The sequence below is a fragment of the Mesoplodon bidens genome, assembly GCF_964165515.1.
Source record: "Mesoplodon bidens genome assembly, chromosome: 5".
NCBI classification, from domain to species: Eukaryota; Metazoa; Chordata; class Mammalia; order Artiodactyla; family Ziphiidae; genus Mesoplodon; species Mesoplodon bidens.
Genome location: NC_138161.1, coordinates 72,707,415 through 72,816,695, shown reverse-complemented (window position 1 = coordinate 72,816,695; position 109,281 = coordinate 72,707,415). Strand labels below are relative to the sequence as shown.

Below are 109,281 nucleotides of genomic sequence, written 5' to 3'. Positions count from 1 at the left end.
TTGTAGCCGTGATTGTAAAACCTACTTAGTAGGTGTGATTATCTTGTTTGTAATTTGTAAAGCAGATGTTTTTCTCTTGAGTGTCAAACTTAGGTGCTATGGTTTTGTTTTTCATATGCTGATAGAGACACTCTAGAGTATTTAATACACCTTTACTACAGAAAGGGAAATGAGGTTCTCCCCCAATGTAAAGAGAGCTGTACTGTGTTTGGGTTGCAAAGATAAGTTTATATATAGAGAAAATTAGGATATAAAGAAAGGATATAAAATATGAAAGGATATAAAGAAAGCAGAAACCCCAGAAATGGCACCATTTGGAAGCCCAGTTAAAGCTGTGGATGTGTTTGTGAACTTGGTTGGGGTGGGGTGGGGGTAGGGGTCAAGATGTGCTGGGAACTGTTACCTGCTGGCTTCGCTCAAGGGTGTGGGGCTCTTTCCATGGCAGGGGCTGTGGAGTTCATCATCCTTTAATTATAGTCTTGAAGAATTGCATCATATGGCTGTTTCTGGGTTTTTCTCAAACTGGTCTCCTGGTGATGGACATTGGTTTGTGTCCCTTAACTTAAAAAAAAAACAAAAGGCATGCTGGGAGCACCCTGATAAATGACACAGGTTATGTATCATGCTCTGACTGACACTTGACACGATGGAGTTTCACAGTTGTCCCCATTTCCCTGGGCAGCACACCTAGCTGTTAGGTTTGTAGTTGGGGTTGAAGGCAGGGACACCCTGGTGTGAAGCCTGCCTTCTTCCGTGGTGCTGCCCCTTGAGCCTCCCAGCCCCCTCTCTGCTTATCAGAGGACTTACCCTACTTGTTAGTGTGTGGGTGTGGTCATGCTGTGGTCAGCGGAGGAGGACACTGGGGGCTGCCTTGGTCAGGACTTGGCATGCTGAGCCGGCACAAGGAGTGGTCCCCCTGAAATGCCCCCAGTGCCCCATGGAGACAGGGCTAGGTCAGTGCTAGCCATTGACTCTTTAGGTTTGTTAGATTGTAATTTAAACAGTATTTGTGTTTTTAGTAGTAAGGTGGCTTTCTTCTGCACTTTCGCGACCCGGGCAGTGGTGGCAGGAGTCGGAGAAGTTGCCTCAAGTTGAGCTCTGCGTGGATCTGTAAAATCCTGTTTTTATTTAATGACTGCTTTATTTAAGCTTGGACCTTCCCCACTGCCCCCCAAAGGTAGACATTGGCCTCTTCTAACATCAGAGAAAGAAAGGAAGATTCTGGCTCAAGTATACAGTTGAATTCTTGACGTTTGCATTTCCAAGGTCTCCAAGCATTACTTTTGCCCCTTGGCCTGAGGCATGAGGTGCAGCTCCACTCATGAAGCACGTGCTTGTGAGAAGCAGCAGGCCTTTGGTTTCTTCCTCCAGCCATTTCCTCTTTGGACTTGGGTGGCCGTCCCTCTGAATGCTGCCGTTTCATAACTGGTGCCTTCTCAGTCATCCGAGGAGAGGTGGGGAGGGTCTGGGAGAGCGGCCTCCTGGAGCGTCACTGTCACGGCCCTTCCATCTCACTGGCCCATCAAGAGCAGCCCTTTGAAGTAGCCAGTAGTGTCAAGTCTGTGCCGTTGGCCATACTCAGACTGACCCCTTTACACCTAAAATTAACAAGGACCCCAGAGGGCTTTTGTTTATGTTGTGTCTTATTGATATTTTCCATATTTGGCATTAAAAATGAGACATTTAAATATACTTAAAAATAAAAACGTAAATAACACTTTATGGAAACTATGTTCCAAAAGAAAAACAATTTAATGAGAAAGGTAGTGTTGTCCTAGGGTTTTGCAGGTCTCCTGAACGTCTGGCTTAAGCGACAGTAGCCGGATTCTCTTGTCTCCTTTGTCCTATCTCTGTCAGTTGCCTTCTGAGAAACCACCACGTCTGTGCCCTTAGTGTTGTGCAAATAGTTTGACCTTGGGGGGGGGCCCTCCTGAAAGGCCCGGGGGCCACACTTTGAGAACCTCTGCTGTAGGTCATGGTTAGAAATGCTCTTGTTGTTGAGAAATGGGAATTTCAAAAGGCAGTTGACTCTGAACTTTAACGCCTGGGGAAATGGGTTACTTTTAAGAAGATAGGCAATGTTTTCAGGGGGCCCTGCACCACGTTCTCGCTTTTTGGGAAAAGCGTGGACTATCTGGCTAGTTTGTGGTCCCCAGTGAAGAGGGTTCAGTGCACACGTCCCCCTCAAAGTGGACCGGCGGGAACCAGAGCCCCAGAGTACAGCCGGGGTGCGCTGTGGGTGAGGAGGCCCCAGGGGTCTTAGGGCCTGAGGGAACGGTGGCATTTTGCCTTTATCGTAGGCTGGCCTCACCCACAGCCTCTCACCGGATCCTTACCAACAGCTCTTGGCGCAGCGAGACACGGTGCGCCGGGCCTGCACTGGGGGCTACGGGTGACACGGGGATCTGGCAGCACTGCCCCCGTGGGTGCTGGAAGGGAGCAGCCAGCCCGGGTGCACTCGGGGCCCAGACAGACCACTGCGGACATGAAAGCGATAGGGTGGGTGGTTAGGGGGGTGGAGCTGGAGGATCAGGGTCCCTAGGAAGCAACCCCTGAGGTGCCCAGCAGGGCTGACTGTCCTGGGGAGCGACTTACTGTGCCCAGGTCCCGTCTGTGACCCTCCCCCCCCCACCTCACTGTCACACCCACTGTCTTGGTTGGGGAAGGAGAGGCGAGGCTCCCGTATGGGGGCCCATCCAAGTGTTGTCCTGGGCATTTAGCCAGACCTGCCCCATCTTGCAGACTCGGTGAGGACAGGAGCCTGTACAGTTCAGAGGGTCCCTAAGACCCTGGCGGGGGCCTTGTCTTACAAGCACCAACCCCCAGGGTGTACGATTCAGAGAGTCCCTTGCCAGTGTTTGAAGCCATGTCTTCTTGTTCCTTGAGAGACAAGAGGGAGCTGCCTCAGTGCACTCGGGCTGCCGCGGCAAGGACCACAGGCTAGGAGCTTTGACACAGTGGACTTGATTTCTTGCAGCTCTGAAGGCGGGAGGCCCGAGGTCAAGATGCCGGGGCAGTTGGGTCCCGGTGGCAGGGCCAGGCGGGCTCTGGGGCCTCTTTTCCAGGGCAGATATCCCATTCAGGAGGGCTCCGGGGGCACAAACGTGCAGACCCCAGCAGGAGTCCATCCAAGGTAGCAAGCGGTTCCGTAGAGACCAGGGAAAGCCTCGTTTCCTCCACCTTAACCTTGACGGATTCAGGTGGCTCTGCTGGTTGTTCCTGAAGCGCTTTTGGAGAGCTGCCCACCGAGGTCACAAGCCTGTGTTTTCACTAGGAAGTGGATAGGGAGAAACCAGAGTGCCCACTGCCCACCCGCAATGGGGAACCTGGGGTCCCGGCCTCACCAGAGCTTTGCCGAGGCACCAGTCGTGGCGAGCTTTTCAGCAACAAGTTTGACTTTTTGTCTGCACAGACCTGTGAAGCAAAAACACCTAAGAAATTTTGAACAGCAGGTGGTTCCTAGATTTCTCTCTGTAGTTACCGCTTGAGAAGCTTATCGTGCTGTGGGTCCTTTTGCTTCAGTGGAATTTAAATGACAGTGTTATTTGGCAAGCAGCAGACTTTGGATTGGCCACCTAAAGGACTGCAGTGCCACTAGGGCAGTCGAGTCAGGATGAGCGTGGGGTCGCTGAGAGGGACTGCTGCCGGGGCGGCAGGATGTCGCATGTCCTCTCAAATTCCTGGGCGTGGCCTCATTAGTGACTGTCCCATTAGTAAAAACGGAATTGTGCAAGAGGCTTGTGAAATTGTGAAAGCTTGCTGTTTTCAGTACTTCATAGAACTTTCAGCACCTTCTCAATGCCTCCTCATCCCCAGCAAAGGATTCGTCATGAAACGGAAGACTCTTAACGTGAAATATCAGTAATTGTGAACTTTGGCCCAGCCTGTTAGAACCATAAATTGAGTTAGCAGAGTCCGAAATAATGAGGTTACGTTGTAGCACTGGATATAATTTGTGACCGAAATAATGAGGTTCTGTTGTAGCACTGGATATAATTTGTGACCCGCAGGTTAGAATTGCTTCAAAATTAAAATTGTTAGCTTTGAATGTTGTTTCGGGGTGTGAGATTCGGAGGACCACCTTGTTTTGCCGCTAGGTGGGCAGGGCAGGTGCACGCTTGTGTGTTACGTTTTTGAGAAGCCGCAACTGTTTTCTCGTGTTTGTTGTGCTGTGAAAATAGGAGCTTCACTGTGGTTCGATATTACATTTTAAAGTATCTCAGAGAAATTAGTCTCAGGTCCATAGAACTAAGCATCTTCAGATGGGTAAGATGCGGTTACTTACCTGTGGCGAGCTTTGTAGTAGTGGAGCCTTCAGATTTACGTGCTTGTAGAGTCAGGCAGCACCCACGTTGTTTGTTTGGGGAGCGTATTTTGGGTTTTGCTTGAAAGAAAATCACTTCTGGCAGCTTAACGTTTTCCAAGGGTTGTATGGTCTGAAGGGAAAACGAAGTGGGGCTTTAGAACAGTTTTGTGGAAGCAAATGTTTCCTCTCCTCTGACACTGGAGTGCGGATTCGTGTGAGTGCTTGGCGTGTATCCAGAATGTTCTTGAGCTACCGGAAATGGTGTGTTTTGAAACCCTTTGGAGGCTAAGAGCTCAGAAGCCCTGTCCAGGGTCACAGTCGGCCTCGTGAGCCAGCCCTGCCGGGTCGGCGTTTGCACTGCTGGCACAGAGGTTCCTGGTAGTGCCCCTGAGGGGCCAGAGGCACCCGCAGCCAGGGGCCGCAGAGCAGTGCCGATGGACTGCATTTTTCAGGTGGTGTGTGTCAGGAGTTATCTCGAAGATGCACAGTGTGAGAGTCGAGGAAATCAACTGACTATATTTGTTACTGATGACAAAATTCCGGTGTTAAAGGAAAATTAGCATTTGGAAAAGCTTTTATCTGCCACCCTGAGCTTGATGGCTTCCCAGTAATGAAAGACATTTCAGGAGATGGGCGCTCACATTAAGAGATGCGTCTCATGTCGTCTAATGAAATGTGCCAGCGTGTGGACTCTGCATGTGTCCAACTGGCCATCGTGCACATAGGCAAAAGATGTTTTCAGAGGGCGTTACGATGCAGGAAGGTGTGGAGCATTCATGGCTGTGGTTGCAGATTCGTGTCACAAGTGGTTTTCATGGAACTGCGGCCCGTCGAGGTTTGATGTGGTATCAGGGAACATCCACAATTCTGAAAGCCTTTCTCGGGTTTAATTTTGGAAATACATATCCCACATGAGCAACCGCTCTTTGGGGTCCTCAGTTTTTAAGGGTATAAAGGGACCTTGACAGCAAAACGTTGGAGAGCTGCCTGGGAGGTGGTGGGCTGCTTCCTGCCCTTGGGTGGCCTGGGGGAACCTAAGGTTTTGTGTTGGTATTCCTAGGTCTGCTTAGGAAGTGGAGCCGTTTTCAGCTGAGAGGACATTTGCACTTAGAAATGTAAAGATACGAAACTATCTCAGTGCGTCATGTTCGCCTCCAGGTTTTCTTTTTCCCAGTTTCAGGGATGACCGCCCACTGTTCTTTTCCTCTGGGGAAAAGTTGTTACTAGTACGGTGTGACCACCGTTTGGTGACCTGCTGTTGTGTGTGGACCCACATTTTAAGTTGTGTTAGGAACATAACACAATTCTTCTCTTTTAACTTTTGCCTTGATCATAGGGGTTTGTTTTTGTTTCGTGACCTGAAATTTTACCTTAGAATTTCTGGGACGAAATTATGAAAGCGATCTTGCAAATGTAAAATCAAAAAAAAAGAACCAAAACGAACCAGATGATCTAAAATGATATGATCTATTCTGAATAAAGTACTTCATTCCACTTAACAGAAATAGCTGGATTTTCCTTTTCTGATGATTCAGAAGTCAAATCCAGAGGCATGGGTTTTTTCTTGGGTGGGTGGTTCAGATTAACACAAACCTTAAAACCTTTTTAATTCCTGAGACCATCGTAATTTCTCTGCTTTTATAAATGTTCACTGTTTTGAACAGTTTCTCCTGAGAAGTTTCTCATTTTGAGATGGGTTGACCATATGTGAGAGAGGTGGTGGCCATGGGGGGCCGGGGGTGACCAGAGTGAGATGGTCGCTATCTCTTTAAAAGGAGGTGGGACGGAATGTTTGCTCTAAGGTCACCCAAGGAGACCACAGTTCCAGGGGAGGCAGTTGGTGTGAGGTGAGGAAGAGGTGAGTTGCGGGCAGGGAGTCCTGGGTCTAGAAAGCAAAATGTGTTAAAATGCTAACACTGCGGACTTACCTAGAAACAGAGACACATTTGTGGAGCAAACTAGGTATCGTGATTGAATGAGGGCACAGGAGGAGAAACGTTCTTTAAATATGTAAATACACATAGATGAGCTGTACCCTGGTGATGTTCAATCATCATCACATTAGTCCTCTGAAATCTTCCTTAGATTTTTAACTAAAAGGATGACATAGGTATAGTGTTCTAGGGCTTCCCTGGTGGCACAGTGGTTAAGAATCCGCCTGCCAAGGCAGGGGACACGAGTTTGATAGGTTTGTAGTTGGAACTGAAGGCAGGGACACCCTGGTGTGAAGCCTGCCTTCTTCCGTGGTGCTGCCCCTTGAGCCTCCCAGCCCCCTCTCTGCTTATCAGAGGACTTACCCTACTTGTTAGTGTGTGGGTGTGGTCATGCTGTGGTCAGCGGAGGAGGACACTGGGGGCTGCCTTGGTCAGGACTTGGCATGCTGAGCCGGCACAAGGAGTGGTCCCCCTGAAATGCCCCCAGTGCCCCATGGAGACAGGGCTAGGTCAGTGCTAGCCATTGACTCTTTAGGTTTGTTAGATTGTAATTTAAACAGTATTTGTGTTTTTAGTAGTAAGGTGGCTTTCTTCTGCACTTTCGCGACCCGGGCAGTGGTGGCAGGAGTCGGAGAAGTTGCCTCAAGTTGAGCTCTGCGTGGATCTGTAAAATCCTGTTTTTATTTAATGACTGCTTTATTTAAGCTTGGACCTTCCCTGCTGCCCCCCAAAGGTAGACATTGGCCTCTTGTAATCTCAGAGAAAGAAAGGAAGATTCCGGCTCAAGTATACAGTTGAATTCTTGACGTTTGCATTTCCAAGGTCTCCAAGCATCATTTTTGCCCCTTGGCCTGAGGCATGAGATGCAGCTCCACTCGTGAAGCACGTGCTTGTGAGAAGCAGCAGGCCTTTGGTTTCTTCCTCCAGCCATTTTCTCTTTGGACTTGGGTGGCCGTCCCTCTGAATGCTGCCGTTTCATAACTGGTGCCTTCTCAGTCATCCGAGGAGAGGTGGGAAGGGTCTGGGAGAGCGGCCTCCTGGAGCGTCACTGTCACGGCCCTTCCGTCTCACTGGCCCATCAAGAGCAGCCCTTTGAAGTAGCCAGTAGTGTCAAGTCTGTGCCGTTGGCCATACTCAGACTGACCCCTTTACACCTAAAATTAACAAGGACCCCAGAGGGCTTTTGTTTATGTTGTGTCTATTGATATTTTCCATATTTGGCATTAAAAATGAGACATTTAAATATACTTAAAAATAATAACGTAAATAACACTTTATGGAAACTATGTTCCAAAAGAAAAACAATTTAATGAGAAAGGTAGTGTTGTCCTAGGGTTTTGCAGGTCTCCTGAACGTCTGGCTTAAGCGACAGTAGCCGGATTCTCTTGTCTCCTTTGTCCTATCTCTGTCAGTTGCCTTCTGAGAAACCACCACGTCTGTGCCCTTAGTGTTGTGCAAATAGTTTGACCTTGGGGGGGGGCCCTCCTGAAAGGCCCGGGGGCCACACTTTGAGAACCTCTGCTGTAGGTCATGGTTAGAAATGCTCTTGTTGTTGAGAAATGGGAGTTTCAAAAGGCAGTTGACTCTGAACTTTAACACCTGGGGAAATGGGTTACTTTTAAGAAGATAGGCAATGTTTTCAGGGGGCCCTGCACCACGTTCTCGCTTTTTGGGAAAAGCGTGGACTATCTGGCTAGTTTGTGGTCCCCAGTGAAGAGGGTTCAGTGCACACGTCCCCCTCAAAGTGGACCGGCGGGAACCAGAGCCCCAGAGTACAGCCGGGGTGCGCTGTGGGTGAGGAGGCCCCAGGGGTCTTAGGGCCTGAGGGAACGGTGGCATTTTGCCTTTATCGTAGGCTGGCCTCACCCACAGCCTCTCACCGGATCCTTACCAACAGCTCTTGGCGCAGCGAGACACGGTGCGCCGGGCCTGCACTGGGGGCTACGGGTGACACGGGGATCTGGCAGCACTGCCCCCGTGGGTGCTGGAAGGGAGCAGCCAGCCCGGGTGCACTCGGGGCCCAGACAGACCACTGCGGACATGAAAGCGATAGGGTGGGTGGTTAGGGGGGCGGAGCTGGAGGATCAGGGTCCCTAGGAAGCAACCCCTGAGGTGCCCAGCAGGGCTGACTGTCCTGGGGAGCGACTTACTGTGCCCAGGTCCCGTCTGTGACCCTCACCCCCCCCACCTCACAGTCACACCCTCTGTCTTGGTTGGGGAAGGATGGGGGAGGCTCCCGTTTGGGGGCCCATCCAAGTGTTCTCCTGGGCACTTAGCCAGACCTGCCCCATCTTGCAGACTCGGTGAGGACAGGAGCCTGTGCAGTTCAGAGGGTCCCTAAGACCCTGGCAGGGGCCTTGTCTTACAAGCACCAACCCCCAGGGTGTAGGATTCAGAGAGTCCCTTGCCAGTGTTTGAAGCCATGTTTTCTTGTTCCTTGAGAGACAAGAGGGAGCTGCCTCAGTGCACTCGGGCTGCCGTGGCAAGGACCACAGACTGGGAGCTTTGACACAGTGGACTTGATTTCTTGCAGCTCTGAAGGCGGGAGGCCCGAGGTCAAGATGCCGGGGCAGTTGGATCCCGGTGGCAGGGCCAGGTGGGCTCTGGGGCCTCTTTTCCAGGGCAGATATCCCATTCAGGAGGGCTCCGGGGGCACAAACGTGCAGACCCCAGCAGGAGTCCATCCAAGGTAGCAAGCGGTTCCGTAGAGACCAGGGAAAGCCTCGTTTCCTCCACCTTAACCTTGACGGATTCAGGTGGCTCTGCTGGTTGTTCCTGAAGCGCTTTTGGAGAGCTGCCCACCGAGGTCACAAGCCTGTGTTTTCACTAGGAAGTGGATAGAGAGAAACCAGAGTGCCCACTGCCCACCCGCAATGGGGAACCTGGGGTCCGGCCTCACCAGAGCTTTGCCGAGGCACCAGTCGTGGCGAGCTTTTAAGCAACAAGTTTGACTTTTTGTCTGCACAGACCTGTGAAGCAAAAACACCTAAGAAATTTTGAACAGCAGGTGGTTCCTAGATTTCTCTCTGTAGTTACCGCTTGAGAAGCTTATCGTGCTGTGGGTCCTTTTGCTTCAGTGGAATTTGAATGACAGTGTTATTTGGCAAGCAGCAGACTTTGGATTGGCCACATAAAGGACTGCAGTGCCACTAGGGCAGTCGAGTCAGGATGAGCGTGGGGTCGCTGAGAGGGACCGCTGCCAGGGTGGCAGGATGTCGCATGTCCTCTCAAATTTCTGGGTGTGGCCTCGTTAGTGACTGTCCCGTTAATAAAAACGGAATTGTGAAACAGTCTTGAATTGGGAAAGCTTGCTGTTTTCAGTACTTCATAGAACTTTCAGCACCTTCTCAATGCCTCCTCATCCCCAGCAAAGGATTCGTCATGAAACGGAAGACTCTTAACGTGAAATATCAGTAATTGTGAACTTTGGCCCAGCCTGTTAGAACCATAAATTGAGTTAGCAGAGTCCGAAATAATGAGGTTACGTTGTAGCACTGGATATAATTTGTGACCGAAATAATGAGGTTCTGTTGTAGCACTGGATATAATTTGTGACCCGCAGGTTAGAATTGCTTCAAAATTAAAATTGTTAGCTTTGAATGTTGTTTCGGGGTGTGAGATTCGGAGGACCACCTTGTTTTGCCGCTAGGTGGGCAGGGCAGGTGCACGCTTGTGTGTTACGTTTTTGAGAAGCCGCAACTGTTTTCTCGTGTTTGTTGTGCTGTGAAAATAGGAGCTTCACTGTGGTTCGATATTACATTTTAAAGTATCTCAGAGAAATTAGTCTCAGGTCCATAGAACTAAGCATCTTCAGATGGGTAAGATGCGGTTACTTACCTGTGGCGAGCTTTGTAGTAGTGGAGCCTTCAGATTTACGTGCTTGTAGAGTCAGGCAGCACCCACGTTGTTTGTTTGGGGAGCGTATTTTGGGTTTTGCTTGAAAGAAAATCACTTCTGGCAGCTTAACGTTTTCCAAGGGTTGTATGGTCTGAAGGGAAAACGAAGTGGGGCTTTAGAACAGTTTTGTGGAAGCAAATGTTTCCTCTCCTCTGACACTGGAGTGCGGATTCGTGTGAGTGCTTGGCGTGTATCCAGAATGTTCTTGAGCTACCGGAAATGGTGTGTTTTGAAACCCTTTGGAGGCTAAGAGCTCAGAAGCCCTGTCCAGGGTCACAGTCGGCCTCGTGAGCCAGCCCTGCCGGGTCGGCGTTTGCACTGCTGGCACAGAGGTTCCTGGTAGTGCCCCTGAGGGGCCAGAGGCACCCGCAGCCAGGGGCCGCAGAGCAGTGCCGATGGACTGCATTTTTCAGGTGGTGTGTGTCAGGAGTTATCTCGAAGATGCACAGTGTGAGAGTCGAGGAAATCAACTGACTATATTTGTTACTGATGACAAAATTCCGGTGTTAAAGGAAAATTAGCATTTGGAAAAGCTTTTATCTGCCACCCTGAGCTTGATGGCTTCCCAGTAATGAAAGACATTTCAGGAGATGGGCGCTCACATTAAGAGATGCGTCTCATGTCGTCTAATGAAATGTGCCAGCGTGTGGACTCTGCATGTGTCCAACTGGCCATCGTGCACATAGGCAAAAGATGTTTTCAGAGGGCGTTACGATGCAGGAAGGTGTGGAGCATTCATGGCTGTGGTTGCAGATTCGTGTCACAAGTGGTTTTCATGGAACTGCGGCCCGTCGAGGTTTGATGTGGTATCAGGGAACATCCACAATTCTGAAAGCCTTTCTCGGGTTTAATTTTGGAAATACATATCCCACATGAGCAACCGCTCTTTGGGGTCCTCAGTTTTTAAGGGTATAAAGGGACCTTGACAGCAAAACGTTGGAGAGCTGCCTGGGAGGTGGTGGGCTGCTTCCTGCCCTTGGGTGGCCTGGGGGAACCTAAGGTTTTGTGTTGGTATTCCTAGGTCTGCTTAGGAAGTGGAGCCGTTTTCAGCTGAGAGGACATTTGCACTTAGAAATGTAAAGATACGAAACTATCTCAGTGCGTCATGTTCGCCTCCAGGTTTTCTTTTTCCCAGTTTCAGGGATGACCGCCCACTGTTCTTTTCCTCTGGGGAAAAGTTGTTACTAGTACGGTGTGACCACCGTTTGGTGACCTGCTGTTGTGTGTGGACCCACATTTTAAGTTGTGTTAGGAACATAACACAATTCTTCTCTTTTAACTTTTGCCTTGATCATAGGGGTTTGTTTTTGTTTCGTGACCTGAAATTTTACCTTAGAATTTCTGGGACGAAATTATGAAAGCGATCTTGCAAATGTAAAATCAAAAAAAAAGAACCAAAACGAACCAGATGATCTAAAATGATATGATCTATTCTGAATAAAGTACTTCATTCCACTTAACAGAAATAGCTGGATTTTCCTTTTCTGATGATTCAGAAGTCAAATCCAGAGGCATGGGTTTTTTCTTGGGTGGGTGGTTCAGATTAACACAAACCTTAAAACCTTTTTAATTCCTGAGACCATCGTAATTTCTCTGCTTTTATAAATGTTCACTGTTTTGAACAGTTTCTCCTGAGAAGTTTCTCATTTTGAGATGGGTTGACCATATGTGAGAGAGGTGGTGGCCATGGGGGGCCGGGGGTGACCAGAGTGAGATGGTCGCTATCTCTTTAAAAGGAGGTGGGACGGAATGTTTGCTCTAAGGTCACCCAAGGAGACCACAGTTCCAGGGGAGGCAGTTGGTGTGAGGTGAGGAAGAGGTGAGTTGCGGGCAGGGAGTCCTGGGTCTAGAAAGCAAAATGTGTTAAAATGCTAACACTGCGGACTTACCTAGAAACAGAGACACATTTGTGGAGCAAACTAGGTATCGTGATTGAATGAGGGCACAGGAGGAGAAACGTTCTTTAAATATGTAAATACACATAGATGAGCTGTACCCTGGTGATGTTCAATCATCATCACATTAGTCCTCTGAAATCTTCCTTAGATTTTTAACTAAAAGGATGACATAGGTATAGTGTTCTAGGGCTTCCCTGGTGGCACAGTGGTTAAGAATCCGCCTGCCAAGGCAGGGGACACGAGTTTGATAGGTTTGTAGTTGGAACTGAAGGCAGGGACACCCTGGTGTGAAGCCTGCCTTCTTCCGTGGTGCTGCCCCTTGAGCCTCCCAGCCCCCTCTCTGCTTATCAGAGGACTTACCCTACTTGTTAGTGTGTGGGTGTGGTCATGCTGTGGTCAGCGGAGGAGGACACTGGGGGCTGCCTTGGTCAGGACTTGGCATGCTGAGCCGGCACAAGGAGTGGTCCCCCTGAAATGCCCCCAGTGCCCCATGGAGACAGGGCTAGGTCAGTGCTAGCCATTGACTCTTTAGGTTTGTTAGATTGTAATTTAAACAGTATTTGTGTTTTTAGTAGTAAGGTGGCTTTCTTCTGCACTTTCGCGACCCGGGCAGTGGTGGCAGGAGTCGGAGAAGTTGCCTCAAGTTGAGCTCTGCGTGGATCTGTAAAATCCTGTTTTTATTTAATGACTGCTTTATTTAAGCTTGGACCTTCCCTGCTGCCCCCCAAAGGTAGACATTGGCCTCTTGTAATCTCAGAGAAAGAAAGGAAGATTCCGGCTCAAGTATACAGTTGAATTCTTGACGTTTGCATTTCCAAGGTCTCCAAGCATCATTTTTGCCCCTTGGCCTGAGGCATGAGATGCAGCTCCACTCGTGAAGCACGTGCTTGTGAGAAGCAGCAGGCCTTTGGTTTCTTCCTCCAGCCATTTTCTCTTTGGACTTGGGTGGCCGTCCCTCTGAATGCTGCCGTTTCATAACTGGTGCCTTCTCAGTCATCCGAGGAGAGGTGGGAAGGGTCTGGGAGAGCGGCCTCCTGGAGCGTCACTGTCACGGCCCTTCCGTCTCACTGGCCCATCAAGAGCAGCCCTTTGAAGTAGCCAGTAGTGTCAAGTCTGTGCCGTTGGCCATACTCAGACTGACCCCTTTACACCTAAAATTAACAAGGACCCCAGAGGGCTTTTGTTTATGTTGTGTCTATTGATATTTTCCATATTTGGCATTAAAAATGAGACATTTAAATATACTTAAAAATAATAACGTAAATAACACTTTATGGAAACTATGTTCCAAAAGAAAAACAATTTAATGAGAAAGGTAGTGTTGTCCTAGGGTTTTGCAGGTCTCCTGAACGTCTGGCTTAAGCGACAGTAGCCGGATTCTCTTGTCTCCTTTGTCCTATCTCTGTCAGTTGCCTTCTGAGAAACCACCACGTCTGTGCCCTTAGTGTTGTGCAAATAGTTTGACCTTGGGGGGGGGCCCTCCTGAAAGGCCCGGGGGCCACACTTTGAGAACCTCTGCTGTAGGTCATGGTTAGAAATGCTCTTGTTGTTGAGAAATGGGAGTTTCAAAAGGCAGTTGACTCTGAACTTTAACACCTGGGGAAATGGGTTACTTTTAAGAAGATAGGCAATGTTTTCAGGGGGCCCTGCACCACGTTCTCGCTTTTTGGGAAAAGCGTGGACTATCTGGCTAGTTTGTGGTCCCCAGTGAAGAGGGTTCAGTGCACACGTCCCCCTCAAAGTGGACCGGCGGGAACCAGAGCCCCAGAGTACAGCCGGGGTGCGCTGTGGGTGAGGAGGCCCCAGGGGTCTTAGGGCCTGAGGGAACGGTGGCATTTTGCCTTTATCGTAGGCTGGCCTCACCCACAGCCTCTCACCGGATCCTTACCAACAGCTCTTGGCGCAGCGAGACACGGTGCGCCGGGCCTGCACTGGGGGCTACGGGTGACACGGGGATCTGGCAGCACTGCCCCCGTGGGTGCTGGAAGGGAGCAGCCAGCCCGGGTGCACTCGGGGCCCAGACAGACCACTGCGGACATGAAAGCGATAGGGTGGGTGGTTAGGGGGGCGGAGCTGGAGGATCAGGGTCCCTAGGAAGCAACCCCTGAGGTGCCCAGCAGGGCTGACTGTCCTGGGGAGCGACTTACTGTGCCCAGGTCCCGTCTGTGACCCTCACCCCCCCCACCTCACAGTCACACCCTCTGTCTTGGTTGGGGAAGGATGGGGGAGGCTCCCGTTTGGGGGCCCATCCAAGTGTTCTCCTGGGCACTTAGCCAGACCTGCCCCATCTTGCAGACTCGGTGAGGACAGGAGCCTGTGCAGTTCAGAGGGTCCCTAAGACCCTGGCAGGGGCCTTGTCTTACAAGCACCAACCCCCAGGGTGTAGGATTCAGAGAGTCCCTTGCCAGTGTTTGAAGCCATGTTTTCTTGTTCCTTGAGAGACAAGAGGGAGCTGCCTCAGTGCACTCGGGCTGCCGTGGCAAGGACCACAGACTGGGAGCTTTGACACAGTGGACTTGATTTCTTGCAGCTCTGAAGGCGGGAGGCCCGAGGTCAAGATGCCGGGGCAGTTGGGTCCCGGTGGCAGGGCCAGGCGGGCTCTGGGGCCTCTTTTCCAGGGCAGATATCCCATTCAGGAGGGCTCCGGGGGCACAAACGTGCAGACCCCAGCAGGAGTCCATCCAAGGTAGCAAGCGGTTCCGTAGAGACCAGGGAAAGCCTCGTTTCCTCCACCTTAACCTTGACGGATTCAGGTGGCTCTGCTGGTTGTTCCTGAAGCGCTTTTGGAGAGCTGCCCACCGAGGTCACAAGCCTGTGTTTTCACTAGGAAGTGGATAGGGAGAAACCAGAGTGCCCACTGCCCACCCGCAATGGGGAACCTGGGGTCCCGGCCTCACCAGAGCTTTGCCGAGGCACCAGTCGTGGCGAGCTTTTCAGCAACAAGTTTGACTTTTTGTCTGCACAGACCTGTGAAGCAAAAACACCTAAGAAATTTTGAACAGCAGGTGGTTCCTAGATTTCTCTCTGTAGTTACCGCTTGAGAAGCTTATCGTGCTGTGGGTCCTTTTGCTTCAGTGGAATTTAAATGACAGTGTTATTTGGCAAGCAGCAGACTTTGGATTGGCCACCTAAAGGACTGCAGTGCCACTAGGGCAGTCGAGTCAGGATGAGCGTGGGGTCGCTGAGAGGGACTGCTGCCGGGGCGGCAGGATGTCGCATGTCCTCTCAAATTCCTGGGCGTGGCCTCATTAGTGACTGTCCCATTAGTAAAAACGGAATTGTGCAAGAGGCTTGTGAAATTGTGAAAGCTTGCTGTTTTCAGTACTTCATAGAACTTTCAGCACCTTCTCAATGCCTCCTCATCCCCAGCAAAGGATTCGTCATGAAACGGAAGACTCTTAACGTGAAATATCAGTAATTGTGAACTTTGGCCCAGCCTGTTAGAACCATAAATTGAGTTAGCAGAGTCCGAAATAATGAGGTTACGTTGTAGCACTGGATATAATTTGTGACCGAAATAATGAGGTTCTGTTGTAGCACTGGATATAATTTGTGACCCGCAGGTTAGAATTGCTTCAAAATTAAAATTGTTAGCTTTGAATGTTGTTTCGGGGTGTGAGATTCGGAGGACCACCTTGTTTTGCCGCTAGGTGGGCAGGGCAGGTGCACGCTTGTGTGTTACGTTTTTGAGAAGCCGCAACTGTTTTCTCGTGTTTGTTGTGCTGTGAAAATAGGAGCTTCACTGTGGTTCGATATTACATTTTAAAGTATCTCAGAGAAATTAGTCTCAGGTCCATAGAACTAAGCATCTTCAGATGGGTAAGATGCGGTTACTTACCTGTGGCGAGCTTTGTAGTAGTGGAGCCTTCAGATTTACGTGCTTGTAGAGTCAGGCAGCACCCACGTTGTTTGTTTGGGGAGCGTATTTTGGGTTTTGCTTGAAAGAAAATCACTTCTGGCAGCTTAACGTTTTCCAAGGGTTGTATGGTCTGAAGGGAAAACGAAGTGGGGCTTTAGAACAGTTTTGTGGAAGCAAATGTTTCCTCTCCTCTGACACTGGAGTGCGGATTCGTGTGAGTGCTTGGCGTGTATCCAGAATGTTCTTGAGCTACCGGAAATGGTGTGTTTTGAAACCCTTTGGAGGCTAAGAGCTCAGAAGCCCTGTCCAGGGTCACAGTCGGCCTCGTGAGCCAGCCCTGCCGGGTCGGCGTTTGCACTGCTGGCACAGAGGTTCCTGGTAGTGCCCCTGAGGGGCCAGAGGCACCCGCAGCCAGGGGCCGCAGAGCAGTGCCGATGGACTGCATTTTTCAGGTGGTGTGTGTCAGGAGTTATCTCGAAGATGCACAGTGTGAGAGTCGAGGAAATCAACTGACTATATTTGTTACTGATGACAAAATTCCGGTGTTAAAGGAAAATTAGCATTTGGAAAAGCTTTTATCTGCCACCCTGAGCTTGATGGCTTCCCAGTAATGAAAGACATTTCAGGAGATGGGCGCTCACATTAAGAGATGCGTCTCATGTCGTCTAATGAAATGTGCCAGCGTGTGGACTCTGCATGTGTCCAACTGGCCATCGTGCACATAGGCAAAAGATGTTTTCAGAGGGCGTTACGATGCAGGAAGGTGTGGAGCATTCATGGCTGTGGTTGCAGATTCGTGTCACAAGTGGTTTTCATGGAACTGCGGCCCGTCGAGGTTTGATGTGGTATCAGGGAACATCCACAATTCTGAAAGCCTTTCTCGGGTTTAATTTTGGAAATACATATCCCACATGAGCAACCGCTCTTTGGGGTCCTCAGTTTTTAAGGGTATAAAGGGACCTTGACAGCAAAACGTTGGAGAGCTGCCTGGGAGGTGGTGGGCTGCTTCCTGCCCTTGGGTGGCCTGGGGGAACCTAAGGTTTTGTGTTGGTATTCCTAGGTCTGCTTAGGAAGTGGAGCCGTTTTCAGCTGAGAGGACATTTGCACTTAGAAATGTAAAGATACGAAACTATCTCAGTGCGTCATGTTCGCCTCCAGGTTTTCTTTTTCCCAGTTTCAGGGATGACCGCCCACTGTTCTTTTCCTCTGGGGAAAAGTTGTTACTAGTACGGTGTGACCACCGTTTGGTGACCTGCTGTTGTGTGTGGACCCACATTTTAAGTTGTGTTAGGAACATAACACAATTCTTCTCTTTTAACTTTTGCCTTGATCATAGGGGTTTGTTTTTGTTTCGTGACCTGAAATTTTACCTTAGAATTTCTGGGACGAAATTATGAAAGCGATCTTGCAAATGTAAAATCAAAAAAAAAGAACCAAAACGAACCAGATGATCTAAAATGATATGATCTATTCTGAATAAAGTACTTCATTCCACTTAACAGAAATAGCTGGATTTTCCTTTTCTGATGATTCAGAAGTCAAATCCAGAGGCATGGGTTTTTTCTTGGGTGGGTGGTTCAGATTAACACAAACCTTAAAACCTTTTTAATTCCTGAGACCATCGTAATTTCTCTGCTTTTATAAATGTTCACTGTTTTGAACAGTTTCTCCTGAGAAGTTTCTCATTTTGAGATGGGTTGACCATATGTGAGAGAGGTGGTGGCCATGGGGGGCCGGGGGTGACCAGAGTGAGATGGTCGCTATCTCTTTAAAAGGAGGTGGGACGGAATGTTTGCTCTAAGGTCACCCAAGGAGACCACAGTTCCAGGGGAGGCAGTTGGTGTGAGGTGAGGAAGAGGTGAGTTGCGGGCAGGGAGTCCTGGGTCTAGAAAGCAAAATGTGTTAAAATGCTAACACTGCGGACTTACCTAGAAACAGAGACACATTTGTGGAGCAAACTAGGTATCGTGATTGAATGAGGGCACAGGAGGAGAAACGTTCTTTAAATATGTAAATACACATAGATGAGCTGTACCCTGGTGATGTTCAATCATCATCACATTAGTCCTCTGAAATCTTCCTTAGATTTTTAACTAAAAGGATGACATAGGTATAGTGTTCTAGGGCTTCCCTGGTGGCACAGTGGTTAAGAATCCGCCTGCCAAGGCAGGGGACACGAGTTTGATAGGTTTGTAGTTGGAACTGAAGGCAGGGACACCCTGGTGTGAAGCCTGCCTTCTTCCGTGGTGCTGCCCCTTGAGCCTCCCAGCCCCCTCTCTGCTTATCAGAGGACTTACCCTACTTGTTAGTGTGTGGGTGTGGTCATGCTGTGGTCAGCGGAGGAGGACACTGGGGGCTGCCTTGGTCAGGACTTGGCATGCTGAGCCGGCACAAGGAGTGGTCCCCCTGAAATGCCCCCAGTGCCCCATGGAGACAGGGCTAGGTCAGTGCTAGCCATTGACTCTTTAGGTTTGTTAGATTGTAATTTAAACAGTATTTGTGTTTTTAGTAGTAAGGTGGCTTTCTTCTGCACTTTCGCGACCCGGGCAGTGGTGGCAGGAGTCGGAGAAGTTGCCTCAAGTTGAGCTCTGCGTGGATCTGTAAAATCCTGTTTTTATTTAATGACTGCTTTATTTAAGCTTGGACCTTCCCTGCTGCCCCCCAAAGGTAGACATTGGCCTCTTGTAATCTCAGAGAAAGAAAGGAAGATTCCGGCTCAAGTATACAGTTGAATTCTTGACGTTTGCATTTCCAAGGTCTCCAAGCATCATTTTTGCCCCTTGGCCTGAGGCATGAGATGCAGCTCCACTCGTGAAGCACGTGCTTGTGAGAAGCAGCAGGCCTTTGGTTTCTTCCTCCAGCCATTTTCTCTTTGGACTTGGGTGGCCGTCCCTCTGAATGCTGCCGTTTCATAACTGGTGCCTTCTCAGTCATCCGAGGAGAGGTGGGAAGGGTCTGGGAGAGCGGCCTCCTGGAGCGTCACTGTCACGGCCCTTCCGTCTCACTGGCCCATCAAGAGCAGCCCTTTGAAGTAGCCAGTAGTGTCAAGTCTGTGCCGTTGGCCATACTCAGACTGACCCCTTTACACCTAAAATTAACAAGGACCCCAGAGGGCTTTTGTTTATGTTGTGTCTATTGATATTTTCCATATTTGGCATTAAAAATGAGACATTTAAATATACTTAAAAATAATAACGTAAATAACACTTTATGGAAACTATGTTCCAAAAGAAAAACAATTTAATGAGAAAGGTAGTGTTGTCCTAGGGTTTTGCAGGTCTCCTGAACGTCTGGCTTAAGCGACAGTAGCCGGATTCTCTTGTCTCCTTTGTCCTATCTCTGTCAGTTGCCTTCTGAGAAACCACCACGTCTGTGCCCTTAGTGTTGTGCAAATAGTTTGACCTTGGGGGGGGGCCCTCCTGAAAGGCCCGGGGGCCACACTTTGAGAACCTCTGCTGTAGGTCATGGTTAGAAATGCTCTTGTTGTTGAGAAATGGGAGTTTCAAAAGGCAGTTGACTCTGAACTTTAACACCTGGGGAAATGGGTTACTTTTAAGAAGATAGGCAATGTTTTCAGGGGGCCCTGCACCACGTTCTCGCTTTTTGGGAAAAGCGTGGACTATCTGGCTAGTTTGTGGTCCCCAGTGAAGAGGGTTCAGTGCACACGTCCCCCTCAAAGTGGACCGGCGGGAACCAGAGCCCCAGAGTACAGCCGGGGTGCGCTGTGGGTGAGGAGGCCCCAGGGGTCTTAGGGCCTGAGGGAACGGTGGCATTTTGCCTTTATCGTAGGCTGGCCTCACCCACAGCCTCTCACCGGATCCTTACCAACAGCTCTTGGCGCAGCGAGACACGGTGCGCCGGGCCTGCACTGGGGGCTACGGGTGACACGGGGATCTGGCAGCACTGCCCCCGTGGGTGCTGGAAGGGAGCAGCCAGCCCGGGTGCACTCGGGGCCCAGACAGACCACTGCGGACATGAAAGCGATAGGGTGGGTGGTTAGGGGGGCGGAGCTGGAGGATCAGGGTCCCTAGGAAGCAACCCCTGAGGTGCCCAGCAGGGCTGACTGTCCTGGGGAGCGACTTACTGTGCCCAGGTCCCGTCTGTGACCCTCACCCCCCCCACCTCACAGTCACACCCTCTGTCTTGGTTGGGGAAGGATGGGGGAGGCTCCCGTTTGGGGGCCCATCCAAGTGTTCTCCTGGGCACTTAGCCAGACCTGCCCCATCTTGCAGACTCGGTGAGGACAGGAGCCTGTGCAGTTCAGAGGGTCCCTAAGACCCTGGCAGGGGCCTTGTCTTACAAGCACCAACCCCCAGGGTGTAGGATTCAGAGAGTCCCTTGCCAGTGTTTGAAGCCATGTTTTCTTGTTCCTTGAGAGACAAGAGGGAGCTGCCTCAGTGCACTCGGGCTGCCGTGGCAAGGACCACAGACTGGGAGCTTTGACACAGTGGACTTGATTTCTTGCAGCTCTGAAGGCGGGAGGCCCGAGGTCAAGATGCCGGGGCAGTTGGGTCCCGGTGGCAGGGCCAGGCGGGCTCTGGGGCCTCTTTTCCAGGGCAGATATCCCATTCAGGAGGGCTCCGGGGGCACAAACGTGCAGACCCCAGCAGGAGTCCATCCAAGGTAGCAAGCGGTTCCGTAGAGACCAGGGAAAGCCTCGTTTCCTCCACCTTAACCTTGACGGATTCAGGTGGCTCTGCTGGTTGTTCCTGAAGCGCTTTTGGAGAGCTGCCCACCGAGGTCACAAGCCTGTGTTTTCACTAGGAAGTGGATAGGGAGAAACCAGAGTGCCCACTGCCCACCCGCAATGGGGAACCTGGGGTCCCGGCCTCACCAGAGCTTTGCCGAGGCACCAGTCGTGGCGAGCTTTTCAGCAACAAGTTTGACTTTTTGTCTGCACAGACCTGTGAAGCAAAAACACCTAAGAAATTTTGAACAGCAGGTGGTTCCTAGATTTCTCTCTGTAGTTACCGCTTGAGAAGCTTATCGTGCTGTGGGTCCTTTTGCTTCAGTGGAATTTAAATGACAGTGTTATTTGGCAAGCAGCAGACTTTGGATTGGCCACCTAAAGGACTGCAGTGCCACTAGGGCAGTCGAGTCAGGATGAGCGTGGGGTCGCTGAGAGGGACTGCTGCCGGGGCGGCAGGATGTCGCATGTCCTCTCAAATTCCTGGGCGTGGCCTCATTAGTGACTGTCCCATTAGTAAAAACGGAATTGTGCAAGAGGCTTGTGAAATTGTGAAAGCTTGCTGTTTTCAGTACTTCATAGAACTTTCAGCACCTTCTCAATGCCTCCTCATCCCCAGCAAAGGATTCGTCATGAAACGGAAGACTCTTAACGTGAAATATCAGTAATTGTGAACTTTGGCCCAGCCTGTTAGAACCATAAATTGAGTTAGCAGAGTCCGAAATAATGAGGTTACGTTGTAGCACTGGATATAATTTGTGACCGAAATAATGAGGTTCTGTTGTAGCACTGGATATAATTTGTGACCCGCAGGTTAGAATTGCTTCAAAATTAAAATTGTTAGCTTTGAATGTTGTTTCGGGGTGTGAGATTCGGAGGACCACCTTGTTTTGCCGCTAGGTGGGCAGGGCAGGTGCACGCTTGTGTGTTACGTTTTTGAGAAGCCGCAACTGTTTTCTCGTGTTTGTTGTGCTGTGAAAATAGGAGCTTCATTGTGGTTCGATATTACATTTTAAAGTATCTCAGAGAAATTAGTCTCCAGTCCATAGAACTAAGCATCTTCAGATGGGTAAGATGCGGTTACTTACCTGTAACGAACTTTGTAGAAGTGGAGCCTTCAGATTTACGTGCTTGTAGAGTCAGGCAGCACCCACGTTGTTTGTTTGGGGAGCGTATTTTGGGTTTTGCTTGAAAGAAAATCACTTCTGGCAGCTTCACGTTTTCCAAGGGTTGTATAGCCTGGAGGGAAAACGAAGTGGTGGCTTTAGAACAGTTTCGTGGAAGCAAATGTTTCCTCTCCTCTGACACCGGTGTGCGGATACGTGTGAGTGCTTCGCATGTATCCAGAGCGTTCTTGAGCTGCCGGAAATGCTGTGTTTTGTAACCCTTTGGAGGCTAAGAGCTCAGAAGCCCAGTCCAGGATCACAGTCGGCCTCGTGAGCCAGCCCTGCTGGGTCGGCGTTTGCACTGCTGGCACAGAGGTTCCTGGTAGTGCCCCTGAGGGGCCAGAGGCGCCCGCAGCCGCGGGCCGCAGAGCAGCGCCGATGGACTGCATTTTTCAGGTGGTGTGTGTCAGGCGTTATCTCGAAGATGCACAGTGTGAGACTCGAGGAAATCAACTGACTATATTTATTACTGATGACAAAATTCCGGTGTCAAATGAAAATTAGCATTTGGAAAAGCTTTTATTTGCCACCCTGAGCTTGATGGCTTCCCAGTAATGAAAGACATTTCAGGAGATGGGCGCTCACATTAAGAGATGCGTCTCATGTCGTCTAATGAAATGTGCCAGCGTGTGGACTCTGCATGTGTCCAACTGGCCACCGTGCACATAGGCAAAAGATGTTTTCAGAGTTCGTTACGACACAGGAAGGTGTGGAGCATTCATGGCTGTGGTTGCAGATTCGTGTCACAAGTAGTTTTCATGGAACTGCGGCCCGTTGAGGTTTGATGTGGTATCAGGGAACATCCACAATTCTGAAAGCCTTTCTCGGGTTTAATTTTGGAAATACATATCCCACATGAGCAACCGCTCTTTGGGGTCCTCAGTTTTTAAGGGTATAAAGGGACCTTGACAGCAAAACGCTGGAGAGCTGCCTGGGAGGTGGTGGGCTGCTTCCTGCCCTTGGGTGGCCTGGGGGAACCTAAGGTTTCATGTTGGTATTCGTAGGTCTATTTAGGAAGTGGAGCCGTTTTCAGCTGAGAGGACATTTGCACTTAGAAATGTAAAGATATAAAACTATCTCAGTGCATCATGTTCGCCTCCAGGTTTTCTTTTTCCCAGTTTCAGGGATGACCGCCCACCGTTCTTTTTCCTCTGGGGAAAAGTTGTTAGTAGTACAGTGTGACCACCCTTTTGGTAACCTGCTGTTGTGTGTGGACCCACATTTTAAGTTGTGTTAGGAACATAACACAATTTTTCTCTTTTAACTTTTGCCTTGATCATAGGGGTTTGTTTTTGTTTCGTGACCTGAAATTTTACATTAGAATTTCTGGGAAGAAATTATGAAAGCCATCTGGCAAATGTAAAATCAAAATAAATGAATGAAAATGAACCAGATGATCTAAAATGATATGATCTATTCTGAATAAAGTACTTCATTCCACTTAACAGAAATAACTGGATTTTCCTTTTCTGATAATTCAGAACTCAAATCCAGAGGCATGGGTTTTTTCCTGGGGGGGTCGTTCAGATTAACATAAATCTTAAAAACTTTTAAATCCTGAGACCATCGTAATTTCTTTGCTTTTATAAATGTTCACTGTTTTGAACAGTTTCTCCTGAGAAGTTTCTCATTTTGAGATGGGTTGACCATATGTGAGAGAGGTGGTGGCCATAGGGAGCCGGGGGTGACCAGAGTGAGATGGTCGCTATCTCTTTAAAAAGAGGTGGGACGGAATGTTTGCTCTGAGGTCACCAAGGAGTCCACAGTTCCAGGGGAGGCAGTTGGTGTGAGGTGAGGAAGAGGTGAGTTGCGGGCAGGGAGTCCTGGGTCTAGAAAGCAAAATGTGTTAAAATGTTAACACTGCGGACTTACCTAGAAACAGAGGCACGTTTGTGGAGCAAACTAGGTATCGTGATTGAATGAGGGCACAGGAGGAGAAACGTTTTTAAATATGTAAATACACATAGATGAGCTGTACCCCGGTGATGTTCAATAATCATAACGTTAGTCCTCTGAAATCTTCCTTAGCTTTTTAACTAAAAGGATGACATAGGTATAGTGTTCTAGGGCTTCCCTGGTGGCACAGTGGTTAAGAATCCGCCTGCCGAGGCAGGGGACACAAGTTTGATCCCTGGTCAGGGAACTTAATATCCCACACGCAGCGGAGCAACTAAGCCCATGTGCGACAACTACTGAGCCTGCCCTCTAGATCCCACAAGGCCTCTACACTGTGCACCAGCTTCCTCCCCACCAGTGCGCCGGCCAATGCCTGTCCAGCCCCCTGCTTTCAGAGTGTAGTCAAACTATCTTCCCTTCTTTAAAAGTCCTTAAGGAAGCAAGGGACTTTGTTTTTTGGATATTGTTTGTCGACTTGCCGAATGTCTTTGTGGATCATGTAATGTACATTCAAATAAGAGATTGTTTGGAAAGCTTCATGCCTTTATTTTCTTAAACATGATTTTAGTTATAGTTGCTTTAAATCTTTAAACGGTTTTGTTGTCTTCCTTTAAGAGCTTACTCCGTGGTGACTGTCTCGAGATAATCTGCATTGTAATCTGTGAATGGTGACTGGCAGCAGCGGGGTTTCGGGGCTTGGCGCTTCCCTTGGATCCTGCAGTTGCATCGGCCAGGTTTTCATTGTTTCTGGGAAGTCGGAAGAAGCGCCCAAGCTTCCGTGTGGGGCAGGTATCGTGGCAATAATGTTAAACGCCAGCAACACAATTTTAAGTTTTGATGTCATGTTTTCTATTTCAAAAGCGGCATTATATGTAAAGAAACTGATGTGACATTAGTATTTGTTTGCAGTGGTTTAAGCTTTAGCCCAAGATTTCTTGAAGAGTGTCTAATTGTGTGTTAAGAATCTGATCCAGAGCACTACTTTATTTTTACATGGGTGGTTTCTTTAGTGCATTTACGATGACGTTGTATGTTGTCTCTGGTGAGAACTGTGTTTGGTAGAGGAGAGTCCTTCCTGCAGAAAGACTTGAATGACCGGGACAGTGGCGTGGTCCTTGGTGGCACAGGTGCTGATGTCACAGCTACTCCTGCAAGCTTCCAAGTGGCCTGGGAGAGTGTGGGCCCAGGCCCAGGGTGGGGGAGTTGCAGACCTGGACATGGAAATGGGAGGTGACCATACTTAGTGGGAACCAAAAAGAGAGTTCAGTTACGTGTGATTTTTAATTTTGTATGTTTTCTGTTTGAAGGTTTCCATTCTGTACTAGTCCTTCCCCTGGGATGGATCATGGCATAAAACCTGAATCATCGTTAGCATTTAAATGTAATTGAAGCCTGCGCATCTTGAGAAAAAATTCTCAGAGTATATAATGCCTTTTTCAGGCTTTTTCATTTTAAACAGGAATGAAGTTTTCACAAACACAACCCTTTAAACAGTCTGTTAGAAAGAGGAGAGAAGAAATAGACACCACAGGTGCCGAGTGGCTCAGTATTTTCTCAGTATCCCGATCGTCTGCTGCTGCCGACCCTGCATGCAGAGCTGGATGGGCCCATCTTGTGTCAACACAGTCGTGACTGACCGGGAATCTGGGCAGGGCTCAGCGGGGGCTGGGTGTGGGTGTTCAGGGTCTGAATCCCCCATCTCCACGTGATCCCTCCAGCAGCGTGGTCAGACGTCTCACACGCAGCTCGGGGCTTCCAAGCACTAGGCCCAGAGCCAGCATGGTGTTTTGTCCACCGAGCTCTGCGGGCAGAGCCTGGTGGGCCCCGCGTCTCTGTGCGGGAGAGGCCGAGGCACCCGCCACCCTGTCCTGTCCTGGCAGCACTGCTGCTCGCTTCCTCTTTCCCTGCTACCTCTTGTACAAATCCTCGTCCTCAGCAGTTGACAGATGCACGGATATGGTTTGCTAGCTGTGTGTTTCTACTGAACATTAGCTCCGAAACTGTTACACTTTTCTTCAGGAGTCCCCTTGAATCCTCTCAGCGCACTTTAGGAAACACCTTCGGTTTTTGTAGGTGGAGAATTCTTGCGATTCACTGTGTCTGGGTTTCCTCCGTGCGGGCGGTGCCACTTCTCGTGCGCTCTCGTGGCTGGTGGGTGCCGGTCCTGGGCCTGGACCGCGGCCCTGGCTGACGCCTGACGTGGTTTGGTTGCATTTCCCTGTTAGGTATGGACGAGGAGGATGACCCGAGTGGTGAGGACGCACCCAAGGCCATCAAGCCCACCAGCAAAGAGTTCAGGAAGACGTGGGGGTTCCAGAGGACCACCATCGGCAAGCGCGAGGGCGCCGGGGATGCGGAGGTGGATGCCCTGGAGCCGCTGCCCGGGCAGCAGCGGAGCCCGTGGCTGAGTCGCAGCAGAAGGCAGCCGAAGCGTACGGAGCGGGTGGAGGAGTTCCCGACCACGGTCTGGCGCCGGGGCCGGAGGGGCACCCACATGTCCCTAGAGGACTCAGCGGAGCCGGCGTCCTGTCCAGTGACAGAAGCGGAGAGCGCCTCCAAGGGGAGCGTGGAGAGCACCTCAGACGGGAATAGCGGTCCCAGGTCTGGCTCCACAGGTGCTAAGTAACGAACGGCCTCCTCGTCAAAGGCCAGAGGGCGTGGCGACGTGATTGACACCTCTGATAGCCGCAGTGACAGTTTGACTTTGAAAGAACTCCAGAATGGCCTGCGGAGAAAGCGCGAGCAGGAGCCCACCGACAGGCCCCCAAAGGGCATCCAGAACCGCCTGAGGAAGAAGCATCGGGAGGAGGACCCGGTGGAGACTGTGGACGTTGAGGCAGGCGATGCAATGGAGGGTTCGCGGCCCGTCCCGCAGGAGCCGGAGGCCGACCTGGGGGCTGCATCCGAGGCGGCGAAAATGGACAGAGAGAGCCAGCTGGAAGGGAGGGCGGCCCCAGGGGGGAATGCAGAGGAACCCGGAGACGCAGTCCGACACAAGCCCGCATGTGAGGTGTACGACCCCAATGCCCTGTACTGCCTGTGCCGCCAGCCTCACAACAACAGGTGGGTCGTGGGGGGATGAAGTGGCTGCCCAGGCTTCCGGGGGGGAGTCCGAGGTGTGGAAAGTGCCAGAGAGGGTTTTCCATTCGTCTTAGTTTAGAGAGTCCCAGGGTGGCCTGAATGAGAGACTTGTTCTCTTGGGAAAGACGAGCAAGTCATTGTCAAAAAACAAAAACAAATACGGCATGGGTGGGCACTGCCAAGAGCCACACCCTCCACCGAGGTGGGGGCTGGCGTGGGACATTGGCTGCCTCGGTCCCAGCAGCCACGGACAGGGCGGCCTGGACCAGAGAGGATCTGCTGTCCCAGAGAGCTCGCTGGGTGACGCTGCTCCAGACCGGCTGCGACTGGGCTGTGGTGTGGACGTTGGGGCAGCTCAGGGAGGGGGCGGGTAAAGGCATGGCTGCCCTCCTGTGGACAAGAACTGTGGTGTCCAGGGCAGAGTGCTCCCCTGAAAGAAAAGATGAAGCAAATTTGATTGAATGTTAGTAAAATTGAGAGGGGCACGTGGATGCTCTTTATTCTGTTCTGTCCACGTGCCTGTAATATTTTTGTTTTTTTCATAATAGAATGTTGAAATTTGACTTGTGTTTAAAATTGAGTTGGTCTCTCACTTTCCATTCGTAATACTAATAATAATCTCCATTCCTTATTTTATCACTCCAGGTTTATGATTTGCTGTGACCGATGTGAAGAATGGTTTCATGGCGACTGTGTGGGCATTTCTGAGGCTCGAGGGAGGCTCTTGGAAAGGAACGGGCAGGATTACATCTGCCCAAACTGCACCATCCTGCAAGTGCAGGACGAGCCCAGCTCCGAGACCACACGCACGCAGGACTCGAAGTCTAGACCTGCAGATGCCGACGGCACGGTCTGTGCAAGTATAGGAATCGTGGAGCAGAAATCGAATGAAGACCAAGGAATTAAGGTTAGAATTGAGAAAGCTGCAAACCCAAGTTGCAAGAAAAAACTCAAGATATTCCAGCTCGTAAGTACCTGTCTCCCAAGGTCAGCGGTAGAGGTGACTGTGGAGCCCTCAGCTGCCGTTGGCAGAAACATCAAGACAGAAGCGTTTGTTTCCTGAGATGAGTTAGCTTTTCCCAGGAGTGGCATTGGGCGCGGGGCTGGGCTCTGCGAGCTCCCAGGTCCATGCACCTGCTTAAGGCTGGCACGCCTGTCTATTCTTTCTCTATGTTTGTTAATCATATCTATGTCCTATGCTGTTATTACTGACTTAACATTTTCCATAAGTGGACTCACTTTTGTAAGTCTTCCCTTAAGTTTTCTCATGAATGGATCCGGAGTTTGAAGTACATATGTGAACAAGCAAAATTATTTTTGAGTCACAGGGGCACGTGTGCACCTATAGTACCTGTCAGCGCCTTGAGAGAACCAGTGGTCTAGTCCCTGCCTCGCAGCAAGATGCCAAGGCCAGCGGTGGTGACCGCACGGGTCCCCAGGCTGACAAGACAGCTGCGGCTGGCACGCCCTCTGTTATGGTGTTCTCCCACTCACCAGTGCTTGTGCAGCTGTGTTTTCTCCTTTCCCAACTCTGTTCACTCGTGTCTCCTGCCCAAGGGCCGTGATTCTTTGTCATGGATTCCGTGCATCTTGAGAGCTGTCTGAGGCTCTCATGATCGTCCTACTCAGAGCATGTTTTCACCCCAGGCCTTCCTTGAATTGGGGGCCCATGCCGCCCCCACAGCCCGTGCTCTAGCCAGTGTTGGGCATGCAGACGACCTTGCGGTGGCCGTGTCCTAGCTTCCCGCCGTCTCCCCCTTGCACTGAGGTAGCCTCGAGGGCTGGACCGTTTAAATTTTACCTGTCATGGGCGTATGAGGAGGCATCGAGTGGAAGGATGATGAGAACTGGTAAGGAAGAGAATGAATGGAAATGGAAGTCAGTAGGAAACGTCCTGTGATTGCTGATGTGTTTGAGACTACCCAGAAACTTAAGTATTTCTCTGAGTAAAACTTGGATTCTGTGGAGGAAAAACAACTAAGTGCATAATTTGAGATTTAAGATTTTGCTCCAGTACATTGGAGGGATATGTTCATGTATGTTATTAGTCTCGACCATCAGAACATGCTCTAGTGATCATGGACAGCTGTGTTCAGCCCTTGTAGTGAACCAGGTTCCTACTGCACGGCAGGCAACCACAGACTTGTTGGGCAGCTTAAACAACACACATTTATTAGCTCCGAAATCCAGGCCTGGCTTAGCTGGGCCCCCTCTGCTCTGGGTCTTACAAGACTGCCCTCCAGGTGTCTGTGGGGCCTGAGGTATCAGAGGCTCGGCTGGGGAAAGATCCACTTCCAAAAGCTCTGACTTGGTTTAGCATGAAAAATATATCCCGGGCAATTTTTGTGGCCTGATAATAGCAAAAAGTGATCTGTTGTTTCTGAGAGCCACGTTTAACTGGGTGTCCTGGGTGTCGTCTCCCAACCTTGCCCGCCGAGCCTAGGCATGGGCGCCCTCTCAGCAGAGGCAGCAGTGGAATCCTCTATCTTCTGGAGGCTCAGTTCCTCTTTGAAGGGTTTTCAGTTGATGAAGTTGGACCCTTTGGACTAACTCAGAATCCTCTCACTTGGGATCTTAATTCGTTGGTAAAATCCCTGCCCATTTGCCCGATAAGGGAACCTACTTGTGGTGTGAAACCCCATTGTGTTCAGAAGTGCGCAGCATGAGCGCCGGGTGCGCTTAGGGTTCCGCCCTTCTTGCGTGGCTGAAGGGCAGGTAAGAACCCGAGGGCCTTCCTCAGGGGAGGTAGATTTGTGTGTTTTGAATAAACAAAGGTACATGTTTATTCATAGTTTTTTCATACATGATTAAAAGCAGTCATCTCGGTACCATAAATAGTTATGTTACAAAGTGCCATACCCACCGAGTGGGTGAGTACACTGAAGCCACGTCTGATCCTGCAGGTCCTAGAGGCGCCTGGTGCCGCCAGATGCATTGGCCCCGGGTGCTCGAGCGTGGCGCAGCCCAACTCTGTCTACTGCAGCAGCGAGTGTATCCGGAAACACGCCGCGGCCACCATGCGCTTCCTGAGCGCAGGGAAAGAGGAGAAACCAAAACCTAAAGAGAAACCCAAGACAAAGCCGGAAAAAATCATTCTTCAGAAATGGAGCGTTCAGGTAAGTTGACTGAAACCAACCATTTGTGTAGTTCAAACCATGAGCGTCTGGAGGTTACAGGCTCGGTGGGTTGATTTGGAGAGTGTAGGGCACACAGGCCTGGACGGGATGCAGGCACCTTCACACTGCCCTCTGCCTTGCCCACCAGTGTTCTTGTCGAAATGACAAATAGGCACGTGTTCTCATGTTTTCCTTCTCCGCCTCCTGCCGAGGGATTAACTGATAGAAACGTGGGAACCGGCTGCTGCATGGAATAGTTCTCCACCCACACGCCAGCCCCGCTGGGAGGAGAGTGGTCCCTGCTGGAGTCTGTGCGGGGAGTTGACACACAGTCAGCGGGGTGGCCAGTGGGTTCTGGGGGCACCGCACCGAGTGCCTGGTAGGGTACAGAGATGTTCTTTGTACGCCTGTCCTTTCTCCATGTGCTGTTGTGTCTGCAGCTCCTGCCTCTCAGTGCTGCTGGGGCGCGTTCTCACACGGGGCCCCGGTCTGCCGTGCTCTCCGCCTTGCTTCACTGCCTCACTCCACGGCCCCTCGGTTATCGTGGCGACCTAGCGCCTCATCAGGATGCTAGGTTGACGGGTTGTTGTGTCAGGGACCTTCTCATCGTTCGGATGTTGATGCGGGCCTGCTGGATGTGGGGGAGTAGCCAAGCCCTCTGCTGAGCAGATGCAGTGTATTGGGCTTAGGATGGTCCAGGAGCTGATTGAGTCGTGACTCTCACTGCAGAGTAAAATGCGCAAAGGTTAATTTCTGACCTCGTTCATGATTGTTGCTTTACTGATTATCCAGGCAGGCATTAAAATCTCTTCTGTGCACAAGAGACCGGCTCCAGACAAGAAGGAGAACACAGCGAGGAAGGTGGCGGTGGTGCCTCCAAGGAGTGAGGTCCTCGCTAAGGAGCCGCCCTGTGAGAGCAGCACGCCGTCGTGGGCCAGCGACCACAATTACAATGCAGTAAAGCCAGAAAAGACTGCCGCCCCCTGGCCGCCACTGTTGTATAAATGTATGTATCACCCGGGGGGGGGAGCTCTGGACCCTTCCCGGTCTTTCTGGACGGCCGTGCACTCGGGCCTGTCCAGAGCTAGGAGCTCTAGCCGTGTTTTCTGCTGCACCTGCAGAGATCAAAGCCCTTGCCCAAGTCCAGGAGGCCTCCTGAGCCCCGCGTGCCCATCCTTAGTCTTTCAGGACTTCCTGTCCGTGTTTCCAAAAAGCTGTACCAGCCCCGTTGCTGAATGTCTCACCTCTGACGACTGATGTCTTTAATCGCTTTTCTTTATTATCAGGCTCTGGTAAGTATGTGTAGTATCTTCAGCAGAATCTGACAAGGGGGTGCGCTGCCCGGCACTCAGGGTCCACCGTCATCCAGGTGTTCATCACTGCGCCGTCACCGCCGTGGGCTCTCCACGCGGGGGCCTTTCCACACAGTCTGCTCCCAGCACACGTGACCCTCACTTCTTTGTATATTGTGGGAACCTATTACTATTAGCACAGTAGTGTTGTAGCTGATTTTCAACTGAAGCATGATTTGCAGGAGTTATATTATTCTTGACCGAACCGGAATTTTTTTTATGTCCAATTCACATACTACACACAACATAAACACACATGCCAGTCTTGAAGGCTGTTTACCCTGCTTCCCGTGCCTGAAAGTAAGTGAGCACAATGTCTCTCCACTCTGAGCAGCACCCAGACCAGGAGTCTTGGCGTGCACTGCTGGGTCATGCCACCCAGGCTTCAAGTTCAGACAGACCTTTGCAATCCCAGATGAGATCATGCAGCTTGAATCTTTTCTCTTTCTTCTTTTTCTCAGCTCATTCTCCAAAATTAAATTTTAGAAATTTAAATTGCTCTGGGGCACATCTTATTCTTATTTTTCTATGATTAAGGTCATTTTGTGTTTTTATTTATGCTATCTTTTATACTCTTGCAACTTTTTTTAAAAGCACAAGAGGTTAAATGGCCCTAAATTCCAGGATTATAGCCACGTGCTGCTTCCTCCTCTCAGCCGGCTGTTTAGGCCAGTGGCCTGAGGGAAGGCCTCGTGGATGTAGTGTGGTTAGAAGACTGCATAACTAGATGCATTTTGAGAATGTAAATGACCCAAGACCTAAGAAATGGAGTTGCAAGTAAACTGCCAAGCAATACTGTGTGTGTATATGTCTATATACATATTTATTTGTGTATTTATTTTTGGATTTTTGGAGTGAGTGGTTAAATATAGAATTAACCAGTTGCTGTATGAAAATGAGTCTCAATACACCTCAGGTTGTTTGAACCAAGAACTTCATGCTAACAACGTGTCGCAAACATCCATCAAGTTATAGCACCTCTACACCGTAGCGCCTCTACAGGGGTTACGAGTGGACCTAAATATAAGCATCGCCCAGCTGTGAATGGGTGGGGAGCCGTCATGTTGGAATCCTGGGCTGAATGTTCTCAGTTGGTTATAGGCACGTGACAAAATGAAAGGGAAACCGAGGTGTAGCCACAAAACCCTGGGTGATTGATTTCAATTCAGTTGATTTCCATCTCTGTCGACCAGAATCGGGAGACTGCCCCCAGGCTCAGAGTGTGGAGTCAGATGTAGGGCGCACAGTGAGAAAGGAAAGCTGGCGGGGTTTGGGGGAGGGGTGGGTGCTTACTTATCCCCAGTTCTGACTTCCCGGTTTTTGAGGGAAGATTGGGGTGGAGGGGCGGGGAGCCCGGCCTCAAGGAGATGGTGGCTCTGCTCACAGGCCGGGTTTCTCTTCCCTCTGCCCCACCCCCCTCCTCTGCACATCACCTCCTCACTGACCACCTTCCCAGCGCATTTTTTTAAATTAGTTTCTGCTTTATAACAAAGCGAATCAGTTAGACATATACGTCTGTTCCCGTATCCCTTCCCTCTTGCGTCTCCCTGCCTCCCACCCTCCCTATCCCTCCCCTCTAGGTGGTCACAGAGCACCGAGCTGATCTCCCTTTGCTATGTGGCTGCTTCCCAGTAGCTATCTACCTTACGTTCGGTAGTGTATATGTGTCCATGCCTCTCTCTCGCCTTGTCACAGCTTACCCTTCCCCCTCCCCATATCCTCAAGTCCATTCTCAAGTAGGTCTGTGTCTTTATTCCTGTTTTACCCCTAGGTTCTTCATGACGTTTTCTTTTCTTAAATTCCATATATATGTGTTAGCATACGGTATTTGTCTTTCTCTTTCTGACGTACGTCACTCTGTATGACAGGTCCATCCACCTCATGACAAATAGCTCAATTTCGTTTCTTTTTATGGCCGAGTAGTATTCCATTGTATATATGTGCCGCATCTTCTTTATCCATTCATTGGATGATGGACACTTAGGTTGTTTCCATCTCCGGGCTATTGTAAATAGAGCTGCAATGAACATTTTGGTACGTGACTCCTTTTGAATTATGGTTTTCTCAGGGTATATGCCCAGTAGTGGGATTGCTGGGTCATCTGGTAGTTCTATTTGTAGTTTTTTAAGGAACCTCCATACTGTTCTCCATAGTGGCTCTACCAATTCACATTCCCACCAGCAGTGCAAGAGTGTTCCCTTTTCTCCACACCCTCTCCAGCATGTATTGTTTCTAGGTTTTTGGATGATGGCCATTCTGACTGGTGTGAGATGATATCTCATTGTAGTTTTGATGTGCATGTCTCTAAGGATTAATGATGTTGAGCATTCTTTCACGTGTTTGTTGGCAGTCTGTATATCTTCTTTGGAGAAATGTCTATTTAGGTCTTCTGCCCATTTTTGGATTGGGTTGTTTGGTTTTTTTTTGCTATTGAGCTGCATATAAGCTGCTTATAAATTTTGGAGATGAATCCTTTGTCAGTTGCTTCATTTGCAAATATTTTCTCCCATTCTGAGGGTTGTCTTTTGGTCTTGTTTATGGTTTCCTTTGCTGTGCAAAAGCTTTGAAGTTTCATTAGGTCCCATGTGTTTATTTTTGTTTTTATTTCCATTTCTGTAGGAGGTGGGTCCAAAAGGATCTTGCTGTGATTTATGTCATAGAGTGTTCTGCCTATGTTTTCCTCTAAAAGTTTGATAGTTTCTGGCCTTACATTTCTGTCTTTAGGCCATTTTGAGCTTATTTTTGTGTATGGTGTTAGGGAGTGATCTAATGTCATACTTTTACATGGACCTGTCCAGTTTTCCCAGCACCACTTACTGAAGAGGCTGTCCTTTCTCCACTGTACATTCCTGCCTCCTTTATCAAAGATAAGGTGACCATATGTGCGTGGGTTTATCTCTGGGCTTTCTATCCTGTTCCATTGATCTATCTTTCTGTTTTTGTGCCAGTACCACACTGTCTTGATTACTGTAGCACATTTACGTCTCAGAAGTACGTGGATGGATAGCCACAGCTTGTAGCCTGCATAAGGGACATGCTGTTGAGCTAGTTGCTTCTGATCATTTTCTGTTATCCCAGAAATGTCATCTTCCCAAACGATGATTGGGAGGAGTGTAAAAGGTCGAAGGTAAACACCCGACTTGAGCCTCGGTGAGCAGCAGCTGTGCCTCTGCCTCTTCCCCAAACCATTACTTGACAGTGGCAGTGGCTGTGGACCTTCCGCGGGTCCCCACACACAGGCACAATGGGAGGGGGGCCCCCGCACACACTCAGCAGAGCCCTGCATCCCCACCACGCCCCCACCCGCCTCCCTGGCTGCAGAGCGTGATATGTTTCTGGGTGCAGGTGATGCCGGGACCGCTCTTCGGAGGGGGCGTTTCCCATGTTGCCCTGGACTCGGGTCAGGGCTTGGGTGGATCCTTAGGCAGCCAGTGTGCGGCCCCTGGAGGTGCTCTGCCCCCACCCCACTTCTCCCAGGCCATTGGCACTGGCCTTGGGTTGTGGGTTCAGGGCAGCCTTGCATGAGCTTCGTGGGCAAGACCTTGCTACACAGAGGCTCTGACCTGCTTTTCTTGTGGGGCAGTCAGTAGATCTTAAGGTCCTCACAGTGATGGGATTAACACCCACTTGTTCTCTGATGAGTTTTTTAAATTGTTTTTCAGAGTTTCTGAAGACAAAAACAGTGTAACTTAGGGAAACAGTTGCCATTGTATTTCCCCCCAGGTCCCTGTGTCTCGTAGTCCTCCTCATGGTTTCTCTTGATTTCCTCTTCATCGCCTCTCGTTACTGTCCAGGCACAGGCACGAAGAGGGCTGAAGATGTTCTTCTAAAGTGGCCCTGGTTGCTTAGGGTTTGGAAGTGGAATTGTGTTAGGCATAGGCACATGTTCCCATGTTTGGGGCTCCCTAAATGGCTCCGAGATGACTTGAAACTCTGGGGACCTGAATAAATTTCGACTAGAAAATCAGATTTCTGCAGTTCCATGTAGGTTTGAGAATTGAAGTGGGGACCCCTGGCAGAACCTGTGCACCCAGGTCCAGTGATGAGTTAGCATCCCGCCCTGACGCAAGCGTTGCCCCGTGGTCTCCGTGTGCCACATGTCCGGTTCCTGTGCTGTGGCGAAGTGGATCTGGGGGCGCGGGTTTCACAGGGATCGGTGGTGTGAGTTCCGGGAGCACGCTTCACAGGTAGTAAGAGAAGACAGGTCCCCATGGTGACATAGATGGGGGGCGCTGCCTGGACCAAGGGGTGTTTGGTAGGAATGGAACAGTGGGAGAGGCATGTTTTATCAGCTACACGAGCTGTTTGTCTCTGTCTCTTCCAGATCTGCAGTGGCAAAAAAAATGTGGGTGGGGACAAAGCAGCCTTGTACATCTCACCAATTTCCTCCCCCCATTTGGAGAGAGAACCAAAACTTGTCCTGATAAGGATTTACCTTGACAGCTGTTTTTAATGTTATCCAAATACCTGGAATTTTCTTGGTCATTGGCATTCTCTCGTATTTTTAAGTGTTTTACTTTTTACAGGTTTTTTTTAAATAGACAACTGTTCAGAAAGTTAGTGCAGGGAAGGTTTTGCATGTACATGTACTTTTTCTGACAGAGACCCTCAGATGTATCCTGGCTGCCCCCCTTAGTTCTTGTGCTTTAGCGGGGGGTCGGGGTAGAAGTTTCTAGCAGGATTGGTCCTGCTCACCTCACCTGCCCTTTGGCCTTCATGTGGCCTCTGGGGCTCTGCATCTCCTGTGGCACTATTCACAGACGGTCCCGCGGCAGAGTCCCTTAGGTGGCATCGAGTCCCATGGGATCTTTCTGAAGATGCAACTGTAAACCCTCCCACACGGTGTAGGAGTCTCAGGTATACTTGAAGCTGTAAAGTAATGTTTTTGATTTTTTGCGTGTTGCACCTCACCGTGCACATAGTCATAGTCTTACCTTCTGAAAGTTAAAGAAGTAAACCTGGAAGATCGATAAGAAGGGTTTCCACTTTGATTTCTGTCAACGAAGGTCGAGGCTTTGTCATGCACCTGGGGGCGACAGCAAGACGAGCACACAGGTAACGGCCGCTAAACCCGCCGGGGTCAGCAGGTGCCGCAGGCTCTGTGCCCCAGAGTCTTATCACGCCCTTGACCCCATCATGTTGCTTGAAGAAGCAGATGGTGCAGGCACAGATAACAGTTAAAGTTGAACCTTGTCAAAGTGGTGAAAGTGCCTGTTGGCGGGCTTTGGAGATGAGGGAAAGCAGCAGCTCTACTTGCAGCTGAGTGTCAGGTCTGGCGGCCAGTCCCCGCCAGTCCAGTTGGCGTAGACAGGAGAGTGGAACGCCTGCCTCACACACAGCCTCGGCCCCGTTTCCTTCTCGTGGTTCGTGCTGAAGGACGATGTGACCATTTTTTTCATATATTACCAGTCCAACGTGAATTGGGTTTTGGTTTTCAAAATCTGTGAAACTCTGAAAAGAAGGAAGGGTCCATTTGCCTCCGGAGGCGTACTTGGTTTTTTGCAAGCTTGTTACGGCCAGTTCTGTGCACCTCTCTTGAGGTGTAAGTCGCTCAAATACTGCACATCAGTAAGAAAAAGTCAATCTGGACAAGCTTTGTGTAGCCCCAGATCATGGCAGTTTGGCTGTGGACCCACATACAGACCCCTAGCGATGGAGGGCAGCTGGCGTGAGGGCCCCAGAGATGGAGATCAGGCCTCCCAAGTCTTCGGTGGGGATTGTCTCTGTTTCTGTGTAAGCATAACTTCTACAGGAATAATTCACTGCAAACTATTTAAGCAAAGGCACAAAAGTAAAATGGTTCTCTCTTGCTACTTGAATTTTCACACTACAGTCTTGACAGCCAAGAAACAAAGTTGTAATGAGAAACGTCTTCGTACATGTGTCAGGCTGAGCTGAAATTAGAACTGATGTCACAGTGAGCAGAGTCCACTCCCCCCAACCCCTGCCGCTGGTCCACTGTGTCCTCTGAGCCCTGGCTGGTCCCGTTACGTTACCCGGGCCTTGTGGCGGTAGCTGCCTCGGCCTCACCACTGAGCCTGGGTGGATCTGGGGCCCTGTGGGAATGGCGGGGGGAGGGGATGCTCCGACCTGCACCCCGTGGGCTTGCTTGGCGCGTGGTCACATCCGAAGCTCTTCGATTCCTTTGGCATTTACAGCCAATCATTCTGAGTAGTGTCTCCCCCCCTGCCCCCCACCGTGTCAGTGTGACTGAAAGCCTCATATCTGGGGATTTTTAGGGTAACTTGGCACCTCTTTGGGGCAGGACGAAAGGTATAAAGCAGTGACCGTCCCTCAGGGTTTCTCAGTGGTCCCTGTGAGGGCCCACCCCGGCAACGGCTGTCACTGAGCTGTGACTGGGCGGGAGCCACTCGGCTCTTGCCAGGCGCCGGTTCCTCGTCCTGCTGCACAGCACTGGCTGCTCCCAGTAACACAGCTTCCACTCCCTTTTCCTCCTGTCCCCTCGAAGGCCCACCAGTGCCACCCAGTGGCCAGCAATGCCATAGCAGCATGGCCCACCTTGCCGTGTGGCAAGGCCCCCAGTTTCATGCTTACTGGGAAGTTAGCCAATTAGATTGTTGCTGGTCCCTGAGCGCACCGGCCTGCCTGGTTCCTGCCGGGCTTCACCACAAACAACTCGTTTCCAGTAGAAACCAATGGCCAGACCCAGCAGAAACGACGTCATCTGGGGCGGTGGCCTGGCCACCGGCCAGCCTTTCCTCCTGTATCTGCTCCCCGAGACAGCACCTGGCCTGGAACTCGGGCCACTCTTTTCCCCATCGGCCGCCCCCGGGATGGCCCAGACTGGGTGTACATTCCGAGGAGGCCGTCTCTGTCCGGCACGTGGGCAGGTGGTCACCCTGCCTCGAGCTGGCAGCACTGGGGGCCCTGCCACTGCTGGAGCCACTCTGCCGGGGGTGGGTGGGCTGCTGTCCTGTTCTAGAACTGGCGCTTCGAGGTCGGTTGGTTACGCCTTGCTCTTCTGTGAATGTATACACATAATACAGTTAAAAGGGAATTTGGATGAAGAATTTGCAAATGTGATTTTAGCTCTACTCAGAAGTAATGCTTCTGTCGCTGTCAGACGCTTTGGCACTACATGGTGTCACTGCCATTCCAGCAGCAGCTAACCCGCATCCAGCTGACGGTGGGACCACATGCAACTGTTTTCTGTTTTGAGCATTTTTCCTCAAAGTAGAAGAGGGATAGAGCTGACTTGTTGGGGTCCACCAGTTTCCACATTTTACCAACTTTTTATTTATGTAATCATACTTACATACGCTCTGAGACGCAGGTGAGGGATAATGAAAGTTGACTTCTAAAAGCCAGAAGCAGGGGCTTCCCTGGTGGCGCAGTGGTTGAGAGTCCGCCTGCCGATGCAGGGGACACAGGTTCGCGCCCCGGTCCGGGAAGATCTCACGTGCCGCGGAGCGTCTGGGCCCGTGAGCCATGGCCGCTGAGCCTGCGCGTCCGGAGCCTGTGCTCCGCAACGGGAGAGGCCACAGCAGTGAGAGGCCCGCGTACCGCAAAAAAAAATAAAACAAAAAAATAAAAATAAAAGCCAGAAGCAGCTAATCTTCTAGAAGAGCAGCACAATGGTTAAGGAAAGCCATCCCCTGCTTTTTAAATAGAGTACGTTCATTTGCCGTTACCACTCTTGGATAGCAGGTCACTTTAATCACCTGTACTGTGAATGTCCTAAAATTAAGCTCCTGGCTTCTGTTTTCCCTGAATGAGACAAAACACCGGTTAGACCAGTAGGAGCGTTGATCTTAGGGAGTGAATGTGTTCGAAGTCAACAGGAATTCTCACTTGAAACAATGTAAATGTCACATGGTAAGATTTGTTTGAGGCCCCATCATGGGTGCCTCATTGAGAATTCTGGAAGCACCTTAGGCCAGCTTTTTAGAGTTGCTTAAAAGTGTGCTACTAAAATAATCGCAGCAAAGTTTGTATAAAGTCAGTGAGTGAGCTGGTTTTAGGACTCGATTTTAATCCTGACGGGTTTGTTCCTTCATCCCCTGCTGGCAGTCACAGCTGGCACCGCGTCCCGCTCCACTCCACTCTCATTCCTTCCCCCAAGAAGAGGGGCCTCTGTCCATTTCATTTAACTTCAGCTCTAGCAGTCTCTCCCCCCACCCCCCGCCTAGATGAGGTGCTGTGGACCCCGTTAGCCGAGGCTGAGCTGGTAAAGATAAGTTTCCATGTACTGAGGTATGGTAGCGCCTTAGGAATATGGATTTGAGCTGATGAATAATATACGTAGAAACATAGTTCTTAGTTCCTATGACGTGGCCAGTTCCTCCTTTGTCAGACAGCTGTGACTTGCTGACGGGACGTGGGTGACAGCCAGCAGGGTGGATGTAGAGCACAAGCGTGCTGCTCAGCGGGGAGCGGGTGGTCTTGGGAAAGCCTGGACAGCATAGCCCGGGGGTGCCGGCACACGTGGGGCCAGTGATTGGGACACCGTGGACAAGGGACATAAGGTTGGGGGAGTGCTCTGTGAGATGAAAATAGGAGATTTGCAGTCAGGATTGTTGCTTGATGACAATGAAGTACTTCTGACAGGGTTCTAAGTTTTGGATGTGTGTAGCGCTGTTGCAAAGTTTCTAAAAATAGGTAATTTCACCTGTACTATGAAATGGAAAAATCTTGCGGTCCCTGGGCTTTTAACACCTGTGGCTGAACTGGCCTGACCAGTGCTGGAGGAAGGCAGTCCTGAGGGCAGCGCTCGGCCCTTCGCCAGGATGGTCACGCAGGGTGTAGGCTGTGAACGCCTTGGGGGCTCTTGTGGGGTCAGGCCTTATTTGTAGACAGGGTCTCACCTCTGTCCCCGGACTTCAGATTTTCTCCCTGCTTCACTAGGACAGTTGCAAGAAGCACCGGCAGCCGACTGGCATTGGTGGGTGTTCAACCCCTGCGTAAAATCGGAAGGCTGCTAGAGCATCTCGAAGTTTCCTGTTTAGCATGTGGGGGCTCATTGCGCTGTGGGTAGTTTGAGAAAAGCCTGCGCCTGGGGAGGCGGCTTCTCCGTCGGTCCTGTGTGACATGGCCCTAGGTGGTGTCCCTGTGCTCTCCTGGCTTGCTCCCTGGACCTGCCTGCCCCCCCCCGACCCCGTTCTGCCCTGGGTCCCAGACGTTCTGGGCGGTGGGCCTGAGCTGGGCCATCTGGGAACACGCTCCAGCTCTCCGTCACGGCTCCCCATGGACGTCTGCTGGGCCGCTCGCCCCTAAGACCGAGGGACTGGTCTTAGCATGAACCTCCTTGCTTGCCTCTGACTGTACTTCTGATGGTCTGATACAGGATTAAGTGGAATCAGTCCATGCGAAGTACTGGCATAAAGATTCTCATTTTAGCTTTGGGCTGTAATCCTTGTTTGCATTAAAAGTGCTAACCTACTGTCTTACCCGATAGCGAGCTACTACTAGAGGGGTGTGAATGGGAACGTGAATGACCGCAGGTGGCGTTCCTGCCACCGAGCTCCTAGTGTAAAAGTAACTGGTCTCCCCCCCATGTTGCAGTTTTCTGCCAACATTCTATATATTTATTAACCGTGTCCAGTTGACTCTTGTCCAAGAGGACGATGAGCACCTGTGAGCCCCTAACCCCAGGGTGGACTCTCGCTAGTCCTTCCAGTGCCCCAAGGGCCCCCGAGGTGGGGCTTGGATATGCATTCGAAGAGAATGTGTCTGATCCACCCTGGAAAGAGTTTCTAAGCTCCTGTTCACCAAAAACTGCACTGGGACTCTCCATGGAAGTGGTCTTTGAAATCTATGCCTTCTCTTGATACAGCGAAATTTGGCCTTGGAGTTCCAAGCTAAGCTAACGGTTCAAATCAAGCCTTTTAGAGCTTACTGGTTTATCGGTTGAAGTAAAAGTTTTAATACTAAAGCATTTCTCTCTGAAACAAAGTATACTCAGTATCGTAAATGTTGCTGGTAGCCCTGTTTACACTCCTTTTCTGAATTTAACAGTTACTTTAAAAATCCTCTTTAAATCTGTCTCACAGTGATGCCTGGTTATTAGCTTTGCTGGTTTCGGGTGCACATGCTGTGTGGGGTCCCCTGCACCCCTGCCTCACTAAGCGGCCCCTCTCCTTTCAGCCGTGAAGGAGGACAGAGGCGCAGAGGCCAAGGCGGCAGTGGCGGCGGTGCCGAAGAAGGTGGCTCCTCCAGGCTCCTCGGGGGGCCTCAAGCAACCCTCGCCCAGAAGTCTCCTTCCAAAGAAGTTCCCTCCTTTTGCAAATGCGGCGGCAGCCAAACCGGCCATCAAAAAGTTGCCACCGGGGTTCAAGGGCACCATCCCCAAGAGGCCGTGGCTCTCGGCTGCCCCCTCCCCCTCGGGCAGCACTCCCTCGGCCAAGCAGGCAAGGCTGGCACCTGTTGCTGCCACGTCTGCTTCCAGAAAGTTCTCCAGCTCCGCTGCTTCGGTGGGCGCCATCAGGAAGCCTGGGACCACCTCGGTTCCCCTGGCCTCTCCAGCCCTGGGACGCCTGGGCCCCGCGCGCCCCGCCTCGTCACAGCCGAATTCTCAAATTCGGCAAAACATACGACGCTCCTTGAAGGAGATCTTGCGGAAAAGGTGGGCTGTTCCACTTTGTTTCTTATCTGTTAAAGTGGAGAGTTTTCCACGTAAAGGGTGGTGGTTTCACGATGGCCCTGCTGTTTAAGAAAAATGTCACATGTGGGACTTCCCTGGCGTCCAGTGCTTAAGACTCCACGCTTCCACTGCAGGGGGCATCGGGGTTCCATCCCTGGTTGGGGAGCTGAGATCCCATGTGGCATGGTAAGTGCAGCAGTTACCGTGGGGCTTTTTTCATTCCATCTAGAGTCACTGACAGCGATGACTTAATCATGACAGAAAATGAAGTAGGAAAAATTGCACTGCACCTCGAGAAGGAGATGTTTAACTTGTTCCGAGTCACAGACAGTCGGTACAAGAGCAAGTACCGCAGCCTCATGTTCAACCTCAAGGACCCCAACAACCAGGTGCGTGTCCGACCGTCAGGAATGGGGGAAGTCCTGTCCAGGGGCTGCCCAGGCCTGGGTTAGGGCACTGGGTCCCCCTGCGGCTGCGGGTGAGTGGCATGCTGTTCCCGTGGGGCCAGGCTCTCGCCAGCTGAGGTTCTTGCCACCTGCACGCCTGTGTGCCTGCCGGGGCCCACGCTGTCTGGATCGGCCTCTTGACCTCTTGCCTGTGTTTAGAAGCAGGGCACATACTCTGACTTTCCATTTCGCCTTGTTAACCCGCTGGCAGAAGGGATTTCTTCTACCTTTGTCCCTAACACTGTACCTTCTTCAGTCAATTGTGTTTTCTGTGAAGTGGTCTTTGTAGCAGGGTTAGTGCGGTGGGATACTGGAGATCAGCTGCCCGAATTCAGGGCCCTTGTTCTCCAGGCATCGATGGGAGGCTCTGGGCCCTCGTCCTGCCGCGGGGCAGGGGCTTGCCTTGCTGCCCACCTCCACATCCTCTCTAGTATCTTAGAGGGTTTTGAACGAGTGAACAAGAGATGTTTGTTTACAGGGGCTCTTCCATCGTGTTCTGCGTGAAGAAATCTCTTTGGCAAAACTTGTGAGAATGAAGCCAGAAGAACTTGTCTCCAAAGGGCTTTCCATGTGGAAAGAGAGATCGTCAAAGCCTGTGTGTGCCGACGGGAGAGGCGGCTGCGGATGCCAGAAGCCTGACACCAACGCCGCCCCCAACCCCACCCCAGAGTGAATTAATAGCCTATTGGCATGAGAGAGTCCCCTTGGGAAAGAAGGGCTAAGGGTTCACGTTTGTCTGTCTTTTTCATCTTAGGTGATGGAGTCCGGAACTAACTTGCATAATGAGACTAAGAAGCCGACCGTTAAACCGGAAACTATTCCCGATATGGAAGTTTCTCCGCCAGTATCAGATTGTGATGTAAGCGTTTAGGATTTCCAGTGCTCACGAGAATTGACAAAGATGATCCCGTTCCAGACGTTGTTAGGTGCCTGAATTACTGGGCAAGACACTGAGCTGACACAAGTGTGTGTAGTTGTATTGCTTCTCAAGTACTTGTATTCAGTAGTCCTTTTCCTCTTTTTTCAGTGGTTCTTCATCACGTGAGATGTTTTTTCCATGGGTGCTGCTAATTTGGAGAGGGGGTGGGAAAGAGATGACCTCCTCTGCTTCTTGTGCTTTAGGAACAGCAAGAATCGGTGCGGGCGGCCCCCGAGAGGAGCGCGGTACCGCTGCTGGGCCTTGTCGGCGGCATGCTGCAGGACACGACCGGGCAGCACCGCACGCACCTCTTTGACCGGAACTGTAAGATCTGCACAGGTGAGCAGATCTGGGGGGAGACTGTGGAGACCCTTCTCAGGACGGCTGCATTCATACCAAGTTACACAGTGGAAAGGCTAGAATTGTTTCTTCAAGCTTAGAAGTGAGCCCCTACCTTTAGAGTGTTGTTGTTTTAAAGCAGTGATCGTCTGTCTACCCAGGGAAGGCTTTGCTCTCGAATGTGTGGGACTTCTCACGAAGGCCTGCCTTCTGTTCTCCAGGTCAGGTTCCATCGTCGGAAGATGAGCCAGCTCCGCAAAGACGAAAGTGGTCAACTTCTGCCAAGAAGGAGGACTCAAGGTCCAAGCGTGACAGCTCTGCCTCTGAGCCCGCTCTCAGCTCAGCCGATGATGCGGCCCCAGAAACTCTGCCTGAAAACACCTTGGAGCCAGACCTGGAAAGCGCTGCTCGCGCCCATTTGGAGGGAAAGTCCCTCCCGGTGCCTCCAGCGGACGGCCACCCCGAGCCCTCCGCCCTGAAAGGCGCCCCCTGCCCGGCCCCTGGTGGCGGCGCAGTGCTCACCGCAGTCACGGTGTCCGGCCGAGACCCCAGGACTGCACCAGGCAGGCCGAGCACGGGCACGGCTCCCTCGGCAGCCCGCCCAGGCAGCGCGCACCCAGCAGAACCCCGACAGGATGTCCCGAAGCCTCTGCCGACCTCCGTGACGGTGCCCAAGTCCATCTTGGTCAAGCCGCCCACGTTGCCCGAGCCCAGATACCTCCTGTCGGTCCCGCTGTCGCCAAGCATCAGGTGCTGTCCCCGTGTGTGTGGTCTGAGCAGCTGAGCTGTGGCCTTTCTTTCAGATGAACAAAGGAGCAGTAATGAGTGATTCAGTCGTTTGGCTCTGAAATCCACCCAGATATACAACTCTCCTCAATTTTCTATTTTAGAGAGGCGTTTTTTTAAAGCTTCAGTTTTAGGATGACTAATTATCACCTTAGACATATAGTTGTTGAAAACTGGAATTTGAATTTACAGCCATCCAGTTTATTGCCTATATAGTTTATATTTCTTTGACCAGAATGTTCATATCATTATGATGAAGGTAATTAATTTGAAAAAGTAAGCTATCAAAACTTGCAGGAATTCACTTTGCTTTTATAAACACGTTAACGAACTAACTAACTAACTAAATAAATCTTGGGGATTCTTTGGGCAGAGAAAGATTCACGTATTTTCTGTGGTTTTGTTTTACAGCATCTCGGAGTCCCAGTCCCCTCCAGAAGGAGATACCACCCTCTTTTTGTCTCAACTCAGCACCATTTGGAAAGGATTCATTAACATGCAGAGTGTAGCGAAGTTTGTCACTAAGGCGTTTCCTGTCTCTGGATATTTTGATTATCTCAGTGAGGTTCGAACCAGGAGGGAGAGAAGTGTGTGTGTGTGCATGTGCGTGCACGCGCGCGTTTTCCAAAGGCACTCTGATCCCGCGCTGGAGTCAGGCGTGTGACCACCTTCCTGCTGAGTGTCTGGACGCACAAGCACCTCTGAAGGCAAAATAGGGGTTGCCGGGCCGAGTCAGCAGGTTACGCAGTTGGGACAGTGGCGAAAATTCAAATGAGAAATCAGACCCTCCCTCTTTTCTGAAAAAGCTGAAGCTTGTCTTCCTTCTCCCTCTGTTCCGCTAGAGCTTGTGCAAAAGCTGGGTGTGCATGTGCCCACTGCAGGTGTGGCCAGGCACGGGTGACCTGCCCTGGTGTGGAGGGGTGCACATGACAGGTCTTTTATTTTTCAAAATTAACGAAACAGCACTAGCATTTCAGACTTAACAAAGAGTGCTCAGTCTCTTCTGAGACATACCTGGATCTTTCCTGTATGTGTATGTTCATAAAAGACAACAGTAACACACTTTGCTAAATGTCATCCTATTTAGCAGAAGGTCATCCTCCTACCACCCTTGGGTTTGGTCACTCATAATCCCGGATGTTAGTCAACTAAGCAACATTTGACACAGTTATTGCCGCTGTGTTTGGGATACTTGCAGTTGTCTTAGTTGTGAATCTCGGGTAGTTTGGGGTCTGTCTCTCTGTGACGGCCACGGTTCCACCGGCCATTGAATCAGAGCTCATTTCACTTAGGACCTGCCCGACACAATCCACATCGGCGGACGGATTGCCCCGAAGACAGTCTGGGATTACGTCGGCAAACTCAGGTCTTCGGGGTCTAAGGTACCTGCCCACAGTCTGACCTCTGCACCCAAGGAAGAAGGGGTTTGTTTACACACGGCTCTTTCTTTGACGTCTCGTCTTGCGCGTTACTACTTGAACTGTCTCTAGTTGGTGAGATGTTTGCAGGTGGACGTTGAAGTTGACAGCTGGCTAACCTGTGAAGGGGGGTCTGAGTAGCACGACGGTGGAAGCTTTGTGAAAGCGCATGTGCGGTTCAGAGTTAGAAATACAGATGCTGTGTCCCTTGTTGTCTGAGCTGATGGAGGAGAGATCGGGGGAGGCGGCTGGGCTGGAGTCTGAACCGCTGAGATGCGGACGCAGCTGTGTGTCTGCGTGTGCAGTGCTCTTTGGGGGAGGGGCTCTGGTTTTCACTGGGGTCACAGAAGGGTTACGACCCTGGTCTAGTTCAGCCCTCCCGTTTCGGAGGTGCGGGCAGCTCATCGCACGCTTAGTGGTCACTTAGCTCTGTGTCAGACGCTGCCCCAGACTGGCCCTGCACACAGAGTACCCCATCAGTACGAGAGCCCCAGGAGGTGGGCTCTGTGTTGAGGACAGTGGGGCTAAGTAGTTTTAAAGCAGGTCCTCCGAAACCAAGATCAAACCCAGCAGTCTTGAGACTCGGGCCTGGGTCCTCTTCAGCAGCTCATTGTTCTGATGTGTTGGGCAGCAGGGCTGTGACAGTCGGAATCAGGGCTGGTCGCTTCTCTCCTCGCTTCCCTCCTGCTTTTGGGGCTTAGGTGCAAGGAGAAGGGGCTGCCTTTCCGAGTGGCCGCAGGTCAATGCTCCCCGCCCTCTGTTTGTTGCAGGAGCTGTGTCTGATCCGCTTCCACCCCGCGACGGAGGAGGAGGAGGTGGCCTACATCTCTCTGTACTCCTATTTCAGTAGCCGCGGCCGCTTCGGCGTCGTGGTAAACAACAGCAGGCACGTCAAGGACTTCTACCTGATCCCGCTGAGCGCCGCGGACCCCGTCCCCTCCAAACTCCTGCCCTTTGAGGGACCAGGTAGGCCCCAGGCTTCCGCCCACACGTCCCCCCCACGCCCTGCGGAGTCCGTCCCAGCGAGCTGCGTGCCTCACCTAGACCCGGCCTTTGGCAGCGGAACTTGGGAACAGGGGTGAAGCAGCGGATAGTGGAGGGTGGCACGGGAGGTCCCCTGAGGAAGGTGTGCATTGTCTTAGAAAAGTCCTGTGAAGAGGGACAACCCTGTCCGGAGCCCGCCCGCCTGGCATGAGCAGGGTGTTGCTGGCAGGGGCTGGGCAGTGCCGGGAGGGCGGGACCTGGGCCTGGCCTGCGGGCTTGGCTCCTCGCAGGCATCAGGCAGAGCCTCTTCGCTGCAGGCATTCGTTTTGAGGAGAAACGAAAAATAGCGTTGAGAGACAGGAGCTAGTTCTAGAAATAGTCACTTTGAAATCTGCTGCTCGAATTCTTGTCTTTGGCAGACCACGTTTTGTTCACTCATTCCTTAGAAAGTGCTGCTTCTAAAGAATTATTTCCAGGCTGACCAGAAAGAAAGTTCAGGCTTCTCAAGGGAGCTAAGGGTGATACCAAGGGGGGCGTGGTCTCTGGGGACCCAACTCCCCTTAACTCTGAGAAGTTGACGGGACTTAAGTCTCGCCTAAATGGGAGTGTCTCCTTGTCCATGGCGCCCCCAAAACGGCTAAGCCTAAAAGATGCTGAGTGTAACCTGCGGTGAGGGCTCTTGAAGCACCTGCTTCTACAGGCAGTAGCTACGCCCACGCGCGGCGCCTCCGTGTCCATGGCCAGCGCCCCTGCCGCGGCCAGGCACTTACGCGTCCCGGCGGCTCTGCGGCTGGACCCAGCGTCCTGGTCGGTCCCCGTGACCGCAGGGCTCGTGTCCCCTGACACAACACACGGAACTGTCTCAGTGCCAAACACGTTAGAAGCCAAGCTCTCCAGGGGGCTGTCCCATTCCTCGCGCTAAAGCGGTGCCGCCTGACGGGCAGCAGGGAGGGCTGTGGCCGAGGTTCTTGGCAGGCAGCTCCTGGGGCGCCGGCCGGCTCCCTGGACGCCGTGTTCCCGACGCAGCGGTGACGGTGGTGAAGCCGACTTTCCGATACCGTGAAGAGCCTCCAGTCAGTCACAAAGGCGGAAGCCTGTGCGGGGCCTAGTGTGAGCGTAGATCCTGTGACACGCACACTCTGCGTGTCTGTAGCAGCGGGACCTGGGAGGTGACGAAGCCCTGTTTCACCCGTGTTGGAGCCCCTCTCACGGCTCCACCTGCAGAGCCTGCGATGGGGTCTTGCCTGACACCGTCCCGGTGCACCTTGTCACACGAGCAGGGGGCTGCCAGGTTCGGGGCCACAGACAGACCCTGAGGGGGGCAGAGGTGGATGAGGTCAGGCGTGGTGAGGAGGCAGGGGCGCGGGGGCCACCGAGGAAACCCCCAGTCGGAGCCGCGGCGGGAGCTGGTGCAGTGCTGGGTTGGGGCCCGGCTGGCAGAGGGAGGGGGCCGCGCTGGGTGTTCCGGGGTGACACGGGGACGAGGAAGGCTGGGCAGGGCGCCCACCTCATCTGCTAAGTGACCACACTTGATGACCAGCGGAGTGGACATCACTCCTCCACCTGCATTGCCAAGGCTGTCACTTCCTGAAGGGGATGCTCAAAAGCCGGCAGGTGTTCATCCACAATAGAGAACGAATGTTTCATTAAAATAAAGTAGTAGGAGGGGTTTTGGAAACGTGATTGTACGGGAAATTTTACCATAAACGTTTAAAGACTTTTTTTTTCAATCGAAGGGCTTCTAAATCTCAGCTTGTTTAATTTAGTATATATGTTTTTAATTCTAGGGGCTTTATTCACGGAAGGAAGAGCAGTCAGATGGGACGCTGGGCCTGGGCCAGGGTGCCCGGCCCTCCCGAGGGGGTGGGGGGCGCCTGTCGAGGGCCCTCGGGCATCTAAGGTGTGGACCACCCTGAGCAGAGGACAGGGACCTGCCTTCTGAGGCACTGCCGGGAGAGGGCCATTCTCTTAGGCTGGCTCCATCCGTGGTGTCTGCCTTCTGTCCTCACTCTTAACTGCTTCCTGAGTAGCAGACCGTTTCCGTGACTTGCAGTATTGTCAGATAAAAGCACGTCTTCAGTTTCTGCGTTTCTTCCTGCGTAGCTGTGTACAGATGTTGTAATCAAAGGCAAAACGGTGCTGAATGGAAAATGCTTCTCTCTCCTTTGAAATCAATGAATATTTCATGGAAACTGGCCATCGTTTGTCTGAATTTGAACCATTTGGTAGCTCTTGGTGCCCATCCAGGTGCACTGTGACGGAGGACTGTCTCCACCTTGCTTTGCCTCAGCCGACGCCAGTGTGCTTCTGGCTGTGCAGGCGGCGGTGCTGCGCTGGGGGCGCCTGGACACGGGCGGGCGGACGGACGGATGGACGACGCTCTCCTCACTGGGACGCGGAGCCCTGGCTTTGCTCAGGTCTTAGGGACCCAAGAGTGGGAGCGGGCGAAGTCTGCATGGGAGCCGAGTGTGGCGGGCGGGCAGCTGCTTCTCCCTGTATTTGCTGGGTCTCTGCCCAAGTCCTCTTTGAGGATGGTTGCTGCTAACTCCAGCAGAGTTTCTGTCCCCGCAGAGGTGGACGTTTTGTCTTGTCAGACTCAGACCATAAGAAGGTGTTCACTGTAAATACTGAATAGTGGAGCATGCCAGGTTGATTTAGGGGTAAAAGCCTCATTTGATAGTTGGGCAGCTTTCAGCTGGTTTATTAATTAAAACTAAACCTCGTCTTCCGCCGTGCCACGTCCAAGGTGCATGGGGGCTGCTTCCCCCGCGGCCCTGTTGCTGACACAACCGGACAGAGATCCTGGTTTGGGTCTTGGCTCAGGAAATGCACACACACCTTTTCAGCTGTCCCTCGTCCCTGGGTTTGTCCACTTCTCTCTTTGTACGGGTGGTGTGGGGCTGACCCTTTCTTTCACCGTGAAGACTCGGGGACCTACATGCAGCTAGGAAGGCTTGTTTCATCCACACGGGACATTGTGGACACGTTTGCTCCCGCAATTTGGAGGGGGTCGGGCAGGGGTGCCGACACCCCGGTGCTCAGTCTGACCAGTACCCCTTGTCTGGAAATGATAGTTCAGTGGCCTCCCACCTAGTTCTCATCTACTTGATGAGTCATAAGCCTCACCACTGCCCTCAAAGGGAGGTCGGTAAGTAAGCACCCCCCTTGTAACCATGGGACAGAGGCCCTGTGCGGAGCCGGTGGGGCGCCCCGGGCCCCCGGAGGGAGCCCTGTCTCTGCACGCAGCCAGCGTGCTCACTGCTGCTGCGCCGTCTCGGGGCGCCCCTTCCTCTCCAGGGGTCACACTCAACAGTGGGCGCGCCCACAGGGGCCCCAGGCAGAAAATGGGGCCTTCGGGGGAAAGCTGCCCCTGCCACCGCCCCCGTGGTGGTAGCCCTTTGACTGTGTCCAGCGTGCCCTTGCCAGGCGCCTGTCGTGAGGGTGCGGAGCGGGGTGGAGCCAGACGTGCCCTCACCTCCCTAAAGGTCACTGCCGAGACCCCGGTAGCACAGTGAATCATATTCTTCCACGAGTAAGTCATCTCCACGGTGCTAGTTACATTTCAAGTCTACATGCAGCCATAACGTGCACGGGTGAAGTAGAGAAGGTTTGACTGCTTCAACAAGAGCCCAATTCAAATGTAAAATCCTGGGGAAGATTAGTGGGGAAATGCATAACCAACACTCCTCCAACTCTGGAGCGTTATTAGATCGCGCACGGGTGTGTGTAGATGAAGTAGTTGAGAGCTGAAAGCACTTAAAAATAGTAGCTGCGGGCTTCCCTGGTGGCGCAGTGGTTGAGAGTCCGCCTGCCGATGCAGGGGACACGGGTTCGCGCCCCGATCCCGGAAGATCCCACGTGCCGCGGAGCGGCTGGGCCCGCGAACCATGGCCGCGGAGCCTGTGTGTCCGGAGCCTGTGCTCCGCAACGGGAGAGGCCACAGCAGTGAGAGGCCCGGGTACAGCAAAAAAAAAAAAAAAAAAAAAAAAAAAAAAAAATAGTAGCTGCTTAGTTAGATGCTGGTCTCCTGGGAGTTTCCTGTTTTGGAAACAAATGTAAATGTTAAGTAATTGAATCCTACCCTCACCTGTGATGCCTGTGACCGCAAAGGGTAGAGTCTAGAGAATTTTGCCAAGTCGGGGGTGTATCATTCTTGTTAGGAGGCATATAAAGCTGTTGCAAGTTGTAGGGCTGGCACGCCTCCCGAGGACAGGACCCCATCTCCCTGGGTTTAACGCAGTGCCTTAGCCTCCACACACAGCATCTTTGACCTGAAACGTGATTCATGCCGCAAGCCCTGGTGTTGGCACCTTAGAGGTTAAGCTCTTCACAGGTAGCATAGCCCATCTGCATTGAGGACAGTGAGGACAGTCGTGGGCCCTGGGCTGCTGAGAGGACGCCCCTGGCCAGGGCTCCCCAGCCCTCCCCGCCCCCGCCCGCGTGGCCGAGCACATTCCTCTGCTGCTCCTGCTCAACGGGGCTGGCCAACGCTCCAGCTTGTGGCTCGGCTGGGGACCTGTTCTGCCAGCTCTGGGGCCGTGTCGGTGAGAGTCGGTCCAGAGAGGGCCACGAGAGCTAGTTGAGCTATTGACTATGCCCCAGACTGGATATTAGTGAGCTGTGAATTATTCAGTAAGTGGCTGTTACAGCGAGTGAGACATTTACTATTTTAAGTTAAAATAATTCATTTTGATTAGAAAGCGAACTTGATAGAGTATCTTTCACATCTGAGCAGAACCATCTGGATGCCATGCTCAGTGCAGTGGGCCTGGCCTTCCTGTGTCCACGCCCTCCTTTGCCCAGCTCCTCCTTCCCCTGAGTCACCACTGTCATTAGAAGGGCAGGCAGAGGACATTCTGGAAGCCATTCCTCTTATCATGAGTGGGTGTCTTCATGGGCACCTCAGCCCTTGAATGTCAGCCTGTGAAACGAGGCGCTGAGCACAGTGGGGAGGGGGGCCAGCAGTACCTCGCCGATCCATGCGGATGCTGGGCCAGCCCAGCTCACTCTGGCATGCCAGGTCTTCCTCCTCCTCGGGGGCGGGATGGGACATCCGCCACCCTCGTGCTCGGCATGTCACCCCATCTCTGTTGGAATTTAGGAAGGGTGACAGGCGCTCAGAACTACACAATGGGTGTCTAGGGACAACTCTTTGATCTGTGATCAACTTCAAATCACAGAAAGAATAGGAAAAACAGTGCTGATTTTCTTTTTTAGTGAGTCAACCAAAAATATATAGAATGAATGTCTTTTACACAATAGTGATTTATGTGTAAATTGAGTTTATACAATTTGATTAATTTAAAATATGCTGTTGAAACAAAATTTTGGTGCCGTGTTTATCGTTTCTCCCTAACTTACTGATCTGTGACGTGGGCTTCTCTGTTCCCCTGTTGGTATTCCAGGTTTGTTATTACTGTGAGGGTGGCGGAGCCGTACAGAAACAGTAGCATTCCTGGTCCAGTGCACCACAATCCAGAATGTGTGGACCAAGAATTTGTTAAGAAATCATTATGTTTTAAGAACTGTGCAATGTTCTGAAATTCCCAGCGTGTTGTGTGCGTGGTCTGACCTCTGTTGCCCCTGTCTTGAACACCTTTGGGCTTTAAGCCGCACGTCCTGTGTTGACAGAGACCTGAGCGTTCGGTAGCTTTTGAGAAGTTACTGGTCATTGAATGTCTTTCTAAACCTGCAAGAACATTTGTTTTAGGCATTTTGGTCAGCATCACTTTTCCCATCAATTGTCATTTTGACACCAGTGACTCATGAACTTGTCGAAGGGCGTGTGCTATATCGATCCGTATAATTTTGTTGATCATTATAATTGAGTTGTAGAATTGGTCCTTAATTGAACCTTTAATTTTAGTATGAATAGCTTAATTTACATATTGCAGCTCATAAGTTAAAGTCGAAAGGGGGTGCTGCCTTCCTGATTTGTAGCAAGAGGCAAATGAAGGAACACAGCTAAGAGTTTGTTTAGAAAACATCCTGGTACATACAGGCTTCATTCCCAGTAGGTGAACAGCCTGGAGTGTGTGCGTGCTGGCCTTCCCCACCTCCCCCAGCGCGCCTCTACCCTAGCGTTGTGTATAATTGAAAATCTGTAATAATTTTAGCACTGGGCGAATGCGCGTGTGCATTGGGCCCTTGGTTTTGTGGTTTGTGGGCCCGTCAGGCTGGGCAGGTGCGCGGTGCAGTCTGCGTCTTTTGCAGCCAGTCTTCGAACACTTGGTTCTATTTTGCCACAGAATTTCCCCCTCCTCCTCCCTCTGGAAACCATCCCCCCGCTGCCCTTCACACCCAGAGTTGACCCCTGAAGGACAAAAGCTACAATTCGATTCTAAAATTTGCACAACTGTTTTGCTTTTTAGGTCTTGAGTCACCGCGTCCAAACATAATACTGGGGTTAGTAATCTGCCAAAAAATACAGCGGCCTTCAAATGCTGGCGAATCAGACAAGGCAGAGGAGAAGCGGCCCCGTATTCAGACACAAGAAGAAATGGATGCCGTCCACCCCAGAATGCCAGCAGCCCTGCTCCCTGAGAAGAAGCCCCGCAAGTACCCGCTGCGCCCAGGGAACGCGGCTGTCAGCACCACACCCTCGGGGTCTCCCCCACCCCCATCCCCTCCTCCAGAAGCACCAGGTGCACCGGCCTCATCTTCCGGGTTACAGATACCGTCGTCGCTCAAACCAGGAGCCACGAACACTGTCACAGCGTCACCCGCGTCAGTGACGGTTGCGGTGGCCGCTTCCTCTGTCACTACTTCTTCTTCAAAAACAGCTTCACCCCTAGAATATATCCTGCAGACTCTCTTTGGGAAGAAGAAGGCGTTTGACACCCCCACCGAAGAGCCTGCCGAGTCGGCCCCAGCCCCCCACCAAGACTCGAGAGCCAAAGCCGGCGGCGCGGTGCCGTCGGCGCTTCTGCTGGACCCAATTGTCCAGCAGTTTGGTCAGCTCTCAAAAGACAGAGCTCTGGAGGAGGAGGAAGACGACAGGCCGTATGACCCCGAGGAAGAGTACGGTCCTGAGAGAGCCTTGGACACTCAGCTCGGAGACCGCGGGAGACGCCAGGACGCGGACAAGGCCGCGGAGGCAGCTGAGCGGGAGGAGGTGGCCTATGACCCGGAGGACGAGACGATCCTAGACGAAGCCAAAGTGACCGTCGACGACCTGCCCACCAGAATGTGTGTGGACGCGCACGGCGGGCCTGGCCCGCTGGCGCCCTCCCTGGCCGAGCGGCAGCAGATGATAGAGGAGCTCACCAAGCAGATCGAGGAGCAGCAGAAGCAGGTGGAGGAGCAGGAGGAGGCGCTCAGGCAACAGAGGGCGGCCGTCTGGGCCTCCATGGCCCACTTCTCCGTGTCGGACGTGCTCATGTCGCCACCGCCGCCCAAGGGAGCAGGGCCGCCTCCATTTGAAGACCACAAGGACCCCCACGGGGCAAAGAGGGAGTTTCCGGAGGCCCCGTACGGTGAGGCCTCGGGCCCCCCTGGGCAGTGCGAGGGGCCCGAGCAGGCCCCATTCCTGGGAAATGGGCACCGCGCCTTTCCAGTTCGGGGGCCAGAGGAAGCCTCTGCTGTCGCAATTTAAAGGACCCCGAGGTGGCCCTCCTCCCCCTCAGTTCGGATGTCAGAGAGGCTCCCCCGCGGGCCACTTTGTGGGCCGAGGGGGCCACACCCTGGGCAGTTTGAAGGCCCCCGGGGCCAAGCTCCTGGATTCGTGCCGGGACCCAGGGGGAGGCAGCCTCAGCGGTTCGAAGAGCAGAGGGTCCACTCGCCACCCAGGTTCACCGGCCAGAGGGCACCGGCGCCCTTGCCCTTTGGGGGGCCTCAGGGGGCCACTCCCTTCCCCGAGAAGAGCGAGTCAGCGCCTCCGCGCTTCCACTTCTCGGGCCCGGCCACCCCCGGAGCCAAGCCGGCGCCCCGGCTGCTGTTGGAGCTGCCCAGCCAACCGCCCGCGCCACCCGCCGCGCCGGTCCCAGGCCCCGAGGCCGAATTCCACGAGGGCAGGGGCCACGAGTACAGAGGCCCAGGCTTCGAGGGGCGGCCCTGAGACAAGGCCCCGGAGGAGCCCGAGGCCCCGCCGCCCAACAGCCGCCCGGGCCAGGCCCTCGAGGACCGGCGGCGCGAGCGGGAGCGTGGGAAGCCCTGGGAGCAGGAACGCGGCCGAACCTGGAGCTGCGAGCAGGACTGGGACCGAAGCCGCGAGTGACACCGACACCGCGACAAGGACACTGGCCGCAAGTGGGACCGCGGCCGCGAGCGCAACGCGGGCAGGGACAAGCGTCACGAGTGGCCCTGGGCCCGAGAATGGAGCTGCAACCGCGACCAAAGACGTGACCGGGAGAGGTCCTGCAGCAGGGACCACGAACGCAACAAGGCCCGCGAGCAGGAGCACCGCAGGGACCGCAGTCGGAGCCCGGAGCGACCCTGGGACATCAAGGCCGAGGCCCTTCGCGCCGCCGCCGCCACCCAGACCGAGGGACGCCCTGAAGCCGCGCTCAAGTGCTAAGCAGGTGATCTTGGCACCTTTACAATTCTGATCCTTTTAAAATAAAAACAAAAAACTAAGAACTCTTTAACATGTCCATTTGAATGTACTGAAATGGGAAAGTACCTACAAAAGCATATTGCTTTTTCAGATTATAAAGTTATCTTTTCTCATAACTTGACTATTGTAAATTTTAAGGGAGTTTAGTGGACCTCAGAGCCATACCTTTCCTGACATCTCATCTGTGATACCTGTTTCCAGAAGCTAACTTCACAGGATTTGGGGCAGCCGGCCGTGTGTTTCTGTGCATGGCTGTGTCAGCTCGTCTCTGGAATGTTGACAAACACCAGACTTACAGGTTCATCTTTCTCTTGTCATGAAGAAATTTGAATTACAAATTTCAACCAGGAAACAAAAACACATTTCTTGGTTTTGCTCAGTGTTTAGGTATGGCGTTACATGTTTCCCTCACCCCCAAACAGGATTAAAAGCAACATCTGAATAGAAATTGTGGAATTTTAAAGAACAATTTATTTTGAAAGGTGTAAATTTTACCAGCCTAAAGAAAGTGAGAAAAGAAAGCAATTAAGTGTACTTTAAAAGGCAGGGCGGGTGGAGGGAGTAGGTTTCTTTAATTTGGATAATGAGGAACGTTTTGTTTGTTGAACTTTAGCATCTGAGTGGTTCGTTCTCTGTCCCGGGAAATGTGCACGAGCTCCGCACTGTGGTACTTGTCAGGTGACAAATCTCAACGTTTGTCACTGACATGGAACAGTATTTGTGTAAAGCCTGAGATGAAAATAGTGATACTAGCTTAAGAACTGCCAACTAGAAAGCTTTTCACTGTGAGACACAGTATACCGCTTCTCGTCATGTGTATTTTCCAAGTACTTCTGAAGTGCGAAAGAGAGAAAAAACTTGCTCATTTATTTGACTGTACAAGAAACTCTGATAATTTTTTTATATTTTCATAAAGTTACTTTTGCAAACATAAAATTAGAGAATTTCATTTTTTCTTTGGAGTCTGTTCCATTGAACATCACTACAGATTTTTCAGTTTCTAGCACAAACGTTTAAGTTATACATCGAGAACTTAGCAATTTGGAGTGATTGGTGTTAGAGACCCTGTCATTAGGTTACGTTAAAGTGGCGACGAGTTCCAGCATCTAACGACATGTGAAGGCTTTTTTACGTGTAAAACAAAATTTTTCTAATTTAAATACAACAAATGTAAAAAATCAAGTGTGTTTGTTTAGGTTTACTTGATAGAAATTTCTGTAAATTGTATTTTATATTGCAAAGTTATATCACTGTACATTAAAACATGGAGCTACATAGCTTTGTTACTTGAAGTAGAATAAGCATCTACAGAAGGTTTTCTGTCTTGTGTGGCATCGCGTTGGAAAGTCGGGTCTGGAGAGGGATGCCTCAGCTCCCGCTTCTTGGCAGTCGGCGTGGTGTAGGCATCGGTGCCCTTTGGCCTGAAGACGCCTGCCGGATGCACCCCGTTCCCGGGATGGTTCCAGCACAGGACCCCATGTCGAGCAGGAAGCCCGAGGCCACCAAGGGAAGGACGGAGAAGCGCACGGTCAGGGGATGACAGAGACGTGGGCCCGGGTGGGGATGGGGCTGGCGGTCGACAAAGGTACCGACAGGGTCGGCAGGCACCCAAAAGTCCCGGCTGCTGACTCGGGCCTTAAAGGAGCACCGGGCTGGTCACGAGCGTGTGGTGAGGCAGAGCTGGTGGCCCAGGCGCCTTGCTGGGTGGAATAAGGGGCAGGGGCTGGACCAGCAGATGCGGTGCCTTCAGGTCAGGGAAGCGGCCGCCGCTGGGAGGAGAAGAGAAAGGTGTGGGCCTTGCCCTTGAACTTCAGGGCCACCGGGGACTGGCCCCAACGTGGTGGCCCTTGTGCCAGCATTTAGCTTCTCAACAAGTTTGTGCACCCAATGCCCACCGTGAGCCCAGACAGCCAGAAAACATCCCTCGGGCAGGACAGGCTCTACCCCTGTGGGCTGGAGAGTCAGTAGCTTACGGTCTGGTTTACTCGGCTGAGCGCACGACAAACCAGGGGCGAGTGCCGCAAAGCGGGGGTCCCGCGAGGGGACGCCGCCATCACTGCCATCTCAGAAAGGCGTCGGGCCAGGCGAGGCCTGGAGGGTGGCCGCTCGTCTACGGAGAACCCACCGCGCTAGCCTGACCTTGGCGAAGACCGCCCTACGGCGAGGTCCTGCGAAAGAGGAAATCCCGAATCCTGCAGGATAGATGCCGAGCAGGGCTGGGCACGGTGCCCGGCTCCAAAACGCGTGAGTCCCTCCGGCCTGCAGGCTGATGTCCAAGCAGTTTTCCCAAAACGTCGGGGAAAATATGCCCAAGTTTTAAAATCCTCCGTCCCTGGAGTACAGCTGGGACATTTGCATCCTCCCCAACCCCTGCTTTATCTGCTGCAGAGAATATACTCCCGCGGCACCCGCAGCTCTGTCCTCACGCTGCCAGCTTCCCCTGCTCTCCTCCAGGACCAGCCCTGATGGCTCCAACCCGTGACCCCGTTTAGCCAAAGTCACTCACACGCAATCAGGTGCGCCGTGCAGAGCTTGGCTCTCCGGAAACCTGGCGTGAGGAGTCCCTCCCGCTGGAGGCCTCGAGGGCCGCGGTGCCTGGCAGGGCCCCGTATCCCATCCAGCTCCGCAGAGGCAACCGTCGGGGAGGATGAAAGCAGCCTCCAAGGGAGGATCACACCCCAGGGGCCGGACCCTCCCCACCGCCGCACCAGCAGGGCCAGGGCCAGGGAGACAGCAGGGCGAGGGCACAGCGACGGGGACCAACTGGCTGTGCCCTTGAAGGGGCCTGAGCAAGGCTTGGGGAGGCCCCTCAGGGTGGGGGTGGGAGCTCCTGGCTTGGGATGGCTCTGACGCCTGCTTCCCATCAGACATTTAGGACAGGGGAGGCCCTCCAACACCACCCACACTTTCCACCCAGCGGTCACCAAGGGCAATCATCTGTATCTTTTCCCTTAATCTTTTTTCCCCTCTATTTTTCTTTTACAAAATTGGGATTCTATACATTCTTGTATCTTTTTTTCACTTCTTATAACCTGGGCAATTCCCAAAGGTATCAAGTATTTATCAAAAGCATCATTTAGGGGCTTCCCTGGTGGCCCAGTGGTTGAGAGTCCGCCTGCCGATGCAGGGGACACGGGTTCGTGCCCCGGTCCGGGAGGATCCCACATGCCACGGAGCGGCTGGGCCCGTGAGCCATGGCCACTGAGCCTGCGCGTCCGGAGCCTGTGCTCCGCAACGGGAGAGGCCACAACAGTGAGAGGCCCGCGTACCGCAAAAAAAAAAAAAAAAAAAGCATCATTTAGCACTTCCTTCGTGTTTCAGTGGTTGAGAATCCCCCTGCCGGGCTTCCCTGGTGGCGCAGTGGTTGAGAGTCTGCCTGCCGATGCAGGGGACATGGGTTCGTGCCCCGGTCTGGGATGATCCCACATTCCGCAGAGCGGCTGGGCCCGTGAGCTATGGCCGCTGAGCCTGCACATCCGGAGCCTGTGCTCCGCAGCGGGAGAGGCCACAAGTTTGAGAGACCCGCGTACCGCAAAAAAAAAAAAAAAAAAAGAAAAAGAAAAGAGAAGAATCCGCCTGCCAGTGCAGGGAATACGGGTTCGAGCCCCGGTCCAGGAAGATCCCACGTGCCGCGGAGCAACGAAGCCCACGAGCCACTACTGAGCCTGCGCTCTAGAGCCCTAGAGCCCGTGCTCCACGACAAGAGGAGCCCCTACAATGAGAAGCCCGCGCACCACAACAAAGACTAGCCCCCACTCGCTGCAACTAGAGAAAGCCCGTGCACAGCAACAAAGACCCGACGCAGCCAAAAATAAAAATATATAAATATATTTATATATTAAAAAAGCATCATTTGCATTTTTCACGTTGTTCAAATGTTTCTAACTTCTACTTTCCAGAGAATGTGGGCTCCCTGGAGATTTGTGGGGTCCTGTGTGTTCCCAGAATGTGGGAAATGAAAGAGGTGTACCAAGAAAATCAAGATCTCCCAAATGCCGCCATCTGGAGACAACTGTTCTTAATGGTGTTTCTGGCCCACTTTTCCTGTACCCATGTTGCTGGTGTTCAGGTGAGGGGGTCACCAAGGAAGCACAGAGACTTTTTCCATCTTCGAGCTTCACACGAGAGTGGGGCAGGCAGCCCTGGTGGCTGGAGCGGCTTGCAATGTCACTGAGGGTCCCCCGTGCTCTGCCAACCTCAGCTCATGACTCTTGTCCTCGTGTTTGCAAGGAGGCTGCCCCTGCAGCCATCACGTCATCACCTCACTGTTATAGGAGGAAGCCAGCAGGAGCGACAGAGCCTCTGTTCCCCTTTGAAATGTCTGGTTTGACCTCATTGGCCAGGTTGGCACACGGCCACCTCTGGCTACAAGGCAGCAAATCAGGGTATCGGGGTCTGCCAGAGAAAAAGAAGAGGAATACAGCCACTGTGAACCCCACCCCAGGGTGTCCCTTTACGTAAAGGGTCAGAAAACTGACTGTAGCAAGCGCTGGCGAGGATGCGGGGTGGCGGGGATGGAAGGTGGCACCGCCCTGGAGAAGAGCTGTGGGTTTCTAATCAGTGACTTGTCATTAAATTCCCCACAAGCCGGCCACCCCCCGCTAGACATTCACCCCAAAGCACGCATCATCAGTGAGGGCAATGTCACCCCAAGGAGATGAGAACCCAAGTACTTAGAGTGATTTATTCACAGTTGCCTACACCAGGAAACCACCCAGGTGCCCTTCAGTCAACACGGGGGTGGATCGTGGCCCAGCCACGGGGAGGAGGGAAGTGCATCCAGTGAGAGAGGCCCCAGACCAAGGCCACTGGCATGGGCTTAGTTGCTCCGTGGCATATGGGGTCTTCCCAGACCAGGGCTCAAACACGTGTCCCCTGCATTGGCAGGCAGATTCTTAACCACTGAACCACCAGGGGAATCCCTATTCTTCTTATATCTACACAATGCCTGGCGTATTTCCACAGTTTTCAGTAAATATGCATTGAATAAATGAATGATGGAAGTGAGACTCCTTGAGAATGCTTTGTGACATCGACACTGCTGTTTGTTCAGGAAATACCCACTGAGAAGCTACAGGGTTTCATGTACTTTACTAGTAGCAGCAATAAAGCTCTTTTAAATATGTACCAACAATTTAATATACAGCTTTTAGAGAATATTTCCCAGGCTTTTGACTAATGGTTTTCAGGAGGTCGAATGGTTGTGTCCAGCCCTTGATCTGTACTGTTTAATTGTCCTTATTGACCATGAACCAAACAAACAAAAGACCCACTTTTGTGGAGTCTGTATTCCAGTGGAGATAGATGATAAGAATATAAGCAAATATAAGTACATAAATAAGATAATTTCAGACAGTTATAAAAGTGTTATGAAGGCAACCAGACAGGGTAAGGTGCTGAAGAGTAACTGAACGCTTCTCTGAGGAGGTGATATTCATGATCTCACTGATGAGAAGGAGCCAGTGCGTGACAATCTGGGGAAAGAACTTCAAAGCAAATGCACTTCAAGGTAATGAGAGTGAGGAGGAGCCAGCTAGAAGTGTTTAAGACATAGAACATAAGGCCTTGAGCTGCAAAGCATAACAGTTCTAGAGCTTCACAAAGGAAGGTATATGCATATGAAAACACACCCACCATCATCAGCATTCAGGCAAATGCAAATTAAGACCACAATAAGATATCACTACATGGCCACTAGAGTAACAAAAGATTAAAAATCTGACAATACCAAGTGTTGTTGAGGGTGTGGAAAAACAGAATATCTAGTACGAAGCTGGTGGGGCTGAAAATGGTACGACTTTTTTTCAGCAGTTTTCTTATAAAATTAAACATACATTTACCATACAATCATATGTATGTATCTGTGTACGTGTGTATATACCAAAGAGAAATGAAAATATATGTCCAAAGAAATGTTCGTATTAGCTTTATTTGTAGTAGCAAAAAAATGGTAACAGCTCAAATCTCCAACAACAGGTGAATGGACCAACTCATGCGGTATATTTGTACAATGGTATACGACCCAGCCATCAAAAGGAAGAAAATACTGACACACACAACAGCATAGATAAATCTCAAGAACATTAAACTGAGCCAAATAAACTGGACACCAGAAGCATATACTGCATGATTCCATTTATGTGAAACTTGGAAACAGAAAAAACTAATCTACAGTGACAGAAAACAAACAGGTTATGAGGGAACTTTTTGACGTGATGGAAATATTCTCTATCTTGTTTGTTGTGGTGGTTATAGCGTTGTGTACATTTGTCAAAACCCATCAAACTTACATTCAGTATGGGTGCATTTTATGATACATGAATTACAGTTCAGTAAAGTCAATATTTTTTAAAAGTACCAGAAGAAATTATGTATTAAAAAATGCTAAAAGGATTCAGGATTTAGGACAGGGGGAAAAATTAGCATGCTGCAATCCCCAGAGAGGGCTTCCTGGAAGAAGGATTTTGAGAAGAGAGAAGGCAGCCCAGGGAGAAGAAACCACAGGAGCAAAGCAGAAGATTAGGGAATTCACGCAGTGAGAAAAAAGAAACATCATTACTATGTTTTGAAGATAATTTTTTGACAAAGTAATGTTGCTGAGGATTTTTGGCTTTTATTATTTTCTCAACATTGTTTAGCAGCAATAAAGCGTTTAAAAATGCAGCAATGATTAAATATTGCAGCTTTTAAGCCCAATATTTTGCCTAATGAATTTGCAGGAGGTTGAATGGTTGTGTCTAGTCCTTGACCTACACTGTTTAATTATCCTTTTCGACTGACTCATGAAATTCTATCGTGCGCAGTGCTGTGCTATAAATGAGCTTTTTTCCTATCGTGAAATTGAGTGTGCTCTGCCTTTCCTTCTGGCTCATGATCAAGAATTGGGCTGCACCTTCTCCTGCTGCCTGAGATAGAAACCTAGCAAGACAAACAACCATGAAAACAGCATCTTTATATTCTATCAGAAATCTGCACAAGCACCTCTCATATGAGATTTTTTTTTTTTTAACTACACAATGAAACCAGATTCCAGAATCAGGGCCAACCACACCAGCAGGAAGAGAGGTGCCTGAGATGGGGTGATTTCTAGACATTTGGAAGAACAGGCTGTCTCTTAAAATGTATCCATCCTGCTGATCGGTGGCCAAGAATCTACAAGAAAGTGCCATTCCTGTAGCTTGAGGCATTTTTTAAATAGATGATCTTTAAGGTTCCTTTAACATTCTAAATCAGCACTTGAAAACTCAAGGTTCATGGGCTAAAACAGACCTGTATATATGTTTTATTCAGACTTCCTAGTGTTAAATTTATGTGTGTGTGTGTATATTTTTATGGATATGTATATATACTCAGAAAAAGTTTAAAATACTAAATGGTAGTATCCTCTGTAGCTCACCCATCCAGGTTAACTCTTCCTTTCACTATCTTTGTTTCTTTTTTTAAATAATTCTGTTAGTAGAAAACTGATAATATAAATGATTCTTGCCCAGAGAAACGCAAAATAATTGTATCCTGTGAAATGTGTTAATTATACATAGATGAATAGATAGATCATTTTGTGGATAGATCTGTTTTGCATCTACTTGGAAATTCATTGCAGAGTTCTTTATTCCCTTTAACCTCTGCTGTTTAACTTGTCCCTTGAACTGCTTGTAATGTCTTACTGGGTACCTCATTAACGAGGACAAATGGACAAAGTATTTGACACATGTACAGAGTTGATTTTACTTTTTCTTAAAAAGTATCTTTTAAATGTACATAATTTTGGATCTCAAGAGGAGACAGTTGAGTGAATCATTACACTGTTGTAGTTCATGATGCATTGTTTGATTCTTGCAAGGTCCCTTTTTTGTTTCCATAATTTCCTTTTATCCCCATACTTCACTCCCATTCCTCTCCTACCCCCTCCATGGACAACTATTTTAATGTATATACTACATACCTTTTTCTTTGAATGTGTTCATATGTTTTTAAATTGAGGTTAAGAGATATATATATTTTAAATGAAAAAGTATACTAATCTTAGGTATAGAGCTCAGTGAATCTCCATGTAATCACCACCCAGACATAGAATATTTCCAACGCCCCATAAGAAACATTTCGAGGCAGTACCATGAGTATCACCTGCTCCTCCCCTCACAGGGGCCAGGTTTCTGGCGCCTATCTCTATAGCTTAGCCTGTTCTTGGACTTTTAGTATGCTCTTGAACATACCACACAGTATGTTTTCTTCTGCATCTGCCTTCTTTCCCTCATCATATGCCTGTAAAGTTCATGCATATTATTATGTGTAATCATTTATTCACTTTTTATTGCTGAGTAGCATTCATTTTATAAATATACCACAATTTATCCATTCTCTTGTTGAAGGTGAGAACCCAAACCATCTACGTTCGGCTACATCACCGTCTACGTTAACACGACTTAACTATTCCACTAGCTTCATCAGTATAATTTTACTGCTTTAGGAAACTCTTGTCCAGGAAGATAAAGGTTGCAAACCACTTTTTTACTCATTCTGGGAACTTCCTGAAAGAAACTCATCAAACGATCATTTACACTCTTAGTCCCTTTAAACCCTTGTCTTGCCTGGCTGTGTCCATCAATCCTGAGCTATTATCATTACCCTTCCCAGGTCCTAACCATGACCCACTCCCTTACATTTAAAGGCTCACCTTAAAGCAGAATTCAAAATTTCAATAAATATCTAGACTTCACCCTTCCCGCTCTGAGACAGCACAAAGATGTTATCAAGGTAGCTCTTGACTCAGTTTTGTCTCATCAATGGGTGATTTTGGTGCTAACTTAGGAGCCAGCATTCAACAAGGGGCATTTGCCTTGTTTCTCCTGTTTGGCTTTTACAAATAAAGCTGCTTTGAACATTCTTGTATAGGATTTTTAATGGATATGTCCACTCATTTCTCTTACGTTGATAGCTAGGAGTGGGTTTGTATGTATAGTCTAACTGACCTAAATTAAAAATTTTTTAATTTATATATATATATATATATCACTTTTAAAATTTGGAGATTTCACATAAAATTGAGCTTTTCAGCTTCTCTTGAAAAACGAAAAGACCTGGCAATACTCGGTCAGCATTCTCTTCCTGTCACATTTGACTGGAACTGAGGAGGAGCTATCCACCCCATCTCCTAACTTAAGTCATCTGTCTGCTCCGTGAGAATCTTAGTTGGGATCCTCTGTGCTAACCACAGGCTTGGGAAGGGTACCTCTTTAAGCTCTTATGAATTCTACTACACATAACCAAGAGCAGGTTTTACTGGGGAGGAATAGACCACCGGAGTCTGAGGGAAAAGGCCCCCCGGCCAGTGATGTTGGGAGACAGCAAGCTATTTTGCAATTCAATCTAGAGCCAATGCTCTCCAGAAAGAGATGCACTGGTAAAATGAGAGGCATGATTACTGAAAAAGACCCAAGTCAGTCTCCCCTACTAATTAACATCATAAGTAGCATTTTTGGAACATTTTTTTTTTTGCATTTAGGGTGTTGCAGATGCAAAGAGGAATTCAAATAGCTCCCCACTGCTGAACCAAAAGAATTTAATCCAGAGTTCTATGTTGTAAAGGGAAATTAGTCATTAAAGACTAATAATACAGCTCCTATATTATTTTGGTGGGTATAGGAACAGAGCAGAACAGAAATCAAATGCACTTCCACACACAATTAGTGGAGCCCACTGACTCCAAAGGCTGGACAATATTTTTTGCTAATTGAAAAAAACTTTCCTTCCTCAAAAAGGACTGTTTTCCCAGTCTGCCAAGAGAATGTCTGTGTTTGGAATATCTATCTGTACTTGGTATAACAGGCCTGTTAACAAAAAGGAAGTGGTCTGTACCTCACACAGGGAGCTGCCAAAAGGAAGCATTCCTTCCCATCACCCCTTCATCCAGGGGAGGAAGAAATTGACTCTTCACCTTCTTTCACTATAAAGTTGTGCCTCTCATAAACGAAATTTGCCTCTACCTGCTTGGCCTGGTCTGATGGTCTTAGGACAATTGAGTGATCTATCGGGCAAAAAAAGAAGGCTTGCATTTGCGACAACATGGATGGACATAGAGATGATCATACTAAGTGAAGTAAGTCAGAAAGAGAAAGACAAATATCATATGATATCACTTATATGTGGAATTTTAAATATGACACAAATGAACTTATCTATGAAACAGAAACAGACTCAGAGACATAGAGAACAGACTTGTGGTTGCCAAGGGGGAAGAGGGGTAGGGGAGGGATAGATTGGGAGTTTGGGATTAGTAGATGCAAACTATTACATAGAGAATGCATAAACAACAAGGTCTTATTGTATAGCACAGGGAGCTATGTTCAATATCCTGTGATAAACCATAATGGAAAAGAATATGAAAAAGGATGTGTTGTATATGTGTGTGTGTGTATAACTGAATTACTTTGCTGTACAGCAGAAATTAACACAACATTGTAAACTACACTTCAATAAAATAAATTTTTTTAAAAGTAGGCGATTAGCCATCATCAAAAAATCTACAAACAATAAATGCTGGAGAGGGTGTGGACAAAAGGGAACCCTCTTGCGCTGTTGGTGGGAATGTAAACTGATACAGCCACTATGGAGAACAGTATGGAGGTTCCTTAAAAAACCAGAAATAGAACTACCAGATGACCCAGCAATCCCACTACTGGGCATATACCCTGAGAAGCCATCATTTAAAAAGAGTCACATACCACAATGTTCATTGCAGCTCTATTTACAATCCAAGACATGGAAGCAACCTAAGTGTCCATCAACAGATGAATGGATAAAGATGTGACACATATATACAATGGAATATTACTCAGCCATTAAAAGAAACGAAATTGAGTTATTTGTAGTGAGGTGGATGGACCTAGAGTCTGTCATACAGAGTGAAGTAAGTCAGAAAGAGAAAAACAAATACCGTATACTAACACATATATATGGAATCGAAAAAAAAAATTGGTCATGAAGAACCTAGGGGCAGGACAGGAATAAAGACACAGACCTACTAGAGAATGGACGTGAGGACACAGGGAGGGGGAAGGGTAAGCTGGGACGAAGTGAGAGAGTGGCATGGACATATAAACACTACCAAATGTAAAATCAATAGCTAGTAGGAAGCAGCCACATAGCACAGGGAGATCAGCTCGGTCCTTTGTGACCACCTAGAGGGGTGGGATAGGGAGGGAGATGCAAGAGGGATGAGATATGGGGATGTATGTATATGTATAACTGATTCACTTTGTTATAAAGCAGAAACTAACACACCATTGTAAAGCAATTATACTCCAATAAAGATGTTAAAAAAAGAGAAAAACAAATACCGTATGCTAACACATATATATGGAATCTAAAAAAAAAAAAAAAAAGGTTCTGATGAACCTAGGGGCCGGACAGGAATAAAGACGCAGACATAGAGAATGGACTTGAGGACACGGGGAAGGGGAATGGTAAGCTGGGACGAAGTGAGAGAGTGGCATGGACATATATACATTACCAGAAGTAAAATAGATAGCTAGTGGGAAGCAGCCGCATAGCACAGGGAGATCAGCTAGGTGCTTTATGACCACCTAGAGGGATGGGATAGGGAGGGAGGGAGGAATGCGCAAAAGGGAAGAGATATGGGGATATATGTATACGTATAGCTGATTCACTTTATTATAAAGCAGAAACTAACACACAACTGTAAAACAATTATACTCCAATAAAGATGTTAAAAAAAAGTAGGAGATTAAAAAAAAGGAAGGCTTAAACCACCCAATCCTCATGCCAGTTCAGCCCATCATGTGCCTGAAACTCAGAAACACCTGCACCGCACACAGAAGGAGGAGGGTGGCTAACAGAACAGAAGGAAAGACTTTGGATGCTGGGGGCAGCTCTCGTAGTGTGGAATCTTCTGCTTGTCCCTGTAGCTGAAATGATAGTGCCTTCTGAAAGGGGAAGGGAGGGAAACCATGCATCTGGGTTTGTTGCACTTGTATTGTTTAAAGAGCCAAATAAATCATACCCAGCATCATTTGTCAAAGAGTTTGATGTGAATCAAATGTCCATCAGATGTCAACGGTGAAGATAGATAAATGAGAGAGCTTTTGGTGCCAAGCTAATTGTTAGCTGCCTAAAATAACCTGGGGATTTGCAGGTAGCACTTCACTTGCAGGCTTTCAAAGTGTGTGATCCTCAGTTCTTCGGGCCAGAGCCTGCTGCTTTTAGCCCTCTCCCCAGAACAGGACCATGCTACAGAAGTGCTGGAATCGATGTCCTCTCTGCCTCTCTTTTTCTATTCCCCTGCTGTGCCTTCCCAGGTTCCTGCTGTGCCCATCCAATCTCCAGCTTCAGCCCACCAGTCAAACTGGACCCTCATATTTCAGCTCACAGACTTGCCTTCTAGATCATCATCATCTACTTTGTCCTGGATTCAGGTTCTAAGAATGTCTACCAGTCAGTCAGACCTCCCTGGATCTCCTCTTGAGAACAGTCTCAGTCAGCAGCCAAGTCAAGCTTCCTACTTCCCATGGAGATCTTGGAAAATTTTTAAATGAACAGACTCTCAGGATAGCCCTCCAACCTAAATTAGAAGTCCATGGTCCTTTACATATTTTTGCTGTTGCTTAAAAACTTTATCGGCTGCTTTTTTTTAATGCCAAGCAAAGTGCTAAATGTTGGTTTGGGCATTATCTCATTGAATTGGCATTTCCATGTTTCTAGGGATGTATCCTCAACAAACGAATGCTTGGAATAGTTCAGAAGGTTACAATGATGGAATCACTTACATTTTTAAAATGTAAAGTATAAGCCAATTTCCTAAGCTACCTCAGTCATCAGCTGCAGTGGACTAAAATCAAGCAAGGCCTTCACAGATGAATTTGTGGGAAAAGTTAAGGATATAAAACACATTTAGGAGATATTAGAAAGGCATCATAGAGAGAGTTAGGTTTAATGCCCTCCATTTTCTGTGTAATAACCTGTAGCTGCAACCCCTCAAAACTCATCAGTTTCAGCAGGACAAGATAATTCTCAAGGTCATAACCACACAAACATTTACATTGCGTTCTGCAATTTAATAAGTTCATCCCCCTCAGTCTCCCTGTGGAGTCAGCGTACTAACCCATGTGTAGAGGCGCTGGATGAAGCCACCTTCCGGTAAGGAACCCCATGGAGAGAGGAGACTTGGGTGCTACCATGGTCTCTCCCATGACTAACTCTGAGACCTTATGAAAGTCACAACTGCTTGGAACATCTTTTCAAAATCTGTAACGTTAAGGGAGGGACCCAAAACTCTAAGTCTTTTTAGATCTCACTTTCCACGATGTCATTAATCTTCCATCACACAAGTTATATAGTCACCAAACTGAAATGCCTAAAGGGGCCAGGCCAAATAAATGAAGTGCCAAATATGGTGGTGAAGACAAGGGTGGGTATTGGGAAAAGAAGACGTTAGTACCAACTCCCATGATCTCCATTACATTTTCCATCCTTAGACATGAACAACTGATGTTTTTCATCTTGTATAAAGTGCTAAGTAAACATAACCTCAAGTCAGGGTCCCTGACCCCAGCACCCCGCTTCCAACCACAGTGCCATGCCCAAGACCCTCCATTATAGAAACCATGGAGCTGCAGCTACCAAGGGCAAGTATTGGGCTTTGGCAAACTGGAGAGCATGTAGCCCATCTGTAGTGGACCCTTGCTGGCACCCTAACAGGAAACTCAGATCAGTTTTACCAGCTCTGTGTGCCCATCTCCCAATTCCTACACACTTTGCTACTAGTGTTTTACCTCTGTGACCTTCAGAGGTTTGTTCTTGGGCCTTAGGGTTAATCCCTGATAAGGACAGGAGAAGTGCCTAGAGATGATGGCCTCCCCTCTTCCTGCTCATCCATAGCCAATGAGGTGGGTTGTAAAAAAGCCCACATCCTGTACCTCTAGGAAGTATAAACCCTAGGTGGAGAAAATATCAGTTATGCTCTAGTGTTCCCTGTAGGATCAGGCTGAGTCTGGGGTGTCACCTGAAATCACACCCTGCCTTGGCTTCTTCTACTACCTTATTCTGCTTCCTGACCCCTTTATCAGTTTCTTTTGGAAGCACTCATGTACCCAAATCCTTGGCTAAGACACTGCTTCTGGGAAAACCCACCCTACGATATTATCTAAATGCATTCACATGCAGCTTTTTAAAAAGGTTATTTTTCTGTCAGACAAAGTCTATCAGAAAACCAGAGTTAGCCAGTAAACCACCAGTCTGCAATCTCTGGCTTAATCTAAGTTTTACTCCCAGTCTAGTGAAGAAAGCAGAGACTTGGAAGGGGTGCTGAGGAATTTGACAAAGATGCTGAGAGACTCCAGAGACCTGTGTGTATAATCCTCTCAGCTGTTATAAACTCTGAGTTTTCCTAATGCACTTGCTTCTTTCTGCTCTATATATCAACACTGGCTATAGAGATTAGAGAATAGGAACAGAGTGGCTAATTCTTGGGCTGGTTTATGATGCAGAGTGGAAATCACTTACTCTTTCCATATTTTAAAGACTCCCTAGTGTTCTTTGAACTAATAATGCCTAACATTTGTTTAGGGTCATACGGTCTTCAAAGTGCTTTCCAGTGCATGATCTTGTGTGATTCCTACTATATCTCTGTATTATTATCCTATTTCACAGATGAGGAAACTGAATTTCTGAAAGTTGCAAATCAGACAAATATGACTCTAAAATATGGATGTTTTTCTAGCATACAGGGAGTTGGTGAATGATCTATTATCTTAGAAAATTGGTGATTCCAAACCAGATAGTTATTAATAGGAGAAGAGCATGTGAAAATTGAGATAAACAGAGAAAATCAGAAGAGAATATACAACGAGAAAATAGGACATTTGTAGGAGAAACCAAACTAGTTGATATTATGAAGAGTTGGGAAAATAAGCAAAATGGAGAGAAGACAGAAAATGATGTGGTTCCAAAGAAAGGTCGAAAGGTGGAGAGAGGAAAGTTTGGTGGATGGGGTAAAGACCCAGCAAGAAAAAAGGTCAGAACTAAGGCTGGTGGGTCAGTTTTGAGGATAACAAAGGGCCATAATCCATACAGACTCATTATGTTACCTGAAAACTGCATTTGCCTCTTGGTGGGTATTGAGCCAAAAGACACAACCAAGCCAAAGAACAGGAGAAAGAAGGATTTATTACTTGCAGCAAGTAAAGAGAACACCAGGGATCTTCCCAAAGCAGTGTCTCCCCAAACAGCAAAATTGGGGAAGTTTTAAGCTAAGGGTGCATGCATATTCATGAAGGGGCTTGAGCAGAGGAGAATTCAGCATAGAATTGGGGCAAAGGTCGACAGAGTCCAAGCTTTAGTTGATTGAAGTCACAAGGCTCAGAAAATGTCAACATCATCATCCCTTAGGTTACAGTTGATCTGGTGGTTAAGCTTCAGACTAATTTTTACCATTGAAATAGAACTGGGAGCCTTTATACCTGATTTGTTATCTTTGCACTGTTACTTCTCTTGCCTGGTAACAGTTGTTTGTTTGCTCTTTTGTTCCCTTAAGATCATTAATTACTGAGACCTGTGCAAGGGTAAGCACTGTGGCCAGGCTTAGGACCCAAAATAGCTTAGGCCAAAACTGGCTTTTCCTATGGCAAGAAAGCTGTGCCTGGTTCTCTTTCTCTGGGGACCCTCTAACCTATTTGCTTACAACTAGGCAGACAAGACATCAAGAATTTCCCAGCATAAGCATGAAAGAATCCTGGAGAGCTGTCCTCCATCTCTGGGAAAGATAGATGCTAACAAACTGGGCAGACTGGACCAAGTCAGGTACAGAGAGGCCTGGTGATGGGACACAGGCAGAAGTAAGCAGCAGAGTCTGCAAGGTGGTGAGGAGGTGAAGACTGCTTAGCAAGCTAGGATCAGGCAGCTCCCACATCAGGCCCTGGGAATTTTATCCCAGACATCAGTTCCAAAGGATTAGCTATATTTGACAAAGACCATAGCTTGGGAATGTAAGTGGTGACATTGAGGTACTGACCTGATCAAGATACTGGCCTGATCATGGAAACTGAGGTCCAAGGCAAAACTGCAGCTTTGACATGTTGCTGATCTGGCTGTAGAATTGTTCCTATTTGCTGGTCAGTATGATTCTCAATGCTGAGGTCAGCTGTGAGACCATGGAACACAGTGGTTTAAAGTATAAACTCCCAGAGCTAGTCTTCCTGGGCTCAAATCCTGGTTTTGCCACTTGCTAGCTGTATGCTCTTGGGCAAACCCATCAGTTTCCCCATCTGTGACTTGGGGCTAATAATAGTATCTACTTCATAGGGTTATTAGGAGGATTGAGTCAATACATGCGAAGAGGCTGGAGTGGTTCTTATATGGTAAAGTTTATGTAAGTGTTATTTAGGGTGGAGGCTGTAAGTAGTATGGGGGGAAGGGCTACATGACCAGAAAATCAGGCAAGTTATATCAAATGGGGAGCTAGAAAAAAGGCTTAAGTGCAGAACTAATGTAGTATCTTACCAAAGGCTGTTGGGTATCTTCAGAAAAGGACTGTGGACGTTGTGATAAAAAATCAGTCAGATTTGAGTTTCATTTTTCTTTGTGGCCTTGAATCCTCACTATTTGAGAAAACATTCTCATCTTTGCAAGTCTTAAAAAGGTCAGAAACTTGGCCATAAGCCTGCACTTTGTCAGCCGTGGCTCTTTATTTATTCTATGCAAACACAAAGAACTTCAATTCTGTTAATACCATGAGTCTCACAAACCAGGACATTTTCTGTAACCTGTCCTGAGTCCTACAAGCTCCCACCTGTAACTAGAGGAGCCTCCCATTTGGGAAAGGATGGAAATGTGATTTCAGTGGTGTTTGTTGTTTTCACTGGGAAACAATGGAGACAGCTTTTGTTATGTCAAAGTAGCTTCAAAGAAATGAAAAGAGTTAGCTAAATTATCATTATGTGCATAAATTAATTACAAACGCTTTTGGTCATGAGCGTTCTTGGAAGGAGAAAAAGAAAGCCTTCCCATGCTTTAGCTTTAAGAGAAGACTGGTAAGAAGCACAGTAGTGACAGGGACACTGAAACATCCAGCAATAGCAGGACATTAGGAACCACACAGGATTAGGATCTTATAATCACCCAGCACTGATTTTTGAAGCCCATGGCATGTGATAAACTATGCTAATCACATATACGCCACACATAATTTTTCCTACCATAGACATATTTCAAATGCTCACATCACAAGCTACTTGAAGGAGAATTAGTTAATGGTTCAGTTTTTCTATTACTGACATAATATGGCAATAGCCAGCCATGCATAAAGTTGAATTAAAATATAAAATTTCTAAGAGTTCTGGGAGTTGCAAGTTTTATTTCTATAGATATTTAGCACATTCTTAAAATGAGCTGTGACTGCGGTGATGGTCTTAGTAGAATTCCCCTAAAATCTTTTATTTTTTTTTCCAGACAGTCCAGGTTCTGGCTAACACTGGAAGGGCAGAGAGCTAAATGAGAGGTAGCAAATTCATTTGCTGAAACGTTTTCCATATGAAAGATAATGACATGAGAGCCCAACGTGGGAAGGGGGTTTGAAGATAAGCTAAAAAGCCAATCTGTGCTCCTGCTGAGATTTGTAGGATACAATATGATTTGAAGATAAGCCAGTCAGCCACGATCCTCAGTAAACATTTCCAGAGGATCTACTGCACAAAGGGCAGGATATTAGATGTGATAGGAAATCCAAAATAACTCATAACTGCTACTCCTGAGGATACTTATAGCCCATTTGGAGGTGAAGAAAAACACTTGAAAATGAGATAAACCTTCAGAATGGAAGGCCACCGTGTAACTTTTAGGACATCCTCTTGTTGCAGTAAGAGAAAACCACTTGAATAGAGGGTATTTGGGCTTGTGTACCTGCAAGGTCCAAAGGTCAGGGGGGCTACTGTTGGTTTGACTGGTCAGCGCTGCAATGTCATCAGGGTCCTAATTTCTTCTGGCCTCTCTCCACTCTTCGTCTCTTAGGCTGGCTTCTCTCATAATACTGAGATGGTTGCCACAGTTCCAGGCTTCCCATATGAACGTCACAATGAACTTTTTAAAAAAACAATGTTTTTAATTGAAGTATAATTGATTTACAATGTCGTGTTAGTTTCAAATGTACAGTACAGTGATTCAGTTTTATATATGTATATATATATACACACATATATATTTAAAATATATTATATATATTTTATATATTGTAGTGTATATACAATGACCATTCTTGAAGAAAGAGGTTATTCCCCAGCAATTCAAGTAAGAGTCCTAAACTTCACTCTGATTAGACATGTTAACTCCCATGACTGCCTGGGTGATGGATATGTTCATTATCATAAGGCAATTGCAAATCCACTCCTACAACTAAGGAAAGAGGGAGCTTCCCTCCCCAAAATTTTCAGGCTGCATGAATGAGGGTTAGATAAGCAAAAGAGAATCTGGACACTGTTAAGAAAGGGGTAAGGGAAATGGACATTGTGTAAGCAACTGCTCATATCCACCCAGGAAATTCTGAAATCTCTCTTAGAATTGGTTCTAACACAACAAGGATCTACTATATAGCACAGGGAACAATATTCAATACGTTGTGATAAACTATAATGGAAAAGAATCTGAAAAAGAACATATATATTTTATATATATATATATATATATATATATATATATATATAACTGAATCACTTTGCTGTACACCTGAAATTAACACAATGTTGTAAATCAACTATACTTCAATTAAAAAGAAAAAAAAAGAATTGGTTCTAACATTTCACAGTTAAAACAGTAGTCATTTTGTTGACCCTAAATCACTTGTTGCTATTTAAGCTAATTTATTTTTCTGGAAAATGTATCTGGAAAGACGTGAACTCCTTTTTTCCCCTCTTAACACCCCTCATGTATCTGAAGAGGGCTATGAGATAACGCATGCAATTGTCACACATTTATTTCAAATAATTTGAGTTCCTCTCATTTCTTAAACCTGCTTGAGAATTACCTATTTATCTACTTCAGGACTTTTATTTCTCTTCTCGGGATGTTCTTAAGTGTTTCAGAATGTCTTGTTAAAGTAGAGGAACAAGCTCATTGGGCTAGTGTAACCCAATGCTTGCTATCACTACCATTAATTGAGAACCTATTATGTGCCAGTAAAGTATATGTATTTTTCATTCTTTAGCTAATTTAATACTCACAGCAATGCAATGAGATATGTGATATTACTTATATTTTAAAGTTTAGGAAACTGAAGTTCAAAGAGGTTAAGTAACTTGCCCTAAAGCATGGCATAGCAGGGACTGAATTAGAACCCAGTATTCTGTGATTCCAAGGCCTACTTTCCTTCCATTAAGCCAAACAGCCTCTAAAACACTGATGGTCTAAGCGTGAGCAATGCTGAGTATAATTGGTGAATAAAAATTATTCTGCACATTATTTAAATATAAAGTAAGTATAAATGTCAGCACCAGTACTTGTAAGCCTGTCACCTGAAAATTATTCCAAGGTTAACATATTAAGACAAACTATCCTTCTTCAGTATTCAGACTGTGTCCCCCAGATCACTTAATTCTGCTCTATAGCCAAGTTTATGAAGTGATATGGGTCAAATGCATTACAATATAGAAATGATTAATGATTTGCATATGCTAATAAAATTTTTATAACACCACCTCAAGTCTTGCTGATTAACTGATTTTAGACAAGGTTACTTAGATTTCAAAATACAGGAGAATGAATACCTTTTGCTTTCAAAGTCAGTAGAGATTCACTAAATAAAGCAGTATTGGAAGGGGTTAAAAGGGAAAAAAATGCAAACAATTATGTAAGGTTGAGTTTAAGAGACAAAGAGCCTCAATTAAAGCCATGCCCAAAAAAGTAATTAGGCTGCACACCATTGTCAGAATGAACTGGAGCAAGAAAAATGAAAAATCTGGTCATGAAAAGAGAGGGAAACTCCAAGGTGCTGTCACCCAACATTAGCACAAAATTATCCTCTTGGTGACACTTTTTTTCTTCTCTCTTTAGGTGGAATGCATTCACACATTTGCAAATGTTTCTGACAGTCTTAACCTGGCCTTTCTTCTAACAATCAAAGCACTCATTACATTTCCAAAGCCTTTCTGATCTCTTTTTTTCTAAAACCACCAACAGAATATAGAGTCAGTAAGATATGTGACCCTGAGAAAAACATTTGGCCATGGTACAGTTTTAGAAGAAAAAGAAGCTTTACCCTATATTACATGGAGATACCCAATTAATTCAATTCAAATATTGTGATTTACTAGGAACATATTCATTCACGAAAAGAAATTTTTAAATGTTTCCACTCACTCTAACATATTTTTCTGGACCATGAATTTCATCTAACATAAAACTTTCTCTGTATTTTGATATTTTCTTAGGGCTAATTCCCAAATATTCCACTGTAATTTATTTCAGATGTGCCTGATTCAGGTAGTCCCTACCAAAAATGTCTTCAAAATTAGCACAATAGCTTTAATTTAAAGTTCACTATCTTGAAATAAAATGATAGCCATCCTGTTTTTTTAATCTTTTTACCTGGTAGTTTTGATAGATTTCAATGAAGCTTGGAATGTATATATAAAAACATAATGCAAGCCACAAGTATAATTAAAATATTTCCAATAGCCATCTTAAAAAAGCCAAAAACAGATAGGTGAAATTAATTTTAATAATATATTTTATTTAACCCCATATATTCAAACGATTGTCATTTCAACATGTAATGAATATGAAATATTATTAATAAGGTATCATACATTCTTTTCTTCATAACAAGTCTTCAAGATCCATTGTGTATCTTACACTTACAGTACATCTTAATTCAGATGTTAATTTCATTAAAAATTCTTGATCTGTATTTATATTACATAAAATTTACAGTTAAAAAAAGTAAATTTAGATACTCCACTTGTTCAAAACTTACTTAAGAGTTTTCCAATAACATAATTGAGTATTCATTTTTAAATTTAAATTAATAAATATTAAATAAAATTAAAAATTCAGTTCCTTTGTTGCACTAGCCATATTCCACTGTGACTATTGTACTGGACAGCACAATATAGATAGAGGTCTTATAACTATGGTTTTTCTGTGTAAGGTCTACAGTACACAGAACCAGTAACATTTATTTCTACTCAGAAAAAAAAATATGTCTTGACTTTCTTGCAAGCATTTCCCCTCTCTCCCAACAAGGAAAATCATTCAATCATTTGCATTCATTCTGGAGAAAATGGCTACAATAAGTGGAGTACCAAACTCTCCTTAAAGAATTGACTAGATGAATAGTCCCTAAAATAAGATTTTTGTGAATAAGATGTTCCCATATGAAAAGAAAATGAGCTCTTTTAGAAGCTTAAATCCAATTAACTCTTTTCATAGCACCAGCTGGTTCTTTGGAGTGGAAAGAAATAACACCTCCCAGGAGTGAACATTTATTTCACTTCCAGTCAGAAACTCAGTCACCCCAATTCCCTAAGAGATCAGGCTACCTGTTAGACAATATTGATGGTAATTAGGATGACAAATAACAAGTAATAAGGACATAAATTCTCACCCCTGTGGCTCTTCTCTAATCATTATTTGTCTATGTTTTTTTTGGTACTAATGAGATTTTTTAAAAATCTATTTCAAGTATAGGCGCACTTCCTGTCTTATGAGAGTGTGGTGTTTGTGATAGTTACATAATGCTAAGAATAATAATGATAGCTTCTATTTCATTTCAAGAATTTTCATTTTTAAGTGCTTAGTATGCACTAGATACTATTATAAGCATTTAATAGTGTATTAAAGTATTTAATACTCAACTACTAGGTGAAGTAGAGGTTAAGTGTCTTGTTTAAAGTCATACAGCTACGTTCTTAATAGACATTTTAGATGGGAAATTTGTCATTGAATATTAAATATTTCTTTCTAAATGACCTCTTTCCAAACACACCATACTCATCTTCCCTCCCTCCCTCCCTCCCTTCCTCCTTCCTCCTTCCCTTCCTTCTTCCTTCCTCCCTCCTTTCCTCTCACCTTCCCTTCCTCCCTTGTTTCCTTTGCTCTCCACCTTCATTTTTCAGGCCATCACAGTCTGGTCTCTATTACCCTGCACTGCTCTTGTTGAAATCACTAATAACCTCAAGTACCAAGCCCCAGGGCCCAGCTTCCAATTCTCTGAATTGGTCTGAATTTCTAGAGCACTCTTTTCTCATTATCTCCACACTGCTATACAATCACCTTTGTTGTGCTCCTTCTCTTCCATCTCCCCCTTAAAGGTAAGGGTTTCACAGAGTTTCACTTATTCATAGATATTGATTTATATATAGATAGATAGATAGAGATTTATATCTATCTATCTATCACTCTATATATACACACATATACATATATATAAAATGACTGGTCTGTCAGTCCTCAGGGTAATCAGAAGGGAAGCCTTCTCCATCAACACTAATTTCCTAAACTCATCTAATCTCTACCTATAAATAACACGGACTCAATGCCAACTCAATCCCTAGTTCAGACTGAATCCAAAATTTACATATCCAACTGCTTACTTGACAGCTTCACTTGGATGCCTACTAGGGATTTCCCTAACTTAATATATTCAAACCCAATTCCTGAAAGCACGCTCACTACTTACATATGAACAAACCCGAATCTGCCTCTCCTCCCACATCCGGTTCAAGTTACCAGATTGGGTTAACTTGATCTCATGAATCTGTTCCCTAAGTCTATTAACACTATCCTACCCAAGGCACTCTTGCTGGGACCAGAATAACAACCTCCTAACTGGTCCCAGGGCCCCAATCACGCTACATCCTCCTACCGGTTCCATCTTAAGTCTCTAGCTTCATCTCTGGTCTTTCTTCCACTCACACTATATACTTCTGTTGTACTGTATATTGTGTATGTGTGTGTATAATATGAATTTTAAAAATATTCCAAGTCCTGTCTTGCCCCTGGACCTTCAAAATATGCAATCTCCTTTACCTGGAAGATTCTTCCTTGATCTGTTCTTTACTCTTCACCTGGGTACAGGAAGAGCACCTACACATAAAGACCTTAGAACAGTGCCTGGTACATAGTAAGTGCTATATACTTATTACCTTTTATCACTATTATTATTAGTTTCAGCACTCTTTCCATGTCAGCTGTAATTCTCTTCAGAGACTGCGTGGTTTATTTCACCAGTCCTCTACTGTTCGCATTTGAGTTGTTTATAATCTTCTGCTATTATAAATCTTTGTGCATATGTTATTTCAAACATGTCTTGTGAGATGGGAGTTGTGTGTAAAAGACATATTAGAGGTGTTCTCAAGAGCTACACCTGTAAGGCAGTAAGGAAAGTACAGGCAGACCTCATTTTATTGCATTTTGCAGATATTATGCTTTTCACAAATTGAAGGTCTATGGCAATCTTGCATTGAGCAAGTCTATTGGTGCCATTTTCCAGCAGCATTTACTCACTTCAAGTCTCTGTGTTACATTTTGGTAATTCTCACAATATTTCAAACTTTTTCATTATTATTATATTTGTTATGGTGATCTGTGATCTATGATCTTTGATGCTACTACTATGACTAGCTGAAGGCTCAGAAAATGCTTGGCACCTTTTAGTAATAAATTATTTTTAATTAAGGTATGTAATTTTTTAAGACATAATGTTATTTCACACTTAATAGACGACAGTAACATCTTTATTGGAGTATAATTGCTTTACAGTGGTGTGTTAGTTTCTGCTTTACAACAAAGTAAGTCAGCTATACATATACATATATCCCCATATCTCCTCCCTCTTGTGTCTCCCTCCCACCCTCCCTATCCCACTCCAAGCATAACTTTTACATGCACTGGGAAACCAAAAAATTCATGTGACTGCTTTACTGCAATATATGCTTTATTGCAATATATGCTTTATTGCAGTGGTTTGGTACCAAACCCACAATATCTCTGAGGCATGCCTGTAAAATTGGGCAAAGAAGCTGACTTGCAATGTGGTCACCACTGAGGTTTTAGCTGATCCATGGAGAGCTCTGGAGTTGAGAAAGCTCTTTAGAGTTGTCTCAATTTGAGACGAGAGGTTGGACTTTGCATCCCTGCTTCAGCCAGTTATTGGCCATGGACCACGTGCTGGTAGGGACTGTAACTTTGAGCAAGGCATGTCCCTGAAATTGAGGGCAATTCCTAGTGAGGAACACAACTATGTCAGCAGCCAAGATTCCCTGCAGGTTGAGGATGGGTACCTTGGCCTTCAAGGAGTTATTTGGGCCCAGCACTGCCATATTTAACAGAGCATGCTTCTCAAACTTTGGGGTGCATCAGAGTCACCTGTGCAGCTTGTTAAAATGCATATTGCAGGACCCCACTCCAGGGCTCCTGATTCATTAGATCTACGGTGAATTGAAATGAAAATGTGACACTCAAGAGATAACTCCAGGGCTTTCCTGGTGGCTCAGTGGTTGAGAGTCTGCCTGCCGATGCAGGGGACACGGGTTCGTGCCCCGGTCTGGGAAGATCCCACATGCCGTGGAGCGGCTGGGCCCATGAGCCATGGCCGCTGAGCCTGCGCGTCCGGAGCCTGTGCTCCGCAACGGGAGAGGCCACAACAGTGAGAGGCCCATGTACCGCAAAAAAAAAAAAAAAAAAAAGAGATAACTCCAATTATACAGAGGAGAGAGTGTGATAGATTGCAGTAGCCACAAATTTATCCCATCTGTATATCGCTTTGCAATGTGACTTTGCTGCTGCTCCTGTCAAAAGAGAAGTCTCTTTCAACACCGCTTTAATCTTCTTTGGCAAATACAGTGGGCTGCAAGTGATAATAACAGTGTTCTGAGCCTAGGTCTTAAGGTGCTATTCAACTTCTAGTTTGTTTGTTTTTTTCTTGGAACCCTGTGACTACCATGTAAAGATGCCTGGGTTAGCCTCCTTGGCAATGAGAGACCACATGGAGAGAGATGCCCAGTTGACAAGTGAGTAGGCAATTTTAGAGTATCCAGCCACAATCAGGCCACCAGATGACTATATCTGCATGAGTGATCCCAGGTGAGACCAGTAGAAGAACCACCCACCTGAGCACAAACCAAATTCCCAATCCTAAGAACCATGAGCAAAAAAAAAAGATTGTTTTAAGCCATAAAGTTTGGGGTAGTTTTTATGCACCAATAGCGAACTGATATAAGGAACAATACTCTAAGAGGTGGAAGAAGAACACGATGGAAGGAATGTGATGCCTGGGTCTTCTCATGGAGCAGAAAGACCTGATTGTTCAGACTATTATGTAAGAAATAAACTTCTATCTAGTTTGAATCACACATTACATACATTATTTCACTGCACGAACATATCAACTGTGGAGTAAATACTGAGATATTATTTTCTTTACTTTATAAATGATGAAACAAAAGCTCCTAAAGGTGAAGGAAAAAACACTTAAGGAGCTTAGGAGCCTGTTTAGCAAGGGTCTATGGATCTGACTCATAGGATGATTTTAGAACCATGTTTTGAATTGCATTCTCCATGCAAGAAAAACAACAACAACAACTTATATAGCAGTTACTATTTGAAGAATAGATTAATATATTCATCAACAAATATTTATTAAACAATGGCTATGTGTATCTAGGCACTTGGGATACATCATTGGACAAGACAGAAAAAGATGTTTGGTCTTGTAGAGCTTATGTTTTAGCAAAGGGACACAGTAAACAATAAATATAATACATGGATTAGAAGAAAATATTTGCAAATCATATGTATCTGATAACCATATATCTGATAAGAGACTTGTATCCAGGGTATGTAAAGAATTCTTACAATTCAATAACAAGAAGATAAATCACAAAATTAAAAATGGGTGAACAATTTGAATAGACATTCCTCCCAAGAAGGAACACAAATGGCTAACAAGCACGTGAAAAGATGCCTAACATCATGAGTTATTAGGGAAATGCAATTCAAAACCACAATGAGATACTACTTCACACCCACTAGTATGACTAGAATCAAAAAGTCAGACAATAATAAGTGTGGGAAACAATGTAGAGAAATTGGAACCCTCATACTTTGCTGCTGGGAATGTAAAATGGTGCATCCATTCTGGGTAATTACTGGGCAGTTCGTCAAAAGGTTAAATATAGAACTATCATATGACCCAACAATTCCTTTCCTGGTTATATACCCTAGACAATTGAAAATGTGTGTGTACACATAAACCTATGCACAAAGTCCATAACAGCATTAGCCATAACAGTCAAATATCAATGAATCGATTAATGAATAAATAAAATGTGGTATATCCATACAATGAAATATTATTCAGCAATGAAAAGGAATGAAGTACTGATACAAACTACAACATAAATGAACCTTGAAAACATGCTAAGTGAAAGAAACCAATCACAAAAGCCACATTTTTGTATGATTCTATTTAAATGATATGTCCAGAATAGGCAAATATATATATGCAGAAAGTAGATTAAACATTGTATGGGGCTGGGACAGAGGGAGAAATAGAAGAATGAGAGCTAAAGTGTACAGCGTGCTTTTTGAGATGATGAAAATATTTTTAAATGGATCAAAGTTGTTAGGGAGGGGAAATTTCCCCCTTCTACCCCTCTGAGTTCTTGTGGCTGGACTAATAATAAAATTTATACAAGACGGACTAACAGGAGAAAAAGAAACAAATTTTAGTCCCATGCATGGAGGTCTCATAGAAAAGGGACCTGAGAAGTGGCCAAAGCAGGCAGCCTTTATACTTTTTATACAAAGAAACAATACACTTGTAGGAATTGACAGGACAATGAAACTTCAGTTTTGGGTATCCATCCAGTGAAGAATCTAAACATAATTTGGGCTTAGGGTAGTAAATTAAAGAAGTAATAAGGTTTGTTTATACAGGCCTCTCCACCTGCATTCCTTACCTCTGGTGATAAATGTGTCCTTCTACCTCCAGATGTAAGGAGTGAAACCATGCTCCATAGAGTGAACAGAAGCTGATGACTAATGGGAATTCTTTAGCTTGCCTTTCAGAGCAACAGAGAGGGGAACCAGTTGTTAAAACCCCTCTACTTGTAAACTGCCTTACTGATTAAGCTCGCTGTAGTTATTTTTTTCTTTTTTCCTTTTTTTCTTCTCTTTAATTGGATACCTTCCCAGCTTCACCTAGCCCAGTTGTTTTACAGGAATTTGGATTCAGCTCTTGTCCATTGCAAGCCAGGTAAGGCTGGTTGGGACCACCGACCCCAAAACTGGGCCTGCACAGGTGTCTCAACAATGGCCTTTTGAACTCCACCCTCAGATCATGCTAAAGGCCTCCATTTTTGAATATGCAGAAGCATGTAACCCAGACATATGGGCACAGAACACTGGTTACCTCACCTTTTTCCCTATCTCCAATCACCTTTCCCCATGCTCATCCTATAACTATCCCAGTGCCCTTGCCCTCAGGGAGGCAGACCTGAGACTTATTCTCCCATCTCCTCCCTTGGCTGCCTCGAGAACAAACCCTTTCTCAGCTGCACCTCGGTGTCTCAGTGTTTGGTTTGTTGTGCGTCAGGCAAACAGACCTGGTTCAGTAACAGGAGGGCACTTTTCACATGAGAGATATATTGCCTGCTTTCAGGGAGACAGAAAGAAGGGTCAGAGTGTCCCTCCTGCGTTGGCCATTTCTTAAGTACTTTATTTAAAATAATCCATGTACCATTGAGGCACATTTTGGGGCAGCTGACCCAGGGCCCCAACAGGGTGATGGTTGCACCACTCTGTAAATATACTATAAACTGGGCTTCCCTGGTGGCGCAGTGGTTGAGAGTCTGCCTGCTGATGCAGGGGGCGTGGGTTCGTGCCCCAGTCTGGGAAGATCCCACATGCTGCGGAGCAGTTGGGCCTGTGAACCATGGCCGCTGAGCCTGCACGTCCGGAGCCTGTGCTCCGCAGTGGGAGAGGCCACAACAGTGAGAGGCCTGCGCACCGCAAAAAACAAAAACAAAAACAAAAAATTATAAACCACTGAAGTGTGTATTTAAAACAGGTAAATTTTATGGTATGTGTCAACTGAAAAAAGTGCACAACCTAAAAGCTGAGAATTATGTTTTATTTGGCAAACACTGAGGATTTAAGCCCAGGAAACAACCCCTCAGCTAGCTCTCAGGGACTGTTCTGAAGAGGGAAGGGAGAAACCAGGATATATAGGAGTTTTTGCAAAAGAAAACAAACAAAAAACAGGTAATCGGAACATCAAAAGATTATTGTTAATTAAAGAAAATCAGATATCTCAAATTAATGAATTTAGCACTTTTCTATGTATGGGAAGATGCAAGAGTCTGGGCTCAATGAAATCATTCCTTTGATATGCACCTTAACTATCTAGGGCCAGTATCCTGCTTTTCTAAATCCTGAATCTCCTCAGGGTGCACCATGAGGGGCCCTTATGGTGGCTGATGGCTTTATGACCACAACATCTTTTGTTTACTGATATGGCAGGTGACATTCTTAGTCCACATTTCCTCCTCTTGGTCGTAAATTTGACCAATGTTTGGGAAGCATTTCATGATCAATTTTTTCTCACTGTGCTAGGAAGTTTCATTCCTAGATCAGGTGAAAATTCTGTTAATAGGCCACTCAAAGTGCTAATTTTTGGATCAGGTCCTGTCTTACTATTCTATTATGGTCTAGGAAATGTTTTCCCTTGTTGCTTCTTCCCATATCTAGAGTTGCATTATTAAAATTATTCTATGTAGAGTTATATATATGATAAACTGCCCCAAGACTTTTAGCCATCATTAATTTTGTTGGAGACCTGGCCCCATTGGGTAACGCAGGAGACAATCTTATAAAATAGACAGGATAAGCAATATAGCTAATAACATTAATAAGGTCATAGTACAGCAGAGAGAGACACAAAGCATAAATAATTTGAAAACAAAGAGAACAAATTAAAACAATAATTAGTATAACTAGCTGTAATCTGGTTGCAATAAACCATCAAATCCACAGGGGAGCACGGGGAGCCAGCTGGAGAAGCCAAATTCTGGAAGGATCAGGTAGAGAGAAAAAGATAAATGTTTCATCTTTGTTTACAAAGGTATATTTTATCAACTTGTAGGTCATAGTTAGTGTTAGAGGAAAGGTTTTTTGGAAAACAAAGTTTAAAAGCCAGTATATTTCAGAAAAAAAGTCAAACAACTATAAATCATATTTATCAGTTCATTCAGTCCCATGTAATTAATTCCTGTTTATCTGGATGAAGTTGTCAGGTTTTCCATTAGAGTTTTGTAATTTCTTACCCAGTTCAGTGAAGTGATCTAAAAGTTATCAGAAACTTATATTTGTCAAAAAAACCTTTTTTATGAATCTTCTTAAAGATATTCATTTTGTAAAAGCACCAGAGTAAAACAGTGATTGTCTATAAAAAATGAAAAACTTAAAATGGCATAGTTAAAGATCTGTTTAAAATACAATTGACAAGAAACTTGCATATTTCTGTGACATACAACATTTTAAGATGATAACTAGAATTATGACATTATACTAAGACATATCAGATTTTTAGGAATTCTGTATAAATTTTGGAATATCTATATTAATGACATTTACCGATACAACATAACCTAAGAAAGTTTATCTTCAATCACTTGACAATGCTCCTCAAGGAATATAACATACCAAATAAGCCTAATTAGTTTAATATTCCTCTCTGAGATGTCTCAGGGTTCCTTTGAAGCATCCCAGAGTTAGCTGGAGGTCAAAAGAACTTTAGTTAGAATTTGATATTTCGGAAATTTGTCAATCTATCAAAAAAGTTCAAAAAACTTGGTCAAATAGAATCACAGGTCACTGTGAAACAATAATTATTCACTTAACCAAAGTGACAAAACAGTTCAAAAAACAAATACAGATTACTTAAAGGCAAAGAAACTCACACAATCTGTTACCAAAAGCAGTATTCCAAGAAAACTTTATCCTCTTAAGAGAGAGAGGAACCAAATCCAGTCTTGCGCCAGCCTACTTTTAATAACAAAATCCATTTACCTAATTAAATCTAATCCCAGCCTGACCAGGTACAAAACTCCTTTAAAGGGCTCCCTTTTTACAAACCTTCCATGACTTTCTGTATTCATATTAGTTTGGTCCTTATTTTTCCATCCGGAAACAATCAGCTCTAAGACAAAATTATTCCTTCCCCTTAGCAAAATGTATGTCCATTCCTCATACTTTCCTTTGCTGAAAACACACATTCTACTTTTCTTGCATACTGAAATGTTTACCTTATTATCTTTAGTAGCTTTAATTACATATTACAATGTTAACCCTTAAAAACCTTAATCTCTAGTGAAAACTGACAAGCAGCAAGTAATTGTGAACTGTTTGTCATATCAGCATTTCCTGATTTGACTATCCCATAACTTCTAGAAACTTAAAATTTCTCATACCATAATTTCTTTCCTTAATGTGGTACAAGACATGTGTCTAATAAACCCAAACATCTTTAGTTTACCTCTTGTAAGGAGACAAAACTAGGGAAATTTAGACCTGTTTAGCAATTAATGTTCCAGTATTTTCTTTTATTTGAAATGACCTGGATAGTCAATGAATTCCCATAATTTAACTTAACTTAGCAAAACTCAAGTTACCCAAAATCGGGAGAAACTATTTTAGATAGGTACCCAAGACATAATTATTCCTAAAGAGTTCACCTAAAAACTCTTATCTCATTTACCTTTACTTTATACCTTATGTAAAATATTACCATACCAAGTAAAGTTTTTTTCTTATTGACAAACTCTGTAACAGAAATAACATGTCCTTATTGACTTTTAGTAAACTTAAGGACAATAAAAGTAAGACATATCTGCATTGATCAAACCAGGAAGCTTGGGCTTCCCTGGTGGCGCAGTGGTTGGGAGTCCTCCTGCTGATGCAGAGGACACATGTTCGTGCCCCGGTCCGGGAAGATCCCATACGCCGCGGGGCGGCTGGGCCTGTGAGCCATGACCACTGGGCCTGCACGTCCAGAGCCTGTGCTCCACAATGGGAGAGGCCACAGCAGTGAGAGGCCCGTGTACTGCAAAAAAAAAAAAAAAAAAAAAAAAACCAGCTAGCTTTAATACCAGATATTAATTTAATGTTGACTATTTCCTAGATCATGTGAACCTGAAATTCATTCTGGACAGTTTCTTTCATATTTAGAAATATTTCATTTGTAAGTGTTTACTTTTAAATCAATTAAATAGAGCTCTTCTATAAATTTAATTTTGATAATAGTTTCTGGAGGTAGAGACATCTCATACGTATAATGTATACACAGACATACAAACAGACAAAACTAGAGATTTCATAGCTTCACTTTAAAAACTTTGTTATGAATCAGTTATTACAGTATAAACTTACTAGTTTATAAAAACAGTTGGAGTAAGTTAAAATTGTTTTTCTCCAATGACTAAGGCTTTGTTATTTGTGGAAAAGACTTAAGATTTGTATTTGTCCTTGATAAACCCTTAAGGAGACTATGAATTAGAGTGTGGGTGAGGAAGCCTTTTCAGGGGTTTGAGTTTTAATAAGCTCTTCCCCTCCCTATTTTTTTCCTCTAGGTTTCAGTTTTAACTGATTAAGCTAATTAGGCTCTGATTCAGTTACAATGGGCTGTATTTACATTTCTGATTTGTTGAGATTTGCAAGACAAAGACAGTTGCATTTAATTCCCCAAAGAACTGGTCTGCTGCCTAAATGACATTAAAAGATTGATTTGCCCAACTATACTTTCTTTAATTTGTTTTTTATATTGGTGAGAATATTTCCAACTAAACTGAAAATGAAGAGTTCCATGTTCTAGAACTTTAGGGTTTAATTTATCATGCCCTCAAAGCCTTGTATGAGGCATTCACCAAAGGCCCTCAAACTGAGTGCACAGGTTAGACCCAGAGCAAAATCTCTATTAATATTTTTATTAGCCTCTGAATATTAGCTCTCAGTTTTACTCTATACTGTACAGGTTCAGGTAACCCTACTGGCTTCCTTTAGCATGTTTAGTTAGTATTTCCTCAGGGGCAGATTCATATGACCTGTCTTATAACACCAAGCAGGTGAAGCATTCCCCAGTAAAACATGTCTATCCCACAATATAACTAAGCAAAAGAGATGTAACCTTCTTATATAAAGCCCATTTAAATATACCAATTTTTATAAACTTTCATCTCAATTCTATCAACTTTTATACTTTTAACTCTAGTTTCCATTAAGACCCAATCAACAAGTCTTGGTCTAATAAGGAGTTCTAGAAGCTTTCCTTACTTTTTATCACCCAACCATTTAATCTATATTGTATAAAAGGCTCTGGGGTCCCTAGTGAGGGGTTGAGCCAAGGAACTCAGACCCTTTTGTCAATTTTTTAACTTGAATAATTGGCCTAACTGTTGACCAAAGTAGTTGTTGTTCAGCTCTTTCTTTCAACCTTTTAAATATAGTTTGCTAGTTTTAAACTAAAGGAGTTTTTAGGTTCACCATCATACATATATATATATATATATATATATATATATATATATACACATAATTTCTTGGTAGGTACAAATAAAACAGCTGTTTATACTGAGCTCTCTAAAAATGCACCAATTTAGAAGTTTCTCCAATTCAAAGGATCCATTATCTGTCCATTAATGAGATAATAGTGACTCAAACCAATAAGATGTAAGAGGCATCTCCACAAAAGAGTGCAAAGGATGTCACATAAACAAGATCCAGAAAGTTTACTTCCAAAAATAGTCTAAGAAAGTAAAGGCCTCCATTGTATAGGCTGACATGATGAAAGTCAAGATGGCAAAAAGCCCCTGAGTGTTGACACAGTCAGATATATCCCCATATCTCCTCCCTCTTGCGATCCTTCCCACCCTCCCTATCCCACCCCTCTAGGTGGTCACAAAGCACTGAGCTGATCTCCCAGTGCTATGGGGCTGCTTCCCACTAGCTACCTAGTTTACATTTGGTAGTGTATATAAACCAACGCTAGTGTCTCACCTTGTCCCAGCTTACCCTTCCCCCTCCCCGTGTCCAAAAATCCATTTTCTATGTCTGCTTATTTATTCCTGCCCTGCCCCTAGGCTCTTCATAACTATTTTTTTAAGATTCCATATATATGTGTTAGCATACAGTATTTGTTTTTCTCTTTCTAACTTACTTCACTCTGTATGACAGACTCTAGGTCCATCCACCTCACTACAAAAAATTAAATTTCATTTCTTTTTATGGCTGAGTAACATTCCATTGTATACATGTGCCACATCTTCTTTATCCATTCATCAGTCGATGGACACATAGGTCACTTCCATGTCCTGGCTATTGTAAATAGAGCTGCAATGAACACTGTGGTACATGACTCTTTGAATTATGGTTTTCTCAGGGTATATGCCCAGTAGTGGGAATGCTGGGTCATATGGTAGTTATATTTTTAGTTGTTTAAGGAACCTCCAAACTGTTCTCCATATTGGCTATATCAATTTACATTTCCACCAACAGTGCAAGAGGGTTCCCTTTCTCCACACCCTCTCAAGCATTTATTGTTTGCAGATTTTTTGATGATGACCATTCTGACTGATGTGAGGTGATACCTCATTGTAGTTTTGATTTGCATTGCTCTAATGAGCAGAGATGTTGAACATCCTTTTGTGTGTTTCTTGACAATCTGTATATCTTCTGTGGAGAAATGTCTATTTAGATCTTCTGCTCATTTTTGGATTGGGTTGTTTGTTTTTTGATATTGAGTTGCATGAGCTGCTTGTAAATTTTGGAGGTTAATCCTTTGTCAGTTGCTTCATTTGCAAATATTTTCTCCCATTCTAAGGGTTGTCTTTTCGTCTTGTTTATGGTTTCCTTTGCTGTGCAAAAGCTTTGAAGTTTCATTAGGTCCCATTTGTTTATTTTTGCTTTTATTTCCATTTCTCTAGGAGGTGGGCCAAAAAGGATCTTTCTGTGATTTATGTCATAGAATGTTCTGCCTATGTTTTCCTCTAAGAGTTTGATGGTGTCTGGCCTTACATTTAGGTCTTTAATCCATTGTGAGTTTATTTTTGTGTATGGTGTTAGGGAGTGTTCTAATTTCATTCTTTTACATGTAGCTGTCCAGTTTTCTCAGCACCACTTGATGAAGAGCCTGTCTTTTCTCCACTGTGTATTCTTGCTTCCTTTATCAAACATAAGGTGATCAGATGTGCATGGGTTTATCTCTGGGCTTCCTATCCTGTTCCATTGATGTATATTTCTGTTTGTGTGCCAGTACCATACTGTCTTGATTACTGTAGCTTTGTAGTATACTCTGAAGACCAGGAGCCTGATTCCTCCAGCTCCGTTTTTCCTTCTCAAGATTGCTTTGGCTATTCAGGGCCTTTTGTGTTTCCATACAAACTGTGGAATGTTTTGTTCTAGTTGTGTGAAAACTGTCATTGGTAGCTTGATAGGGGTTGCATTGAATCTGTAGATTGCTTTGGGTAGGACAGTCATTTTCACAATGTTGATTCTCCCAATACAAGAACATGGTATATCTCTCCATCTGTTTGTATCATCTTTAATTTCTTTCAACAGTGTCTTATAGTTTTCTGCATACAGGTCTTTTGTGTCCTTAGGTAGGTTTATTCCTAGGTATTTTATTCTTTTTGTTGCAATGATAAACGGGAGTGTTTCTTTAACTTCTCTTTCAGATTTTTCATCATTAATGTATAGGAATGCAAGAGACTTCTGTGCATTAATTTTGTATCGTGCTACTTTACCAAATTCGTTGATTAGCTCTAGTAGTTTTTTGGTAGCATCTTTAGGATCCTCTATGTATGGTATCATATCATCTGCAAACACTTCTTTTCCAGTTTGGATTCCTTTCATTTCTTTTTCTTCTCTGGCTGCTGTGGTTAAAACTTCCAAAACTATGTTGAATAATAATGGTTAGAGTGGAAAACCTTGCCTTGTTCCTGATCTTAGTGGACATGGTTTCAGCTTTTGACCATTGAGAACGATGTTGACTATGGGTTTGTCATATATGGCCTTTATTATGTTGAGGTAAGTTCCCTCTTATGCCTACTTTCTGGAGGGTTTTTTCATAAATGGGTGTTGAATTTTGTTGAAAGCTTTTTCTGCATCTATTGAGATGATCATATGGTTTTTCTCCTTCAATTTGTTAATATGGTGTATCACACTCATTGATTTGTGTATACTGAAGAATCCTTGCATTCCTAGGATAAAGCCCACTTGATCATGGTGTATGATCCTTTTAATGTGCTGTTGGATTCTGTTTGCTACTATTTTGTTGAGGATTTTGCATCTACGTTCATCAGTGTTATTGGCCTGTAGTTTTCTTCCTTTGTGACATCTTTGTCTGGTTTTGGTATCAGGGTGATGGTGGCCTCATAGAATGAGTTTGGGAGTGTTCCTCTGTCTGCTGTATTTTGGAAGAGTTTGAGAAGGATAGGTGTTAGCTCTTCTCTAAACGTTTGATAGAATTTGCCTGTGAAGCCATCTGATCCTCGACTTTTGTTTGTTGGAACATCTTAAATCACAGTCTCAATTTCCGTGCTTGTGACTGGTCTATTTATATTTTCTATTTGCTCCTGGTTCAGTCTTGGAAGGTTGTGCTTTTCTAAGAATTTGTCCATTTCTTCCAGGTTGTCCATTTTATTGGCGTATAGTTGTTTGTAGCAATCTCTCATGATCCTTTATATTTTTGCAGTGTCAATCTTTACTTCTCCTTTTTCTTTTCTAATTCTCTTGATTTGAGTCTTCTCTCTTTTTTTCTTGATGAGTCTGACTAATGGTTTATCAATTTTGTTTATCTTCTCAAAGAGCCATCTTTTGGTTTTAATGGTCTTTGTGATCATTTCCTTCATTTCTTCTTCATTTACTTGTGATCTGTTCTTTATGTTTTCTTTCCTTCTGCTAACTTTGGGGTTTTTTGGTTCTTCTTTCTCTAATTGCTTTAGCTGTAAGGTTAGGTTGTTTATTTGAGCTGTTTCCTGTTTCTTGAAGTGGGATTTTATTGCTATAAACTTCCTCTTAGAACTTCTTTTGCTGCATACCATAGGTTTTCGGTAGTCATGTTTTATTGTCATTTGTTTCTAGGTATTTTTTGATTTCCTCTTTGATTTCTTCAGTGAACTCTTGGTTATTAAATATTGTATTGTTTAGCCTCCATGTGTTTATATTTTTTACAGATTTTTTCCTATAATTGATATCTAGTATCATAGCATTGTGGTTGGAAAAGATACTTGATATGATTTCAATTTTCTTAAATTTACCAGGGCTTCATTAGTGACCAAGGTATTCTCTATCCTGGGGAAGGTTCCATGAGCACTTGAGAAGAAAGTGTATTCTCTTGTTTTTTGGATGGAATGTCCTATAAATATCAATTAAGTCCATCTTGTTTAATGTATCATTTAAAGCTTGTGTTTCCTTATTTATTTTCATTTTTGATGACCTGTCCATTTTTGAAAGTGGGGTGTTAAAGTCCCCTACTTTGATTGTGTTACTGTTGATTTCCCCTTTTACAGCTGTTAGCATTTGCCTTATGTAATGAGGTGCTCCTATGTTGGGTGCATAAATATTTACAATTGTTATATCTTCTTCTTGGATTGATCCCTTGATCATTATGTAGTGTCCTTCTTTGTCTCTTGTAATAGTCTTTATTTTAAAGTCTATTTTGTCTGATATAAGAATTGCTACCCCAGCTTTCTTTTGATTTCCATTTGCATGGGATATCTTTTTCCATGCCCTCACTCTCAGTCTGTATGGGTCCCTAGGTCTGAAGCGGGTCTCTTGTACACAACATATATATGGGTTTTGTTTTTGTATTCATTCAGCCAGTCTATGTCTTTTGGTTGGAGAATTTAATCCATTTAATTTTAACGTAATTATCATTATGTATGCTCCTATTACCATTTTCTTAATTTTTGGGGGTTTGTTTTTGTAGACCTTTTCCTTCTCTTGTGTTTCCTGCCTAAAGAAGTTCCTTTAGCATTTTTTAAAGAGCTGGTTTGGTAGTGCTGAATTCTCTTAGCTTTTGCTTGTCTGTAAAGGTTTTAAATTCTCCATTGAATCTGAATGAGATCTTTGCTGTGTAGAGTAATCTTGGTTGTAGGTTTTTCCCTTTCATCACTTTAAATATGTCCTGCCACTTGCTTCTGGCTTGCAGAGTTTCTGCTGAAAGATTAACTGTTAACTTTATGGGGATTCCCTTGTATGTTATTTGTTGTTTTTCCCTTACTGCTTTTAATATTTTCTCTTTGTATTTATTTATTTATTTATTTATTTTTTGCGGTACGCAGGCCTCTCACTGTTGTGGCCTCTCCTGTTGCAGAGCACAGGCTCCGGATGCGCAGGCTCAGTGCCCATGGCTCACGAGCCCAGCCACTGCGCAGCATGCAGGATCCTCCTGGGCCGGGGCATGAACCCGCATCCCCTGCATTGGCAGGCAGACTCTCAACGACTGCACCACCAGGGAAGCCCTGTATTTAATTTTTTTTTTTGTGGTACGTGGGCCTCTCACTGTTGTGGCCTCTCCCGTTGTGGAGCACAGGCTCCAGACACGCAGGCTCAGCGGCCATGGCTCACAGGCCCAACTGCTCCACAGCATGTGGGATCTTCCCAGACTGGGGCACGAACCCGTGTCCCCTGCATCGGCAGGCGGACTCTCAACCACTGCGCCACCAAGGAAGCCCTGTATTTAATTTTTGATAGTTTGATTAATATGTGTCTTGGCATGTTTTCCTTGGATTTGTTCTGTATGGGACTCTGCACTTCCTGCACTTGAATGACTATTCCTTTCCCTTATTAGGGAAGTTTTCAACTATAATCTCTTCAAACATTTTTTCAGTACCTTTCTTTTTCTCTTCTTCTTCTGGGACCCCTATAATTTGAATGTTGGTGTGCTTAATTTTGTCACACAGACGTCTCTAAGACTGTCCTCAATTCTTTTCATTCTCTTTTCTTTATTCTGCTCTGCAGTAGTTATTTCCAGTTTTTTATCTTCCAGGTCACTTATCCATTCTTCTGCCTCAGTTATTCTGCTATTGATTCCTTGTAGAGAATTTTTAATTTCCTTTATTGTGTTGTTCATCATTGTTTGTTTGCTCTTTAGTTCTTCTAGGTCCTTGTTAAACGTTTCTTGTATTTTCTCCATTCTGTTTCCAAGATTTGGGATCATCTTTACTATCATTACTCTGAATTCTTATTCAGGTAGACTGCCTATTTCCTCTTCATTTGTTTGGTCTGGTGGGTTTTTACCTTGCTCCTTCATCTGCTGTGTGTTTCTCTGTTGTCTCATTTTGTTTAACTTACTGCATTTGGGGTCTCCTTTTTGCAGGCTGCAGGTTTGTAGCTCCCATTGTTTTTGGTGTCTGCCCCCAGTGGCTAAGGTTGGTTCAGTGGTTTGTGTAGGCTCCATGGTAGAGGGAACTAGTGCCTGTGTTCTGGTGGATAAGCCTGGATCTTGTCTTTCTGGTGGGCAGGACTGCATCTGGTGGTGTGTTTTGGGGTGTCTGTGACCTTATTATGATCTTAGGCAGCCTCTCTGCTAATGGGTGGGTTTGTGTTCCTGTCTTGCTAGTTGTTTGGCCTCAGGTGTCCAGCACTGTAGTTTGCTGGTCGTTGAGTGGAGCTGTGTCATCGCATTGAGATGGAGATCTCTGGGAGAGCTTTCTCTGTTTGATATTACATGGAGCCAGGAGGTCTCTGGTGGACCAATGTCCCGAACTCGGCTCTCCCACCTCAGAGGCACAGGCCTGACACTGGCCAGAGCACAAAGACCCTGTCAGCCACACGGCCCAGAAGTAAAGGAAGAACAAAGAAAGAAAGAAAGAAAAGAAAAGAAAGCTATTAAAATAAAAAATAATTAAAAATAAAAAATAATAAAAAAAGGAAAGAAATGAAAGAAAGAAGAGAGCAACCAAACCAAAAAAAACAAACCCACCAATGATAAGAAGCACTAAAAACTATACCCCCCCAAAAAAACCTAAAAAACCAGACAGCCAGAACCCTAAGACGAATGGTAAAAGCAAAGCTATACAGACAAAAATCACACAAAGAAGCATACACATACACACTCACAAAAAGAGAAAAAGGACATATATATATATATATATATATATAGAGAGAGAGAGAGAGAGAGAGAGAGAGAGAGAGAGGAAGAGAACAACCAAATCAATAAAGAAATCTACCAATAATAATAAAATTTAAATACTAAACTAAGATAAACATAAAGCCAGGAACAAATTAGATGCAGAAAGCAAACCCCAAGTCTACAGTTGCTCCCAAAGTCCACCACCTCAATTTTGGGATGATTTGCTTTCTATTCAGGTATTCCACAGATGCAGGGTACATCAAGTTTATTGTGGAGATTTAATCGGCTGCTCCTGAGGCTGCTGGGAGAGATTTCCCTTTCTCTTCTTTGTCCGCACAGCTCCTGGGGTTCAGCTTTGGATTTGGCCCTGCCTCTGCGTGTAGGTTCCCTGAGGGCGTCTGTTCCCCACCCAGACAGGACAGGGTTAAAGTAGCAGCTGACTGGGGGTCTCTGGCTCACTCAGCCTGTGGGGAGAGAGGGGCAAGCCTGCAGCGGCAGAGGCCAGCGTGACGTTGCACCAGCCTGAGGCGTGCCATGTAGGTTGTCTGAGGACGTCTGTTTTTCGCTCAGACAGGATGGGGTTAAAGGAGCCGCTGATTTGGGGCTCTGGCTCACTCAAGCCGGGGGGAGGGAGGTGTACGGATGTGGGGCAAGCCTGCGGCAGCAGAGGCTGGCATGACATTGCACCAGCCTGAGGCGTGCCGTGTGTTCTCCCGGGGAAGTAGTCCCTAGATCACGGGACCCTGGCAGTGACGGGCTGCACAGGCTCCTGGGAGGGGAGGTGTGGATAGTGACCTGTACTTGCACACAGGCTTTTTGGTGGCTGCAGCAGCAGCCTTAGCATTTCATGCCCGTTTCTGGTGTCCACGCTGATAGCCGTGGCTCACTCCCATCTCTGGAGCTCGTTTAGGTGGTGCTCTGAATCCCCTCTCCTCACACACCCCGAAACAATGGTCTGTTGCCTGTTAGGCAGTTCCACACTTTTTCCCAGACTCCCTCCGGGGTAGCTGTGACACACTAGCCCCCTTCAGACTGTGTTCATGCAGCCAACCCCAGTCCTCACCCTGGGGTCTGACCTCAGAAGCCAGAGCCTCAGGTCCTAGCCCCCACCCCCACCCCCAGCAAGTGAGCAGGCAAGCCTCTTGGGCTGGTGAGTGCTGGCCAGCACCAAACCTCTGTGCAGGAATGTCTCCGCTTTGCCCTCCGCACCCCTTTTGCTGCGTTCTCCTCCGTGGCTCCGAAGCTTCCCCCTCCACCACCCGCAGTCTCCACCCACGAAGGGGCTTCTAGTGTGTGGTAACCTTTCCTCCTTCACAGCTCCCTCCCACTGGTGCAGGTCCCGTCCCTATTCTTTTGTCTCTGTTTTTTCTTTTCTCTTTTGCCCCACCCAGGTACGCGGGGGAGTTTCTTGCCTTTTGGGAAGTCTGAGGTCCTCTGCTAGCGTTCAGTAGGTATTCTGTAGGAGTTGTTCCATGTGTAGATGTAATTCTGATGTATTTGTGAGGAGGAAGGTGATCTCCATGTCTCACTCCTCCGCCATTTGAAGGTCTCTGAGAGTTCCTTTAATTCCCAATTAACTGAGGATAACTCGTTCTGTATCAAAATTGAGCAAAATCTTCCCAGTGTCTTTCACCTGAGGATAGCCCAGGTACCTCTTCTTGAAACTAAGTTTCAAGGATAACTTACTCCTCCAGAGAGAAGTTTAACACCACCAAATAAAACTTAGAATCAGCAGCCAGTAACGGGAGATCCAAGAACCAAGAAAGACTCACTCAAACTCATCTGGACTTTCGGAGGAGGCGGAAGGGCACAAGAGGCCTCTGTTGGTACCAGGTTTTGAATCCTCATGGAGTTTAGGCAAAGGAGAGAAGTCTGCTCTAGGTCCCTTCATGGTGTCCAGAACTGTCATTAGAATAAAACAATGTACAACCTAAAAGCTGAGAATTATGTTTTATTTGGCAGACATACTGAGGACTTAAGCCCAGAAGACAGCCTCTCAGATTGCTCTTAGGGGCAGCTCCCTAGAGGTAAGGGAGGAGAGAGGATACACAGGAGCTTTTGCAACAAAGACCAGGTAGTTGGAACATCAAAGGATTACTGTTAAAGAAACCAGACATCTCAAGTTAAGGAATTTAGCACTTTTCTATATATGGGAAGATGCAAGAGTCTGGGCTCATTGAAATCATTCCTCTGATATGCACCTTAACTATCTAGGGCCAGGATCTTGTTCTTTTCCATCCTGAGTCTCCTCAGGGTGCACAGTTGGATTTGGCGGCAGTGGCTGATGGCCTGATGGCTGCAGCATCCTTTCTTTACTGACATGACAGGAGACATTCCCCAACTACATATGTAAATTATATCTCAATAAAGCTGTTTAAAAAAAGGAGAGGGGCGATGGAGTGAACAGTGCAGATATCTGAAGGAAGAACATTTGTTACCTGAAACCTGGGTTTGCCCCTTGGTGGATGTCAAGTCAAAAGACACAACAAAGCCAAAGAGCAGGAGAAAGAAGGATTTATTATTTGCAGCAAGTTAGGAGACCACCAGGGATCTTTCCCAAAGCAGCAAACTTGGGGAAGTTTTAAGCTAGGGGTACATGCATATTCATGAAGGGGCTTGAGCAGAGGAGAATTCAGCATAGAATTGGAGCAAAGGTTGACGGAGTCCAAGCTTTAGTTGATTGAAGCCACGAGGCTCAGAAAACGTCAACATCATCATCCCTTAGGTTCCAGTAGATCTGGTGGTTGAGCTGCTGGAAGAGGGTTTAACTTCTGCAAACGGCTCTAGAAAGTGCTTCAGACTGCTCTTTACCATTGAAACAGAACAGGGAGCCTTACCACTGATTTGTTATCTTTGCTATTGTTACTTCTCTTGCTTGATAACAATTGTTTCTTTGTTCTTTTGTTCCCTTAAGATTATTATTACTGAGACCTGTTCAAGGGCAAGCATAGTGGCCAGATTCCAAAATAGCTTAGGCCAAAAATGGCTTCTCTTATGTCAAGAAAGCCATGCTTGCTTCTCTTTCCCTTTTTTCTGACCATGATTTCAATCAGCTAAAACTTGGACTCTGTCAATTGCCCAAGCCCCTTCATGAATATGCATACACCACCCACCTCTTCATGAATATGCATGTACCCTTAGCTTAAAACTTCCCCAAGTTTGCTGTTTGGGGAGACACTGCTTTGGGAAAGATCCCTGGTGTTCTCCTTACTTGCTGTAAGTAATAAAACATTCCCTCTCCCCATCTTTGGCTTGGGTATGTTTTTTGGCTCAACACCCATCAAGAGGAGAAGCCAGGGCTCTCCCGGTGGCGCAGTGGTTGAGAGTCCGCCTGCTGATGCAGGGGACATGGGTTCGTGCCCTGGTCTGGAAAGATCCCACATGCCGCAGAGCGGCTGGGCCCGTGAGCCATGGCCACTGAGCCTGTGCGTCCGGAGCCTGTGCTCTGCGACTGGAGAGGCCACAACAGTAAGAGGCCCACGTACCGCAAAAAAAAAAAAAAAAAAAAAGAGGAGAACCCAGTTTCAGATCACATACTGTGTTGGGAAATAGACCATGGCATGGCAGGTCAAAAGTTGAGACAGAGAGTCTAGTTTGGAGACTGTAATCCATAAAGAGATTGTAGGGGAGCAGAATTTACCAACCCAAAATATGTCTCTTTGGCATGTTTATTATTTTAAGCTGTTTTTTTTCTAAGAAACAGCAGAAATGGGGACAACTCTGAAAACCAAGTAGGAGTTACCCTTTTGGGAGAAACATTCACATTTGTAAGGGAAACCTCCATTTGTAAGGGTGTCTCCCTTGCTGTACCAGGAAGAGTAGGATCACCAAGTCTCCAGAAACTCTTAACAATAGAGAAGACACTGACTTAAATCTGAATACGGACTTTACCCTTGTTTACTGTACTTTTCCTGGTAACCTCTCCTAACATCCTCAACATCCTCTTTTGCCTTTAGCTGAGGATGGTATTTAAGGTGAGGGCTTTGGCCATATTGGCAAGCTACAAAGTTTTCTTGGGTCTCTCCCTTTTATACATGTTATTAAACTTTTGCTTGATTTTCTCCTGTTAATCTATCTCATGTCAATTTAATTCATAGAGCAGCCAGAAGAACCTAGAGGGATAGAGGAAAATTTCTTCCTCCCTGACAAGATGATGGTGACTCAGACACTATTGGTAGGTAGTTATGGAGATAGTAAGTAGTTGGATTCTGGAGACGTTAACTCATTTAATCCTCCCAATAACCCTATGAGGTATCTAATAACAGCATGCCTGTGTTCCTGATGAGGAAACTGAGACATTGTAATTTCATAGTTTCCAATGTCACATAAGGAATAAGTGGTAAAGCTGGGAGTTAAACCCAAGCAGTCCGTGTCTGTCGTCTGTGCTCTTATTTCTTATTCATCACCTTATTCTACCCCTCTGAAAGCTCATCTATTGTCACCTGTGCTTATCCGTTCTTATATATAAACATGTGGAAAAATTTAAAAGCATGCAGGCCACAGCTGCATGCTAGACTTCTCTTCCTGATAATAAACAATGTTCCTGGGGCTTGGTCTAACAACTTTGTACTTATATGGAAACAATTTGTTTCCATGAAAAGTGGGCCAGCATCACTACTGAACTAGACAGAAGAAAGCTAAGGCTTAAAATTAGAATGAAAAAAACAAGGCCGAAAAATACGGCGTTGCTCTAACAAGAAGAAGAAAATAAATGTCATGGGAAGAGAAACTGGCAAGTACCACAGAGTGGAATTAAACTGTGAGCCTTTGTGAACTGGAATTTTTGGTTCTACTGAAAGCCTAGATAATGGGAGTGAACTCCTTTTCAGTTTTTACAGCTGTTTGAATTGAGCTATTGTGTGGCTTGTACTCCTCGCTCTGATGACGTGCCTTAACTGCAATCCTGTCAACTCGTTCTGCCCAGGCTGGCCCATGTCCAAGTTTTCTATAAATCCAAATTTTTGAATTGGAAGGAAATTGCTTGTGATTGGTTTCTCTTTGGCTTCCGCTAAACAATGGTCTGTCAAAGACAGATCAGAGCACTTCACCAGAATTTGTACATTACTCCCCCTTCCTCTCCTCCCTTTCCCTCATCCTCTTTAAATCTCACCCATACTCCCTCCATTTGCAAAAGGATATTCCATTTCCAATTCTGCTCTGTGTTTTAGCTTCTCATGATCATGTGAGACTTACCTCTGCTACTGTTTCTGTGTGTCCCATCCCCCTACCTCCACTCCAGGAGGATACGATGCCCAGAGCAGCAGCTGCCTACTTGCAGCTGGAGGGGAAAGCCAAGAGAATTCCAGAGTACCAACTCACATTGAGATGCTGAAGAAACTCTGGGACCTCCTTCCTCTACATTTACATGAGATGCTTAAATTATTTCACTGCTTCAATTTAGCTTCCTACTAGATAAGAAGGTATCCTCAGGGATTACCTTCTTTCCTCACCTTCTTTCTTTCTTTCTTCCACAACTTTTCCCTGGTGTTGGGCTGGGGAAGGGGTGGGATAAGAATAGAGGATGATTTCACCTCCTCACCTGGTGCCCAGCCATAGTGTGTGTGAAACCAAGTTCCCTTACTGAGTTTATGATTAATGTTTCTATCCAAAACTTTATTCCTTGGGATTTCCCTGGTGGCTCACTGGTTAAGAATCCGCCTGCCAGGGCTTCCCTGGTGGCGCAGTGGTTGAGAGTCCGCCTGCCGATGCAGGGGACGTGGGTTTGTGCCCCGGTCCAGGAGGATCCCACATGCCACGGAGCGGCTGGGCCCGTGAGCCATGGCCGCTGAGCCTGTGCGTCCGGAGCCTGTGCTCCGCGGCGGGAGAGGCCACAACAGTGAGAGGCCCACATACCGCAAAAAAAAAAAAAAAAAAAAAAAAAAACTAAGAGTAAGAAATGTCACAAGATGATGATTAATCCCAGCTTCTTTGTTCTTCCCCTTTAAAAAACTCGGAACTCAAAGACCAAGTGAGAGTGGAGCTGAGGCTTGTCTCCCATTCCCTTGCTTGATACCCTGCAATAAACCCTTACTTGGCTGCAAACACCTGCTATCAAGATTTTGATTTTCTGTGCTGTGAGCATGAAACTACACACCTCAGATTGGGACTCGAACACAGTCGCACCTCAGATGGGGCTGGAACCCACAATCTCCCAGCTAAAACTGCACACACACCTGGTCTCAGGTCTCAGGACTTAATGAAGCTCAGTTTATGTCTCGGTGCAGAAGGAATTCAGCAAGAGGCAAAATGATAAGCAAGAAGTAAATTCATTAATATAGGACGCTTGTGGGGGAGAGAAGCGGGCAGGCAAGGGAGTTCTGCCCAGAGAACTAAGTGGGAAAGCAGGTTTATTGAGAAAGATACACACTTCATAGACAGAATGCAGTCCGTCTCAGAAGGAGAGAGGCCCTGGGAGAGACACACTCCACAGACAGGGTGTAGGCCACCTCAGAAATATGGCATGGTTAGCTTTTATGGTCTAGGTAATTTTATAGGCTAACGAGTAGGAGGATTATTCTAACTATTTTGGGGGGGGATTTCCAGGAATTGGGCCACCACCCACTTTTTGGTCTTTTATGTCAGCCTCAGAACTGTCATGGCACCTGTGGGCATGTCATTTAGCTAATATATTACGATGAGCATATCATGAGGCTCAAGGTCTCGTGGAAGTTGAGTCTGCTGCATCTTGGGCCTAATCGGCTCTCAGCAGTTTCTGTGCACCCTCAGTGGCTATGCCATTCTTTTAAAGGTTGCGCTCTGCCCGCTTCCCTCTTCTCAGGCACAAGAGCCCATTGCTCAGTTACAGGTCTAATTTTCTCCACATCTGGATTCTCTCGCTCTCTCTCTCGCTCTCTCTCTCTCTCTCTCTCTCGCTCGTGCGCTCTCCCGGAGCAATCAAGCCCTGCCCTAACTCCAGTGAGCTCAGAAAACAAAGACCCCTATAGGAATCAGGAGCCACTTTCCAAAACAACAGTTAAATTTTCCCACTGTGACCTGAGGTCACTGTAACAGCAACTTCTCACAGACCAGGTCGCTAATCCTCCTTCTTTATGGAACTCAATCCAGCTTCTAATTGTGTAAAATACTGTGTATTCTTTTGTTATTTATTTCCTTGGTTTAACCTGCTTAAATATTTTCCCCAGTTCAAAAGCAATTCAAAGAACAATACATTTTTGTCAATGGAATATATTTTTTATTTTTACGTTTGGGTGGCCAAACATAAATATCTTGTCTTCTCTTGCATGCACAACATGTTTTTAAGAATAGAGCTTTGCATGCACAGCTCATATCTGCTTCTATAGCACTTGTTAAATTCAGGTCAGCTAAATTCCTTGCTTTCCCCATGCTCTGTCTTCATGGTGACATTCTTCTGCTGTGCCTGATGGAAGCACCCAACAATGTGCTGGCATATTAAACAATTGTATTTGGGAAGCCTAACTTACCATAATAAAAAAAGTTTGCCTACTAAAGCAACCCCGATTCTCTAACACGACTGGCTTGTGTTGCTATTGCTTTGCTGAGCTTTTTAAAAATGGGTTTGAATGAACTTAGAATCTATCTCAGACTCAGGAGGAGAACACACTTTATGTTTTTGCAGAGTTGTTTTTCACCACAAACTAATAAACGGTAGACAAAACTCTCTGTGGTGTCTGCTCACCATATCAGATCTCCACTGTATCATTATTTGGAAAATTAAAACAAAGGAGGGCCAAGAAATCAGACATGTCCACAGATACGTGGCAGTCTCTATGATAAAGTTGTCTTGTGGGATTGGTGACAGGGTCTGTCTCCTAAGAAATAAAGGACAATGTGACACTGTGACAGAAAAGTCTCTAATGTGTTGACAATTTTCTTCATGGATGCTACAGCTCTAATCTATCTCCTTTGCATTTCGTTGAGAAATGAATTTAATTTCCATCCAGACTTAAGTATTTTTGAATTGAATTAAATTGAAAAATAGCATTACATCTTTTTCTTCTACTTTGGATATTTGTTAAGTCTTTGTTTGCATGTATAGAAGCTGTCTTCAAGAGAAATAGAATTCAGCCCCATGTAACACAGTATTGAGTTTATATGGTATATCTGCCCAGGTCTGCTCCAAGGGTTCTGTTGGTTGTTTTACTGTCATAAACAATCTGGAATCTCCCAACAAGATTGAATACTGTGTAAACGGCATTCCAAAACAAGCAGGCATATTTTACACCCTCTTCAAGATGTTTTGTACTGGAAAACTGAAAGGACTTGATCATAAAAAACGGTGAGTATGGGGGCCTCCCTGGTGGTGCAGTGGTTGAGAGTCCGCCTGCCAATGCAGGGGACACGGGTTCGTGCCCCGGTCCGGGAAGGTCCCGCGTGCCGCGGAGCGGCTAGGCCTGTGAGCCATGGCCACTGGGCCTGCGCATCCAGAGCCTGTGCTCCGCAACGGGAGAGGCCACAGCGGTGAGAGGCCTGCACAGAGCAAAAAAAAAAACAACAACAAAAAAACCAAAACCTGTGAGTATGACTTTGAGGGCAAGGTCAAAGGTGTCTCCAATCTGCACAACTTGAGACTCATGAGGCAGAATGTTGCATGTGGCAACAGAGGCAGCTGGAAAAGGAAGGAGCCTGGGCCTGCAGGGAGGCAGTGTGGCAGGGCTCTGGTCCCCCATCTGCCACTTAGCAGCTCTGTGACTGTGTCAGGCCCACCCTAGGGTCACACCCTGTATAGTCCTCTCCGCTTGAGGGCAGGTACAATCTATGACTTACTTCTAACAAATTAAATATGGTAAAAGTGATGAGATGTCAACACTGCAATTTTGGTACATTATATAGAAAAGGTGATGTGATGTCACCTTATATAAGACTGTATCTTAGTAGACTGGAATGTTAGATTCTCCTTCTGGCCTTGAAAAAACAAACAGCCATATGAGCTGCCTATGCAGCAGGGAACTGCGGTGGTCTTGAGTGAAACCTTGAGTGAGGGTGACCTTCAGCTGATGGTCAGGAAGAAGCTGGGGCCCTCAGTCACACAGCTGCAAAGAAATGAATTTTGCCAACAAAGAGACTGACCTTGGAAGTGGACTCTTCCCCAGCCAAGCATCCAGACAAGAATGTAGCCCATCTGACACCCTGACACAGCCTTGTGAGACCCTGAGTAGAAGACCTAACCCATCTGTGCTCAGACGCCTCCCATGGGAACTTTGAGGTAATTAATGAGTGTTGTTTGTGGAAATTTTTTACGCAGCAACAGAAAGTTAACGGTCTAGAGAAAGCTTTTTCCCCCTGAATCTCAGTTTCCTCATCTGTATAATAGGGATAATAATACCCACTTATAGGTAGGTTTAATCATCAAGTGAAATAATGCTTTTGATAACATGCAGTTGTTTTATTGTATTATTAATAATCTAGCTATTTGTCTGGGTACGTGGCCCTACTAGACATACCACATGGCTGGACAGGCATTAGAGGAAATGGCCCTACTCCCAGGCCAACCGAAGAAGTGGGGCAAAGGGCAAAGCATGGGGCCAATATATCCAACAGCCAATGGTCAGCACTGAAGATCAGAGAGGAAAGGGTTGAGTCCTAATGGGTGGGTGAAACCCTGAGTCAGAATTCCAAATGGGTGCCGCTGAAAAATCTGGTAGCAGGCAGTTATGTGAGCTGTGGCCAGACCAGGGCAGAATAATGAGGCCCAGAGCACCAGGCTGGGTGTCAGGAGCTAAAGTCCAGCCTGGGGCCTAGTCCACAGGTGCCCAGGGAAAACCATGCCTGAGTGAAGGGAAAGGCAGCCAGCTGTCCTTCAGATTCAGCTCCCTCTAAGGCTGATGCCATGGTCTCTTAAATCTCTTTCTGACCACCTACTGTGTGCCCAGGAGTGTGCTAGGCACAGGCAGTACCGAGAGGAAGGGGAGGGTGTCCCTGCCCTGGAGAGTGCCCAGGCTGGTGGCCACAAGTTAGGCTCCAAAACTAACGTTGCAGTTCTGTGTTCAGTTCTGGGATGCCAAAATCTGAGGGCAACCAACACCAAGCTCCAGCATATTTGGGTTGCAATGGGGGCTTTCAGTCTGCTTGCATCCTTGGCTGTCTGACACCTGGGGTAGGTAAGGCTGAGCTTCCTGGTAGAACGTGAGTAACATACCTAGAGGGAAAAGGCCAGGGCTAAAGTCAAGGGGATCAGGTAGGACCTTGGCATCACTTCATAAACCAGCTGGAGTCTCCCAACAAAGGCGGGCACTCTGTAAACAATGTTCCAAGACAAGGCAGGCCTATTTTAAACCCTCTTTTAAGAGGGTTCACGACCCACTCCTTTGCTGTGCTCCTGTGCAAAGCGCAGGGGTAATCTCAATCTTACTACTGAAGTTGTAAAGACTTGAGAGGTTGGTCATTCAAAATATAGAAATTCAGAAACTCTTGAAAATCAAATGTTAGTGGATATGGGACTAGCAGCTTTGGCTTCTATTTCCCTTTTGTGAGGCGTCTACAATAAAACTATCCTGAGTGGCTTGTCAACATGTTTCATGGAGAAAATAGAAAGCAACACTGGTAATTACAAGTGGAATCTTGACACCCTGAGAGGTGGAAGTGCCCATCACGAACACACTCTCCTGCTCTGGGTAACCTGATGTCTACTGTCTCATTAGCACCAACTTCTTGAGGGGGTCCTTGGCTACCTGCCTGTCTCCACAGAGTCTTAGAAAATTCGTCTTTTTCCTGATTTCTTCTTCATGATGGATTTGAAGGCCGTAAAGTGTGGCGGTTAAGAGCCCAGCCTCTAGAGACGACATGTAGGATAAATCCGGCTCTGCCACTGCACAAGTTGACTTTAACCATTCTGATCTTGGAATCAGGCTAGTAAAACTATGTTAGTAAAGCATTCATCACATGAATATAGAGATTCCTCATCAATAACAGCTGTTGTTATTATTATTATCATTAAAATGGCTATTGCTTTGTACTTAGATTTCAGTTAACCATGTAATCATTAATGTCTCTGGGACAGTGCAGGCCAAGTGACACCAGGTAGAAGACTCTCAGAAGCTTGATTCAGTGAAACTAAATTGTTTATAGCTATGGCTTAAACAAGGCATAGCTTGTTTAAGGCATAGCTATAGGGATTTGCAAGCTTTCTCTATAAAAGGCCAGGTAGTAAATATTTTAGGCTTGCAGACAATGTGGTCTGTGTTGCAATACTCAACTCTGTGGTCACAGCTCAAAAGCAGCCATAGACAATACATAAGCAAATGAGTGTGGCTGTGTTCCAATTAAATGTTATTTACAAAAAGAATTGGCTGGCTGGATTTGAGCCATAGGTTGCCAATCCCTGCTCTGGCCCTTTGACCATGTGTAGCCAGGTACTCCTGAACAGAACTCTAAAGGCAAGGACACATGACAGAGTAGACACGGTGGCACTTGTCTCCATTTTGTCATTCTGGGAATATGACTTAATTCCTCCATGCCTCAGCTTCTTCCCCCGCAAAACCTACGGAATAGTACCTCCCATACAGGGATACTGATGATAAACGATCCCAAGTATATAAGAGATAATTGAGTAAAAGAGATAAAGTAAGTGTGTTTATTTCAGGGATTTTCACACCAGTTTACTTCTTATCTGTCCAACTGGATTGTGAGTTTGTTGAAGGCTGAATGCTTGTCACCTGCTGCTTTTGTTCCTCTCAACCTCCTCTCTAGGTCCTAGAAAAGTGCTCTGCACAAAGCAGGGCATTGTCTGCATTCAAACTTCAATAATTCTGTCAAGATCAATTGTTCTGACTTGCAGACAGTAGGAACCAGCACTCGTTAAGTGAAAGGAAATGAGTTTGCTGGAGAAACATGTACCAACCCGGGGAGCCAGGCTGGGGCAGGGGTAGGGATGCCGGTACGTCTGCACACTGACTCCTGTGCTCCTGCGTTGCCAGGAAGTCTGTAATGAGCTGAATGTTCATATCCCCCCAAAGTTCATATGTTGAAATCCTAACACCCAATTTGATAGTAGAGGAAGTGAGGCCTTTGGGGTGATTAGATCCTGAGGGTGGAACCCTAATAAACAGGATTAGCACCCTCATAAAAGGGACCCCGAGAGCTCTCCCACCCATTTTCCACCACAAGAGTATACGAGAAGGCAGCAGTCTAACACTGAGAAGAGAGTTCTAACCAAAACTCAGCCACGCTGGCACCCTGATCTTGGAGTTTCAGCCTCCAGAACTATGAGAAATAAAAATCTATTGTTTATAAGCCACCCAGTCTATGGTTCTTTGCTATGGCAACCCGAACTGACTAAGAAAAAAAATCCCAGGCAGGTGATCTGGCCTGAGGCCAGATCACCTGCCTATACCCACTACAAGGAGGTAAGGAAAGAAAACTTTATTCAGACCTTTTGGCCTCTGGAGTGAGAGCATTTTACCAAGTCCCTTGATGACATATAGTTCTCCAAATAGGAAAGATTTGAGGGGCTGGACACCCAGAAGAATGGCAAATGTCTACTATACTGATCAACCACTAACCTCAGCCACTAGTTTGTGGAGAACATTTGGATCACAACATGGGCTACCACCACTGTGACTTTCAAAGTGGCTGCTCATCAGGTAGGCATGGGATAAACTAAGCCCTCCGAGCTCTTGCCTTTGGTCCCTTATGGCAGATAAAATAATGCCCTCACTTCTATGCATGTCAAACTGATTTCTAATAGCCAAAACCTACAACTTTCTCAGAAGACTGTCCTTAGGCTGCTGGAACCCATTCTGCCTGCATGTAAGGGCAACTCAAAGTGCCTGGGTAATTTGTAACTCACCAGGGCCATCCCTTAACCAATAATTTATAGGGTTTGTATGTATGAATACCTCAGCTCCCTTGCCCCTTGAACAGGATCATAATGAAGTATGTGTTTTACACCATTTCCCAAAACTTCTTCAAAGGTTTGAACTTTAGTTGCACATTGTGGTAGCTGCCTTAATAGTGTACCCCTTACAGACTGCCTTCCCTTCCTTATATTACTACACACACACACACACACACACACACACACACACACTCTTCTGCCCACGTCTCCCAATATTGCAAATAAACTGTATGTGCTCAATCTTTGTCTCTGTATCTGAGTGTTGACATACTATTTTGCAAACATATCAGGAATGTTGACGTGACTCTCACCATAAAGCTCTGTACCACAAAAACAATTACAGATGTCTAACCAGACAAATCAGAGAATAAGAAAATGCTATTTTCTTTCTCTATTAAAGAATCATTATTAAAATGAGACTACTTGTGTTTATAAAATATCTGACCCTATGATGAAAACACTGATGCTAGGAAGGAAGGAAAGAAGGAAAGAAGGAAGGGAGGGAGGGCAGGAGGGAGAAAGAAAAGTTAGAAGGAAGAAAGAGAAAGAAAACAGACAATCATTATTCAGGAGAATCAGAGGACATAAAAAGGATGGGTCTTGGACTTCTGGAAGATGATAAGGCAAATTGCTTTGAGGCAACAGGGTAAGAGGGAAGATCCCTAAACCCTGGGAAAACAACATAGGAGAAGCAAATGAGAAGGGCTGTCAATCACTGGGTAATCAAAGTCAAAGCTATTCTGCAGGGCGCTGCAGAAAGCTGTCAGAAGAAGAAAAGTCAGGTCAGCTCTCTGTGACTGAAAAAATACAAAGCCATCAAGTCTCAAAACTGAAGGGACTGATCTTGATGTTTCTGATGGCATGCAGTAGCTTTGGGGGCTGCTGTTCTCTTCTGGGAATTGGGAGAAGGAGGCTCTTGTCGGATGTTCCCGTACAAGGAGGAAGATGACTTGAACTTATTTCCTCTCTCTCCACTGCATCCTGAAAATTGAATTGTGATGATAAAGATCAGACAATTGTGCTGAAGCACTGAACTCTTTATTAAATAATAGCCCAAGTGCTGAACTCTAATATCATTTCTGTCTTTGTTGGAAAAGGAAAGGATTTGGCTGTCACCTGACTCTGTACAGGTAGGAGGATGGAGCATTAGCCACTATGTGCTCTGTGGTCAAATTTCCCTCTGATGAAGGGAGCCAGCTAGGCAGTCATCATGGAAGGGCAAAGGTGACCATCCAGAGGAGAGAAAGATCCTTGGGGCTGAAGGAGGGCTAAGAATAGAAGTGGAGAAGGGATAAGGAACTGGCTGGTTGTGGAGATGAAATGCTCCAAAACAATAGCTGGACTCCAGCTCTCACCCAAAGAGGATTTAGGAAGGAAAAAATTTTGGCATCAAGTTTGGGTGAGGAATCCTCAGAGTTGTTGGGGTTCCATTCTCCTGCAGAAGGTAAAGTACATACATTTGGGCAGCAGAGACAATGTGGTTAATACAGGGAATTCTGGCTAAAACATATTTATTTGTGAAGTTAGAGCTGAACAGTGTCATTGTCATGAACTATAAAGAAGATTCTGGACTAGATGCAAGGGCTGCAGGGAGTTCTCACAGTGGTCCCAGAAGCTGACACACGGGGGGCTGATTGTAGACTGATTTTCCCATTGATAATACAGTACCATGATTCCCTTTCCTGAGTGTCATAGCTGAGGCCTCATTAGCCCTTCTAATGGAGAGGAGACCAGATGTCCATCTTGAGTCTTCTTGAATGCCAGGAAGTGCTCATGGTAAGGGGTGTGGTCTAGGTGGCCTAGGTCATATCAGCTCACCTATGGTGGCAGGCAGTAGATTTTCTTTTGTTTTGGCCATGCCTCGTGGCTTGTGGGATCTCAGTTCCCTGACCAGGGACTGAACCTGGGCCATGGAATTGAAAGTGCCAAATCCTAACCACTTGACCACCAGGGAACTCCCCCAGTAAATATCTTTTTAAAAGATTAAAAATCATGGTTGATTCTCTCCCTAGGCTGGTGACTTCTCTGTCTGAAATGCCAGGCATGATTTCTCCCAAAGTTTAGCTGGAGTGGTTTCACATTCTGGTCAGTACATGCAC

The 109,281-nt window shown here is 46.7% G+C and overlaps 1 protein-coding gene across 1 annotated transcript; it reads left to right on the top strand.

Moving 5' to 3' along the window:
• Positions 1 to 24,260: 24,260 nt before the first annotated feature.
• On the top strand, positions 24,261 to 53,455 carry LOC308618334 (death-inducer obliterator 1-like). The gene is given in 16 exon segments (XM_081236039.1): positions 24,261 to 24,432; positions 25,869 to 26,266; positions 26,270 to 26,706; positions 27,370 to 27,691; positions 29,628 to 29,840; positions 30,633 to 30,846; positions 41,297 to 41,774; positions 42,022 to 42,181; positions 42,717 to 42,907; positions 42,993 to 43,097; positions 43,361 to 43,496; positions 43,718 to 44,246; positions 44,694 to 44,847; positions 45,575 to 45,664; positions 46,471 to 46,666; positions 53,056 to 53,455. Coding segments are annotated over 10 exon segments (2,541 nt in total). The 5' UTR covers positions 24,261 to 24,308; the 3' UTR covers positions 42,997 to 43,097; positions 43,361 to 43,496; positions 43,718 to 44,246; positions 44,694 to 44,847; positions 45,575 to 45,664; positions 46,471 to 46,666; positions 53,056 to 53,455.
• The last annotated feature ends 55,826 nt before the right edge of the window (positions 53,456 to 109,281 follow it).